Source organism: Maylandia zebra, linkage group LG9 (assembly GCF_041146795.1).
Source record: "Maylandia zebra isolate NMK-2024a linkage group LG9, Mzebra_GT3a, whole genome shotgun sequence".
Lineage (NCBI taxonomy): Eukaryota > Metazoa > Chordata > Actinopteri > Cichliformes > Cichlidae > Maylandia > Maylandia zebra.
Genome location: NC_135175.1, coordinates 3,620,104 through 3,764,282, shown reverse-complemented (window position 1 = coordinate 3,764,282; position 144,179 = coordinate 3,620,104). Strand labels below are relative to the sequence as shown.

At 41.4% G+C, this 144,179-nt stretch overlaps 3 protein-coding genes across 3 annotated transcripts; all 3 read right to left on the bottom strand.

Annotated features, from left to right (window-relative positions):
- Window positions 1-11,415: 11,415 nt before the first annotated feature.
- LOC101465617 (C-C chemokine receptor type 3) lies at window positions 11,416-19,154 on the bottom strand. The gene is made up of 2 exons (XM_004568918.3): window positions 18,906-19,154; window positions 11,416-13,038 (listed from the first exon to the last, which is right to left on the bottom strand). Exons 1-2 carry the CDS (start codon window positions 19,067-19,069, stop codon window positions 12,183-12,185), a joined length of 1,020 nt encoding a protein of 339 aa, XP_004568975.1. The 5' UTR covers window positions 19,070-19,154; the 3' UTR covers window positions 11,416-12,182.
- Window positions 19,155-33,538: 14,384 nt separating this feature from the next.
- LOC101465923 (C-C chemokine receptor type 3) lies at window positions 33,539-41,318 on the bottom strand. Its single transcript, XM_004568919.4, has 3 exons — window positions 41,206-41,318; window positions 40,478-40,671; window positions 33,539-35,873 (listed from the first exon to the last, which is right to left on the bottom strand). The coding sequence occupies exons 2-3, from the start codon at window positions 40,642-40,644 to the stop codon at window positions 34,997-34,999; spliced, it is 1,044 nt and encodes a 347-aa protein (XP_004568976.2). The 5' UTR covers window positions 40,645-40,671; window positions 41,206-41,318; the 3' UTR covers window positions 33,539-34,996.
- A 36,735-nt stretch (window positions 41,319-78,053) lies between these two features.
- Window positions 78,054-143,346, bottom strand: LOC105941330 (uncharacterized). Its single transcript, XM_076888734.1, has 29 exons — window positions 143,314-143,346; window positions 142,986-143,102; window positions 142,550-142,736; window positions 142,280-142,445; window positions 141,971-142,193; window positions 137,929-138,102; window positions 135,942-136,019; window positions 135,791-135,802; window positions 135,596-135,667; window positions 134,520-134,573; window positions 134,386-134,439; window positions 133,623-133,676; window positions 133,486-133,539; window positions 132,785-132,838; window positions 132,397-132,450; window positions 114,449-114,502; window positions 105,472-105,507; window positions 105,325-105,378; window positions 101,735-101,788; window positions 99,554-99,607; window positions 97,077-97,148; window positions 96,610-96,645; window positions 94,739-94,783; window positions 90,388-90,420; window positions 88,876-89,031; window positions 88,548-88,602; window positions 87,175-87,369; window positions 84,913-84,990; window positions 78,054-84,421 (listed from the first exon to the last, which is right to left on the bottom strand). Exons 1-29 carry the CDS (start codon window positions 143,344-143,346, stop codon window positions 84,234-84,236), a joined length of 2,496 nt encoding a protein of 831 aa, XP_076744849.1. The 3' UTR covers window positions 78,054-84,233.
- Window positions 143,347-144,179: the final 833 nt, after the last annotated feature.

The following is a 144,179-nucleotide window of genomic DNA, read 5'->3' as shown; positions in this document are numbered from 1 at the left end:
GTTAGCCACCACCATTTTGTCCGTCTGTATCTGGAAGTCCCACAGGATCTTAGCTCGGTCATTCTCCACCACCCTTGGGGGCATCTCCCATTTTGACCTTGGGACATCCAGGTTATACTCGGCACAGATGTTCCACTTGGTTATGGCGTTCCATGTATGCCCTGCCTGCTAGCATCTTGCACCCTGCTGTTATGTGCTGGATTGTTTCTGGGGCATCTTTACACAGCCTGCACCTGGGGTCTTGCCTGGTGTGATAGACCCCAGCCTCTATGGATCTTGTGCTTAGTGCTTGTTCTTGTGCTGCCATGATTAGTGCCTCTGTGCTGTCTTTCAGTCCAGCTTTGTCCAGCCAGTGGTAGGATTTCTGGATATCAGCCACCTCCTCTATCTGACCTGACCCTTTTTTCAGGTAAAAGTGTTTAAAAGTTGATATATTTCCAATGTGTACACTGTTAAGATATTTAAGAGGTAACCCTTCATTGTTTTGTAAGCTTTAGAAGCATTATATTACAGTTTTGTGCACATATACGTGGCGGTTTTGAGCCTCCGTTTTGTACTGTGTAATGGCCATTAAGATAACGGCAGGAGTTAAAAACGCTGCTATGGTCAGCCATTTCATCAGGAAACCTGCTCTGGTATATGTATAGTAAGCACTTTAGTATTTTGGTTTATTATTTAGTGTTTTTCTTCCACCATGTGACATTAAGCAGTACAGAATGTGAAACCTTTCTGTTCATTTTTACTGCAATAAATGACTTCATGAGAGACGCAAGTCATAATCACTCTCGTGATTCTTTTCCCCCTGTTTTCAGGGGTGTAACATCTATACATACACAGGGATAGACTGACAAGTGAATATTTTTTTACTATCCATGGCTATTCAACACCCTCTTTTTCTCTTTTTTGTAAACATCAGATTTATGAGGGCCTTTGTCTCTTTGAGTGATGATGATGATGATGGTAGTGGTGGGGTTGCTGGTTCATGCTCTTCTGCCTGCACACCTGTTTTGCATTAACCTCATCACCTGCGATATTTAAGGACTACCTCCTGTGTGGCCGAAGAGCAGCGTTGTTTCCAAACTCACTAACTGGTGTCCTATGGGCTGGTCAAGTATTTTCCTGAATACTAGCCCTCCTTTGGGTCTGATTCACCTCTGAAACCTGGTTAGTGACACCTCCCTTAGTGTTCTTCCAGTTTTTAACAAATAAAGGAATTGAGTGACTGTCAGAATCAATCAGTGACTTTATTGCTCGACTGCTGTTATTACTGCATCTAATGCCCGTCTCCTCTCCTTCAGGACCACGATCCTGAGTTGCCAGTCAAATCTTGTCAAGTCCTCATTGTTACATATTGCACCTGTGAGATGTCCTTTTGTGTCAACGGGAACTTTAAGTTTCTGATGCCTGGGTCCTGCTTCAGTGTCTGTTTAATGGCTTTGCCATTTAAGACCATGACAGAATTACAACTGTTTTTATACATAATTCCCCATTTTCAGAGGCGTAAAAGCCCACATAGTAGATGCTGCCAAACATCCTACACGTAAATTGCATTTTAAAGACATTTATATTTAATAAATCCAAGATGTAACCTGTATGCTGACTTGTGGCAGTGAAGTAAACCTAAAGTTAATATCCTTTAGAATTTGGAATACAGGGAGTAAAGAATTCAGCCAATGTGTTTTCTTGTTGCCACATAAGCAAACGCAATCTCACCAACATATTATTATTATTATTATTATTAATTTTCCGGTGACATTTGCTTACACGGCAAAAATAAACGCCTTGGCTCCCTTGGAAACAGGGCTGTAATCATTTGGTGAAAATGTTAGAGGGATATTTGATTCGGCACTGGAATGCTCCATATTTAGAAAGACTGACCACCAGCCTCATATTTTTGTCATTCTTGTTTTTGGTAATCTCACAGAAAAATGAAGAATAGTATGTGTTCAGGGTGCAATATATATTTTTACAATAAACTGTAAAACCAGTCCAGTCTAAAAATGTAAAACTGTAATGTGTCTTTGGTTTATCGGGTGTGATATTCCTCTACGTTTCAACAAAACAAAGCTGAAAATTGAACTTTGCAAATTTTGGTGACAAACCTTTAAAAAAAGGAAGAAGTAATGGCATTTAACCCGTGGCTGCTTATTGTGGCCCAACGTATCGTTTACACATTTTGAAACTTGGTTGGATTATCATGCTGGCTTGTTAGACTTTTTTTAATAAGACCCTCTTACCATTAGTGTCTTTACAGGAAGTCCCATAACTATGCGATATTCATCTACTGTTTCATTACTAACGTGTGTTTTAGGAGGAAGCAGTCACATGGAATCCTCCTGGAGACCAACAACCATCTGCATAAGCATTTTTTTCCTCAAACAGTGGGTCTCTAAACGTTCACAAAATGGCACAAAACCTTTGCTAATTTTATTTTTATTATTATTTATTTTTATTAAAATACAAAAACAAAACGGTTGCCATTATTTCAAAATTATTTTCTTAGTTCCCATGGTGACACTAATACAGAAGAATCTGGTGCTGCAGACACAAAGTATACTTCCAGCTGAAATTAATTACTCACAAAGGTGGTACAACCCATATGGAAAAGAAATAGTAAAAACTTACATGATTTACTCATGAAAGTGGCCACTTTCTCATTACTTTCATACATTGTTTTAGTAAGTATCCAAAACATACAAGTTTCATTATATAATTTTTCAAGGGCTCTTATATCTGTTTTCACCTTTGTATGCTTTTCATACAAGTTTCACACAAGACAAATACAAACTTTATAAGATTTATATATATATATATCTTTTCCATATGGGAAAATAGCTGACTAACATGAAAAATGTTGCAAAAGATGTTCTTAGACACACTTATGATTCTGTGACTCCCAAAACTACTTTAATCACACAAACTGTAGTTAAGGTTTGATTCCTTTTGTATCACTCTGTGAGAAAAATGATGGTTATAGTTATTTATGGTAGGTCTTGCTTTTGGTGAACACCTCTGCCAGCTTGTCTGCATACGGTCTGAGAAGCCAGCCTGGGATGCCGTCCGGTCCCAGAGCTTTGTGAGGATTGACCTTTTTGAAAGTCCATCTCACAGCTTCTGTTTTGAGATTTAAAGTTGCAGCCTCACTGTCCTCCTGAGGGTAGAGGATCTGCTCTCTGTTGTCTGCGTCAAAACGAGCATAAAAGTTGTTAAGCTCGTCTGCGAGAGATGCCGTGGGCTGAACACTGCCTGTGTTGTCATACCTGGCTGCTTTATATGCATGAGAATAGAGTTAAAGGCAGAGGGCCGCACTTTTAGCTTGGCACGAACGTCTTTATTTACCCAGGGTTTCTGATTTGGATATATGCGGACAGTGGTTTTAGTGATGGTATCGTCCATGCATTTTCCAAGATGCTGACTTGACTGCACATACTCACAAACTACTCACCAAATATTAGAGAAACTTTCAAAACAAACCAGAAGCTCATTCGCTTGCACTGAGTATGTTTCAAAAAGTGCACTTTTTCACATTTCACAAGCCCTTGCCAAGTGGAATATGTTACTGTTATGGTAGCCCCGTCTCTTTATCTATTTCTGTTTCTCTCTAGTTGCTTCTGTTGTTTTTTTTTTTAATCTCTCCTCATTTTTGGTATACTGCAGTTTTACTGAATCATTATCAGGAATAATTTGCCATAGCTGAGGAATTACATGCACGTTCCAACAGGGCCGCTGCCAATGCATAACAACACTTAATGGGCACTTAAGAGCAGTCAGTGGTAGCGATTAAACAATGTTGTAGATAATTTTGGTCTTTATGGATACTTTTAGTGTGCTCGTTGAATTCCAGGAAAACTGATGTTTGGGGAAATTGTGCCTCAGGAGGTGAGGTGAAAGAAAGACAGACATTAGAGCCTAAAGGTGAAAGTTCAGACAGATGGCATGTCATCTTTTAGGATCCTGAGCATGAGGTAAAATGACAACACCCATTTTTCATTACTGGTACGAAGCACTGTGTAAGCTAGGGCTCTGAATATACAGGATTTGGTTTATCGACTCCCTTACAGGACGACAGCATGTGAAGGGAGCCATCGTTCCATTCTATTAAAGAGTGTACTCAATTTCCCAAAGGCTTTATTCTTTAGACATTTGTTATTTTGATAGATTGTATGTGTGTGAATTCAACTGAAAGTTTATTATTTAATACATATTTAATATACATTATATTTAATGCCTAAAAACTTCAGAGCCCTACATTAAACAGTGGTCATTATGGACAAAAGGTGCAGTCACACTGTCCCCGCTTTAAAAGTTGGTATGTCCTCCACTGAGCTCTCATCTTCCTACTCTAATGTCTGACCTTCCTCCACCAAATCCCCTGACAGCAGTAAGACTGACTCCTCTTCCACATTTCAGAGTAAAATCATTTCTGCCTAACCCTGCCTTCTAATTCTTGTACGAACAATAGGAATGGGAATTGGAGGGCAAGGTTCCCAGTTCCCAGTAGTTCAATTCCTTGGAATTGTTAGGAAGCTTGCCTAGAGATTCAACAAGGCTCTAATGCCTTTGTCTCAATCTCACGGCCCATGTCCACCCCTACTTGTGGCCCACATGACGTGAAGCAAAGTAAAGCTAGTTTTTGGCTACGAGCCCAACGGAACCCAACGTATTAGCCGGAGGTCCCTTTGCGAACCGTAGTAAAAAAAAGTGCAGTCTTACCTAATGTAGTCCTATGGTTACAACGCCGTTACTGTTACTAACAAGAAAATGCGGTCGCGTTACTATTTTTCAACAAACAGACGGTTAAAGCTGTGTTCAGTTTACTGCATCTTATATCAGTTGCACGTAGCTGTCTGTATAAGAAGTCTGGGCGCTACAGCTTTAAGCAGCTGCGCGCGCTCCCGTGGACGGCAATCACATTCTGGTAGACAAATCACATTTTGGCACAACCCACTTGAACTACAATCGCATGAGTGCTGCTGTTTGACTGAGGAAGAATAAAGTAGTCGTGGTAAGCCAATCACATGACCACTTCAAGATGATAAAGCAACAAGGTGATATACCAGTTCATAAATTGTGTTGATAGGCCACGTCATGATAAACAATATATACGCGGCGTTTTTTCCTCAATAGTTTCGTCACGTTTACTGTCTAAGGACAGCGCAGCGAGCGCTCTCTGCTTATGAGCAAAAAATAAAAAAATTAAACAAAAAACAGCCCGTTCGTGTTGGTGGAAAAATGCACCATGTCAACCAATCAAAAATCATATGGCAACATGAAATTTGGTTGTTTAGGAAGAGGGGGAAGTTTTAGGAGTGATGGAGAGAGAGAGAGAGAGAGAGAGAGAGAGAGAGAGAGAGAGCAGAAAAAGAGAGAGTTTTGAGATGTTGAGAGATTTGTGACGTTTAGCGTGTTTGGAGTGTGTAGTTCATGTGTTGTCTTGTGTAGTGTTGTGGATAGTTTTGTGTTGTGTGTCAGAACAATGAGGCGACTGCTGTCTCCAGGTAGAAACAGGAGTGATACACCTGCTGCTGTCAGACCTGCAGGTATCAGGCTGTGATGTTTTCCTTTACTGTGCACAGAAATTGTTTTTTTGGAGTGGCACAAACAATTTGTGTGGCATCTTATTGAATGCAGAACTGCTGATTGTTATGTAAATTGTTTGAAATGGTTATAAATAAGAGTAAAAGGTAAATGGCTGCAAAACTTGTGCATAGGATTTTAAAATTCACACTTTATATTTGCATTTAAAGTTATGAAATATGGTTCAATGAACATGTTTGTGGTTGTTACAGTGAAAATATCACTTTTTCTATTGATTTGAGATCAATTGTGTTAATACAGTATGTCAAAATGAAAACATAACTGTAAATTCAGACACGTGAGGTTGTGCTGAAAAGAATGATACCAAACAAGGCAAAGTAAATAGTTTTTAAAGGTGAAATGTGGAGGGAAAATCAAAAGTAGTTAAAAGGCCCAATTATACCCTGGACCCCAGAGGGAGACAGCTGGAGATGGGGAGGGAAGGAAGGGAGGGACAAGAGACCCTTCCCTGGGGCCAGCTCCCCCGCTGACCCCAGTAGGCACCCCTACACTCTGGAACCCACCAGGGCAAGGGGGCCCAGGCCCATCCGGACCGGGGCCCACAGCTGCAGCACCGCCCGGTTCACAGAGTCCGGGGCAGCCCACCCGACCCCACCACAGAGATAACTGCACCCACCCCAACATTCACTCATCTCCCAGACTACACAAGACAATAGACACCAAGTGAACTCCTGAAGACCAGAGAACTTCTGCAATGATGTAACAGCCTCCCCTCCAGTTGCATAGCCCCCAGTTGGCTCGATGCACTAGAGGCCCCCCGCGCCAGGTTTGAGCCCAGTCCGGGGCCCAGCCCAGAGACAGAGAGCACCCAGAACCCCACGCCCGCCCCAAACCCACCCCGGGGCAGCCAGGCTACCAGGTCAGTAACCCACGTCCTCAGCCCTGCTGCACACAGCCACAAGGAAACCATCATCTAAGAGCCACCAGAGATTACAGATTTTATAAATACACATCTTAAAATGTGCCCATCAGGAGAGTTCAGTAGGTCTGTGGGAATTATCGACTAAAACTATGAGGTGACTTCTTAAACCACTCAGTCTTAATTTCAGTGGCAGGTTTTTTATCAAGATCAGATTTCATGGTCAATATTATGCATCAGTTTATTTTCTTTCCATATGTTTAGAGCACTTTCATAATTTCAAAAAAGAAAACTAACAGTTTTAGGACCATTTAAACATTAAAAATAAAAAGTAACAACAATATCTGTCAATGTGACTCTGATTTGTAGTTTTCAATTTAATTTTTTTATACTTTGAAAAGTCATTCCCATTAGGACTATTTTTTAAAATGTAAGAACTAAAGGAAGTTATCAAATTATTGTTCAGCTGAATCTATCCCATGAATTTTGCTGCATGTTCTGATTGTTGTCATGCAGTCTGTTGGTCGACTCACCGATAGATGATGAACAGTACCAGTCCGTTCCCAAAAAGGCTGAAGACAAACGTGAAGTAATAAAGGATGGACAGTTGAGCTCCCAGAATATTGTCCCCGTCCCTGCTACATGGTTCAGGTGGTGGATACGACCCAGTGCTGTAGTCATAGTCATATGATGTAGTTTCCATCTTTGTGTCAGAGAAATGCAGAGAAGTGTGAATCAAATGTAACACTGTTCACGATGCGGTCGATATAAAATTGAAATGTTAAAATGTTTAAGCCTAAAGTATAAATGAGCAATAAAATTCTACAAGCTGGAGAACCCCTGGAGAAATCCTGTTCCCCACGAGTTTGAAGGCATTTTAGAGACCCAAAATGTAGTTTTAGTGGAGGTTTTACAGTTAGGTTATGTTTAGGGTAAGGTCAGGGTTAGGCAAAGCATTATGTCAATGAGATCCCACAACGATATGAATAGACGTGTGTGTGTGTGTGTGTGTGTGTGTGTGTGTGTGTGTGTGTGTGTGTGTGTGAATGAGAAGAGAGTGTTGCAAGAAAGCTCAACACATCAACACGCACTCTGAGCTGAGTGTAGAGCTGTGTCAGCACATTCAGTTCTCAGTTGATTTGGTAATATTTAGCAAGAGTGATCTCTGTCATGAAGATTGATAGGTTTGTAACATAAACCTATTCGCTGGAACGTTAAGGACAATCTGCTACGCAGCAAAAAGCAAGACTCAAGGCACCAAAGTTCTCTGGTTACTCATGCATGAGGGAGACCTGGCTGGAGCCAAGCGTCGTTCCACCACTTGACCACTGTCAGACTCTCAGCCAGGTTTCCCCACAGCACTCCTTTTATTGTGGTTACATGAATATGCATAGGGTCATTAACATATAACATCTTACATAGGTATACATGTGAACAAAGAATACTGTGTGTATGTGTGTGCGTGTGTGTGTGTGTCAAAAGGGTCATATAACAACATGAAAGCACGAAGGCAATCATCCTTGGTCAGGAAGAGGGTAGACTAGACCCCCCCGGTAAGGAAGTCCAGCAGTTCATCTAAACAGAAAAGCACTTAGACTAAAACAAATGTAGCTACGTTAATCCTACCATAAAACAATAAAACAAGATGCGACCTCTTCCCATGCCCCCAAGATGCAGGTGTGCATTCCAGTGTGGAATACACACCAAGCCTCTGTAGCCTGTTAAAGATCACACAACTTATCACTACACAATTGATTATACACCTCTAAGCATATATGATTAAATGTTTCCTAATACAAATGACAATAATAAAATCTAAACCCAACAAAGATTTTAACACCTAACGTGAGCCTAAACTGCACAGCTAATAAACAGAATAAATATTTGGTTGTTCATCTAAACAACACACGATGCCATGATCAGTCATCTAATCACCAAATACATTAATTTCTCTCAATAAATCCAAGTAATTTCTCCTTATTGAAATGCTGTACTGCTCTCTGGCATTTAGTTCCCGGTATTTGGGTGGTTTTTATTTGCTATTGGACTGGATTTGTCAAACAGAACTGAGGTTCACAGAGACAAGGTTGTGTTGCTCTAAATGAATTTGAAAAAGTCTAAAACAGTATTTAAGGACAGAATGATGTTGTTCTTTTGATGTTGATCTTTTCTTAAAACAATGGTATTGTGATCTGCAAAAGGGTCGGACTATTGCAATATTATTGTAAAGGGAAATGTTATCATTTACAGTAATGTACAAAAGTGTTGACTCATTGGCTTCAAAAACGGAAACATGTGCAATGATTTATTGAAACATGTACAAAAAATACATGGAAATATAGTATATGAGGCAATAACAGAGTTTGTATAATTCTAATGAATTTCACAGTCAGTATGAAATCATGCTTATTATTCAGCATAACCCATCAACCATCTGAGGCAAGCTTTCTTGTAAAGTTTTAATGTAGTCTTCAGGAATAGTTTTCTAGGCTTCTTGAACGATATTCCAAAGCTCTCTGGATGTTGGCCTCTTTTTACTTCAATCTCAGTCACACGCTCTGGTGCAAGGTTCCAGTTTCTAATCTGCAAAATGTTCATGCAAGGAGGCTCTCAAGTGAGTTTATCTCATATGACGTTTGTTTAGGTTGGATTTTGCTCATATTCAATATTTATAGTTATCCTTTTCAGTTGTTTTCCTGTCCCATGTTGCCTGTGTTTAGTCTGTTTTTCTACCGTGTTTAGGCAGTCTGGTCTTTATGTTTGTTTACCTTTTGTCTATGTCAGATTTGTGTCTCGGCCTCTTATCCCGTGTGCATTGTGTTCACTTTTGCTTCCCTTGTTTCATATGTCAAATTCAGTTCACTGTGTTCCCTGCTGTTTTCTAATTACCTTGTGTGTATTTAAGGCCTCAGTTTTCATCAGTTCTTTGTTGCATTCTCCCCATAGGTTATAGTTCTAGTGTTCTATAGTTTGTTTTTGTGTTTTTATAAGTTTTATAAGCGGCCTTTGGAGTTTACTCTTTGCCTCTGGAGTCCTGCATATTACCTTCCTGTAGTGATAGTGTGACGAAGCCCCATGAATGTGTCCAATCTTTCCAGACAATTGCTTTGCCAAAAAGCAGCTGTTCAGCAGCTCCAGCAATTGAACCGCTCTATATGGTCCTGCATAATTTAATACACATACATGCACACACAGACTTCGTTTGGACACACCCCCTTTGGGCTTCAGTGTCAGATGTAACATCACTACCTACCTGCCACACAGCATCATTGAGACTGTATGTTGTACATCATCAGGCAGCTCTATCACAACCAGAACACCAGCCCATCAGTAGTTTGCTTTGTTTTCAAACAGACAACAGTCTAAGTGAACTCCATACGTCACTACAAACCACGTGCCAATGTTCAGTCCACTCACTGGTCAGATGTGTCTGGGACAGGAGCAACTGAAGTAAATACAGGAAGAAGTGCAGTTTTCTGGACTACTGAAGAACATGGAGAACTTACATTCATTCCACGGATATTTGCTAGCCTGTACAGACCCTTGCACATCTATAGTAACTTGCCACATCCCAGAATTCAAAGCATATGGTGGAGATATCATCTGAATTTCAGGAGCGGGACCACTCCTCCTTCACGCCCCCTCTGGCCTCAGCCTATAAAAGCTCCCAATATCCAATACCCGCTGTTCTCATTTTCATGCTCCACCCTACCCCCCCTTTTTTCTTTCCTCTCTTCTCTTCTCCTGTCCTCTCCTCTCTTCCTTTCCTCCCTTTATTTCTCGTTAGTACAGGGGGTTCTGCCCGGCCCGAGAGCCGTCACCAGTCCCCTTCAATGCCTTCCCCAAACCGCAGCACTAATCACACTTCCTCATCCCTCATTGCTCATTGTTACCAAGGGAGTGGTCCCTGCGAGTGAAATGTTTTCTAGTTCAAACTTATAATGTACACCTGGTAGTTAAGTCGAGGTTAGATCACGCTTAGATCATAAACAAAGCACTCTGGAGTTTTATGGAACTGTACAGTGTCTACACCATAGTGCAATTATTATGTTCACACTTGCACAATTGCTCTGTGCAAAGGGGGGAAACAAACCAGTTTGACTTAAACAGACTAAACACTGCAGATGTGATAACATCTTTAGTTAAACTGCAGGTATGTCTTAAAGACATAAAGACCTGCATGACCTCTAATTTTCTGCTTTTAAATTCAGATAAAACTGAGGTTATTGTATTCGGCCCTGGTATCCAACGAGATTCTTACTCTGCATGGCATTACCTTGGCCTCCAGTAACACTGAGGTATGTTGGAGTCCTTTTTGACCAGGATATCTCCTTCAATGTGCACATGAAACAAATATGGAGGACTGCTTTCTTTCATTTGCACAATATCTGTAAAATTACAAACATCCTGACTCAGAGTGATGCTAAATAATTAGTTTGTGCATTTCTTACTGGACTACTATAGTTCATTATTATCAGGCTGTCCTAAAACCTCCTTGAAAAGCCTTCCGTAGATCCAAAATACTGCAGCAGTTTTACTAACAGAAACCAGAAAGTGAATGCATATTTCTCCCATACTGGCTTCTCTTCACTGGTTCCCACCAGTCTATATTTAATCATTAATCATCATTATTCTCTGTATGTCTTCCACAGTCTGTTTTTCTCCCATCACCTCCAACCATTTGCAGCAGATGGCCCCTCCCTGAGCCTGGTTCGTCAGAGGTTTCTTTCCACTAAAAGAGAGTTTTTCCTTCCCACTGTTGCCAAATCCTTGCTTAGATGGGGTCATTTGATTGTTGTGGTTTCTCTCAAATATTGAAGGGTCTTTACCTTAAAATATAAAGGGCTTTGAGGGACTTGTTGTATTTTGGTGCCTTGTATGAATAACATTGAATGGAATTGAAAATGAACATAGATGCACAAAACATTTCTCATTTTTATTGTAAATGTCATAATGAATTCTGTTTAATGCTTTAAAATGGTACGTTTTCCTGTTTCTAACAGCATATTCTTTTTTCTTTATTTAGTAAGAATACAGGCAATGTACAGTTTTCAAGAAACTATATGAACAGTGATGCTGGCTTCAGAGCCGATGGTAGTGTGTATATTGTTTATAAACCAGAAAAAAAGAAGCACATCAGCAACAAATAACAAGTGGAAAGCATCTGTGTTAAAAAATATCCGGGACATGAAATGGAGAAAGTTACAGCCTTTTGATTTAAAAGTGTTGATTTCATCAAGTAATCAAGAAGAGTGCATTTACTCAAGACTGATAGACATGAAACAACCGTTAAGTTTAAAAAAAACAACAATTTTTCTGATATTTTACATTATCATTAAAAAAACTGCATCTCTATTTACTCTGATTATCTTTGTGTATTACTAAAATTAGTTTGACTACCATGAACTAGTGTGTCAAATTTCAAGAACTTCTGCTGTTAGGCCTGAACACTGGTCAAATATGACTTATTTGGCAGATTGTGACTGAAGTAATAGAATGTAGAGTTTTATCTCATCAATATGAATCTGACAACAGCTTTGACCTGAACCACAGGAACATTTTGGTGACACTAGTTCTTTGAAATCTCGAGATTGATTTAATTCTTATACATCACATCCATTTTTCTATTCCAATCATAGTATGAATTTACCCGTATATGTAATCAAACTTTACTAATCTCCAACTTGAATCGTGAAACATTTGCAAACACTGATATATAACATTTCTAAAACTCGTTTCTTGTACTTTTTGTGGACATGTTGCTTCTGCTGTTTTGACTAACAGAAATGTGTCTCTTTAACTTTGGGAAGTGTTTCACCAGGAGCTGCCTGAAATAGTTCTGGAATTTCTTCCCAACAAACGTGTAGAAGACGGGACTGATGCAAAAGTAAATGTTGGCAATGTAACGAGTGATTTGAAGCGCATAGGCCTGTTTCTGTTCTTCCTCGCAGCTTGTTGGTTCATCATACATCAGTACAATATTATAAGGGGTCCAACACATGAAAAACAACAGCACAATGATGAATATCAGCCGGACTGTCTTGAACCTTGTTACAATCTTGGACGACACAACCGTGATTGTGATTCTTGCATAGCAATAGACAATTACAACCAATGGGAAGATAAAGAAAAGGAAAAGCTGAATGTAAAACCCAGATAATCTCAAGGCATCCACATCAATATTTGGAATGTAACCAGGATATTCTTGACACAGAGTTTTGTTATCAATATTAGACGTAAAAATTTTATGGAGAATCATTGGTCTGACACATGCCAAACCACTGACCGCCCACACCACAGCGCAGGAGAATACTGCATAACTTCGATTCCTCACTTGTAACAGACCCACCGAGTACACAACTGCAAGGTGTCGGTCAAAGGTAAGAAGAGCTAGGAAGAGGACAGAGCTATATAACCCTAGATAGTAGACACTGCCAACAATCTTGCACATAGCGGTGCCAAAGATCCAGTTGGAGAGTTGCATGTAGACTGCCATGAATGGAAGACTACTCGCAAAGATCAGGGAGGACACCACCAGGTTCAACAGGAAGATGTTGGTCACAGTGGTCAGCTGTTCAAACCTAAAAGGGAGTCAACATGAAAAGTTATTATATGTGTAAAATGACTCATAAGTAAAGCATTATAAAACAGCTGTAATTCTCTCTGAGCTCAGGCAGTTTACAGGCAACTGGGATCTGTGGATTGTTTGGTGATACGTCTTTAGAATCAACCTTTTTCTGGAGGTGATCATACCCGTAGAATCTGAGTAAAGGTGTATTTTTGGAGGCCGCAAAGAAATTCAGTAGGAACTTCATGAGGGGAGCATAGCATTAGAGCAGAAAAAGACGATATTTCTAGATTCTCGACTTGATGGAAAATAAGTACGGTCGACTTCCACAAAGTTGTAGTTCAGAGTTCACAGCATTATTACATTATTATACACACATCATTATGTACTATTCAACCATAAGAGCAAAGGCTCAAACTCAGAAACCTTTTGGTGTAGGTGTGGTCTCTCTCTCTCTCTCTCTCTCTCCCTCTCTCTCTCTCTCTCTCTACATATGTGTGTGTGTGTGTGTGTGTGTGTGTGTGTGTGTGTGTGTGTGTGTGTGTGTGTGTGTGTGTGTGTGTGTGTGTTGGGGGGGGGTCATTTTTTGAAAAAGCTCTGTGGAGCAGACCGACATTCGAGGGTTTCTTTGGCATGAGAACATTGTCATTCTTTTTAAAAGCACGTTATTCGTATTTGTAGTCCACAGGAACACATGAATCTATGTTTTTCCACTTTTTCCAATAAGTTTCGAAAATGTTGGAGCTTGGTGTCCTGTAGTGCTGACCAATGTGTGTAATGTTAGTTTAACACAAAGAAAATTCAGGGGTGAAAATAACATTTCTAGCTTTTGAAAATGTTTGATAATAAGAGAGAGTACCGCACCAGCAGCTTTTTGTGGTGAAAAGCAGTTTTGCATCCTGTGCAGAATGTCTAGACAGCCAGTGTTATTTGTTAGTTGAAGGAAAGTCTAAGAGTAAAATATTACTTTTCCTAATTTTTCTTTGCATTTGTCCAGATCCAGGCTGTAATCAAAACTAAGAGAATTGGTGTTAATATGAACCCTACTGCCCTAGAAACGGGAAATATATTTATCTTGAGGTCCAATAGTTAACAGGACGGTAGATTGAGTAGATTGTACCTCAAGGACAGAAATGGATATTTACTCCACCATGCATACCAGCCCTTCTTTGTGATTTTATGGAGATTACCACTTCGTGGCTAAGTTGCTGTCAATTCGAATTGCTTCTGCTTTGTTACAACACCACTAACAACTGACAGTGGCATCATTACTAGCAAGCAAATGTCATTACTTGGACCTTGTTGAACAGCTGGCATCTTATCATTGTACCATGTCTATCCCAGCTACCATAGGGTAGCATGTCTTTAGACCATGGCAGGAATCTGGAGCTGGAGTGAGCTGGAGTGCACACACATGCAGAACATGCATGTTCTGTTGCTCTTGCTTTGATCCAGAGGCAACACTGTTCCGCACAGACCCTCTGGGTGTGAGGCAGTTGTTTTAACCACTGACTCCTGCTGCCCCAGGAGTCTATTGTACCTTGACCATTAACCCTTTTATGTAAACTTTCTATCAAAGGAACCTCATTGTCTCAGTCTTTGAATATAGCAGATGGCGGGAATTATGCCACTGCAACATATTTTAGGGACTGCCTGACAGTAAATATATGGGAAAAGAGATTAAATTATAGCTAACCATTGGAAACAACCCACCGTTAATAGATAAAGAAAAAATTGTCAACTCAACAGTGTGCTGAAGAAGCAGTTAGAAACCAAAGAAGCCTGAGAGAAACGCAACATGGGTCTGGGGCTCTTGCTCTTTTCGATCCAGCGCTCAAGCAGATTTTGTTGAATTTCTCCCTGACATTGCTTATTGTGTTTTCTATGAACACCAAAAACATCTTTAGATTGCCTGCTCACAAAGGTAGAACTGGAAAAAAGACGTCTGGTAGACAGTGGCTTTTCAGAAAGTAGAGCATCTTCTTTCCAGCCCCTGAGGTATTCTGTCACTGTCTTCCACTGTCTGTGGAAGTAGTATGGCTTCATCATGTTACCCTGGTCGTTGTATTTCTGACAACCGCATGACATTTTTTCGTCAAATCCACCTCTGCTCCAAAGGGTCTAAAAGCCTGTCATGCTCCTCGCTTTTGTTGCATACTTCGTCCATTTTTCAGGGAAAAATGTCCGAGTGGAATTCTTTTGGAGTATATAAAGATTAATATAAATTGCTACCATATTTTTATTTATATTTTTGTCTGTTTTATGTCCTTTCACCTTTTATTATGCACTTATGACCTTTTACAGTCTAGTATAACATTATATTGGTGCTTCATAAAAAATTTAAATTAATTATCAAGAATCATGACGGCTGAAAAAGTTTTCATTCAGTTCACTGTGTAGTTGTTTATAGTGAAAGAAACTGAAATGCAATGTTTAAACTCTTTGGTTTTTTTTATATTATAGTTTTATCTTTCATTTAAAGTTCCCATTGTAAGCTAAACAAAAGTGAAATCCCTTTGTTTCAGAAGTCTGAAAAGTAGTTTTTCGTTTGTTTGTTTTTTAAATGTCCTGTTTTCCAAAGCACCTCAGTCAGGCAAAGTCTCCTTTCCAGTACCCTGGTTTAAACCTACCCATGGAGACTGAGAAATGGTATCCCCCCTATTAGATCACACTCTTCAATTACCAATTATCAAGATGATCACCCATTGTATGTATAAAAATATCAAATTATATCCAAATTATATCAATCCCGGTAGCCAAGTTTATATAGGTTCTCCTCGTGTATCATGTGGAGTATGTGATGATGGGAATTAGGTGAATTATGTGGGATCAATAAGATGTTGAGCAGGGGTAGGAATTAATAAGTATGTTCATACTTCTTCCTACTCCTTTTCAGACCAAACATTGTTACATTATGTCAGACGATTTTGTTTTATTTCATTATATATTTTTTGTTTATCTGAACACATACGTGTGTGTGTGTATATCTACATATATATTCGTATCTGTAAATGAAAATATATGTAGTGTGTATATATTGTTTTTTGTTTTATATGTCTGAAACAAATAAAGATACAATACAATACAATACAAATACCCCTTCTTAAAAAAGGACATAATCCCAACTTCCATGCAACATTACAGAGGGATCTCAGCCAAAATAGTCAGACAACATCCAGAACCGCGAGAAACTCAGCATGGCTTTCATTCACCCCATTGGTCCTGCCACCAAGGAGCTGTTTAACCGCTTCAGTGACCTCACTCCCAGTCTAGCCAGTTTGTCTCAATCACACTAGCTCGGATTCCTTTCCCATGAGAGGTGTGATGCTCTGGGTCCCAAAAGTTAGTTTCAAACCTTATGCACACAACTGCAGCTCAACTCTCATAGTACCACACCCCTAAAACACCTCCTGGGAGTGATGGGCCGGCACGAGGGGAAAAATGTAGGTCATATGGCTCAGTACTGCAATATCAATTCCTCCGATATTGGATATTTATATTCTAGAGTTGATTATCATATTAAAATATTTATATTTTCATAATTTGGGGTAAATTTGTAGTTGATCATAAAAAAGAACACAGTGGAAAATAACTATATTATTGGGATTGTCTAAATGATTAATAGGTACCATTTCTTCTTCCTCCTGTCATAGCAATACACGAAACATGCGAAACACGGCTGTATAAATGCCTCAGGCTCACGTGTGCTCACTCATTCAGTGGACGATGGACGATCATCGTCCACTGAATAAAGAGGACGAGAGGGACACGTGCTGCTAAAGAGAGATAGCCAGCGCTCATGGAGTCCTTTGGTGCTGCAGGCAGGCTCTATCCAGGTACAGAGGGAGAAAATGTTGAACTCTTGGCGACATGTAGCACTACTGCTGAATTTCGGAAATTGGAATTACATCTAGGCTTAGGCTTTTTGTTTAAACTTCCCTTCATCCTTAAAACCCATTTGTTCAAATTAGTAAATATGTTATTAAAATAAATGCTACAATAAATAGCTGTATGAGTTTAGCTTGAAGTAATATGTATGACCCTGAGATCACCTCGCATCAACTCAGTTGGCCTAGATTTATCCAGGTAAGATTGTAGAGTAGAACATTTAATAAATGCTAGGTATCATTACAAAGTACAGAGCAGTTGCAGTAAAACAGCCAATGTAGGCTTTAAAAAAATAAAACTTCAACTCAGAAATATGTCATACATAGATAAAAACACATATCTTTAAATTTATTCTAAATTGTATTAATATTTTCAATCAGTCACATTTTTTGAGTGATTCTAAATTCAGTGTTTTTTAAACCTGTATGATAATTCTTCATAATTAATCATTATGAAAGGTATGATTTTTAATACAGTACTTTTTACTTAGTCAAGTCAGATGGCTTTATTGTCATTATAACTATGTGCAGTGGTTCAGTACACAGTGAAGCAAGACAGCGTTCCTCCAAGACCATGGTGCTGCAAGCTACAAGTTTTTCACAAAAAAAATGCACAAAAAAACAGTGCAATGCCAGAGGTACAGAACGATACAGACACAAGACAGTGCAACAGAAATGTGCAAAAGACTGAGCAGTGTGCAAAGAGTAACTTGATGTGCGTGGTTGTGCGCGTGTGTATGACATTGTGCAAATAAGTGCTTGGTAGTGACGTATATAATATCCCGAATAGCAAAATTAGTATGGCCCAGATCTGGCCCACACAATGTGCTTGAAGATGGCCCACAAACCACAAAAAATGATGGCCCTTTGGTGGCCCAGATCTGCCAGAGGTGGCCCACACATGGGCCAGCACAAGGCCAGTTGCAGACACACTGGTGGTCCTGTGCTGGCCCACGTGTGGATTACCTCTGTGTAGACTGACTGGTGCCATGACACCAGTCAGTCCGAAGTGCCAGCTTGATGCCAGATCCGGGCCAGAACTGTTTTCTATAAGCCTGGGCCACATAAACCAAACCACAATCAGGTCAGATGTGGCATGGCATCACATAAACAGTGCCATCTACGCCAGGCCTGGGATGTGTGTGATGTGTGTGTGTGTCAGTCCAGTCACTGAATGTTCAGGAGTCTGATGGTTTGGGGGGAGAAACTGTGTCTCAGTCTTGCAGTGAGGGCCCAAACGCTCTGGTACCTCTTGCCAGAAGGCAGCAGGGTGAAGAGTGTGTGTGAGGGGTGTGTGATGTCCTCCACAACGCTGGTGGCTTTGTGGATGCAGCGGGTGCAATAAGTGTCTGATTTTCCAAACGTGGTATAGCCAAAACAAATATAGATCATAGTCATCTGCTCTTGTAGTATGAGGAAGTTGTGTATAAGAATAGTTCACCCTTATTTGTATTTATTTATTGGATTAGATAATAATTTTGGTGAGATGCAGTGTAAAATGTCTGGAGGGTCAAACAGTAAAGTTTGACTGTCCAGTTTGACAGACTTTGAGAGACTTGTTATGTTTTTTTAAGCAGTGATGTACATAAATCCACCCACAAGGTGGATTATGCAGTGATAAAAAAAGAGTTGGATGACGTTTGTCTGGACTGTGAGACACGTAAGCTGCTTTTCTCTTGTATCTCTTACAAAATAGCTGCTTGAAGTTTTTTACCAGAAGTGACAGATATTGCCAAATCAGTGAACACTAACAGGTTAGTCATGTTAGCTATGCACTCCTCTTTAATTGCCAGTTAAAGTTTGTGAAACTTAGGATTGTTGTATATCATAGAAACATGTAGAAAAGAAGAAGAAGAAGTGAGTGAAAACTTTTGACCACAACTGTAGGAATTTGAGCCTAAACTAATATTGAAAGTTAGTGTAAATAACAGCTTATCTGAATACATATAATCAAGCAAGTTAAATCAGTACGAAGTTTTGTTGGACAACTCACCGGTAGATGATGATGAGGACTATGCCATTGACAGTGAGATTGAAGACAAACATGAAGTAGGACAGGATGGACAGTTGAGCTCCCAAAATATTGTCACTGACCCTCATGCATGGTTCAGCTAAAAGCCCAGTGCTGTCATAATATTCATATGTTGGAGTTTCCATCTTCTTCTCAAATGTTAACAGAGAAATCTCTCTGTCAAATGCTTGAAGAAAAGTCTGTCACAAATAGAAACCCAACTATGGTGCAGTGTGCTTTGTGGCTCAGCTGCAGAAGTAGGGGTGGAGCAGTTGGTTTGGGGTGTGGTATCAGGGGAGGCTGATTCACACAGCTGACTTCCATCATCTGACCATGTCTCCCCATTTGAGTATGTTACAACTGTTCATGGCATGAAGCAGGGGGAGGGCAGCTGCTGCAAAGACAGTTTGAAAATAAAAACAGTCAACCTACAACGCTGTGCGCGTGGGTCCTTTATTTTGTCGCAGTGGTGCCGAAACCCAAGCTGCAGGCCGGGTACAGCACAGTAGAGAAAGAGTGCCTGGCCATCCCCCTGGTTAGGGTTAACTCAACCTACAACACTGTGTGTGTGGGTTCTGTATCATGTCAGAGCAACTATTAACAAATCATTAGAAGGACAAACATTTTTTATTACTTGTGTATGACAGGAGGAAGACTTACAAGAAGAATACAACAAGAAGCCTGAGGAATCTAAACAGATGTGAGAATCATACTACTGATCTTAATGATCTTATCTGTCTTTGCCCTCTGCTCGTCTGACAGAGGAGAGGACTTGCTTGACTCAGTGTGTTCAAGTCACTCTATCATAAATCCTCAAAGATAGAGGAAGTATCACAAGTGTGTGTGTGTGTGTGTGTGTGTGTGTGTGTGGTCAGCACATTCTCGGACCAGGGCTCCTCCCTGAACAGAGGCAACTTCTGTGTGCATGATATTATAACCGCTTATCTTAGTAAGAGAAATCAAACATTTGCAATCCAAAAGACAAAATGATCAAGCAACCGGAAGTTGCCTGGAGGAGGTTGTCAAGTTGAGTACAGAACACACCCCATGAGTAAATAGACATTCATTGACACTTGGCCAGTTGATTTTTTATATGTAAATCCAATAACCTACACGTGCAGGTATGAGCCAAGTGCACAAAGCATCATAAAGACAAAAGTAAATCTGCTTTTGAGCACTGTAGGAGATTCATTCTCCTGCACACAGCTCTGCTTTTGAAACAAAATTCTGCTTAAATCAATCAGACTTTTGACAGTGCGAAGCCAAAAGGGAGAAGGTCGCATTGAACACACTACAGCATGACACCACCTCACTGATTGGCAGGTTCAGTTTACTGTGTTACTCTAAGATGCATCAGGGCAGCACCATATTTGTTTACACTTATTTAAACTTTCCTAAATAATTTGATTTTTGATGTGTAGCAGTGGAATTACTGACAATTTAGTTCTTATATGGATTTTCCATAAAAAAATTTTTAACATGATTTTGTAAAATATGAACAAATAGACATAAAACATGTTTCTGTCAGATGTCACTCAGTAGATGGCTGCAGAGCACCTCACTGTGGGTTCATGTCTAGTATAAGTTACTGTTAGGTTTGTGCAGCTAACCAGTTGATTAACTTTATTTAGATGTGTGACACCTAAACACGAGACTGCGTTTAGCATTTGCATCTCACTGTGGAGCCTGAATCTTAGCATGTGTTCAGGGTGTGTACAGAAGAGTATGTAGACATGTGTTAAACTGTAAGAAGTTGACAGGAATGATTAATGCGGAGGAAAGTGTAGTGTAGTGTCCTTATTTATGCTAATTTCAAACCACCTTTGTTCAAATTCAAATTCAAATTCAAATTTTATTTGTCACGTACACAGTCATACACAGTACGATATGTAGTGAAATGCTTGGACAACTGCTCGTGACCTAAAGAGAACAAAAAAGGAAAAGGCTATGAATAAGATAGGAAATAAATATGAAAAATTAAAAAGGGTAAATTTAACTAGGAAGGAATAGAATATAAATTAAGGTTAAAAATGAAATAACTGTACAACACAAATTAGAATGAAGGGTAAATTTAACTGGGAAGAATAAGATAAAATATATAAATTAAAGTTGAAAATTAAATAACTGTACAACAAAATACACAATACACAATATAGAACTATATAAGAATGTATGAAGAAATCTAAATATAAATAAATATATACACAATAACAGCAGCTGTACAAGTATTAACCGGAAATGAAGAATATAGTGACCAGTGTTGTGCAAAACCAAAGTCCAGAAAGTCCAGTGTGTGTGTAAGAACCATATGTGTGGGTCAGTACTGTGTGGTGGTGTGATTGAGAGACCGTATCGCCTGCGGGAAGAAGCTCCTCCTCAGTCTCTCTGTGTTGGTCTTCAGGGAGCGGAGCAAAACAAACTCTTTTGTTTGTAACAACTTCTACAAAAATATTAAATCTTTTCCAGTGACATTTGCCCTATTGGTAGTTTTTTCAGCAGACCAAAGCAGCGGATAAGAAAAGCATGACCACTATGAGGAAAAATAAAGAAAATTGCACCATTGTTCCTTTAGCCTAGTGTGTATTTTCTGTGTGATGCAAAATACAGAGGTGAGTGCTTTCTGACTCACCGTAAGTCCAGGAACTCCTTGAACTACTGATTAGTGTACAACGATTTAAGATGTTTGTTTTTTCATATATTCTCCATTTGTATTTCTTCACTCTATGTTTTTCTACAACTCACCCAGGTACTGGGTTAGACTGGAACTCATTATTGTTAACATCAGTTAATTAATTCTGTGATGCAGTTAAACAGGTCATAAACAATAATAAATGCAGTTGAAATACAGGCATTTTTTGTCCTTTGTCAAATGTAGGAAACTTGTACTAATATGCTGTGAAGTCCACATAAATACCATTAATAGAGTTATCAGAATCTGAATACGTTATTAATCCCTGAGGAAATTATGTGGTCACAGTTTGCTCCAAGGACATAAGAACAGTGACTGATGGGAGTGCAGAATCGAATGGCCCTTGACATGTTGTTGGCGGAGAAAAGGGGGCGTCTGTGCTATGTTCGGAGACATGTGCTGCACCTTTATCCCCAAAGATAATTCTGCCCCAGATGGCTCAGTAACCCGAGCTCTGGAGGGCCTGGAAATTTGTCTAAAACGATGCATGAGCACTCAGGTATCGGAAAACCCAGTGGAGTCCTGGGTGGCATCCGTGTTTGGACGGTAGAAAGGTTTGGCTATGTCAGCAATGGTTTCATTCGCTACACTTTTAGGGATACTGGTCACCTGTGGTTGTTGTGTCATTCCCTGTGTCAACGGATTGTTGGTAAAAATGATGGCTAGGGTTGCGGACCCTGGACGGGTGGATTCAATCTACCTGAGGAACTTAGATGCCATAGAATGGGCCGAGGAGTGATACAACACGAGGCGTGGTGACATTCCTTTTGGAATGTCAAAGGAGGGAATGTGGAGATCCAGAAATTCTTTTATTGCTGCCATATAATCTGCATCATTATAATTGCATTAATAACATTCTTTACAGCATTATTCCAACCATCCATCCTCATTATTTCATCTAATAATATTTCTCACAGTATTGATATTGGATTAAAGTTGTTGATTGAAGATGTCCATTTGAGGATCCTTCCATTATGTTAACTTTTATTACAAGTACGGTTGGAAGTATTTTATACACATTGCATATCTGTGCTTATTTTGAGTTGATGTTCGGTTCATTAAGGGTCTTAGGCTTCACTGGCATGACTGTCCAGGTGATACATGCTGAGGGAAACTAGAACATAGAAGGATAACTGCAATGCATGCTTACAGTACATATAATACATATAATCTAGGAATAGGCCTGAGCAGAGGCCCAAATGTTTCCAGCTTCTTGTTGCAAACCTGTTGCATTTTATTCTACTTGGTAACAGATGAGCAGAGTCAAGAATTAGCCTCAGAGACCCTGAGGGCTTAAGATTATTACCTTGTATGTCTGTTTATAGCTATTAAAGATGTACAAGATGTAAGTGTCCACAACATGTATTTTGGTCAGAAGACATATGTTGATGTTTTCTCTGGGCTGTTAATAAACTCATCGTTTGATTGCACTTTTCTGGGGCAGTGCATTTGTTGCAGCATATAATGTGTTTTTCTGGATACACTGTGCTTTTTCAGCATTCAAAGATTGATGACACCGTGTCAGAGCTGGCTATGAATTTCAGAAGGATCAGGCCTTAACTTAACAGAAAAGTTATCAATAGTTCTTTTCTTATTACAGCTACATCCACTTCTCTCAGGCCTAGGCTGCTCACTAGGGCTGGGCATCATCACTAATTTCTATAATCCATTCGATTCCGGTTCTCAAAGTCCTGATTTGATTCAATTTAGCCTCAGACAGTCAGAAATATTATAATTCTGATCATTTATCAGTACTGATACACATGAGACTTCTTCAGAATTGTGAACATCGCAGCAGATGCCTTCGTGTGAAAGTAACTGAGAATAAAACACAGAAAAACATGAAGGAGACTTTCCTGGTCTGGCTTTTTATAGCAGATAACCTTAAAAATATTCTGCAATTTTGCATAATTTTAAGAAGTTTAAATTTCTTCAGTATTGAACAGCAGAAATTAGGCTTTCTTGTCCGAGGTCATTTAAGTGAAAAAAGAAAAAGACAGTGCTGTAAACAATGGTAGACTGGTGGGTAATAAACGAATGAATAATGCAGAAAACAGATTTGAGACGGGAAACTGTTCTTGAAGTACAGAGAGAGAGAGAGCTGTGCAGGAACGGTGATTTTTATCGTGGTGGAAGCAAAACAACAAAACTCATGACAACATTGATCAAATGGGAAGTGCAGTTTGCTGCTTCTTTTGCTGCTTCTTTTGCTGCTTCTTTTGCTGCTTCTTTTGCCGCTTCTTTTGCTGTTGGCTCTGTGAATTTTGGTTGGAGAGAGACAAAACCTGCAGCTCAGAATCAGCGCAAAAAGACGTAAACACAGAGCAGACCGGACGCATCAGAATCGCTGAGCTCCGACCGTGTATGGGCCGTCGGGTGAGAAAGCCGAGAAAGACAAAGCTGATTCTGATGCGTCGGGTCGCTCTGTGTTTACGTCTTTGTGTGGAATCCGTTAATGAATTGATATCACTTTATTCAAGCTACTCACCTCTTTCTTCCACCTGCACTTTCAACTGGACCACGGCCAATCAGAGAGGTCCCACCCCTGACTATCTCTGATTGGTTTAGTCCACGATAGGGGCAAAATGTGTGTCTGTTGTTGACCACACGGAGAGTTGCAGAGATTTTTTTTTTTGTTACCCGAACAGTTGGTCGCACAGGTGCGACCAAATATGTCCAAAAACCTCTCATGTTCAGCTGGGTTTTTTTTGTAAAAAGATAACAATGTTAGCCTTTTCTGCAGCTATGGGGCATATATGGTATCACTCTTAGCTGGAAGCAGTGCTTAATCAATGGAAAAAACACAAACTTTGTCCAAAAACCTCTCATGTTCAGCTGTTTTTTTGTAAAAAGGAAGCAATGTTAGCCTTTTCTGCAGCTATGGGGCATATATGGTATCACTCTAGGCTGGAAGCAGTGCTTAAACAATGGAAAAAACACAAACTTTGTCCAAAAACCTCTCATGTTTAACTGTTTCCCTCTTTTTCTTTGGTCATTTTAGCCTTTTTGGCCAGGGTGAAGGGAGTATCTGCCATCAAACAAGAAGACAGCCGCATGTAGCTATGATGATGTTTGCTAGTTCACCTTACATGCATTAATGTAATAACGTGGTTAGCCTACTCAACGTAAATTACACACGAACAACATTAAGCTACTCACGCAGAGAAGAACGGCTGCTGCTGCATCATCATCCTCATCATTTCTGCTACACTGGCAGGGCTAGGGGCCAGGACTCTCCTCTTCGGGTTTTTGGGGGATGTTGCTAACTCCGGGTCCGATAACAGGCACCACACCCGCAGTAGATGTGCTCGATGTGAGTTCTCGCAGCAAGCTATCAAATATGGTGCATTTATCGGCTGTTAAAAAAATGCTACACGTCGCCAGGTGTTTCATCAGATTCGAGGTGTTACCTCCTTTGACAGTATCACAGTATCAGCTTAAAGCACTTGTTGCAGGCTGCTGAGTTTGCATCTTTTGCTGTGAAGTACAGCCAGACTATTGACTGCTTCGCCTTGGGCATTTTTAATCTGTAGCTCTGCTCTAAAGGAACATACGTACCTGGGTCCGCCTACTACACTTGCAAAGGTAAAATGATTGGCTAGAATTCAAAGTGTGTGACATCTCAGGGGGAAAAAAGCACCGAAATGTGCGCTGCTTTTCGGTCTGGTTACTGCCGTTTATGTCAGAACTGGTGCCATAATGGCACCAGATACCGGTACTCAGGAGAAGTGGTTCTTCCAGAGGTTTGTTCCTGTTAAAAGGGAGCCTTTGGCAGTCCAACAGTCTTGAAGGAGTTCCCTGAGATGCTGAGAAGTTGTTGGCCCTTTTGCCTTCACAATGCTGTCCATCACATCCCAAACCATCTCAATTTAGGTCAGGTGACAGTGGAGGTCAGGCCCTCTGGCACTCCATCACTCTCCATCTTGGTCAAATAGCCCTTACTAAATGCAACTAAATGCAAGCTGGATGGGATGGCATGTTACTGCAGGATGCTGTGGTAGCCATGCTGGTTCAGTGTGCCTTCAATTTGGAATAAATCCCCAACAGCACCAGCAAAGCCTGACTGCCTGACAACAAAACTGATGATGCCAACCTCATTAAGAAGGCAAGAATTCCACAAATGAACCCTGACATGCTCACCTGTGAGGTGAAAACCATTTCAGGTGACTACATCATGAAACTCTTTAAGAAAATGCCAAGGTTTTGCAGCGCTGTCAACAAAACAATTATCTTTGCTACATAATTCCATATATTTTGCTTCATATATTTGAAGTAGTCAGTATGTATCTATAATGTAGAACGTGGTAAAAATAAAGAAAAACCATTAAATGAGAAGGTGTGTCCAAACTTTTGAATTGTGATATAAACATAAAAGTATGTAGTAACCATGGTTAACCCAGGCCTTTTCAATGAAAAAAATATTTAAATAGGCAAGCAATACATCATGTTATAATCTAATGCAGGGGTGTCAAACTCAATTGCACACTTTAGGTTGCAGGCCAAATAAGATAAACATTTATTGAAAACCCCAAAATTATTTTTTTAACTAGAAATATGAATAAAAACAGACATTTTTATTATTCCAGAAAAGGTTTAGAAAAAATAAACTTCAACTTTAAATATTTTGCTCTCCATAAAAATATATCCTGTCAAAATTATGCAAGTTAGAAATATGAACATGCTGCCAAAACCCCAGAAGAAATAAATGAAAATTGTGCTTTAAAGTAAATGCTAAAATAACTTCAAGATTTTGTTGCTATTATGCCATTTTATAAAAAATTAAATAAACTTAAAATATTTTGGTCTTCATAAAATATCTCCTGTCAAAATGATACAAATTCAAAATATGAACATGATGCAAAAAAAAAATCCCAAAAATATAAATAAAATTTCTGCTTTCTGCAAAAGTTAAAGTAACAACAAATCAAAATGTTCAGTTTTCTTTGCTTTTTGCCATTTTGTCAGACCTGGATGCTTGCCATCTTCTTATGGCAACAAGTTCATTTAATTCAATTCAATTTTATTTATATAGCGCCAAATCACAACATAAGTCACCTCAAGGCGCTTCATAGATACAGAGAAAAACCCAACAATCATATGACCCCCTATGAGCAAGCACTTTGGCAACAGTGGGAAGGAAAAACTCCCTTTTAACAGGAAGAAACCTCCGGCAGAACCAGGCTCAGGGAGGGGCGGGGCCATCTGCTGCGACCGGTTGGGGTGAGAGAAGGAAGACAGGATAAAGACATGCTGTGGAAGAGAGACAGAGGTTAATAACAGATATGATTCAATGCAGAGAGGTCTGTTAACACATAGTGAGTGAGAAAGGTGACTGGAAAGGAAAAACTCAATGCATCATGGGAATCCCCCGGCAGCCTACGTCTATTGCAGCATAACTAAGGGAGGATTCAGGGTCACCTGGTCCAGCCCTAACTATATGCTTTAGCAAAAAGGAAAGTTTGAAGCCTAATCTTGAAAGTAGAGATAGTGTCTGTCTCCTGAATCCAAACTGGAAGCTGGTTCCACAGAAGAGGGGCCTGAAAACTGAAGGCTCTCCCTCCCATTCTACTTTTAAATACTCTAGGAACAACAAGTAGGCCTGCAGAACGAGAGCGAAGTGCTCTAATAGGGTGATATGGTACTACAAGGTCATTAAGATAAGATGGGGCCTGATTATTTAAGACCTTGTATGTGAGGAGCAGGATTTTGAAGTCAGTTCTGGATTTAACAGGAAGCCAATGAAGGGAAGCCAAAACAGGAGAAATATGCTCTCTCTTTCTAGTCCCTGTCAGGACTCTTCCTGCAGCATTTTGGATTAGCTGAAGGCTTTTCAGCGATTTTTTTGGACATCCTGATAATAATGAATTACAGTCGTCCAGCCTGGAAGTAATAAATGCATGAACTAGTTTTTCAGCGTCACTCTGAGACAGGATATTTCTAATTTTAGAGATGTTGCGCAAATGGAAGAAAGCAGTCTTACATATTTGTTTAATATGTGCATTTAAGTTTGGTGTGCAGTGCGCTCAGTTTATCAGCAAAGCGCGCATTTGGGAACACTGTTGTGCCGACTTGGTTCAACATTACTTGGCAACAGGGACAGTGAGGCAAGTTGCACTGGTGCATTTGTGACTCCTATAAGAGCAGCCAACGAACCTCTGTATGATAAGGAATGTTGGCCAACTCTGAATCTATTTCCTGCATAAAAGACTGAAATTGACGTTGATTTAAACATTTAGCTCGGCTCAAATTTACGGTTTGCGTTACGGTGCTCATTACATGCTCTATTTTTAGGACTTTACCACACAGTGTTTTCTGGTGTATGATACAGTGATACTGTTTACTCAGCGGTACAGTTCTCCCCATGCATCACCCAATCAGCAAACGTATTTCTGCTCAGGCTCACATTTATGGGCACAAATTGTGGTCATAAATATTTTGAACTTGTAAATCAGGATTTGTATGTGTAAAAAGAATTTGTGTGTGTGTAAAAAAGACTTGTGTGTGGACTTAGCCAAAAAATACGTGTGAAACTCTGCACTCAAGTGGCCAATGTCATGTCAATCACAATTTAACTATCCAATCAGAGAACAGGAGGGCTTGGCTATTGGAGGGGTGCGAGAGAGAGAGAGAGAAACCAAAAAAACCACAGCTCCCAATAAAGATCCAGCTCGCATCGTTCACTTTAAAGAGTTGGCTCTAAGAGCTATTTCGTTCGCGACCGACACATCACTACTGCCCAGCAACAACACAAAGTAAGCCATTCCTTTTGTGTTCAGCCCCCAGACCCACTTTTCCAGGTCCTGATCATGAAGCAGTAAGAACAGTACCTGTACTAGTGCTTAGATACAGGGAACTTTTCAGTCAGTGGTTCTAGCTAGTCTAGTACCAAGAGGAGTGGCACAGGACTAAAATAAGCTGCGCACATGGTGAGGAGAAGGATTATCCCATGGCTGAGGTGGCCCAAAACGTTGATTCTGTTCATCTGGATGTAGTGTTTTCAGTGGGAGACACGTTTCGTCACTCATCCAAGTGACTTCTTCAGTCTCAGCTGACTGCAGGTTTCCTCAATCTTATAAAGAGTACATTTGCATAATGACTGAAGTTAGCAAGGAACTGACCTCGCAGCCCATTGTTCATTCAGTGCTGCTGGTTTCAGTCATTATTCAGCTGGGACTGAAGAAGTCGCTTGGATGAGTGACGAAATGTTTCTCCCACTGAAAACACTGCATCCAGATAAAGAGAATCAACTTTTTGGAATTTACTTACCTGGATGATCGAGCATGCATCAAGATGGCTGAGGTGTATTTGACTGTAGACAGACATTTCTTTTGCCGGTGGCGTTAGCACCCAGGCTACCACATGCTGTCATGTTGGGCTTAGATATACCTACACTGCTAGATTTGGTTTCTACTGAAGTTCCTGGACATGAAGCAAAACTTACAGAATCAAGAAATTATTCTGTAGGCACAGCCAGAAAGTGCAATCCCTAGTTTGATTACCACAAGAGCTCAATTGAGTGCAATTGACCCACTGAAAAACTTTGGCTGGGCACAAAGACGAAGGGATACATTTATGGTTAGATGTTGTAGACCAGAGTCCCAAACACCGTCTGGAACTTGATATACCACCAGATATCTCTTCACTTCAGAGGGCATGACACAAAGTCATGGAACTTGGTCATTCTGCACCTTGGGCAGGTCATCTTGGTTTTCAGAAATCTCTACTTAGACTGGCTTGTTGCTTTGTGTGGCCTGGCATGTATACTGAGGTACAGCAGTTTTGTAAGTCTTGTCAGATATGTCAACTCACCCTAAGTGAAGGAGTGGCCCACGTCCATCTTCAGCCATTGCCTGTCATAGATGCACATTTCGAAAGAATAGGAATGAATGTAGGTGGGGCCCCTTGAAGTTTGTCAGGTAATCGTTACATCTTGGTCATTTGTGATTATGCTACTCGTTATCCTGATGTTTTCCCCAAAGATCGGTGAAAACTAGACATGTTGCTAATTGTCTGCTGCAGTTGTTTTCTAGGGTAGGTATAGCTAAAGAGGTCCTCACAGACTGTGGCACAAATTTCCAGTCTAAACTTCTACAGCAGGTATATAAACTACTTGGCATAAAGGGTATTAAAACCACCCTTTACCACCCCCAGTCAGAAGGACTGGTGGAGTGTTTTAACCAGTCACTAAAAAACATGCTGCGCAAATTTGTAACAGAAACTGGCTTAGACTGGGACCAGTGCCTTACTTGTTGTTTGACTATTGTGAAGTGCCACAAGCCTCGACAGGATTTTCACCATTTGAACTGTTTTATGGCCGCCAGGTGAGAGGTCCACTTGACCTGCTAAAAGAACAATGAGAGAATCCAAAGCCTGATGGAGAGAATGTGGTGGCTTATGTGCTGAAAGTGATAGAGAGACAAAAACAAATGAAAATACTGGCACAGCAAAACATGAAAGTGGCTCAAAACAAACAGAAAACTTGGTATGAAAAGAAGGCCAGGGAAAGGACTTTCCAACCAGGACAGCAGGTGTCACTGTTGCTTCCTACAACGGACAGCAAACTACTAGCAGGGGTGGCAAGGACCATACAAATTTAAAAAATGCCTCAGCAATGTCAACTATAGGCTGTACATGCCTTACAGGAGGAAGAAACATCAGGTCTTCCATATTAACCTGTTAAAAGAATTCCAGCAGCAGCAGCTGCCCACCATACACAAGAAACACCAGCAGCAGCTGTCAATGCAGCCTACGCAGCAGGTAAAACAACATCTTGTTCAGGTGGTTAAGGAAGAAGAAGAAGAGGGAAAACATTTTTTTCCCACAAGAAAATCGGTGCAGCGTTTAGTGTCACTGACCCATCTCAAGCCTTCCCAACAGGATGATCTAAGGGGTCTTCTGGATCCAAATTTGTTCCAGAAAAACTTGGTTTTACAAAACTGGTACAACACAAATCCAGTTGAGGGACAAAGCTCAGCCCTGCAGGAAATTCTACAGAATTCCTGAATGCCTGGTGCCACAGCTGAATAAGGAAATTGACGAGTGAATGGTGTAGCCCAATTGTTCTGGTCCTAGGGCTGGGTATCGTCACTGATTTCTAGAATCGATTCAATTCCGATTCACAAGGTCCCGAATCGATTCGATCCACGATTCGATTTAATTCGATTCGATTCGATTTAAATCTGGGAAATTTTGACAGTCAGAGATATAATTCAGATCAGGACATTTACATATTTTTGTATCTATAAAAAGGAAGCTGACACTCTCAAGACTTTATCCAAGGTGTGAGCATCACAGCAGATGCCTTTGTGTCAAAGTAGCTGAAGATAAAACACAGAAAAACATGAAGGTGATTTTCCTGGCCTGGGATTTTATAAAAATATTCTGCAGTACATCAAAAACGAAAGAAAACCATTAATTAATCAACATTACCTCTGACGTTACAGCGGTTTTATTAGAGACATGGCTAAGCATTTTGCATTTTGAATAATATTAAAAAGTTTAAATTTGTTCAGTATTGAACAGCAGAAATGAGGTTTTCTTTTCGGAAGAATGTAAAAGGGGAAAAAACAGCGGCCGACAGCGCTGTAAGCAACAGTAGACTTGTGTAACAAGCAAGCGAATAATGAAGAAAGCGAAACTGTTCGAGAGAGGGGGGGGGGGGGGGGGGGGGGGGGGGGGAGAGAGGGAGAGAGGGAGAGAGAGAGAGCTGCGCATCGCAATGGAAGCAAAACAGTAAAAGAGTGAATTCATGACGATGTTTATGTGAAGCGTTTGGATCTTCTTTTGCTGCTGATTCGGTCAATATTGTTTGGAGAGAGATCAAACTAACAGCTTTAGAATCAGCGCATAAAGGGCGTGAACACAAAGCGCGGACCCGGATCAGCGAGCTGTCGGCTTTCAGCCCCGACTGTGAGAAAGGCGACATCTAACTGATTCTGATCCGCGGGTCGCGCTGTGTGTTTAAGTCTATGTGCAGAATCCCTGTACCTGCTCTCATTTACTGTTTGGTGGTTCTTGAAATTTTGTGAGATGTCACCAGAGATTCTGGCATTTCGGACAAAATAAATTTATATTAAAAAATCGATTCAGGATTTTAATGAATCGATTTTACGTTATCCAAGCCAGAATCGATTTTAATCGATGAATCGATTATAAAAACCCACCCCTATCTGGTCCCTATCCCTAAAAAGGATGGAACACTGAGGTTCTGCATTGACTTGAGATATCTCAACTCTGTCTCAAAGTTTGATCCCTATCTGATGCCTCGTATTGATGAACTTTTGGAAAGGCTGGGGAGAAGTAAGTGCATACACCACTCTTGACCTAAGCAAGGGTTACTGGCAGGTGGCCCTAGCTCCAGAGGCAAAGGAACTAACAGCCTTCAAAACCCTGTTTGGGCTGTTTCAGGTGAGGGTGATGCCTGTTGGTCTCCAGGGGGCACCAGTAATGTTTCAGCAGCTGATGGATCAGGTCTTGATGGATGTGTCAGACTTCACTGCAGCATACTTAGATGATGTAATGATATTTAGCCAGACCTGGGAGGAGCATGTGGCTCACCTGCGACACGTTCTGAAGCTGGTCAAATCTGCTGGTTTTACTATCAATCCTCACAGTTGTAAGATCGCACAAAGCCAGGTGGAGTACCTTGGATATGTGATTGGACATGGACAGGTGAAGCCTGTAGTGGGGAAAATGGAAGCAATCCATGCATATCCAGTACCTACAACAAAGAGGATGGTGTGGGCATTTATAGGCTTAGTGGGATGGTACAGTAAATTCATCTTCCACTTTGCAGAGAGGACAGCACCTGTCACTGACTTGACAAAAGCGTTGGCACCAAATCAGGTCAAGTGGACAAAAGACTGTGACAGAGCTTTCAATGACCTTAAGTCAGCCATCATGAATGACTCTGTTCTACATAGCCAGATTTCAATCAGCCTTCCACACTGCAGACAGATGCCTCTGGAGTGTGGCATAGGAGCTGAACTGCTGCAGGAGGTGGAGGGCGAAAGGCGTTCAGTTGTTTGCCTCAGCAGGAAGCTTCAGGAAAAAGAATCTAGATACTCCACTGTAGTAAAGGAGTGTCTTGCATGGAGGAGCTGCATGGCTCTAACACGTTAACGAGCTAACCGTGCTAACGAGCTAACAGCACTAACACGTTGACGCCGTACAGCCCCTCGCACGGGGCGATCCGCGTTAACTTGCTAACGGAGATTTCCCAAGTGAGTATGGGAAACGTGATGCTAGCATTGTAGATATTGTATGTATGGCAGTGATGTTTCGTCAGGACAAGCAAGGCCAGCACTGCTTGCTTGTCAAAACTAATAATGGACATGAATGAAATTTGTACCATGAAAAAAACAAAAACTTTGACAATAATGGAGAGTGGACAGCAGCTCTGATCATGTCCGATTCAATCGACTGGGCAAGCTAACCAGGTGCAGGTCCAGCTGCATTTTCAGATTAGAAACCAATGAGAGTGTCTAAATCTAATACCTTTAAACAGCTGTTTCACCAGCACTCTACTATACTCCGATTAATATTTTTAATCATACCTGTAGATATTGAAAGGGTTTGTTTTGAAATAGATTTCAAAACAATCAAGCTGTAGGCCTGTGTTTCTGACCATATGAACAACAGTTTTTTCAAACACACGGGTTCTCAACCAATACATTTTTTAATTTTAATATTAAAAAATTTAATATTTACAATTCTTCAGCCAGGATAGGAGAGCAGAAAGGTGAAGCTGTCGATGTATATTTCAGATAAGCAGTACAAACTATGTTTTAATCTGATCTAGTGAAGGAAGCTGTTGAAGCTGTGTGAATCAGGAGAAGAGGGGATCGTCTCTGATAAACTTTCTGTAAAACTCACCACACACCGCTGATGTATACTGCTTGTAAAAAAATCACATCAGCAATTTAAAAATGTTTGGAAGTGAAGTTTATTATGTGCAGAACAACATGAAGAAATGCATGGTCATAAACAGGTTTCTTTACTTAAGTACGTTGTGTTTACTAATACAAAAGAAATGAACATTAAGTATCCATTAATTACCCTTTCTAACTACAATCTGTTTCCTTTCATTCTAAATTTGGCTTAATTTTAAAAACTGAATAAATTGACAAAAATGAATAATTTTATACACACTGATTGGCTTTCGAAAACCACCAGGTGGGTGGGGCCTCCGCGAGAGCGTTGTGCCTGAGATGACCAAATCAAAAACATCAAATAGCCCGGTGTAGAGAAAAACCAGAATCAGTGTGTTTAGATCAGTCTGAAGGCTGACCTCGAATAGGTTATTTCTACATAACGTACCTCATTATTTAAAACTATTGTGAGGTTGTAATGTAATATAATATCTATAGATTACTTTTTTTTAAATGTAACAGATTTTTGGATCATCTCTTATTCTACAGTCATGTGTTCATTTGTTCATTCCTACTTAAATTTTACTTTCTGAATGCACTCTTGCAAAGTCTTTTTCTGTAACAAGTAAAGATCTGTCAATATGTTGCTCTTAAATATAAATCCAGTATTTATAGTTCTCAAAGCTGAAGTTTCTCAGCTTCATCAGTAATGGAGCTGAACTCTGACCATAAGAGGGCAGCCATGGTCAGAATAAAACAAAAATAAACCTTTTAAAGCTTATATACCATCTTTCATAAGGCTATGTACAGAATATACAGAGAACAAATATTTTCCTTAGGGACAATATCATTTGTTACATAACTTGGTGGCAAACTAGGTTTGTGGTTGATAGCAGACAATTTGTACACCAGGAGCTACATGAAATAAAATTTAAAAATCTTCTGCAATTAGATTTTTGGTTTAAGGACTTTGCCTCGAATAATGAAGATATAGAAGTTTGAGTCCTAGACGCTAGTTCCTGGAAACCGAAAGTTTCACTCTTGATGAACTCATCCCTTCCTTCAGTTGGTTGTAAAACCATGACTTGCTCGTTCATCCATTCACTTCTGCTTATCCTTTTCAGGGTCATGGGGGGCGCTGGAGCCTATCCCAGCTGTCGTAGGGCGAGAGGCAGGGTACACCCTGGACAGGTCACAGGGCTAACACAGAGACAGGACACAACCAATTGCACTCACATTCACACCTATGGGCAATTTAGTGCTTCCAATTAACCTATCCCCACTAATTGCATGTCTCTGGACTGTGGTGGAAGCGGGAGTACCCGGGGAGAACTGGTGGAACTGAACTCAGGATCTTCTTGCTGTGCGGCAACAGTGCTAACCACCGTGCCATGGTGCCCGGGCTGACCTGTTATTCCCAGGCAGTCTCCCATCCAAGCACTAACCAAGCCCAACCTTGCTTAGCTTGCGAAATCAGACGAGTGCTCAGGGTGGTATGGCCGCAAGCTGGTTCGCTAAATATCCCTATAATCATTTGGTGTCGTTTTTGTGTTCACGTAGCTTCTGCTGTTTTGACTAACAGACATATGCCTCTTTAACTTTGGGAAGTGTTTCACCAGCAGATGCCTGAAGTGGTTCTGGAATTTCTTCCCAACAAAAGTATAGAATACAGGACTGATACAAAAGTAAAAGTAGGCAATGGTGCGAGTAATTTGAAGTGCATAACCCAGTTTCTGTTTGTCCTCACACTCACTCTTAACTTCATTGTTAATGTTCATCAAGTGTACAACGTTGAAAGGAGTCCAGCACATGAAAAACAACAGCACAATGATGAAGATGAGCCTGACTGTCTTGAATTTGCTTGCAATCCTGGATGACATAACAGTGATTGCAATCCTACTGTAGCAGTAGAAAATAACAATCAGTGGGAAAATCAAGAAAACACTCAGCTGAAGGTAAAACCCAGATTTTCTCAGCTTGTCCATATCGACATAGGTAAGGTTTCGAGGGTACTCCTCACAAAAAGTTTTGTTATCAAGACTAGAAAAGAAACTACTATAGATAATCATTGGTCTGATACATGCTAACCCACTGACTAGCCACACAACAGTGCAGGAGATTCCTGCATACTTTCGATTTCTCACTTGTGAGTCATTCAACGGGTACAGAATTGCAAGGTACCGATCAAAGGTCAGAAGGGCTAGAAAGAGTACAGAGCTGTAAAAACCCAGATAGTAGACAGTACTAACAATCTTGCACATAACTTCGCCAAAGATCCAGTTAGAGAGCTGCATGTAGACTGCCATGAAAGGAAGGCTGATCATGAAGATCAGGGAGGACATCACAAGGTTCAGCAGCAAGATGTTGGTCACAGTGGTCAGCTGATCAAACCTAGAAAGCAGTCAACATAAAAAGATTCACAGGTCAGTCATCATGAAACAATCTAACCTCAGGTGTTTTCCAGGTAACAGAGATCAGTGGAACCTTCAGTGAAGTAAATCAGCACATCTTTAAAATCAGTGGCATTTCTGGATGTCATCATTACCATGGAGTCTGAGCAAAGATATTAAATTATAAAATAATATTTTGGAATGCACAAATACAATTAGTGGAAAGTACATTGACTTCTTGGTAGGACAGCACCTTCTAAGCTTCTGCTGCTGTGCCCCTGACAAGCATGTTAGAGAGTCCACAGATGTACCCTCAGTAAGAAAATGTCTTGAAAGTTTATTTTGTGACCCAGAAAGAGTAATATTTCAAACTCTTTCGCCATGCTCCTCCGCCATTGGCGCTTTTAAAATGTATTGTTATATTATATTAGAAAACCAATAACAACATTATCATCCTTCTGGCAGACAAGAGTAGATGCACGGCTTTGCTAAACCAGAAAGAGTATCACAAGAAAAACATTGTCACCGGTCAGTAGCAAAGATACTTATGACCTTCAGGCAGAAACATGGGTGTGCCAAGGATTCCCCAGTTTCACCCATTGTGGCCAACTTGTACATGAAGAACCAATGACTGAACCAATGACTCAAGTCATTGGTTCAAGTACGTGGATGACACCTGGGTGAAAATCAAATCTCAGCATGTACCACAATTCACTGATCACGATGAAATGAAGAGTTCAAGCTAAACGCAGAACAAAAATCCAGAGTTTAATACTCAAAGAAGACCTGCAGGCCATTTGTGGCATTAACAAAGCACTAAAAACAACAAAACAATACAAAAATCCTAAAAAACCAAAGTAATGACACACTTGATGCAGACGAGTCAAAGAGCAGAAGTCAAGTACAAGCTGCAGTCATAAACAGGAAATCAAAAAGAAGCAACAGTAGGAGGCACTGGAAAGTGTGAGTACAGAGACAATCTGAAGACTGGGGATACTGCTGCACATATGAACATACACAAGGGTCAGTGATTAACTGACTCAACGCAGGTGTGACAAACAAAGCAAGGGACCTGGAGCGCGTCTCAGATGACATATGACAAGAGGTGGGGTACACTACAGAGGTGGATGGTTAATCAATTAACTCTGTCTACTGCAAACTAGTTCTATTAAAACTTTGTAGATTTCTCAGAACTCTACGATGGAAAAAGGTCATGCCATTTGAGTTCAGCTTTACCCTTTTTCAGAATGTTGAGCACATCAGCGTAAGAAGTATTGCATCTAGTGCCTGCCATACAAACCTGGCTTTTATCGTGTTGCATCAGTTGGAAAGAGAGGTGTAACACAAAGTGAGTTTAGACTCAGCAAAAACCACTAGTCATGAAAACTGTTGTCTTTTTACCTCAGAACCTTCACCATGGTAAAGATAACGCACGTAATATTAGTAGGTGGTTTTGTTCAAAGCTTTAGCTTAAAATTAGCTGTCAGTGTCACGTTTTCACCAATTCTAAACATGTTTTCAGGCCAGTGTAGATTCTCTACTGGAAGACTGTATTTTATATGTGCAAGTCATTAAGCTGTATCTCAGTAACATCATGAAACAGGCCCAGCTGTAGAGTTACTGCAAACCGTGCATATCTATATAAGATATACTCAGTTGGTATGCAGAAACTATAATCTGTAATCTGTTGCTATGTCTTATGTAACGGTGCTGGAACTGCAGCTAGTAGAACACAGTAAACACACTAAAGTGGTTTTTCACATTATCTTAATTAGGCTATGGGACAGTATCCTTTAATGTATCTAGTTTAAAGTTTCAGAGCTGCAATGTGCAACTATCATGTTGGAAATAAACAGCATCACAAAGATGAATAACTCTATTCAGGTGCAATATTTTGCGTTATAGAAACAATGCTGAATTTTAAGGTTATTATGTTCTTTATTAATTTTATTTTTATTAATAAAATGTATTTTTCTTCAGCTTCAGAAATTGTCACTGACTGGAGTAAGTGGGATGGTTTGAAATCCCCCTTCCTACGTGCATTTGCACAGAGCCTGAAGCAGGAAACTTACTTAGCCCTTATCTCTGACTGGGGTTTGAGGTTTTGTCAAGCTACTGCACCAGCGTTAGTTTCATTGATCATTTTTGTTAACAACCTTTTTTTTCTGATGAAAACAAAACGATAACTAAGTAAAAACTATGATGAAATGTAATGCCACTTTCATCGACGAACAAAAATGAGATCAGCATATTCTGAAGAGATAAGAATCAAAATGATCACTGTTTCTCATGAAAGCACAACAAAATGTCAACATGGGAGGAAGAGATGTGTTGACATGTGGATGCATACACACAGGTGAGCTGACTAACTGAATATATGGAAAGATCAGGTTTTCCATCACTGAATCTTTTTCCTCCCCTGATGGCGCTGATATATCCCAACAATGTCATCATTCATTATCCCTGATAAGGATCAGCGGATGGATGGATCTGAAAAAGTGTTTCAGAGAGCATGAGATGTTGTCATGCATGGATGGTCCACCGTGTAGTCAAAGGTGCATCATCACCAACAAAAGATCTTGGCAAAAAATTATTAAAACTCTGAACATAAATAAAGGTGACACTGCTGTACGTATGGAAACAATACGACACCAAATACATGCTGACAGAGCTAAAGGTTGGCTAATACTCTTAGTTTTACTGATTTTAACTAAAAACATAAATTTAAAAGAAGAGCAAGGCACACTTATCACAAATTTTTAAAGCTATTAAAATTATGACGGCTTAATTTGACTGGTTAATATATTTGGTTTGGTTGCTGTTGTTGGATTCCACTGTAAGCCTCTGCTACAAAGCAGGCAGGTGAAATCATTTTAGAGTTAATCTTGAGGTTTCAGTGTTTCAAAGGCAGTTTGCTGTTTACTGGTGTACTTCACCATGGTAAATTATGCCGCAGCCTGTTCTTGAACACGTTTGGCCTGCAGGTGTTTGTTGACCTAATTTGAGATTTGCAAATAGTCTGCGTCTTTGAGTTTTGGTTTTAGATTCATTAGTTTTTGCTGTCCAAATGTTAACCACCACTCAGGCTGCAGCTGAGCTCAACAATGCCAAAACGTTCTTACGTACACAATCAAATGTTAACTCAATGACATAAGCAATGGTTATTTGGCACTATGGCCTTTTAGTGATAGAACTGTAATACTGGTTAATACTGGTTACTAGTTAATAGGCTTATTAACTAGTCTATTCTTGCTACCTTTCCTTTCTCACTTCACATACATTTAAATACTTTTCCACTCACACAAAGAGCTGCCGCTTTGCCTTTAAAGCCTCGTACAGCAAATACCTGCATTCTTGTTTGACATTGTATTTAGGCTTTGATTTACTGGGAGCTCTATTTTGTATTTTATGTTTAAGTCAGCTCCTTTTTAGTGTAAATCTTTCACTTTCCAAGATGTTTTGTACAGTGTTATTGTTTATTAAGACAGTTATTTATTTTGCTTTGGTTTGGCTGTTTTAACACAGTGAATATATCTCTTATCTTACCGTCTTAAAATCAGTTACACTGCTAGATCTATTTATGTACCTAATTGGTCAGAATGTCCCACCTTTCATATGAACGTGTTCACAGATTCAGGACTGACTAATTAAGCTGATAATCACCTTTGTATGAGCTGATTGCTGACGTTGAACTAGTTTTACTGTAGGACAGATCCGACATCTCCACTGGGTTCATTTTATTTTCACACCTATAACTTTCATGAAATGGTGCAACAAGCCACTTTTAACTTGCACTGAAGCATAACCATCACAGACTTGTCATATTTTTACATTGTTGTTTTCATGAACTCTACAGTATTCGTGTAATAAGAAAAGGCTGAATGTGGCTGTACTCTAAGACACGGCAACTCTTTTCCCTCGTACATCTTATGAAGAACCCAGTCGAGAACTTTACCAGACTAGACCACAGGTGTTGCTAAATCAGTCAGCATTACCATCTTAGGAATTACAGCTTAAATTTTCACCTAAAAGTAATGTGAGTCACAGCAGGGATGGGAATTCCGGCTCGTTTTAGAGAACCGGCTCTCTCGCTAAAAAGAGCCGGCTCTTTCGGCTCCCGAGCCGCTCAATAAGTTGTTTTATTGCTTGAATTAATTTATTATCAACAACAATATAAAATAGAATTCAGTGCACGAATAAACTTCCTGAATCCTTTATCATCCACAACTGAAAACACTTGGATATCAAGTGCAATCATTGGCGGGTCTTCATTCACTGAGTTCTCACAGAGTCTCATAGAGCTCTGGGTTGGTTTAGGTGGTTGTGGTGGTATATGCATGATGCTGTAGATACTGCAGCAAAAGCAGCAGCAACGGTTGCAGTAGACACGCTGGCACCTTCATTACTGACTGATTAACTGACTGTGTTTTATCGTCCCATTGCACTGATGGGTGGACAGTTCTCAGGTGTCTGTGCAGGTTGAGAGAGGGTGACCGACCCGCCACAAGTCTCAAGAGTTAAATCAGTAGAAATTCATTCAAGATCTTTTATTTAATGCCAACACTGCAGAGAACAAAATAATCCAGCTTTGTTAGACTAACTTACCGACAGATGATGATGAGGACTATCCCGTTGCAAATGACACTGAAGGCAAACATGAAGTAGTAAAGGATGGACAGCAGCGCTCCCAGTTTGTTGTCATTGTCCCTGGTGCATGGTACAGCTTCTGTATATTCGCTGTAGTCATAATCCGGGTCAGTCGTATATTCCATCTTTGTGTCAAATGCTTAAAGGAAAGTCTGACAAACAGAAATGTAAGAAAACACCGTTTACAATACGTTCAGAATGACGTGAAAATTAGAAAACGATCAAGTCTTAACCCTTGAAAAAAAAGCCAGAAAATCCTTATTCTTTGGAACTGAGATGTTTATTAACCTCTTAAGCCCCAACGCCCCCTGATACGGGGGCAAAAGCAGGAGATCAGGTAGGCTTGGGGCTTAAGAGGTTAACCCTTATAACAAAATCCACAAACTTGTTTTTGCTAGATCGTGTTATGTATGATATATTTTTAATTATATATTTTTTGTATTGCATGTGAGACATTGGGGGGAGTTTTGCAACTTTTATTTAACATTGCTGTTAACAAAGTTTTGTCCATAACATTTTGAAACAATTTGATGAGATATATGTCTCAGAAACTCATGTACCAAATATGATACAGAGGGCATTATAGGGTTAACTCTATTTGGAATGATATAAGAAGGTGAAGCTTTAAAAATAAAAAGACAGGAAGCCTGAGGAATGAAAGCAAATGTAAGCATGAACTGACTTACTGTCTGTCCTATTTCTTCTGCTGCTGTCCGACTCTGATGATAGAGTTTGGTTATCTGTGTTTAAGTTACCAACACCAGAGGAAGTTACATTATCTGCCTTCAGGGAGGAGCTGTTGTCAATTGTGCTCAAAGCAGCAGAGCAGGGTGTTCTGTTTATGACGTGACATGAAAGCCACAGCAGGGACTGAGAAGACTTCAAAGGATCGGGTCATGAGGTGGCAAAATGATCAAGCTTGTTTGATATACAACTGGAACAGAAGTGACCCACACAAGGTAGAGCAGTATTCTAATGAGACTCTGCTAATGTGTGTTCAAGAAGCTCCCGTACTTTGGAACAATTCCCACCCCATTTCCATAGTCGAGCACTTCTCCTGTGTTTAGACTAAAAACTGCACTGCAAAAACACAATGCATGTGAGCTGCACTGGTGATGTAATTTTGCTTCAGGAACCTTGGAGTAAAGTACGATTAATTGTAACCCTGGTCCCACGTAGCTATGGTCAAAGCTAGACTGCGTAGTACAACGAGACTGGGCCTGGGTTCGTTATACTTCTATATATGAATACCAATCCCTTCTATAAATAAAGGCCACCACAGCTGTATCTTACACAAATTGCTCCCCTATAAGCATTTATTTGGGGAAAGAAAAACAAATAAACGTAATGTCAAAGCACACACTGTCCTTTACCTCTTGCAGATCACAAATATATAAGATCGGGACCGCAGGTAGTCGACCTCAATCACGCAAACGTCTACCACTTGTTCCGCCCCAGAGAGGTGTCACTCTCTCGTGGATGATGATGTGTTCTGGAGTGAACTCCAACCCAAGCTTCACTGGTCTGTTTCCCAACTCGTGACGTGTGGATCCTTGTAGACGTATATGTTCAATCAAACCAAACTTAAAATTAACCAAGTAATTTTCTGTGCTGATCAAACAGTAAGTGAAAAGTGAGCAAAATAAAAATGTCATCTTTCACCTTTTTAAGAGGTTTCAATAAACCGTGATGTCAGGGTATGTGAAGTCAGGTGCAGCTGAGTAACCCCCATCAACCCACCCCCACCTGTTTTTTTTTTGCTTATTTTCCTGAAGTGGTTTGCGGTTTATTTTTATCCACCACATTTTCATTTTGCATGAAATGGAAACATTATAATTTTAGAAATACTTCAAAGTCTTGCAAAGGTTTGCGCTGCGGAAGAACAACGTGACAAAATGGAAACAGACTGTGAAGGGACATTCAGTGTACAGCTAATAACAGACCTGAAACATGAAAATCACGTGTTCATTCAGCGATAAGGAGTGTTTTACACATTCTTTTTCATATTCTACTGTCTGCTAATTGCACTCAATCTCATTATAGCCTCTTCTGCATTTTCTCTTCAGCCAGGTTTCGTCTGCACCAAAATTTGTCCCATCTGTGCTTTACTTCAATAAACCAGCTATAAATTAGCACAGAGATGGTTTGGGTGGAAATATATACATAGATATAGATCTATTTATCTATCTACATATATATTAGTATACATAATAGGTGTGTGTATTCGCGTAGCTGTTGGTATGCAGTGTGTGTCTGCAGGTGCTTCTCACACATTTGTCGCAAACTTACCACAACAACCACAGAACAACAACCACGGGAAATGCTGAGCTGGTAGTATCATTTCACCTAAAATCTCCGGGTCTTTGTGACTAACTTTTTTCTTTACCAGGACCAAGTTTTTACTGTTACTGTGAAATTCTTAGAAAGTCTCAAACGTCTACAATAGTTTTTTCCAGGATTTCAAAGCATCTAATTGTCCTCATGTACGGAAACTCATGTACGGGTTCATCTACGTCAGAGTTCAATTTGGTTTTTGTTTGTTTTTTTCAATCACCCGTTAACCACAAGTGCGTTGCATGTCCTATGGAGGAGAAGAAGACAGTGTTTTACTCCAAGTATCTCTGTTGAACTGAAAATCTTTGACTAACACTTTGCAGCTTTGACTTTTAGTGGGCAGCACTGTGTGTAATTTTAAAATGACTGAAAGGCTTTAGACTGCAGCTGTCATGCGTCACATGTATTTAGAGTAAGCTGTCAAAATAGCACATGAATTATGAGCATATATAAAGTATATTTAAATGAGCTGTGATAGATCTGTGGAAGTAATATTCACAAAAAAGACGTACAACAAAACGCAAAACACATTTAAATAAGTCTATAAAATGATTGTGTTTCGTGACACTGGTCGGCCCCTCGTTTGTACCCCAATCATTCTAACATCATTTCCTGTTGCTCGTGCTGTCTTTGACAGCAGCTGCACAGAGACCTGTAATCACGCTAACATATTATTTATCCAACATATTGGATAAGAAGTGGTTAAATTGGTTAGGTGATCTCTAAGAGCACTTAGAGATCACCTAACCAATTTGTACCACACAGTAGGACATATTATTATTTTTTATTAAAATATCACAAACAGTTGGAGAGATCAGCACTAATTAGGGGAGTTAAGCCCATATTGACACCTGCTAATCAAAGTATGTATGCCCCTAACTCCAGTCTACAATTCTCATAAAGGTGGCAGCTTTCCATAAACATGCCTGGATTACTAAGTTACTAAGTCCTGGAAGCTTTTTAAACATGTAGGTCTAAGAGATTAACTCACCTCATTATTGGCCACAGTTGTGACCAAGTGACCAATAAAGGAAATGACCTTTTTTTATTTGTGCACTGGCTTCATTTTACAACACTGCAAGCTGCCACTTGCCCTGAGCATGGAGGAAACTGAGCTTATTTTTTTATTATGGCACATCCTGTCAGACTGATTCAAACACACACAGTAAATTTGTGCTTTGTTAAGACAAGGAATAATTTAATTTATGAAAACCTGTTCAAGCATAAGCACCTTATACTCTATGCTCCCTTAGTTTTTCATTTAAGCTCTCTTCAAGTTTCAGATATTTATGATTAAATTTGATATTTAAAAGGATCTAATCTGGCTATACCTGGCTATATATGGTCCAAGATGGCGGCGCGCACAGACGCAGCGGCCCGGAGCTCCTACACTTTTGCACTTTTGGTGGTACTGTGTATTATTTCACACAGTCTGGGGTTACTTCAATACAACAGAGATGATCTACTACAACTAAGCCGTGGAGATCTTCAACTAACATCCGAGTATCTCATCCCCCCGGAGATCGTTAAGCAACCCCCGGGGCTACCCGCAACAGCAAGCCGCAGGAGGAGACGTTGCGAGCGGAGGCAGAAGAGAGGCAAGCGGGGAGGCCTGTGGGCACGGCTAAAGACTAGTCCGTTTAAACCACCACTCCCGATCATATTCCTCTCCAACGCCCGTTCAATCCGTTACAAACTGGATGAAATACGACTGCAGATCGCCACTCGACGGACTTTTAATAACTGTTCGTGCATGATTTTCACTGAAACCTGGCTGGACAGCGCCGTTCCCGATGCGGCTATCGATCTAGCAGGCCGCACCGCCTATCGAGCCGACAGGTCTGCGGACTCGGGTAAGAAGACTGGCGGGGGGCTGTGCATCTATATTAACAACCTTTGGTGCACGAACGTCACGGTAACGGAAAAACTGTGCAGTACAGAGGTAGAACTGTTGGTGTTAAAGTGCCGTCCATTCTATCTCCCTCGGGAATTTTCTGCCGTTTACATCTGCGCTGTTTACATTCCACCAGATGCTAATGCTAAGCTAGCGTTAGCACAATTGAGCAGCAGCATCAATAACAGCCTGGTAGCACACCCGGACAGTGTCTTTATTGCGGCTGGGGATTTTAACCACGCGGACCTGAAATCTGTACTTCACAATTTCCACCGTAATGTGAAGTGTGCTACCAGAGGAGATAGAACGTTGGACCAGGTGTACACCAACATGGCGAATGCGTACAGAGCCCAGGCTTATCCCCACCTGGGTCTGTCAGACCATCTCTCCCTTCTGCTACACCCAATATACACACAAAAGATCAAGAGCACTGGGATTACAACCAAAACCGTGAGAACATGGCCGCAGGATGCTATTCCGATGCTTCAGGACTGTTTCCACTGCACAGACTGGGATGTATTCAAGGTGCAGGACACTGACAATCGTGTCGCATTGGACAGTTACACCTCCACTGTCTTGGACTACATCTGTTTCTGTGTGGACAATGTAACAACTTGGAAACGATTCCGTGTGTTACCTAATAATCCACCCTGGATGACACACGGAGTTCAACAACTTATTCGAACAAGGAACAACGCTTTCAAATCCGGGGACCAGGAGGCATACAGTGCTGCCAGGGCCAACCTGAGAAGAGGCATCAAGACTGCCAAGCAGCAGCACAGGAGGCGTATCGAGGCCAGGTTTGAGAACAACACAAACCCAAGGCAGGTCTGGGAGGGCATCAGGGCTATCACGGACTACAAAAGAAGAACACCATCACCCTCAGCCGACAGTTCTACTCTGGCTGAGGATCTAAATCTCTTTTATGCCCGTTTTGACAGGGAGAACACCGACCCTGTCCTGTCCCCTCTCCCCTCAACCGACCCTGCTCCGGTCCTGAGCACTCATGAGCTGAGGCGTGTGTTCCGGAGCATTAACACCAGGAAGGCGGCCGGGCCGGATGGAGTGCTGGGCCGGGTGCTAAAAGACTGTGCTGCGGACCTGGCGGACGTCTTCACCTCTATATATAACACCTCGTTGTCCTGTTCACTGGTACCATCCTGTTTCAAAGCAGCAACCATCGTTCCCATCCAAAACAGTCAAATGTCACATGTCTGAACGATTTCAGACCTGTGGCACTCACCCCCATTCCCGCCAAATGCCTGGAGAGACTGGTCATTAAACACATCAGAGCTGCTTTTCCACCATCCCTGGACTCGCACCAGTTTGCATACAGGGAGAACCGGTCAACCGAGGATGCGATCGCCACAGTGCTGCACACATTACTGAAGCACTTGGAACACAGGAACACCTATGCACGGCTCCTCTTTGTAGACTACAGCTCGGCTTTTAATACCATCCGGCCATACAAACTCCGTCCCAAACTCCACCAACTGGGACTTAACTCCTCTCTGTGCAACTGGATTGTGGACTTCCTCACTAACCGTAGACAGAGTGTCAGAGTGGGTAAGAACACCTCTTCCACCCTTGTGGTCAACACCGGTGCCCCTCAGGGGTGTGTTCTGAGCCCTCTGCTATACACTCTCTTCACCCATGACTGTATCTCCTGCGCGTCCAATCTCATTGTTAAGTTTGCAGATGACACTACAGTGCTCGGACTTATATCCAACAATGATGAGACAAACTATAGGACAGAGGTGCAACAACTAGAGTCATGGTGCCACGACAATAACTTGGTCTTAAACACCAAAAAGACCAAGGAGATCATTGTAGATTTCCGGAAGAGGGGTCATAACAACCATCTGCCTCTCTTCATTGGCAGTGAGGCGGTGGAGAGGGTGAGCAGTTTTAAATTCTTGGGGGTAACTGTGACCGAGGACCTGTCCTGGGGCAACCATATCACCTCAGTTGTACGGAAGGCCCAACAGCGCCTCTACTACCTGAGGAGACTGCGGAGCGCACACATTCCCAGATCTCTGATGTTGAACTTCTACAACTGTGCCATCAGCAGCGTTCTGACGTATGGATTTCTAGTGTGGTTCCCCAGCTGCACCAAGGCCGATCAGCAAGCACTCCAGCGGGTGGTGAAAGAAGCTGGCAGAATTATTGGAACAAGTCTGCCAGAGATTAGTAATATCTTCCCCACTCGCTGTCTGAGGAGGGTGCACAGTATCCTGCGGGACCAACATCACCCTGCGCGCCACCTTTTCCATCTGCTGCCCTCAGGGAGAAGGTACAGGTCTATACAGGCCAGAACATCCAGACTGGCCAACAGCCTGTATCCACAGGCTGTGAGGCTCCTGAACTCTCTGCCCCCCTCTCACAGACAATAACCATATCCAACTTCTTAATAGCAATGAACTGGTCTGCATTGGTGCATCATATCTTTATTCTCTTCCCCCTCCTGCCCCCCCCCCCCTCTTTCTTAAATAGATAACTATCATATCTGATATCATATCTCACAGTACAATAATATTGAATGGGTTGCATTGTTGTATTTTGTCATGTTTCTCAGGTCTTTGTCTGAATTTCTACGAACATTATTGCTAAGGATTGTCTTATTGCATTGGAGTCACACTGGGTTAAATATGTACACTTGGGTTTTAAGGGGTATTTATTATTTTCTTCTTTTTTTTTTTTTTTTTTTTTTTTTTGGGTTGTATGGAAGCCCCAAACGCAATTTCATTGTTCTTGACAATGACAATAAATAAATAAATACTAAATACTAAATACTTTACTGTAGGAGTAAATTCTTAGAAAAAAAAAGCTTTGCCGTAGAATTTTGATTAATTTAATTTCATCCCAAACTGACCCAATAAAATATAGTTGGAACAAAATTGAAAAATCCTTCATTTTAAAAAGTAAATATTCTGTCTACCACCTGTGGCTGAGGTTGTAGACTTGTAGGTGAAGACAAACTGCACAGTGTCCATCGATTCATTCTCTTCTGCTTATCCAATTCAGGGTTACAGGGGTGCTGGAGCCTATCTGAGCTACCACAGGGCGAAAGGCAGAGTACTGTATACCCCAGAAAGGTTGCCAGTGTTTGTAGGGCAACAAACAAACAACTATTCACACTAACATTCACACCTACAGGTAACGTAGACTCAGCAGTTTACCTACCCCTACTAAGTGCATGACTTTAGAATGTGGGAGGAAGCTGGAGTTCCCAAAGAGAACCTATGCAAACAGGAGCAGTGTAAACTCCACACAGAAAGATCCCAGAGGATCAAATACCTTCTTGCTGTGAAGCAACAGTGCTAACCACCATGTGACCATGCTTCCCAAAATTGCACACTGTCACCAGAATATTCATTCAACAATAGAAGCAAACTAGATAAAGTTGTGTTTCTTCTGAAAATGCAGGGTGAATGCCGTGTAATGGAAATTGTCTTCCGAAAACAGCTGAAGAAGCAGAACTATCTGCTAAAAAGAGGCAAAACCTGAAGGGTCACAGGTGGGATCCCGCGCCGCCCACTATTAGAGCACCTGCTCATCCTGCGTGAGCTAAACCAGCAAGCTGAACTTGTCTGCTGACAATTGTTTTGCTATGGGTAAAATTCGAACTCACGCCTCCCGCTCTCAGAACGCCTGCTCGTATCAGTGAGCTAAAATACAACTCACCGCGGTGAGCTAAACTGGCGGCCACACTTGTAGTGTGGTCCAATTCATTTCAATGGGACAAAAATATGGAAAAAAAAAGCTTTATATTTTAAAATGTATAAAAGTAATGAACACCGAAAGATAAAGGTTACAAGAGCAGAAATGGCAGAGTATTTTAAAATTTGAATGGTGAAAATAGCACAAAAACTGTGGGAGTAGTTAAAGGCCAAGGAACGGAGCATCTAGAATAATAATAATATGAACCAGAAAAAGTTGCATTTCCTGCGAAAATTCAGTGTGAAAGCAGTGTAGCAGAAACTGATTTCCAAAACCAGCTGAAGAAGCAGAACTGTCTGCTGAAAAACAATGTTGCCATGAGGAAGATTCGGACCTGGGCCATCCACTCTAAGGACGCCTGCTCATCTTAGTGAGCTAAAACACAGCTCACCCTGGCGAGCTAAACCGGCGATCACACGTGTATTTCAAAAAGTATAAAAGTTACGAGCACCAAAGATATAACTGGCATTAGCAGAAAGAGCAGACTTTGAATGGTGAAAGTCCCATAAAAACTGTGAGAGTAGTTAAACAGCAAAGAAACGGAGCAACTAGAGTAATAAGGTAGAAGAACAAATATTAAAGAGAAACAGGAACTCAATAGTGTGACGGCAATCACACCATTACACACTAATTATTTGAATGCCTACGGCATGCACACATACTGGACAGCTGCTTAGACTCAGTATGAAAGCAACATGGAGCATACACCCATGGTGGAAGGTTACTTTTAAAATGTATTCCACTACAGATTACAGATTACATGCCCCGGAATATATTTTGTAATGTATTTCATTACATTAAACAATGAGAGTAACATATTCTGAATACTTTGGATTATTTAATATATTATCATGCTGTTTACAGCTACATGAATGTCCTATTGCTGTGTGATTTATTACTAGCACTGAAGGTTACTCTCCATACCAGTACCAACTAGATGTTTAAATCTTAATATAAAATGAGTAACAGTAGGTGGACATTACATGCTTCCAGCTCCCGTTTCTGCTCGGTGACAGCTCGTACTTTTCTCTCCCTCCTCGCTCACAGACACATCACGGGTGTGACAGTCCATTCTCCCTGCAGCACAGACTACACTGCCCATCAGGCTACATTCTTTAGGGCGATGCCTGTAACACTCTGCCTGTTGCCTTCATATTAAGTAATTATTTGAATAATTTTTTAAAATATTTCTTCACGCCATTATGCGGCCGTAAGTGGAGGTGACATGGGCCGCGAGATTGAGACGCAGGCATTAGAGCCTCTGTGTGTGGGTTTTGTTTCCACGCAGGTGGAAATATACAGAGAGAGGGCATAGCCGAACATATGAAACAGGAAAAGGCTGCCGTGTAATCCCATTATTTCAACTATGTAACTGTATTCTGGATTTTAAAAGGCAACGGTAACAGAATACAGTCACTCGTATATTTTATTTCAAATACGTAACGGCGGTACATGTATCCTGTTACTCCCCCAACGCTGTGGATACTGCAATATTATTTCACGCCCACTTGTCTGCATGAAACCACGTGTGACAGGTTGTGGTTGATTATTAACTTTGTCAGTTTTGTTTACTGCTCAGACTAAATTCCCCATCCCTGCCACCCACATATTTCACACACTGTGGTTTTTTTAGTATTTAGCAGAGGTGTGGACTCGAGTCACATGACTTGGACTCGAGTCAGACTCGAGTCATTAATTTTATGACTTTAGACTTGACTTGAAAAAATGTTGTAAGACTTGTGACTTGACTTGGACTTTTACACCAATGACTTGGGACTTGAATTGGACTTGAACCGGTTTACTTGAAAAGACTTGATATTTTACCCCAAATACAAAATTTAACATGCATATTATATAGAGATTGAAAATGTGACGTCATTCACGGGTAGAACCGCAAAGGATTCTGGGAACTCGTGGCAAGCGGTACTAGCGCACGCAGGCTTTCAATTAAAATCAGTTATACAGCGATAAAAAGAAACACAAGAAGCCGTTGTATTATTAACTGCAATAGCCGGTCGCATGACAGCCACGGGAAGCCGACGGGTAAAGAGATCGGTTGTTATCGGATTACCTCGTTGAAGAGAAATTGTTCGAGCCATGTTTCCGAAGTAACAAAGAGGCGACGGATGGCCTGGATTGCAGCCATTCAAAGATCAAATATAACGTCCCAGAACACTCCAGCTCACAGGTTAGTCTGCTCCAAGCATTTACACAAAGGTCAGTGTTTTTTAGTAGTTAATACGTCACTTTCATAACATAACTGGTGATATAGGTTACAAGCAAGTCTGGCGCTGAACAGAAATGGTCGCGCTATGCTCCTTTATTTATTGTGCATAAATAGTGAATTGTCCTGACACAATATTGTGTTTCGCTTCTGTTATTATGGTACATTGACAAAAACATATACTTTTATTCACAGGATAAAACAGGTTTTTTGTATCACTAATTGCCCAGTGCGATTACAGCATACAGTATTATTGTCACTGCTACATTTCTGTGATGCTACCAGAAATTATTTCCACTACTAATTAATTACCGTTGAGCTCAAAGGTCCTATTAATAAACGGTTAAGGAATGTGTATTTATGACGACAATTTGTGAGACTGGTAAACTTATGATACGTACGATGGTCTTTCGTTCTACACGGTGCATTTCAAGGTCCTGTACCCATCCGTCGGTAAACTGTACCTGGGCTTATTGCAGTGACCTGAAGTTACTAAACTTCATGAGTGTATGCACTCACTCCAAGAACCGTATGATTATAAATATGCATATAAATATGCTAAGATGAGATAGCTGACTTCATCTAACTAGCAAATGTTGTCCAGGCTACGTTGGTGATACAGTTTTTTTTAATGTGTATGATATTTTTGTCATGCGATTTTAAAGCTGGTCCTACAACCGCATCCAAGAATAACATGCAGCTTATCTCAGAACTGTCGGTGAAAATTATTCTTGGAGCTAGGTTTAATTGAGCTGCATTTTAAAGAGGTGCAATTTCACAATTTGTGTATATTTTCTACGTTCACTATTTTGTCATGTGTTGAGAAAAACACAGATTTTAAAATTACATGGTCTAATATTTACATTTAGCATAACTGCAACATTATTTTTTCGTTGTTTTTTTTTTTTAAAGACTCGAAAGGACTTGAAATTCAAAGTTTCAGACTTGTGACTTGACTCGGACTTTTACACCAGTGACTTGAGACTCGACTCTGACTTGCCTGACATTACTTGAGACTTGACTTGAGACTTGAGGATAAAGACTTGAGACTTACTTGAGACTTGCAAAACAATGACTTGGTCCCACCTCTGGTATTTAGTCAAAAATATGATAAAATAAAATACATTCATCCATGTTCCATGTTTTCTAAACAGAATGATCATGGATCATCAGGGTTTCTGCTTCATCATTTGTGGACAGCACAGTGAGCAGTCTTTGCAGACAGTGGTTTGTGGAGATGTTCTTGAGACTTCACAGTAATTTCCATGACCTTTTAAAAACCTTTTTTTAATTCCATTTGCGCCGAGAGCCCGAAGAACAAAAGCATCTAACTCTGATTTCTGGTCTGGCGCACAGAGATGTCTGCAGACAATTGGTGCAGAACCCAGGTGATATTATATGCTGAAATCGGTGAGATATTCACAGTCGTCAAAATTTTATATTGTGGATGATTTTTCTCAAATTGTTCTAGTTTGTTGATGCACTTTTTTTGCAGGTAAGTGAACCCCTCCTCATCTTCAGAGAAATCTTAGCTTCTCTCAGATGCTTTCTTTATAAATAAATTTTATTAACAAACTTTTTCCTTACCTACAGTATTTCCACAAATGTTTAAATCACTGCACCTATTTCACATTTTCTTGAAATAATGGAGGCTCAAGATTTTTGCTTTTCTTTAGTTTTGCATCATTTCTTCTTTTCTTGAACAAGCCCTCTTATCTGTAGCAGGACTGTGTCTCTACTAAGTGAAATTCTTAGAGAGAACATCATCATAGTCATAACTGAATACAGCATCAGATCTGCTTCATTTTTTTAGCCTGATTGAATAAAATACACCTGGATTGGCTCAGGCTCAGACCTCAATCATGTTTTTTTTAAAAATAATTTAAAAAAAAACCTAGATATAACAATAAAAAAATGCTCATGTATAGTATCTTCATGTTCTTATTATGGGAAACCCTCCCGTATTCTGCCTCTTTCCCTTAACTCACCAAATGGTCACAGCAGATGACTGCTCCTCCCTGAGTCTGGTCGTGCTGCAGGGCATCATCCTAACATTCTGCTTCTGTCTAGTATTGCAGAGTTTTCACCTTAAAATATAAAATGGAACTCGGGATGGACTGTACCGAAGTACAGCCTGTTTTTCATTCAGCTTTATTGCAGTCTGTCACTGAGTGTTCCAAACATAGAAAGAAGACTTTTGATTCTTAGGGACGGTGTGAAAATACTCAGAATCATTGACTCATTGAAACAGAATCACTGAAACAGCTCAGTTTGTGACGTGGGGTGTGATGTTCTATTTACTAGCTTGATAGACTGAGTTGCACACCCAGCGTCCCAGTACAGCTCCTCATGTTGAGCATGAAATCAATATACTGTAAGGAAATACATATGCCATGCAGCCTTACTGACCACTCACTGAATGAGAAATGTTAGGAATAAGTTTACAAAGTAGAAACAGACTTATCACACTGCTGCGTCCCAACTTAATCTTAAGTGTATGCAATAGCGGTTTTAATAATAAAATTCACTGCTGTAGAATATCTTCATGATATTAAAACCACTTGTCTATCTAACAGCTTGTTGGCAAATTGTTGGCAAATTACAGCACTCACTTGCTGACACCCCTTGCTGACATTTCCCGTAGCATAGTTGGTACTTTAGCAACAGTATATTCGCTGAACATTGTTACATTTGTACAAAAGTCATTATGCTGAATCAAATTCTAGATATGGGTACATAAAGTAAATGTTAGGCCCCACTTATATTCATGAAAGCTATGACTTTGTGCGAAAAGGGAAAAAGAAATTAGTCTTGACGACGTATGACGATTTTTCTACTATTTTTGCAACTTGTGACACATACAGAAAAGATACCTTTCACTTACATACCCAATTCTTTGGTGGTGAGAGCGGTGGCAGGCTGGGATGGAATATAAACGAGAACTTCCTACACTAACTGCATAAGAAATGACATTGTAAAGCAGAAGTAGTAGTTCGTTGTGGATTTACAGCCAAAGTACATACACTGACACCAAATATCAGAGAAAAAAGAGGAAATCAATAGGAGATTTTTGTGTGTGTGTGTGTGTGTGTGTGTGTGTGTGTGTGTTGGGGGGGGGGGTCATTTTTTGAAAAAGCTCTGTGGAGCAGACCGACATTCGAGGGTTTCTTTGGCATGAGAACATTGTCATTCTTTTTAAAAGCACGTTATTCGTATTTGTAGTCCACAGGAACACATGAATCTATGTTTTTCCACTTTTTCCAATAAGTTTCGAAAATGTTGGAGCTTGGTGTCCTGTAGTGCTGACCAATGTGTGTAATGTTAGTTTAACACAAAGAAAATTCAGGGGTGAAAATAACATTTCTAGCTTTTGAAAATGTTTGATAATAAGAGAGAGTACCGCACCAGCAGCTTTTTGTGGTGAAAAGCAGTTTTGCATCCTGTGCAGAATGTCTAGACAGCCAGTGTGCGTGCTACTTGAACTTAGTATCATTTTTCACCGTATTAATAAAACACACAGACACAGATATATAACTCAAGCTTGCAGGAAAAAGGCCACCTGCAGGGCAAGTGGGGATTTTTTTAAACCACTTATTCATTAAGGTTTGAATGAAGGTTGAATGTCAGTCTGACTTTCAATATATGAAACACTATTACTCTCGGCATCACTTACGGTAAATCCACAACTAACAACACTAGAGCAAACTATGATTAAGTGTGAGCAGTGCAGCGTGGTAAGGCTCTTTCTGCTTTAGAGAGTTAGTGGGTGATTCCATGGAAAACCAGTGAGTGCCTCCCACCTCAGGTGTTTTTGGAGTTTGGGTTTTTTGGGGTTTTTTTTGTTATACTGGTGATGAACATTGCAAGGCCATTACGACACAACAAATTCTCTCACAAGCCCCAAAAGTAACAATAGCTGACAGCTGATTTAACCAGCGTAGCACTTCTTCCATTGGACTTGAAACCTACATGTAACACAAGCGAGCATGACAGCTTAATCAATAGATTTGAGAAATGACTTGTATAGTTTGCACATGCTGAATATGATGTTCCTTAAGGAAGTGTTCACAATAAATCTTTCCTTCATTTTAATTCTCACTGCTTTGCTACGAACAATTTTATAATAAAGTTTCACTTATTTAAAAACAAACATCTTTTTATGGTTACAGAACATTTGTTTTCCAGGATAATTGTTATCATTTGGAATTATTGCCTAGATTAGAACATTTGTCTCGACTCTATTAACTTTTCAACAATATTACTTTACTACACATCTACTTCCAATTTCACAGTGCTGTTGAATTATTTGCCCAGAAAATTTTATGCAGAGCGGTGAAATCCCCACCCACCACCACTTCCACACAGAAGTACATTCTTTATAAAATGTAATCTTCCATTGATGTGCACACCAACTCATTCAGGCCCTTCTTCAGTCGTTTTATAAAGGATCTGAAACAAACAACAGGACACAACAATTTCTTTGGGCCTTGATACACCAAAATAAATAGTTCCAGTTGCTAAGGATGCTATAGTGTTTCTGTAACACTGTTGCTACTGATTTTATTTTTGAGGTCTGACCATTCATTATTTTTATATACGGCATCCAGGTGTGAATGTTTCAGTTTCACCCGTCAGCTGTGCTTTCACACCCTGACATTGTTGCATGTATTTGCATCTTTGGGTGGTATGCTCTAGCGACTTGGTGTTGTCACAAGACAAAAAACACAGAATAAAGTATGTCTAATGACAGTTAATACACGCGATCACATGAATCCTATAAATAGAGTTCACAAAAATGTTCTGTTTCCTGTTGCTGCACAGCGCACGCAAAGGGGTTTAGACAGCAGTTTCCTCTGAGGAAATGGTGATGAAGTTTGACAGAAAGTTTCCCCAGCCTTGTACCTTATCTCACGACACAACATTGGCTTTGAATGATACAGATAAACAGCTGCAACAGGGAAATGGTTAGTGTCGCTGACACAATTAGTACATCTTTAGCTTCAACTGGACTTCATATTAATGTAGTTTGAAAATGGAGGTTCAAAATAATGGTTGATAACTGCTGAATTGAATGGTAAATGGACTGGTTCTTATATTGTGCTTTTCTACTCTTCTGAGCACTTAAAGCGCTGTACACAACTTGTGCATTCACACAAGCACATTTTTCAAGGTGCGTTCTAAGTAACATTCACACACATTCATACTCCGATGGATGCATCGGAGAGCAATTTGGGGTTAACATCTTGCCCAAGGATATTTGGCATGCAGACTAGGGGAAGCCAGGAATCGAACCACCAACCTTCCGATCAGTAGATGACCTGCTCTACCGCCTGAGCTACAGCCATGCCAAATTGAATGTTTATAAGTTGTGTTGAGAGAATCTATAAGTTCTTAATGTTTGTCGTGACCAGTCACATGATGATTCTTTGTCCTCACAGAGCACAATCATGTTAGATGCAACAAGATTAAGAAGATTAAAATGATTCTTTTCAGTTTGAGGTGAACTATTGGGGGAATTAATTTGGGGCAATTTGAAGGAATTTGTAGTGGCATTAAATGTCACTACAAAAGTACATGAACAGTCTTAAATGGGGGCGAAAGAAATTCAGGGGACTGGAACCAGCAGCCTTTCTCCATGTCACTACTCTTACTTAGATAAAACCTCCACATAATGGGATGAATAGTACACGATTGTGCTTTACTCATAGTGACTGCAGAAATTACATGACCTGAGATCAGTTTTTATTGGTGTATCTCATACAAAAGTAATTTTTATTGAAAAGCTCTATTGGACACAAATCCTGAGGCCCAAGAGCACTATAAGCATTCAAAGCCTGAAGTGATCTTTAACTGACCTTTGACATCGACCTTTAATTTTCAGTTGAACTTAAATATGCAAAAAGATTCAGAATTGTTTCCAAGATTGGCAAAATATTTTTAGAGTCACAAATGACAACAGAATCATGAACAATTGGGGTGATATAGTACTGTAAGGACTTCAAGATCAGATGTGGAAGGATTTTAAATTTGATTCAAGGACTCAAGGAGCTTTATTGTCATTCGTATCACATGTTTACATGAGGGGAAGGAAATTATGTACACACGGTCCCGGAGTGAAAAGAAACAGAATAAGGAAGAAACAGAATTTTAAAAAGTAAATACATAAATATTTTATGAAAAAACAAAACAGAATAACAAGTAATAATTAATACAAATAAATAGAGTGCAACAACCTGAGTATGGATATGGAAATGTAGGTATAAATACTTTAGCAGCAAAGGGCATGATGACCAGCATTGATAAAGTGACGGTGTCAGTAGGTGTCAGTAGGGATTGAGGTGCTACAGAAGCAGTTCTTGTCCATTATGCACTGAGAAGTCTCACAGCTTCTGGAGTGAAGCTGTTTCTCAGTCTGCTGGGTTTGCATTTAATGCTCCTCAGCCTCCTGCCTGAGGGGAGCGGGACAAAGAGTGTGTGTGCTGGGTGAGTGGGGTCCTTCATGATACAGGTGGCCCTCTGCCTGCATCTGGAGGTGTATATGTCTGTGACGGTTGGGAGGCTGCCTCCGACCACTCTCTGTGCAGGTACCCTTCTGGGGCTTAGTGGACACATGCGTGGACAGCACCTTTTAGCTCTTATGTCCACAGTCATATTCAATGTTGAAATGGAGGTGAACTTTATTTGAATCATTCGTGGAATAGTAACTGATGAATTTTAAGGCTTCTGAAAATTGTTCGTTCAAACCTTGCCAATTAAACAATCATTCACACATCAAAAACTTTTCACATTTTTATACATATTAAGGTGAGCTATAAGCAAGGGTAACAACAGTTAAATCAGGCAAATCTTGACAAAAATGAAGGTCTTTAGATTCAGTTATCAGTGCCTGCACAGCTTGGGTTTTTTTTTGTTGTTGACAAAATGTATCGAAATATAAAGTTTCAACATTTGTCTAATTATATTACTATTAATTAATGAGTCTTACTTCTCAAGATCAATGCACAAGTTGTCTGACCTTCACTATGCAGAATGATGTGTGTGCAGATTTTGACCCTTGAAGAGTTTATATTAATCTGCATTAATATAATTGCATCTGCAATCTGCAGTTGAACTTGGAGATTCCTGCCGCTGTCATCTGATTCAGTATGATCATCAGGCTCAGTCTCGACTCTGTGTATCTACAAGAATTGAAAAAAGTCAACACTTTATTAATTATATTTTAAATTCAACTTACCTTATACTTTTTACAATATAGTATAAAATGCATATTGTTTCTTTAAAAACTACTAACACACTATTAAAAACTGCAGAATGCTCAATTCCAGCTTCATTTAGTAATTCAATTAGTAAATAAAAGTGAGTAATTAAGTCACTTAATTAACTAAGCAACTGTAAATGTCACAGTATGCAGAAGTACAATTCAATTTCAATTCAATTTTATTTATATAGCACCAAATCACAAAAAAAGTTGCCTCAAGGCGCTTCATAGGTACAGAGAAAAACCCAACAGTCATATGACCCCCTATGAGCAAGCACTTTGGCAACAGTGGGAAGGAAAAACTCCCTTTTAACAGGAAGAAACCTCCAGCAGAACCAGGCTCAGGGAGGGGCGGGGCCATCTGCTGCGACCGGTTGGGGTGAGAGAAGGAAGACAGGATAAAGACATGCTGTGACTGGAAAGGAAAAACTCAATGCATCATGGGAATCCCCGGCAGCCTACATCTATTGCAGCATAACTAAGGGAGGATTCAGGATCACCTGGTCCAGCCCTAACTATATGCTTTAGCAAAAAGGAAAGTTTGAAGCCTAATCTTGAAAGTAGAGATAGTGTCTGTCTCCTGAATCCAAACTGGAAGCTGGTTCCACAGAAGAGGGGCCTGAAAACTGAAGGCTCTGCCTCCCATTCTACTTTTAAATACTCTAGGAACAACAAGTAGGCCTGCAGAGCGAGAGCGAAGTGCTCTAATAGGGTGATATGGTACTACAAGGTCATTAAGATAAGATGGGGCCTGATTATTTAAGACCTTGATAAATATTGATTTAAACGGGTGTTGATGCTGATAAGAGACAGGTGAGCACACAGCGGAACTCAATCTAACTAATGACACATGGGAAGTACAACTGAACATACTGAACTGACATAGGCTATCACAATAAAACAGGAAGCACATAAAAAATAAACAGTGACAAAGTACAAACTGAAAACACTGGGTCAACGACCCAGAAACCCTGATTGAAATAGGGTCAAGCTGGGTCAAGTGATAGGTTTTTAAGTCATGCTTTAACTATTGCTATCTTGAAGGCCTGTATGAGCTCTGCATGGACAGGCAGCAAGATACATCGGAGATCTTTTACATCCCCAGCAGGTCCTTGAGGTCATGTAATCCCAGCTTGCTGGTCATAAAATGTTGAAAACAAATGGTGACAGAGCTTTTGTAACAGTGGCCTCCAGACTCTGGAACGCTCTCCCTTTGAGCTTGAGATCTGTGGACTCAGTGGCCTCTTTAAAAAAAGTAGCTAAAAGTCATCTTAAACTATTAAACTTGGTTCATTTTTGTTTTTTCTTTTAGCTTTTCTGTGAGACATTTTGTGATTTTTATCTAGAAAGGTGCTATACAAATAAAATTTTACTTTAGGTTAGAGATGGACCGATCCGATATTACGTATCGGTATCGGTCCGATACTGACCTAAATTACTGGATCGGATATCGGAGAAAAATAAAAAATGTAATCCGATCCATTAAATATCACGAAAGCACCTCACAAAACTTGCAACACGCCGTAACTCACCTCAGAACGTTAGCACGTCGGAGCAGTATGCATCACGTGATAGAGCAGCTGTGGCATGCGGGACCTGTCGGTGGTCTGGATAGCATGTGGAGCTTCGCTAGCAACCCGGCATTTCATCTCCGACAAAGTTATCCCCGAGAGAAGTAAAGCAAGTGTGTAAGTCCATCTCTGAATGTTTGTAAAGCATTCCTGCGTTAAGCTTAACAAGCGATATATGGAGCGACTGCCTCTTCTGGCTGCTACTTCAATCATGAAACTGCTTAATGATCAGCTGATCGGCTTTTCTGTCGCGAGTCCGTCTCTCTGGTTTGTTTTTGGCCCACTTTGCACCAGAAAGAGGAAACCATCGGCTGAACAACAGCAGCACGTTTAAGCTTGATCAGCTGTTGTTAGAATGTATTTATTATTACTTTCTACTCGAGGATCTTTTTCTACGTAGCTGATGGCTGGTAACTGTGCAGGGGCGGATCTAGCAAAGTTTAGCCAGGGGGGCCGATAGGGCATGAACAGGGAAAAGGGGCACAAAGACATACTTTTCTTTCTTATTCTCATTTAAAATGTCTAGCTTTTAATAAATAATTATCCGAATCTTACACCCAAAGTTTTAATTTGATGTAAAATGAATAGAAGTCAATTACTGTATAGAGTGACTAATATAATAGTGTCTAATATATATACCCTAGTAAGCTATAGTACTTTTTCCTTTGGGAAGGTACCATCTGTGCAGTCTGCAATTTTGTTGAAGAAAGATGTTGAATCTATTTAATATTTCTTGAAAAATAATTGATTTCTGTGCATTTTTTTTTCACACTGCATCAAATTAAGGTTGATTACGTCGATTAAGCATCATGAGGTGGAGCGTGAGGGGTGGTTCCCTATTTTTTATTTATTTATTTTTGTTGTTGCTGGGAGTTGGAACCCTATTAGTTAGGTTGCTTAATATTTACGCTAAGTACTCTTTAAAATACCAGAATAGGGAGGATGGTGTAGGTTTAAGTTTATTAGATTGATCAGTATTGCTGAACTATGATTTTTTTTTTTTTTTTTTTTTGCATACAGGTATAACAGAATAGCTTTAGTGTAGTTGTTGTTTTAAACTTGAGTATGAACTTATACAAAATGCAGCAAGATATTTAAAAAACAACAGTTTTGTTGATTAAAAACCATTATATCGGATTCATATCGGTATCGGCCGATATCCAAATTTATGGTATCGGTATCGGACATAAAAAAGTGGTATCGTGCCATCTCTACTTTAGGTACTTTTACTTTACATCACTGATTAATAGAGACATTACATTTGAGATCATTTACTTTTAAGATCAAATTTTAAAATCACCTAAATCACTCTGTGGCCAGCAGACTGCAAGCGCAATCTCTGACAGGCCTTCTCCTAATATCAGGAGACTTTAATCATGTCTCACTGGACTCCACACTGCCCACCTTCACCCCGTATGTGACCTGCCCCACCAGAGACAATAAAACACTGGACTTACTGTACGGCAATGCAAAAAAAGCATTAAGTTCATCACCTCTCCCTCCCCTGGGCAGATCTGATCACAACCTGGTGCATCTTGTCCCTGTGTATGAGCCCAGCCACCCACACAGTGCAGAGATGGTCGGAGGAGAGCGAGGAGGCTCTTAAGGACTGTTTTGAATCTACTGTGTGGGAGTTGATCTGTGACGACCACGGAGAGGACATCGACAGTCTGGTGGCGTGCATTACGGACTATATTAACTTCTGTGTGGATAACACTGCACCCACCAGGACTGTGTGGTGTTTCTCCAACAACAAACCTTGGATTACCCCAGAAATGAAAGCTTTCCTCAAGCAGAAGAGGAGGGCCTTCAAATCTAGAGACAAGGAGGTGAAAAGGGTGCAGAGAGAGCTGAGGGGACTGATAAGGAAAGGGAAGGACAGCTACAGGCAGAAGATGGAGAACCAGCTTTAACAAAACAACGTTGGTGAAGTCTAGAGAGGCCTCAGAACCATCTCGGGCCACAAACATCAGAACTCTCTGCCTGGGGGAGATGTGAGGTGGGCAAATGAACTGAATCGTTTCTTCAACAGATTTGATTCATCCAGGATGCAGCTTCAACATCTGCTGCAGACTCACCCACCCCCACTGCTGCTGTTCCACCTCTGACACCTCAGATACTTCACACCTCCTCTACTCACCCTGCTCACTCCTCCCCACCCCCAACAACAGCATCCTATAGAGATTGAAAATGTGACGTCATTCAGGGGTAAAACCGCAAAGGATTCTGGGAACTCGTGGCAAGAGGTACTAGCGCACGCAGGCTTTCAATTGAAATCAGTCACACAGCGATAAAAAGAAACAAAAAATGGCAAGAAGCTGTTGTATTATTAACTGCAATAGCCGGTCGCATGACAGCCACGGGAAGCCGATGGGTAAAGAGATCGGTTGTTATCGGATTACGTCGTTGAAGAGAAATTGTTCGAGCCATGTTTCCGAGGTAACAAAGAGGCGACGGATGGCCTGGATTGCAGCCATTCAAAGACCAAATATAACGTCCCAGAACCCTCCAGCTCACAGGTCAGTCTGCTGTTGTAGTTAATACGTCATTTTCATAACATAATTGGTGATATAGGTTACAAGCAAGTCTGGCGCTGAACAGAAATTGTCGCGCTATGCTCCTTTGTTTATTGTGCATAAATAGTGAATTGTCCTGACTCAATATTGCGTTTCGCTTCTGTTACCATGGTACATTGACAAAAACATATACTTTTATTCACAGGATAAAACAGGTTTTTTGTATCACTAATTGCCCAGTACGATTACAGCATACAGTATTATTGTCACTGCCACATTTCTGTGATGCGAACCAGAAATTATTTCCACTACTAATTAATTACAGTTGAGCTTAAAGGTCCTATTAATAAACGGTTAACGAATGTGTATTTATGAAGACGATTTGTGAGACTGGTAAACTTATGATATGTACGATGGTCTTTCGTTCTACACGGTGCATTTCAAGGTCCTGTACCCATCCGTCGGTAAACTGTACCTGGGCTTGTTGCAGTGACCTGAAGTTACTAAACTTCATGAGTGTATGTGTGATACCCACTAATGTGTGATCACATTTATGTGAATTAATTTAAGTAATTTCACTTTCAATGTAAGTGATATTTCCATTTGGAAATGCCCTAAATAACTACAGTAATTGTAACAGGAAACTTGGTAACTACCCTGGGATATTTGTAGCAGACGCTTCATTTTTATACCAATAGGTGGCAGTGTGAGACCATGGTTTGGCCTGTTGTTAGCAGCCTGAAGCGCATGCTCCGCGCTGTTTTCTCATAATGGCGGAGTATTCAGGAAACGGCAAGCCACGTCTCCCTGTCTGATCATTTCTTTCCTGTTTACAGGTTCGTATCGTGCCCGAAATAGAATATAATAGCAATCACATCCATTATATAGCATAGACTAACCATTACGGTTGGAAAGTGAAAGCGTACAACATTGTGTAGTACAGTAAATTACACTTTTGTAAGTGTTTGTTTACGGCTTTAGCAGCATGCTAAGGTTAGCATGTTAGTTTGGGTCGCACACCTCCTATGCTCTGTGATGTTAGTGATCGGCTCCACCGTTATCCTGTATTGTTTTAGTATCTTGTTTCTGCCATAAAGTGTTTCCGTGAATTCAGTGCACATGTCAAGATGGTGCTGATTATACCATTCTTTCAAGCTATTTGAGATTTATAGATTTGTCTTGTTGGAATTCATTTTGAACCAAGTCTTACAAGAAAATTGGTCATGTTTATAACATTGGAATGTGTTATGGAGAATGTGTGTGTGAGCTATGTTAAGAATAAGTAAATACACAGTTGTAATACTGTAAAAGTAATGAAAGGAGTGCATAATTGTGAATTTGAATAAATAATGGCGGAGTATTCAGGAAACGGCAAGCCACGTCTCCCTGTCTGATCATTTCTTTCCTGTTTACAGGACACATATATAGCTGTCTACAGGTGCTGCCACCCGGTACCTGTAACAGTTTTCTGGGGGCTCGTCCGGGATCAGTCCTGCCTTTGAGGCTGGGAGCTGATCCAGTAATACCGGTACTTTGGGCCAAGAGTGGCAAGAAAACACCAACAAGTCCAGTCTGCTGGTTGTTACCTACACCTGCTGCTGCCTGATGGAGAATAGATACTACTGATTGTGCAGGAAATGCATTGGCCATGTGTCACAACTAGCGCAATGGACAAGTAGTAAGGAAAAAAAGATAAATAAGGACTGCTTGGTGCTGCTTGGTGCTGCTTGGTGCTGCTTGGTGCTGCTTGGTGCTGCTTGGTGCTGCTTGGTGCTCGGACCATCGCTCATCAAGGCAAAAACTGTACGAAAGCTGACATTGTGTGACCCACTGCAAGGGATAGGGAAGCAACCATGGCGGAAGGTGAGAGGAGGAGCTTGGTGTGGGCCATCAAGAAAGACCTTCTCACCCTCTCTGCTGATGAACTGTTCCAGATTGCCAAGTCTCTGGGTCCAGTGCCAGGAGTGGATCAGTCTTGCCTTAAGTCAGGGGATGAAGACAGCTGCTTCGAGTACATCAGTGGTTTCATGTGCAGTAAGGCTTTATTAGAGTCAGAAGATCAGGGCATGTCACACTTATTGTCACTGAAAGATGTTGTTGATGCTGTTACCCAGGGTCATGTTTCTGATTTGCAGATACAGGCTGCCACTGGTAATGATTCATGTGATCTATGTCCAAATGCTCAGCCTCATGATGTCAGTGTTGAAATGAGTCCAACTAATGCAATGTTTTTAGAAGATGGTCATAATAGTGGTACAGAAGTAACTGACAGTGTGACCCAGAATACCAGCTCTACTGCTGTTTCCCAACGTGATATAGAACTACAAAAAATACTCTTCAGTTACGAAGAGCTCTCTAAGAAAATTAAGCAGTACATGCCCACATCAGGTTCTCAACTCACCTCTCAGACACCATCACAGGCTCATTGTAGAAGCACACCACACAATGACAGCTTAGTTGAAACTCAAGCACCCATGAGACATGACAAGGTGGTGTCCCTAAGAGACTTGTCTTACCTCCATCGCAGGGAGTTTAAGATTCACGGGGGCCAGATTGGAGACCAGGGATCAGACATCAGTTATAACAGCATCTGCCGCCAGATTGAAGAGGGTCTCAAAGAACAGTTTAATGATGCCGAAATTGTGAGGGCTGTCATGAGAGTTATCAAACCTGGTAATTTCAAAGACATGCTAATGAACAAGGATGAACTGACAGTAGAGGAGCTTAAAGACTTCCTCCATTCTCACCTTGGTGAGCAAAACAACACAGAACTCTTCCAGGAACTCATGTGCACCAAACAAAGTGACAGTGAGACACCACAACAGTTTCTGTATCGAGTCATAGGTCTCAAACAAAAGATCTTGCTCACCTCGAAGCATACCAACTCAAATGTAAAGTACTCAGCCAGTACAGTTCAGGATGTATTTCTTCATACTGTGTATCAAGGACTGGGCCACAAACATAGTGACATTCGTAGAGAGTTAAAGCCACTCCTTGCAGATGCCAATGTCACAGATGAGACTATCCTTAAACAAATGAAGAAAGTAATGAGTGATGAAAGTGAAAGACAGCGTCGTCTAGGATCAGTCACCCGTCAGAGAAACGCCAATGTGCACAGCACACAAGTTGAGATTAACGGTATGCAGTGTCCTGTATTGAAAGAGGAAAATGCAGGAAAAAGACCTAAGGTGGATATGATCCAGCAGCTGTCAGAGAAAGTCGAAAAACTTGCAAGCATTGTTGAACAAATGACACAGTCACTACAAATAACAGCTGAACAGAGCAGCCAGTACAAGAAAATCAAAACCGATCACCACAGAGAAAGAAAGTATGGCTGTGAAAAGTGCATAGAACAAGACCGCCCCGACTGTCCCCACTGTTTTCACTGTGGTGAGGAAGGCCACCGCGCAGTTGGCTGCATGAAGAAAACAATACGTCAGGGAAACGGGAGCCGGTCCCTGTCACGGGACAAACAGTGACCGTGTCCCACTCTCCGTCCCAATCTGACCTATGTAGTACTAGTGAGACTGTTGCTGTAAGTTTGGCAAAGTGTGACGCTGACACCAAACATAATGTAGTGCCAACCCAGAGACAGAATAACCAAGAAAATAAATCTGCTATACTTCTTGGCAGTTCACCCAACAGTAAAAGTGAAAAATTAGCCAAACTAATTGGAAAAAAAGCGCTCACCCAGTGCCATCTAAATGGTTTAGCAGTTAGTGCTTTGTTGGACACGGGAGCTCAAGTGAGCATGATTGACAGAGAGTGGAAAAATAAGTATCTACCAGATACACCTGTAAGGTCACTTGATGAAGTCATTGATAATGAAGAAGAGTTAAAAGTCCGTGCTGTGAATGGTGACACTCTCCCATTTGATGGCTGGGTGCCAATCACAGTTAATTTGAGAGGGAATGAAGACCCTAATTTGTCAATAACTGTGCCTTTTCTTGTAAGCAGTTTTGTTTTGGAGAGACCGCTGCTGGGTTTCAATGTGATGGAGGAACTTGTGCAGGAACAACCAGGACGGTTCATGCCAACTCTCGTCACCCTGCTTTGCAATGCCATGTCAATACCAACAGAAAAGGCAGAGCTCCTGGTAAACCTCATCAAGGCTGATGAAGCCCCTGCACAATGTGGACGCCTGCGGACTGGCAGGTATGACACCCTTATTCCAGCGGGTCAGGTGATTTGGGTTAAGTGTCCAGTCTCACCTGCCATGAACCTGTCCGAATCTGTTTTCCTCTTTGAGCCTGATGATAACAACACACAGCTTGCTGAGCTAGATGTCTGTGAAGGACTGCTTGAAGTGCAAAGCACCAAGAGGCCCTTTGTAGAGGTACCTGTGGGCAACAACACAAAACATAACATCACACTACCAAGGAAAACAGCCCTTGGCAGTATTCATTCTGTTGAGAAGGTGATTACAATGGACTCACTAGGAGAATCTAAGCCCACAGTGACAGCCAATAGTGCCACCTCTACATCTACTCATACCAACTTACCCCTATGGCAGCCTCCTGTCGACATCAGCCATCTTAATGAGGAACAACAGGCAAAAGTTAACAAAATGCTTTGCGAGGAAGCTGGGGCTTTTGCTCGTGACAGTAGTGATATAGGATGCATACCCAGTTTGCAAATGGCAATCAACTTGAAAGATGATATCCCTGTTCAGAAAACCTACTCATCCATCCCTAAGCCACTTTTTAAAGAGGTTAAAGAGTACATACAAGAACTTTTGGTAAAAGGCTGGATAGTAAAGTCTCAGTCCCCGTACACCGCCCCAGTCGTCTGTGTCAGAAAGAAAGATGGCAGTTTACGCTTATGCATAGACTATCGCCTTCTGAACAAAAAGACTGTTCCTGATCGACACCCACTGCCCAGGATACAGGATCTGATTGATACTCTGGGTGGGTACTCGTGGTTTAGCATCTTAGACCAAGGAAAAGCTTACCACCAGGGTTTTGTAGCTGAGGGCTCTCGCCACCTCACTGCCTTCATAACACCATGGGGTCTTTATGAATGGGTTCGCATCCCATTTGGTCTCACAAATGCCCCAGCTGCTTTTCAGCGGAGCATGGAAGAGATGCTTGGCTCTCTCAGAGATGAATGTTGCATCCCATACCTCGACGATGTACTTTGCTATGCAAAAACATTTGACGACCATGTTGAGACCCTCCGCAAGGTTCTCCAGGCACTCCAAGAACATGGAGTAAAATTGAGGCCGGAGAAATGTGACCTCTTCAAACAAGAAGTCAGATATGTGGGTCGGCTTGTGTCCGCTGAAGGAGTCAGAATAGACCCGGCAGACCTGGAGGCTGTCAAAACCCTGACATCTAAGACACCTCAAACAGTTGGTGATGTGAGGAAGCTGGCAGGCTTTCTAAGCTACTACCGCTCGTATATCCAGGATTTTTCCCGGATAGCTAAACCAATCTATGAACTCCTTCAGACCAAGCCAGGCAAAACTCAGTGTCCAAAATCTGTGAGAAACAGCAAACACTCACAGCTGTCCTCTCGAGAGCACGTTGAGTGGACTCTAAAACACCAGAGAGCGTTAGAACAGTTGGTAACCCTCCTCACCAACCCCCCTGTTCTGACATATCCTGATTTTAGCCTGCCTTTCACATTGCATACAGATGCATCTGACCAGGGCTTAGGAGCTGTCCTGTATCAGCATCAACATGGGAAATTGAGAGTAATTGGCTATGGATCTAGGACTCTGACACAAGCAGAACGCAATTACCACCTGCATAGTGGAAAATTAGAGTTCCTTGCGTTGAAATGGGCTGTATGTGAAAAATTCCGTGACTACCTGTACTATGCCCCACACTTCACAGTTTATACAGATAACAACCCCCTAACCTATGTAATGAGTACCGCAAAGTTAAACGCAGTGGGACATAGGTGGGTTGGAGAGCTCTCAGATTTCCGGTTCGACATCAGATACAGGCCAGGAAAGTCAAATGTAGACGCAGACACTCTTTCTCGTCTCCCCTTGGATATAGAGAAATATGAAACTGCTTGTACAGAGGGATTTCCAGATGAGGCAGTGCAGGCAGTCTGGGATGGAAGCCAGGTGGCCAGACAGAAAGATGTTGCTTGGGTAGCCATGCTCAATATCTCTTCTCTGGACCCCCATCAGCAGCCTCATATCAACTCGCTGAGCATCAGCCATGATGATCTAGTTAAAGCTCAAAGAGAGGATCCAGCCATTGGCCAAATCCTCAAGCTGAAACTAGATGGAGCAAAACTGACAGATGAAATACGCAAGATGGTAAGAGGAACTGCCCATAAACTCCTCCACGAGTGGGGTAAATTACATCTTGAAAATGACCTCTTGTATAGATGTACCAGTGACAGAAGACAATTAGTGCTTCCTGCCAAGTACAGGACTTTAGCATTAAGACATTTACATGACACGATGGGTCATGTTGGGACAGACCGAGTGCTACATCTCGCAAGGGACAGATTCTATTGGCCCTTTATGGCTAAGGACATTGAAGCCTATGTGACCCAGAAGTGTCCCTGTATCATGTCCAAGAAACCAGTAACACACGTCAGGGCTCCCATGGGTAGTATAAGATCGGACTACCCTTTAGAACTGGTGTGTATTGACTTTTTGTATTTGGAAGCCAGCCGTGGAGGGTATGAGTATATTCTCGTGGTAATTGACCATTTCACTAGATTTGCTCAAGCATACCCCACAAGGAACAAGAGTGGGAAAACAGCTGCTGAACGGATTTTCCAGGATTTCATACCCAGATTTGGATACCCATCCAAACTACATCACGACCAGGGTCGTGAATTTGAGAATGAACTGTTCAGGACACTACAGAAATTATCTGGTGTCGGACATTCTAGAACATCACCTTACCATCCTCAAAGTAACCCTTCAGAACGTCTCAACAGGACAATACTCCAGATGTTGAGAACATTAACCGAAAAGGAAAAAGTACAGTGGAAAGACCACCTCCCACATCTTGTACATGCGTACAACTGTACTCGACATGAGTCCACCGGCTACTCACCATTCTATCTCCTCTATGGATGACACCCGCATCTACCAGTTGATCTGCTGTTTGGATTGAAGGGGGAGAATGAAACATACTCACCTACAGGATATGCCAAGAAATGGGCCGAACGAATGTCGGAAGCTTATCGGATTGCTAGTGAAAATAGCAAGAAGTCTAGTGCAAGAGGCAAAATAACATATGATAAAAAGGCAAAAGGAGTCATGCTTAAGCCAGGAGACAGAGTTCTGGTCAGAAACCTCAGTGAGCGGGGAGGACCTGGCAAGTTGAGATCATATTGGGAGAGGACTATTTATATAGTAAAAGAGCAGCTAGCAGATAGCCCAGTTTACGTAGTCCATCCTGAACCTGGAGACCCAAAAAGAACCTGAACATTGCATCGCAATCTGCTGTTACTTGTAAATGACTTACCTGTTCAAGTCACTCCCCCCCTGGCAAAGCCTGCGATTGGAAAGACAACACGCAACAGACGAAGGATGGAAAGATCTGCAGATGCACAAAGACAAACAGACATGTGGGATAACTCTGACAGCGGTTCTGAGAGTGATTGCTCGGGGTACTGGCTAAGAGCACCTGTTGAAAGGACCGTGAGAAGGAACCTGGACCATGAGCAACACCCTGCATCTCAGTCATACCAGACCAAAGAACCTATTAGAGTGACAACAAACACAAAAAATGGACATTCACCTGTGCAGACGATGGAAGACATACTGACTATGCCTGAGCATTCACCATCCGTCAGCATTGAACAATTCGAAGAGGAAACTGGGAGAGAATGCTCACACCTGCCATGTTCTCTGAGAGAGGAGATGGAAGAAATGGAAGTGGGTAGTGACAACCTATCTGAACCCAGAGGGTCTGGTGAGGAGTGTGAAACTCATTCGCAGTCTAACGTACAGGTTCAACCACCGGGACATACTTGTACGGACATTAGAAGATCTACCCGTCACAGGAAGCCACGACAGTTTCTGACTTATGAATCACTGGGTAAACCCTCAGTGCAGTCACATGCGGCAGTTAATCTAGTTGGGGAACACACAGCACCACAGTTACCTGCCACAACCATACCATCATACACTGTATTTCCATACCCACCATTGGCAATTGTGCCGCCCATGTGTATGTCACAGTCACCAATGTACTGCACCCCAATACCATACTCACCATACCAGTATCACGCATCACTGACCCCATCTGCATACACACCACCCCCACTGCTTGTTTCATAACTAGTTCTTGGACTGATAAGAGTTAATAAGAATTTGAGAAGCAAAAGTTAAAAATGTCATGATTTTGTGAATGTTGGGAGCCATTTTATTTTTGTCAGGGAGTGTGTGATACCCACTAATGTGTGATCACATTTATGTGAATTAATTTAAGTAATTTCACTTTCAATGTAAGTGATATTTCCATTTGGAAATGCCCTAAATAACTACAGTAATTGTAACAGGAAACTTGGTAACTACCCTGGGATATTTGTAGCAGACGCTTCATTTTTATACCAATAGGTGGCAGTGTGAGACCATGGTTTGGCCTGTTGTTAGCAGCCTGAAGCGCATGCTCCGCGCTGTTTTCTCATAATGGCGGAGTATTCAGGAAACGGCAAGCCACGTCTCCCTGTCTGATCATTTCTTTCCTGTTTACAGGTTCGTATCGTGCCCGAAATAGAATATAATAGCAATCACATCCATTATATAGCATAGACTAACCATTACGGTTGGAAAGTGAAAGCGTACAACATTGTGTAGTACAGTAAATTACACTTTTGTAAGTGTTTGTTTACGGCTTTAGCAGCATGCTAAGGTTAGCATGTTAGTTTGGGTCGCACACCTCCTATGCTCTGTGATGTTAGTGATCGGCTCCACCGTTATCCTGTATTGTTTTAGTATCTTGTTTCTGCCATAAAGTGTTTCCGTGAATTCAGTGCACATGTCAAGATGGTGCTGATTATACCATTCTTTCAAGCTATTTGAGATTTATAGATTTGTCTTGTTGGAATTCATTTTGAACCAAGTCTTACAAGAAAATTGGTCATGTTTATAACATTGGAATGTGTTATGGAGAACGTGTGTGTGAGCTATGTTAAGAATAAGTAAATACACAGTTGTAATACTGTAAAAGTAATGAAAGGAGTGCATAATTGTGAATTTGAATAAATAATGGTGGAGTATTCAGGAAACGGCAAGCCACGTCTCCCTGTCTGATCATTTCTTTCCTGTTTACAGGACACATATATAGCTGTCTACAGGTGCTGCCACCCGGTACCTGTAACATATGCACTCACTCCAAGAACCGTATGATTATAAATCTGCGCGTGGTGAAAGTTGGGCAGCACGCTAACGTCTTTTGTCCACTCTGTGTGCTCGTAAGGGTCTAACCCTTTCTCTCCTTCGGTTTTTCCTCGTATCTTTTCTTTGACTTTTCATCAAGTCTGTCTTTGTACGGATCGGCATTGTTCTCCTTTGTTTTGTACATAACTTTTTTGGAACTGGAGAATGAACGTTTTGTGGTGCTGCAAATGCTTGCGTTTGATGCGGTACTTGGATTGTTTTGCCACAAGTTCCCGGCATGCAATGCACGAAAGTCACGTGGTCTGTCAATCTCTATGGAGATTGACAGACCACGTGACTTTCGCGGACCTCACTCTCATGACACTCATGACAGGGTTAGAAGAGAGAGACCTAATGGTTAATAATCCACCTTTCACTGCTTCACTCTTTTTTGTAGATATGGATATTGTGTTGTTCTTACTTTGTGATTCTATTTTGAATGTTTAAACTGTTTTCTGTTGATTTTGCTGATTTTTGATTTGTTTTGTGTTGGTTTAGAAGCAGATGCACTCTCTAAGGGGATGCGGTTTGGGGGTATAACAGGAGAGAATCTGCAGAGAGGTGTGCAAGACTACAACTCTGCTTCCTGGTCCCAACTCTGGATGCTCTGGATTTTAGGGGATTTAATAAATTTGGCCAGATTTCTAGAATGAGAGCTGTTCTACACAAAGTCAAGGGATGACTTCGCTCCTAACAAGACCAATTTTGCCCCAGAAAGTTTCCCACTATTTATAAAACCCAAACCATTTTTGGACACCATTCAGACCAACAGCATTTTAAAGAGAATATGCAGCTAATCATGTGATTCCTGGTCTGATTAGCGAGAGAACCAGAGAAGACTACAGAATTTTGGCAAAGTCGATTCAATATTAATTTTAGTGACCTCATGTAACCGAGTTTCATTACTGCTGATGTGAATTACTGTTTGGCAGAATTTATGCTTGCCTTTAGCCAGCAGCTGCAGTAGTGCTTCAGTATTGACCGCAAGACAATACACCATAGTTGTTGAAGTATCTCGCTTTCTCGCTGAATGAATACTGTAAATATAATTACAATATGACAATATGAAATAAGACATTTTCTAAAAGCTTTTAATGAAATGGGCTGTACAAAAAAGCTACACAAACACACCACTGTGTATTGTAACAGAAACAGGAAGTGATACTGCACCACAAAGAGTGCCAACACTAAGTGAGAGCATTGGTATAGGAATGTGAAAATGTTTTTCACACGGATTTGGATTTCTGACAGATTTCTCACACTGCAAACACATTTGTGGCACATTCTCCTGCAATATGCATTGTGTGGTCTGTACACTAGCAATGTTTTTACATTGATACAATCAGCTGTTAGATGTTTTCACTCATCTATGACACACTTATATTAGGAGCCTCATCACCATAAAATAAAAAAGTACAACCTTATTTGAGCTTATCTTCTATATTTTATTACATTTATTCATTTATTTATTTGCATATTTTCACAGATTTCTTTATTTACAGGATGCTTTAAGTGCAGTATCGATTCTCTTGTTAAACCGTATCTTGCTAATGTCACAAATGGCATCCAGCACTTCTGAGGTAAATGCACTCATGCACAATAAACAAAACGTAAACATACTTTAATTAAGTTTGAACAGAGCTGTCTGATAAGGCTATCTCTGCTTTAGAGAGTCAGTGGGGGGTTCCATGGAAAATCAGTAAATACCTCCCACATCAACTGGTGATAGACATCTCCTTTATGAAGCTTAACAAATTTGTTGAAAACCCCAAACTAACAAACTAATTTGCATGAGACCAGCTTTTACTAGTTTCCTGTACCCACTTCACATCAGTTTAGAATTCTATCATTCATCTGATTTTAACAGTGCATCACTTACATGTGAGGCGAGTGAGCAGCTTAAATAAATCGATATGAAATGGCTTGATTTGTTTTGTACATTCTGAAGGAAGTGTTTAAAGTCCTATTCACATTACATCGCACCTTGGAAGGAACATTATTGTCATTATGTCAAATCTCACTGCTTTGCAGATGATACACAACTTTATATTTGTGTTTCACCAAATATCTAATAATGAAATTCCTTTTTTAAAAGGTTCAGGTCACAGTGTATGAAGCTGAAGCATTATCGGTACCCTCATGTGTTTCATAAACAAATAAGCTTTTACACATTTAGTGAAGATATGAGGGTAACACAATTTTATTAGGGTGTAAATTACCTTGTTTTTGCTGAATTAAACAATGTAACACTTCCCCTCACTGACAGTGTTGCTGCACAGTTCTAGGGTGACATAAAGAACTGAAGCATTATGTAGGTTAATGAGATTATTAGCATCACTTCATTATAAATCTGTCAAGTTACCTAAATGGAATCAATCACAGAATACCATGAAAAGTTTAGTTGATTTTAATGTCAATAAAGAAATACAGCTGGGTTTGCAAGCTATGCTGTTCAGGAAGTTAAGCAACCAAAACTCTTCACAGGTTAAAACTAAGCAAGTGAATAAGCTGATAGTTAAACCACCGAGACTTTGAGCGGATGGTTAGGCAAAAGGCATTTAGGTAGAAAAGGTTTACATACTGTCACGATAAGGGCTCACTGTGTTTCCTGAGAAGGTGAGTTAACGCCCCAGTGAACAAAGCTCTCTCATACCTTCCTACCATTTGCTTACATGAGACAAGTCATTTTCCCGCATGCAAAGTCAAAGTGGGATAGGCAGATGATGTTCTCCCGAGAGGTTCCTAAACAGAGGAAATGAAAGGTGAGTGGGTGTTACACAGAATAAACTCGAGCAAACAGTCTGTAATTAAAGGCCTGAACAACCGTCCTGCTAGAGCAGGTTAATGATCTGGCCATGAGCAATAGTGAAGTCGAAGTTCAAATACGGAGCTTGATTGGTGGATGACAGGTGTGCTTGGTGTCCAAGGACCACACCCACGCTGGAAGAGACTGGTTGATATCCAGTCATGCCCACAATTGCACAGACAGGGCGAAGAGAGAGAAAGGACAGTTGGTGCACCTGGAGGACAGGGGAACTATGAAAAAACAGCCTGGTTCATATGAATTATTATTATTCATAATTATTTATACATGAAAAAAATGTAAATAACCGGTCAATAGTGTAGTATCCAGTTTATTGAAAATCACAGAACAAACAAATTTACAACAACAAAGTGAGAATAAAAGGGGTGGAGGAGCCTTTTGAGGGCCTTGCATTCTGGGTTTGAGCAGTGTATATATTTATCTACTGTGTAGAGACACCAGTAGAAGCAGTTTCACAATTTAAAAAAACAAAACAAATAAATACACCAAAAAGTCAAATGGTAAAAAAAAAAAAAAGCAGCGATATTCATAATACAGTCCACTCAAGGTCAGTGACTGTTAAACAGAAACATGTTTCCTCACAGGCAGTTTGAGTGTTTCTTAGGCAGCGGTGACTTGCACTTCATTCTGTCCTCAGATTCTATGGAAACGTTGTGTGAAGCTCTGGTGCAAAAAGGAGACATTTCATATTCCACTGTGCATGATTAATAATCCAGTCTAGTACTGATGATGAACAGACACATAATGTGCACTCACAGACTCAGATCTGCTACATTTATAAAAATACAAGAAAACATAAATGCTCACTTCTTTACATAAACAGAACTCAATATAATTTTGTTGGGTGAATGCAAAGATGTTAAGTTCATCTAATTCAATGAATGTTTGGTTGTTGATACAAGTAATGGAAACCACGTCTGTTTAACAAGTGATATATGAAAATACAAGTATATGCATAGTTGTTATTATTTTATTTCCAAAATAATAATATTGTCGTAACTATTAATTATATATTCTGGTTGAAAATACAGTATAATGCAATATTATATACAACTGAAGATACTAGTTGTGTAAAGATTTTAACCCAGCATGTGCACAGTTAAACCTTTTTAAAACACATTGTTATGTTTTATTTCAGCAGGTGAATAAATAAGTCTTAGAACTGTCAGCTGTTGTCTTCTGCTCTAGCCAACTGTTTTTTGTAGCTAAGAAGATGCTTTTTATATCATGCACAAAATGTTTCCTTTACAGGAATCAGAGCGCACTTCCGATACTGATAAGCACATTTGAAGATTTAAAATGATACCCACATGAATTTTATCATAATATTCTGTGGTTTACCACAAACACATAGTAGAGTTTATTTCATTTCCCAAATGGATTAAGAAACGGGGCACCCTGCCTTGTTGTGAATTTGTGACAGTTGTCTTTGAAGCATCCAAACCTTCATTTTTAAAGTCAAAATAACAAATGAAAACGCAGATAAACAAGTCAGAGTGATAAAATCCAGAATTATTTTAATATTATTTGTTTTTACAAAAAATACAATGTTGCCATTTGTAGATTTTATACATATATATATATATATATGTGTGTGTGTGTGTGTGTGTGTGTGTGTGTGTGTGTGTGTGTGTGTGTGTGTGTGTGATATCATTGTAACATGATATTTTTCAGCATTTATGAATATTAACATTAGGTTACAATATATATAATAAATACAGGGGAAAAAAACATACAGGTACCGGTGGTGATGTCACCGTATGCAATGGAAAAGGTTTTCACACATACAGTACGTGCTGCTTTTGCACTGAAGATGGTGAAATGATAAGACATCACTTTCAAGATAGCACCAGCAATGGTAAAAATAACCAACTCACTCATGTATAAGGTGAGAATCCTCAACACAATAACAGGAAGTTACTTATGAGCAAAAGCAAAAGTAGCATGACATTTAGGAGCCAGAGTGGGAAGTACAAAACTGGTGGCTTTTATGATAGACGTGCATCCTAACCTTCAACTTTGTTTTGCAACCTTAGTATCTTATTGCTAGATGTCAAGTTGTTTTGATCATTAAGAAGTATATTTCTATTCTTGTTTAGAGTTATAGGGTTTGGGCTATTATTAATTACACGAAGATTCATTCTACAAAGTACACAGCCTTTCCATATTAAGGTGCTCAATTCTCAATAATGTAAAATGTTCAAAAGTATTTTTCAAGTCTATTTACAGTGGGGCAAAAAAGTATTTAGTCAGCCACCGATTGTGCAAGTTCCCCCACTTAAAATGATAACAGAGGTAAGTAATTTGCACCAGAGGTACACTTCAACTGTGAGAGACAGAATGTGAAAAAAAAATCCATGAATTCACATGGTAGGATTTGTAAAGAATTTATTCGTAAATCAGGGTGGAAAATAAGTATTTGGTCACCTCAAACAAGGAAAATCTCTGGCTCTCACAGACCTGTAACGTCTTCTGTAAGAAGCTTTTCTGTCCCCCACTCGTTACCTGTATGAATGGCACCTGTTTGAACTCATCATCTGTATAAAAGACACCTGTCCACAGCCTCAAACAGTCAGACTCCAAACTCCGCCATGGCCAAAACCAAAGAGCTTTCGAAGGACACCAGGAAAAGTATTGTAGACCTGCACCAGACTGGGAAGAGTGAATCTACAATAGGCAAGCAGCTTGGTGTGAAGAAATCAACTGTGGGAGCAATCATCAGAAAATGGAAGACATACAAGACCACTGATAATCTCCCTCGATCTGGGGCTCCACGCAAGATCTCATCCCGTGGGGTCAAAATGATCATGAGAACGGTGAGCAAAGATCCCAGAACCACACGGGGGGACCTGGTGAATGACCTGCAGAGAGCTGGGACCAAAGTAACAAAGGTCACCATCAGTAACACACTACAACGGCAGGGAATCAAATCCCGCAGTGCCAGACGTGTTCCGCTGCTGAAGCCAGTGCATGTCCAGGCCCGTCTGAAGTTTGCCAGAGAGCACATGGATGATACAGCAGAGGATTGGGAGAATGTCATGTGGTCAGATGAAACCAAAGTAGAACTTTTTGGTATAAACTCAACTCGTCGTGTTTGGAGGAAGAAGAATACTGAGTTGCATCCCAAGAACACCATACCTACTGTGAAGCATGGGGGTGGAAACATCATGCTATGGGGCTGTTTTTCTGCCGAGGGGACAGGACGACTGATCCGTGTTAAGGACAGAATGAATGGGGCCATGTATCGTGAGATTTTGAGCCAAAACCTCCTTCCATCAGTGAGAACTTTGAAGATGAAACGAGGCTGGGTCTTCCAACATGACAATGATCCAAAACACACCGCCCGGGCAACAAAGGAGTGGCTCCGTAAGAAGCATTTGAAAGTCCTGGAGTGGCCTAGCCAGTCTCCAGACCTCAACCCCATAGAAAATCTGTGGCGGGAGTTGAAAGTCCGTGTTGCTCGGCGACAGCCCCAAAACATCACTGCTCTCGAGAAGATCTGCATGGAGGAATGGGCCAAAATACCAGCTACTGTGTGTGCAAACCTGGTAAAGACCTATAGTAAATGTTTGACCTCTGTTATTGCCAACAAAGGTTATGTTACAAAGTATTGAGTTGTATTTTTGTTATTGACCAAATACTTATTTTCCACCCTGATTTACCAATAAATTCTTTACAAATCCTACCATGTGGATTTATGGATTTTTTTTTCACATTCTGTCTCTCACAGTTGAAGTGTACCTCTGGTGCAAATTACTGACCTCTGTCATCATTTTAGGTGGGGGAACTTGCACAATCGGTGGCTGACTAAATACTTTTTTGCCCCACTGTATATTTAACTAAAAGCAGCATTTCCAATTACTTTGAGCTTGTGTATGACGTTTATCTGCAGTTGTTGAAGTTGTAAAATGAGAAATTTGTCTTGTGTGTGGCAAATGTATGTTGACATGTCAGCGGTCAGTGCTGTCTGCATCATGTTCAAACTTATCTTATTGTCACTTAGTGGAAAGATGCTCTACACAGTTCAAAACACTGAAGCTTCTGAAGCCCCTCCTACTCTGAGACAAACCCGCCGAGGAATAACACTCTGGTTACAAGCAACTCAGGGAAACGTGAAAGTGGAGACACTACTGGACACTAGTGGAGACACTAGTGAAAAATTATAAATCACATCAGCAGTAATGATCCAGTTAGGTCAATTAGAGGTCACCAACATCAGTTTTGAGTCACTGTGCAACTTTACCAAAAACAATGTTTTGGTTGTTGGAGTTTGTGCTGGTTTCCTCTCAAGGTGAATCAGTAGAGACATGTTTAGCCACATAATATTTTTAAACACTTGGCTGTCTAGAAAGCTGACTGTCTATTGGGCAATTATAAGGACAAACAGCATCCACCCCACTTTGGGCGGAGCAGTTCTCCAGTCACAACCTGGCCAAATGTATTAAGTCCCCAAAATGTGACTATCGGGAGTTGAGACCAGGAAGCAGCGCTGCAGTCTTATACTCTCTCTAGTTATAAAACAGCTAATGGGTCATGTTGTCCATTTTAAAGGTACAGCACTGATACTGCTTTGAATCATATCTATTCAACAGATTCAAATTTGTTTATGTAACTGGGGAGTCCTCTTCACACGTCAGGTGAATCATAGAGATTACAAGGTTCTGTGCTGGGACCAGTTTTTATTACAATGCAGATGATACCCAGCTTTATCCATCCAAAATTAAAATTAATTAGATCCAAGAATGTCTTACAGACATAAAGTCCTGGATGATTTCTCATTTCTTGCTTCTAAATTCAAATAAAACTGATGTTATTGTACCCTGACCCTCAGAAGTTTTAGAAGTATGGTGCCTAACCAGATATTTACTCCGAATGGCATTACTTTGGACTACAGTAACACTGGGAGGAATCATGGAGTCCTTTTGGGCCAGGATGACCTTCAATGCGTGTAGTAAACACATGCAGTAGTGTGAAAAAGCGTTTGAGCCCTTCATGATTTGTTATTTGCATTTGCACAGTATCCATAAAAACTGGAAACATTCTGTCTTGGAGTGGAAAAGGTAGTTCATGCATTTATTAATTATAGACAGGACTATTACTAAAAGCTCCCTGAAAGGCCTTCAGCTCATCTAGAACAGCGGTCCCCAACCCCCGGGCCACAGACCGGTATCGGTCCGTGAGTTCTTTGGTGCCAGGCCGTGAGAGTTCAGGCTTGGGTGTGAAATTTATGGTTTTCAGGGTTTTTATCGTTAACTCGGTTTCCCTGGGTCTTTTCCCGTGTTGTAGTTGTGTGTCTTATTTTGAAAGAAATATTTACTGCCTCCGTCTTCCCGCTCCACCACAATCAACCACACATGCAAGGCTAGGGGTGCAGGTGTTTCACCAGGGTGCAGGAGAGGCACTCCCCCTCTGTCCCCTTCTGGCCGCCTGTGCCTCAATTTTATTCCGAAACCTAGACATCCACATGGGGGGGGGGTGCACGTTATACAGCGTCCAGAGGATGGTCTGTGTATTCAAACCCATCTCTGGCGCTGGTGCCCTACCCTCAATTTTAAATGCTGAGGGTTTTCGGGAGGAGCCGTGCTGCTCTCTGGCAGGAAGCACCATGCCCTCCTGTGTTTTAAATGCACTTTAGAACAGCACACAGCAACACTACATATGAGCGGGTGGAGGGGGGTTGGGGTTCCTCACTCACCCCCGTTCTCTGTTAACCGTCGGGAGGTGTTGGCCGTCCGATTGGGTTCTGGGATGTGGGGCCTCCCTGCTACTGCAGATACGGCGGCGGTCTGCTTGCCTCCACCCAGGGAAAAGGGTTACATCTCCTGGGTCTAGGTGTGGTTTCCCCCTCTGGGGACTAGGGTACCTGGACCTGGGGTATAAAGTATGTTTGGGGAGTGTGATTGTGTGTACAGTGTCTATTTGTGTCTTTCTCCACATCGGGTGATTGTCGAGTATTTGTATATGTGTGCATGAGGGTTGGAATGCACGTTTGTCTGTGTGCGCCTGTTCGTCTGTGTCTATGTGTCAGGTCGGGTCTTAGACTCCACCTCTCTGGGAACATCTCAGGCCCTCCGAGGTATGAGGGCTTATCTCCCCACCACACTCCCTGCCGGTGGCGGATGCCCTCAGACGTCAGTGCGTTGGTGGTTCTTGGTGTCTGGGGCTGGGTGGTCATGTATGTACAAGCTCACTCCAGGTGGCTGCTTGGCAGCACCTGGCGCCTGTGATTCAACTGGGCCCTGGGGGGTGGGGGGCCCTCTGGTCTCTGGGCCTAGGGCTCGGTCCTCTCTGGCACAGCTGGCTGCTGGCAGAGCCCACAGGCACGTCACTGCAACCCCCTGGGGCCTCTGCTCCGTGGCTGCTGGGTGACCCCTCATCTGGGGCTCTCCTCAGCTCTTCCCAGGAGGATGGCACGGTTGCCCCCCTGGTGGTCCTCCTTGGGTTGTCATACTCTGGGGCCTCTGGATGTCTGGGGCCTGGATCTCTTTCATACCTGCTTCATGCCCTGGGGGACGGGGCTATAGCTCCCCACACTCCCTAGCATATCGTTACATGGAGAAACCTTTTGAATACAAGTGCTCTCATCCACACAGGTGTACACACGGGTGTTCACAGACACAAACTACACCCTTCTTGGCTGCTACCTCAAAGCACATTGTGTATAGCAACACAATGACAGGAAAGTTTTAGCATCTTTTTGACAGCATTGACTGCTGAAGAGAAACACACGCTTGTTAACACACATTTGTGCATTCGCATAAATAGGACGGTGAAAACAGGAAATAACTCCCAAACTGACATTTCTGATTATACATATTCAACAATAATTACACTTTGAACAGGAACCAAACAAAGAAACAAATTCAGATGAGTGATCAGTTAATAACTATGCGCAATATAAACTTATTAACATTATGTTAATGTTTATGTCATATTACTCAGTGGAAACCAATGAATGCAAAATGGCTGCATTTAAATGTTCTAATCTGAAAGAGTTTCCTGATGAAAATCCCATTATTTCTACAAATGGGTAAATGTTTTTCATTTTCAGACAAATGAGGATAAACCACTTTCATATCTATTTATAGCCTATACACATATTAATGGATATTGGACTCACTTGTTGTAGACACTAATTTTTCTGCAAAAATGAATTTGGATGTTTTAAAAGCCGTTCATCATGGTGAAGGCACTGGTCAGAATTTTATTGCTGGGGTTTTAAAAACTCAGTTTAACTGTACTCTATCCCCACTCGCAGCAGTCATATGAATCTTGCCAAGTTTATTCTGACAAGTGAAAAATTAAAAATCTTAAACACCAGACTTGTTGGGAAATTGGCTTCCTAAATTGTAAAGCCTTCCAGTCTACAAGTGATAACATGCCTTATCAATCCTAACCATACGTGGAATTGGGGATCTCTGGGAGCCGTTCCCTATGAAAACAAACACCTTGTACAAATGCTGACGGAGATGTTGTGTGAAAAAATAATTACCATATTGTGTCCCAGTACTTGCATTCATTGTTTCACTGATTATTCCTGTATGAAAATGCTCACTGAATTTTGTCTAGAACAGTTAGCAAGGATAAGCTGCATCATGCTAAGTCCGTCTACCTGGATCTGATAAAACTGCCCTATTAGGCTCCATCTTTCCACTCATTTCTGTACACAGCTAAGCAGAGTTGATTTTGTTAACTGTTAGCTATCAGTTGGGTAAAGAATGGAGAGAATTTGTTAATTAAAAAACACAATAAAAGGAATATTTAAATGTTAGCCTGTTAGCATTAAAATGCTATGTTTTGTACTGTATCGCAAAATTATTAACATATAATTGTAAAATGAATTTGTTCACATTGTGATCCTGCTGTAGGACGACTAAACATACTTACATTTAAGAAGGATGCCTAATTCAGTTCATTGTTCTGTGACTGTGACGCTGTGTAAGACCAAGAAAGTATTCTATGGAGCACTGGGGCCTTTGTGGTAACAATTAACCAAGCGGCAGCCTATGAACCCAAACTTGAAGTCCAAACAACTGCTGCTGCTCCAGCTGAGCCTGAGACCAAAGGTTGGTCAGTTCACATATTTATAGATAGTCTGCATAATGAGGGTAAGAAGTTTTGCTTCATGAGGTCACAGAGACATTTCCTCTTAATGCAGTATTCTGATTGTCTACAGTAAATGTGAGCGTTTTCTCCAAATATGAAGAAATTAAAAAAAGGACATTGTATGCATTGACAAAGTAAAACCTATTTAAAAATAACATTTATACTGTTTTGATGTTTGTAAATTGCGTCCGTATCATAACTTTCTGTTCCAATGCTGTTATAGGCGTTTCATTTTTGTAAAAAAAATTCTAAATAGCAACATGTTGCCAAATATATTCACTGCTGCAATAATATATCTTTGAAAACCACGATATAGATGTTTTTTTTATCAGTACATTGACCTGTGCTAAATTTTCTTATTCTTAGCTTTATCATTAGGAATAGTTTGTTTTTAATTCTCAACTATAAGGGTGTGTTTGAATAATAATATTACTACAGTACTCACTAGTCAGACTCCCGTGAGTCTGAATCATATATCTTTTTTTAGTTTTTGTTTTTTCAGGTTGAAATTAATAAAACTCCACACTTCCTCCAGTAATTTCAAATTAAAAGGGGGTCTAGGATGTGATGGATTGTGCCCTGTGAGGTGTTTGGAGACTGTTAAGATAAAAAAAAAAAAGCTGTATAATTTATAAGGCAGAATAAATGATTGAAAAAGGAAAGTGACTAGAAATAATTAATGATTTTAACGGTATTAAAAATAGAGAAAAGAAATCCAAAGCAGAAACACGATGGATAATGTTGAAGACATGGATGACCTTTTCACTTGCAAGTGGCTTAAGCAGCAATATTACAATTAGAGTTTGTTTTTAAAATAAAATACACACCTGAAAGAAGAAGAAAGAACTTAATCTAAGCTTCAAATATAAAGGACTTGTTCATTCTGCAGATGAGGTGAATTAAGGCCACTGACAGAGGTTTTACAGTAATCCACATGAACACAAAAGGAATGCAAAGTGAATACATAATACTGGCAAACAAGAAAACAAATATGACAGATTAAAAGCAGTAACAGGTTTCATGAAAACAAAAACAACCCATCTGTCACAGCTTTGGATTTGAACAAATTGTGATGCTCTGTGCACAAAACATGACATAAATATGTTTTTCCACCTTTAGTGATTACATGTACTGTGCACCTGAAGGAGGTCAAGATCTTTATCAGTTATGAACCTTTGAACTTTGTTTAAATTCATATGTTTGACCAAAGCGTTTAGCGAACCACAACATAATCATGTGAAAATGTGTTCCATACAACAGATCCTGATTCATCATCGCGGCAGGTGCTGCACTTTTTACCATTTGCAGATGGCATCATTTCTCAGAGGCAGAGCTGCACAGACGACAGAAATAACCTCACTGGCTGATCCTCAGTAGAAAAGCAGAGGTTCCAAGCACAGCATAAGAACTGATCCTTTTCTATTTCTTTAATATTTTAATATGCAGTTTATAGTAATTGTGCTTTTCTCACATTAGCCCACGATTTAATTAATAGAGGTTATACATATTTATTGAGGGTATTAATCATATTTGCCTTCTGTATCATTAACTTAAACAGTAATTCAGGTAAACAAGGAGGTAGACATATTTATTATTATTCAGATTCCTGGCCTTCTTGCCTCTTACACTGACAAAAACAATGCGACTCAGTTACAGCTCTTGGTGTTCGTCTGACTCAATCAGGATTTAGAATTCACTATTTAAACTTTAGAAGTTTAAAATATCTAGGACGCTAGCCAGCTTGACCCTCTTTGATCATGAATTCAGTGATCATGAATCAATGCCCTCCCTATTTCTGTTCATACCAGCTCATGAGGTTACAACTGCCTTGGCTGCAGATATCTCTGTCTTAAAGGTGTCAGCAGTGTGTGCCAAGTCAAACGCAACCTCTCTCACTCCCATGTCATCAGATGTGTGGTCCTTTGCTGTAGTGTTCCCTGAGATTGTAGGTCTGATAGCACACAGAGATGTCACAAACCCCTGGAAGTCCTGGGCTACCCCTTTTGCCAGGATCTCCCGGGGGGCCCGGTTTGCCTGGGATTCCCTGGTTGCCCGGCTGGCCAATCCCATCAAAGCCACGGGGACCCTGAATCCCTGGAGGGAAAAGAAAAGATTGAAATAAGAACCACCTCTGTACTTAGCCTAATTTAGGTCAGTGATAATTGAATTAGGAAGTTCAAGTCAGTTAGATCATAGGTTTACAAAATAATGCAACAACTCCACAGTGGTATTATGACACAGTGGGTGGGAACAACAAAAACTCAGCCACAAAGTGGTCAACCACATAAAATGACAGAGTGGGGTCAGCAGATAGAAGAGCCTTATAAACGTACTTAAATGTACATTTATAAGTGTACATAAATGTGCACTATATTAAAATTAAGAATGGGATATCATTCAAGTTCATTTTCGTGGTATATTTGTGGCATTTATTAAACATCCACACTACTTAGAGCTTTCACACATTTTCCAGAACTCTCAGGTAAAGTTCCTGGCATAGGTGAATAATAGAGGGTAGTACCAGTGTGGAGGTTATGGGATTGTAAAAGCAGTTAATAGGTTAATATGTGCACAATGAAACATACCTTGGTGTCCAGGTGGTCCTGGTGGTCCCTGGTCTCCATCTCCTTTTCTGCCTTTCAACCCTCTGGGTCCCATGTCACCTGGGGATATGATAGGTCTGTGTTTAAAAACTAACATTAGATTCAGACTGAGAGCTTCGGGAACAAAAATGCCATGTTTTCTGTAAATTTGAGTTTTGGGGACATTTTACGTCTGTTTTCCATGCAAACAATAACTTCCCATGCTGAAAAAGGAAACGATACCAAAAGGTTCAGTGGCTCTCCTTGCAACTAGAGGCTGACTCCAAAAGTGAGGTCGCAGTGGGAGATATTCGTATACCGTACTGTGAAAAACGATTTGCGCCCTTCCCAGTTTTAAAAAGCTAAACTTTCTGAAATCTTTCCATCATGTTTTGTCTGACATAAAACTAACACAACATATCAGAAAAACAGCATATGAGTCGAGTCCAATATGGTGGCAGGAGTTTAATGGTCGGGTCGGCTGAATGACTGTGACATGTTGAACCCACAGGTACTGCAGCCAGTTAAGGCACTGGCTCAGATGGTGGTGATGGTCGCAAATGAGCGGCAGCTGGACACCCAGGCTAAGTGACAGACATGGGTGCTGGAGAACCTGGTTGCTCAGTCTGGGGCTACTTCATCGCCTCCTGCTCTGGTGGTGGTGCTACACCAAACAGGAAGGCAGATGACCCCCAGTCCTTCCTGGAGGTGTTTCAGGCTATGGCGGTGGGCTGCCTGCCATCTCACACAGGCCCAGAGAGCCTTGGCGTGACAGTATGTTTAAGGCCCTATTGGTTACCTGAGCACAAAAGACAAATTACTCATAGGGCTGAAAGAGTCACACAGTGCACGGTCCATAGTTCCTGTGGTAGAAAAAAAAGAGTCTATAGGATTCTGTAATGACTATCGCAAGGTGAACGAGGTGTCACAGTTTGATCTTTATCCCGAGGTGGTTCTCACTCCCGACGTGTAACATACCGACAACTTGTCACATCCCGAGGCGTCCCATGGGAACGCGAAAGGTGGCCGTTCCCATGATACACGGCGGATTGTGAATGACATCGAATACAATGACACTCCCGCAGTAATACACGCTCCAGCCATGTATTCCAGCCCTAACCCTAACCTTATCCCTAATCTTAACCACCACCTTAATCGTGTTAGATGGTGTTTTCCAAAGCGATTTAAGTAAAATAAACCTACATGTGTAGATTCATTCCAAACAGTTCTCATGTTTCCTCGTTTTTCCAAACTCGTAATATAGGAAATGGACTGATTCTTATTCTTTTCTACTCTCCCGGAGTCGTCAAAGTGCTCTATAAAAAAGCCATGATCACCCAATCACACTTTCTCTGAACTTACTGCTTTTTCTAACTGCACTCACACTCCAATGGATGCATCGGAGAACTGGGGCTTAGTATCTTGCACAAGGATACTTGACATGCAGATTGGAGGAGCCAGGGATTGAACCACCAACCTTCCGACGCTTTGGGAGTGAGAACGTTTTGTTATCCCATATCCCGGGTCAAGGAGTTCCTGGATTGGTTAGGCATAGCTCGCTTTTTTAATCACACTGCATTTAACAAAGGGCTACTGGCAGATTCAGATGTGTGCAGAGTTCAGACGAAAAATGCCTTCTCCACTCAGTATGGTTTGTGATACATAAATAAACTTAAAATGAATTAAACTATTACTGACAGTTGTACAATTACCTGTACACTGGATATGTGCACATCCAGGGCACAGAATTATTCAGTGTCTTCCCTTAATGTTCTCAACCAGCTCCTCCAAAGTCGCTGCATGGCTGGCCTAACAAGTTAAAATGCTACACAGCAGTGGAGTGGTATCTTCCACAGCTGATTAGCCACTCTCTGTGTTGAAGTGGTGATAAATCACAGACAGCTCGCTGAGATGGGTGTGGAGCATTTGTTGTCTTTTGCTCTGCTGACTTTCACTGATGTTCGCTTGTTTAATGATCTTGTTTTATGGGGTATAGTGAACATCAACACATCCAATTTGTTCATCATTGACACTGTTTTGATTTTAACTGTTGATGAAAGCGGTCGTAAATTTTGTCCCATCGCTTCTTTGTGATGCTGTGTTGTTACTTATTGCCTTGTTTTCATCAGAGTGAGGAGCCAGAATGGAGCTTTTTGTCACAGTGGAGCAGATATAACACTGGTGAGAGGAAGCTTTGTGTATAGACAACATAAACCTGTCTGAAGGTACTGGTTCATAACTTTAAGAAACTGTGTCATATCAAACCTTTGAGGCCTGCGGGGCCCTGTATTCCAGGAGGTCCTGGGTAACCAGGAGCGCCATTTCTGCCAGGGTAGCCTGGAGTTCCCATGGAGCCTTTGGGTCCCGGTGCTCCTGGCTCACCTGGAGGACCCTTCACACCCTGGCAGGGTTCACACCTAGAGTGAGGAGTCAGGCTCTGTAGCAATGCTGGCAGCTGGTCTGTAGGGCACAGCCACAACATGAGAAGAATCTGCTTTTGTTACACACTTTAACAATACACTGTATTTTGCGCACTATAAGGCGCACTTAAAATCCTTTAATTTTCTCAAAAATTGACCGTCCGCCTTATGTATGAATTCTGGTTGTGCCATGCTGTAAAATGGCACCTGTTAAGAGACATGCTTACGAAGCGGATTTCAAACTCAAGGCTGTCAGTCGCGCAGTAGAACACGGGAATAGAGCAGCTGCAGAGAATTCAACATTAATGAATCTATGGTACAGAAGTGGAGCAAGCACGAAGAATGAGCTGAGTCAAGTTTGACTTATCTGACTGTTTTGTTTTGCTTAATGCGTCTTATAATCTACAGCATGTAATTGCCAGCTTTAGACTCGTAGTTGCAGTTATTCAGTCTTATAATATGAATCTATAGGCAGTCTCTGTATTTTTTAGGTTTGTACTAAAAGCTTAGCCCAAAACAGCAGACAGACAGGACTGTGAGCAGCAGTTAAAAAGCCTGATAGTACAGACAACATAAGACTTTATTCAGACAACATGCTGAATTGTCTTAATTTTGCATTTTTGAAATGGCCACTAAGAGACAAAAAGCCATATGACCCTACAGAAGTCAGCAAAATACTGAAATACTCATTTCGTTACACTGAATCCAACATTAAACCAGTTCTGAAACCTTTGGTCGTTGTAAGAGGCAGAAAAGAACATTATTCAGCTCGTGTCCATGAGTGTATGCTTTCACAGCCACATCCACGCCTCATTTGTCACATCCAGTTTCAAAACACTGAGATGGCAACATTGGAAATGTCATCTCAAGGCTTCAGAACAGGACTTTACAAACCAGCAGGTGACAGTACAGTATCCATCTTTTATTTTATCTATGGGTGGGAAAAAAGGAGCTGTGAGAAAAAAACATTCACTGGATTCTTCTTTACGTCAAAGGCTAAAAACAGGAAGGAGGTGATTTATCACGACTAACACGTTCATTCTGAGTTTAAGACTGTCTTTTACAAAACAACTGCACTTAAACTAGACTAAGCCCATTCGCCAATTTACTGCAACAAGTGGATATGGATGAAAAGCTATTGTGTGAAATGCATGTTTGAGACAACTGCGGCTTTGGTTTTTGCACCGCAGAGTGATGTGAACACAAACAAATACTTACTACGCAGAACATCAGTGCAGAGCTTTACGAGATGTTCGTCTGAGGGAGGCTTACCCTGGAACACACAATTACACTTTGATTCAGCTGAAGCCACTCTGGGACTTGGAAAACATGCTCTGGCTCGTGCCTGCAGATTTAGAGGATCTTCTCAATGCTGAGTTCTCCATCTTCATGTAGCTCACACACACTGACAGCAGTGTCACAGTAACTCCCAACCCTGACCTCTCCAGGTGTGGCAGGAAAGTGTCCTTTCTCCAACATTTTTCAGTCCTTTTTTATTCTCACTGCTATGGTTGTTAACATCAGATAAGAAAGGAGGCACACTTACAGGTTTGCCAGGATATCCCGGTTGGCCTGGTTGGCCCGGTTGGCCTGGCGACCCATCCTGTCCGGGAAATCCCCTGTGACCAATGACACCCATGTGGCCCATGTCACCCTTCTTTCCATCGGGTCCTCTGGGGCCCGTATCACCTGTCACTCCTTTCTGAAGCAGCAACAAAAGAGCACAAAAAAGTCACACTCTAAAGAGAGAAACAGTAAAACTGATCTGCAATTACTGACTGCTAAACACTTTTTCTTAACACTCCTAACAACTGCATAAGCAGATAAATAATACGAAGGCTTGTTGGAAGGTTGTGTAATAGGTAATAACAGTGAACTACCTGGGATACTGTTACCTGTGTCAAACACAGGTTTGTCCTCATTCAAAAGCCTTTCTCTTGTAATGTAAGAATTTAAAACATCGTAGCATATCAACATTGGTGTTAGCTCGGCAGTCAGACACTGCAAACTCATCCTCAATCTCAAATCATTTTTGGGGCGTCCATGAGTGACACGCAAGGTCTCTTTTGAGCTGTTCCAGCAATAGTGAGGTGGGTATCCCAACTTGCCACATGTACACATAGAATGAGATTTTTTGATTTTTTAACATTCACGGTGCTGTGAGAAGACATTTGAACCAAAACCACAATAGTTCAATAGCACTGGTGCTCTGTCATCCTTCATTCCTCTCTGCCTTGCTCCATTCAGTCCAATATTGCAGCAGCCGGTCTACGAAATCTTTGATACACCAGTGGCTCTGACAAAAACAGCAGCATTTGACACCCTGGGTGTGAAAACATGTTAATACAGCAACTTTCATCCACATGGCTCGGACATACAGCTTTTACCTCAGTCTTCTGACATCTGCTATACCAGGGTGTAATAAAACCTTTACAGCTTTCTTAGTTTAGATCAAGTCAGTTGGAAACAATAAAAGTTTCCAACGCTAGCTAGCTGAAACTGATCGAATCTGGTATTTCAACTGACAGAATTTGTGACAAATACAAATGCTTTGTCAGTCAAGAGAAACTAGTTTCTGTAAACCTACCTAAGAACAAGTACAATGACTTTATAGGCTGCTGTTGTTGTCAACCTGCAGGTGTGCCACGCACGGGCGAAAGGTTTGGCAGATATAGGTGTAGGGCAATGACAGTCTTAAAGGAGCTTTAGTAAACAGTGAATAACAGTGAAGCTTTGCATATCTGCTTTTCTAATGATCAAAAAGCAGATATGTTTTGATGTCCTACAAATGGCAGCGACTGAGGGAAGTTGTATCTCCTTAAATTGTGATTCTGCAGACAGTAGAGTAAGTGTTTGATTTGTAGATGTGTGCATCTTAGGGAAAGAGTGCTTTTGTGATGTATATTTCTGCCCGGGGGCCCAGATTTCCACAGGCCTGAAGGTACTGGCTCTGTAAGTCTTTTATAGCAGCCATGCAGGCTTGACAGGCCTTCTCACTGTGGTGCAGAATAAGACAGAATGGATTATATCTAATACCGCAAAGTCTAATTCGACAAACCTCTCCTTTCCATCCCCTGGGTCCCACTTCGCCCTGACGGAAGAAGAAAAGAGAGTGGGGAGGGAGGGGAGGACGAGAGGAGGGGAAAATAGAGAAAGACAGTTAGAAACTTCTGCTTACATCAAAGACAGTATGTCAGAGAAACTACATGAGCTGCTCTGCATTGCTGATGCAGAACTGCTCTTTTCTGTCAAACCGATGACTTAGATTGGTTATTGTAATGCATTTTATAAAGATTTTTCCCCACCTCTTTCTCTTTGTTGTAATGTGATGAAAATGTGGATTTCTTAGCCCCTAAAAACACGATCCAGTGGTAACCACAGTTCTATAAAGCTTCTACACTGCTGAATTACAGATAGGTTGGTATGTTCCATTTTCCATGAAATGCTTCCCTTTTTGCTCCAGACTTCCTCTTTCTTTCATGACCAGGTAATTGATTTCAATCATTTTAGGAAAGAAACTCTAAGAAACCTTACTAAAGCCATAATGCCAGGGGCTTACAGCACAATCTGCCAAAGGAACTTTCTCAATCACCCGCACTGCTGATGTAACAGGAAGAAAATCAATGTGAAATTAAGGTCAAAAACCCTACAGACATCCACTCAAAGACTCGAGAATGCATCCAGCAGTGCGACACTGTTGGTGTTGGGAAATGTTCATGCATGTTCAGTAGCCGTTTCTGTTTCTGCTCAAACTGCAGCTCTTTGTTGCTTTCTATTCAAGTCACTGTGTGGATGCACTTCACACAAAAACTGAGCTTTCCAGTCAAAGGACTCACAGATTTTGTGGTTTCAGTTTATAGAATTCAAGAGTTTCAGTTACCCTTCTTTGTCATTGGTCATCAATTAGTGTCCACAAGTGTTTCATCATTTTTTAGGTTAATAATATAGACCAAACACACAAATCCATAAAGCTAATATGAACAGCCTTGCAAGACCTTGCAGCTTACACTTCGTAGAATAATTAAAGAGCCTTCAATTGAATTATTCAATGAATTAATGAACAAAACAGCCCATGTCTTGTGTTGTTAAAATTTAGTCTAGACGGAAGGTCTTGTTTTACGTAGGGAATGTTTATTGTAGCATGGATAGAAGTTTAGAAAGACAGGATTGAAAACTGCAAAAAAATAACCCCTAACCCAACATCTTTAATTACCCTACATGTTGAGCAATGTAAAATGTTCAGCTCGGGAGACTCAACGTCCACTACAGCAGTTACTCAACTCAGCAAACTAAGGTTAATGTGTTCAGGTTCCAGAAATTCTCAGCAGAATTAACCCCGTGGCTATCACAAAAACCACATACAAATGTACACACATAAATATTGTGTAATTCTGTGTAATTATGGTTGCAAAAACCACCTCTGTGCATTTGTATTTTGACTTGAATCAATGCTCCAAACAAAGCTATTGAGAAATCTGACAGATAGCATTATTACTATTGTTTATTTTCTGTTGCAGTAACATCGTGTGTGTGTGTGTGTGTGTGTGTGTGTGTGTGTGTGTGTGTGTGTGTGTGTGTGTGTGTGTGTGTGTGTAGGGTCTTACTAAAGAATTATAATTATGGATTTAGAGTCATTCCAAGTAAAGAGCCAGTGCTGACAAGAGGGATAAAGGTTTTTAAGTTTGCTGCTTTGTTACTTTACCTCATTGGTCTCTAAAAGCTTCCTCATAAATGCTAGCACTGAATGTACGCAGTAAACTCCACAGACTGTGTGTGAAAGGTATTGTAGCCACCATGATGCCACCTGTTGGAGCATCAGTGATGGATTTTTGGACGTCACCAGCTAACACTAGCAAGCTAATTTAGCAAGCTGTAGCCATAAAGTGCATGGGTGCAATACAGACATAATAAGGGTCAGTAACAGACTAATCAATGACATAGTATGTTGCACAAGAAACATCCCTTAGGTACCAAAGTGACAGCTTCATCACTTCCTCTTGGGAAACAGGGGCACACCCGCCCTTGTTCCCTCGAACTACAATCATATTCATTTTAGCCAGCAGGAATTAGGAAGTGTGTCTGAAGACAAAAATATCAAATTCATTTCAGAGGTGACACGCTTGTGATTCACCGCTGATGCATTTAGCCTAGAGTGCACATCACATGGAGGCTGGGCTATTCTCGACACTAAGGAATTACAGAGTGTGAACATTAAGCTGCATGCTGAGACATTCATGTGTCTCCAGTGTCGCACGCATAACCACACAGCCGTGGCTCAGTGTGATGCAACATGGCTGCTGCAGTGCACACACCTCCAAGTTTACTGTCAAATCCTTGTCTTGGAACGTGAGGGGCAATGCCTCAGGGATCAATACCTACTGATAAACACTTCAATTACATAGATTAGGTGGAAACATTCTGATTTTTATGTTTTCTTATTGTGTTTATTGACATTCATTAAAGATGATAATTGCAATGTGGAAAACATGCTAGTTCTATTATACTGCCCTGCTTCTCTAATCTCATTTCACCTTGTTGCCAGGAACAATCATCTGCCAACAGCTTGAAAATACTCCCCAACTACAACAATTCCATCTATTCAGCATTAGCAGTTGTTCTGTCTCTGCAGCTGTTTCTTGCCTCTCTCTGATGGATAACGGAGTGTTTCACAATTACATCTAATAGATTTCTTCTTATAGTAAATATCATGTAGAGCTCCTATTGTTTGTTTATTACAAACAATACTTTACATGGCTCACAGTCAGTTCTGCTTTCCACCCAGGAGTGGTTCTTCAGCTCCTGTATCTAGCGAGCTTATCACTAGCAGGCCTTCCTCCATGTCACGATAAGAACAACAAAGTAGCTAAATTATATTTATCTGCTTCAGGTTCCACATGCTGATATTACTCATGTTATTAGTAATACTTCTGCTTTTTCTTCTTTGACAAGTCACAGCTGCCAAAGCAAGTATGTGAACAAGCTATCTTGGTAATTAGTGACTTGTTTACACATACGTCAATATAAATTCACACGTTATTTTTGCTTGTGTGTTTTTTAAAGATATATTTGTACATGTCGTTCTACATCTGCGGAGCATTTTACACAGAAACAAATGAACCTGAGAGAAAATAGCTGCTAACGGAGCAACGAGAGGTTTCTCCATGTATGACTGATGTTATTAGACATAGATAAAATATCATTAATTTTACCTCCCTGAGCAAATCAATCATGGTGTTGTGTGAGCTAAAGTTATTAGACTGAGCTGTAAAATGTGTCTTTTTATTGCACTTCCAGCAGTCCTAGAGCTGCTGTCTGTCTCTCTAATCATCACCTTCAGATTTGTTCGCCAGTTCACGCCATCGAAACCTGTAAACTGACCATTGATTTTCAGTTAAACGTCTGTATTTCAGCCTATTCTGACACGGTGTCTCCTCTGGGCCCTCCTCGCTGTTGCCAAGAATCTGAACTGTGGCACTGTGATCCTCAATAATGTGGATCTTAGCTTGAGCCTGAACAACGAAGCTGGCTGGGGCTTTGCCACGAGGGCCCCTGGAGTTTGTCTCCAGGGTCACTTATCAAGGCATATTAACTCAGCTTAGTCACCTCTCTCTGAGTGGCTGTTGAATATGTGCTTCCAGACTAGATTTTATGATTCTTTGTGTAAAGCACTGTTGCTGTTTTACTCCCCTCTTTTTCTTTTCGGTGTTACTGTGTTTTTAATGTACTGTTTTCTTTTAGCAGAAATCCATATAACACTGCTCTTACAGAGGCTTTTTAAGGTGCTTTATAAGATCACAATCAGGCAGTAAGTAACTCATGATGAGCATGAATGTTGTGATAATTCTCATTCTCACCCACTGTCGTGGTCTCTTAAAAAGGTATTTAGAGTTTGGTGGCTTGTTGGTGGCCAAATCAAACAATTCAAAAATCCAAAAACAATTTCAAACCTTTGCACCCAATTGTTGTTTTCAGCAGCCACTAAGCATGTATGCTGTGCAATCATTCCACCGTTTGAACAGTACAAAGAAAGCCTACAGTTACAGTCACATTCACGATGGATGTGTGCAAACGTTTGACCTGATCTGTAAGGACTGTAATGACTTTGGGAGAATTTCTCTGAGGGCTCCAGTTTATTAGCTACAGATAGCTAAAGAAAAGAAATTCTAACAAGATACTGGTTTGGTCAAATTTCATCAATTCTCTATTTTTCCCCAACCTAAACTAGTTTAAAGTAACCTCATGATGTAAGCCTAAATTAGCTCCGTGTAAGTCCCATCCCTGTGTCCTTGTGGGGACATTTGGTTCAAGTAACTGTGCACACACACACAAGAAACACACATTTTGAACACAGTGTTTGAAAACATAAGCTCCGCTGCCACCCAGTGGAAGCAGAAGGATTCTACACTCACCGACACGCCGGGACTCCCGAGATCTCCGTCTCTGCCTCGCTCCCCCTGCAAAAGAGATACCTCATCATTGACTGGAGGATTGTGTGAATTTGTTTGCATGTGTGTGGGGCTGAATGTGTGTATGCACTGGTGTGTGCCTGTCAATGTCTTCATTTTATATGTGTGTGTGTGAGAGAGGGACAGGGGGAGTGGAGAAAAGGTCATGATTACCACTAGCAGCCAATAAGGGAAAGCCAGAGTGAGAAGGGATAAGAATTGGCTGCTGGTGACCTTTAACAAACCTGACTTTTTTTATCTCATTTGTGTGGTTTTCCAACCACATCCTGCAGCAGAGGAAGCACCCAGAGGTTCCTCTGGGCCATCACTCTGTCTGCCATTAGTGCATGTAAAAGCAACCAGTGCAGACAACAGTGGCTGCAGCAAAGCTGAGGTTTTATATTAAAGATCAGCTTACATTAGACGTCTTTGGCCTCTTACACTTGCTCTAAGAAACTGGAGCTACTTAAATATACTACATACTCACTGCAGTCCAATGCAGTCATATAGTGAAGTAATCGCTTGAATAGTTGCTGCAAACATCTTTGTCCGCTGTGTCATCCTGTCAGAACAGGGTGTTCAAAATGTTCTTATTAAAATTAGAAGAACTGAGGAAAATCTACCAGTTAAAGCCTGTATCAGAGAACACTCAGTACTCATGCTATTTAAAAAAGTGATAATTAGTTAACAAGCAAAAGCTCTGCTGTAAAATAATGTCAAATAGATCATCTGTAACACTATATCTGATTGTCCTGCAGGTTCAAAATAAATTAAATTAGATGATGTCTACCTGTGTAAACCTCTGATGTCTACCTCTGTAAACCTCTAATGTCTACCTGTGTAAACCTTTGATGTCTACCTGTGTAAACCTCTGATGTCCACCTGTGTAAACCTCTGATGTCCACCTGTGTAAACCTCTGATGTCCACCTGTGTAAACCTCTGATGTCCACCTGTGTAAACCTCTGATGTCCACCTGTGTAAACCTCTGATGTCCACCTGTGTAAACCTCTGATGTCTCTGATTTCCTTGTCCTCTACTGCTCAGTGGGTAAACTGTTGTTTCTCTCCATAACAGTGTAAAGTCCTGACCCTGGTATGCAGCACCAGCTGTTTTCATCTGACATGATGCCACATAAGTAAAGCTGGAGATGTACCGCCGATTAACCAATCACGGGACTCAATGAGAGGTCAGGACCACTGACCAAAAACCTGACATTCCCCTTCCCAGGAACAACAGTATCACAACTGTTTGTTGTTCCCACTTCACGGCGATATACCACGCCACCAACAAACACATGAAACCATTGTGCTAAAATCTTTTTTTCAAAACTGGTTTTATCATAATGCTAATGCTGTAGCCAGTGAGCTGTCGGTGTAACCTTTGGCTTTTCTCTAGTTTCATGTTTCTGGCCCCGTCTGCAGAAGCAGAAGGCAGAGCGTCGCTCTCTTTGCTTTTATATTCATGTCATTGTTGTTTAACATTTATTAGCTGAAACTTTGACTTCACATTCACATATTTGAATACTGCCCCTGGGTATTTAAGTTTGCTAAAAACTATGTTGTTATGAAACAGAATGATTAACAGGGTACCTCACTTTTTCTAGATATTTTAATAACCCCGCTGCTTCATGAATTAGCATGGCACACACTAGAACACGATCGATGGAGCGCTGCATCACTAATGCTGTTCTTTAGTTAAGCTAAACCTACTTGTGCTGAGATGGAGCTTAGAGTCTGTGGAGTCATGATGGATCGTATGTTCTCATGAAGCTGGTTAGTTTGGATGTGATTCCACACTGTGAATGAGTGTCGGGAAGAAAAGCCACCGACCGTACCTGTGCTCCTTTGGACCCAGGTTCACCTCTCTCCCCCTGATGACACAACACTGAGTGTTAGAGCACGCCCACGTTACACTGTGGCGACAGCGCGAAGACTTAACCAGAGAGAAACAACATGTCCTGTGGATTGCACACTGCGCATCAAACACAGCCGTATGTTCTGGATCAGGGCTGTTTATTGTGTCTTTATGTGTCTGGGCATCTGCTTTTGAAGTGTGAAGGACAACCTTCAGCACCATTAAAATTAATCATGCCATCTAAGCACAGTATGAATAATACATCAACAAGCATGTATTATGTCACGCTGTCAACATTTCCACAGTACAGCTTGTAAATCATGTAAGCTCCTGACAGTTAGAGCCATAAATCATTCATCAAGTGCTGCCTCTGCTGCCTTTTCAAGACTTCATTATGGACAAATAAACCATGTTTTTTTGTATGTAATTACACGAGTTGACTCTCACCTTATGACCTTTGAACCCTGGCAGACCCATGGCCCCTGGCAGCCCTGGAACGCCTGGTTCTCCACTTGATCCCTGAGAGGGTGAACATTTCAGTGATGTGGGAGAAAAGAAAAGATGCAGAGAATGTAAACCAGGTCTGTGATTGTTTGGTGTCCAGCACAGAGCCGACACATTAAAGCCAGGATCTTTGGAACGTGGTCAATAAATACCTCGGGCTCCAGATAATCATCAGCGTAGGTAAACGTGGCTTATAAAGATATCTGAGCGAAGACATTTCAAGTGTTCCTTTGCTTGTGAAATTATCATTTCTAAAATGCTGAAGCAAATTGTGCTTTGAAGGATGACACCTTGGAAATAACAAAGGTACCTGTAATTAAGCAGCAAAGACAACTTGGGTTCTTTTTTTAAACGGTTGACATTTGTGGGCGTAATTCTTCAGTAACATGTTGCTTAACGAACAAGCGACATAAAAAGTGCTGCTGTCACTCAGCAGGAAGATCCAGGCTGGTGAAATAAGTACGAGCTGACAGCAGGAATGTGGGTTCATGCTGAATTATCAGACTGTCACCTTTATGTAGGCTGGAACTGCTGGAACTGGGAGATTGTGCAAATATCGTCATGTTTGCTGTATCTTTGTGTTAGGCAAACACAGATGAAACTTCACTTTATGTTGCTATTGTGTTTGAACCTCAAACACCGAATGCTTAGGTTTAGGATTAGGAAGCAAAACTACTTGGTCAGGTTTGCTTCATGCTTCAAAAACACAAATATATTATAAACATTTTCTTGTGAGTAGATTGGCCTGTTAAGTCCACAATGCAACAAGCAAAGCATGGACATGTGGATTGAGCCCTTGGTTAAAAAAAACTGGTGAAGTCGATGTCTTGTTTTAATAATATATTAATGAACTGAATTCATTTCAACACTAAACTATTCATAGACATGTGAGACGTAATCTGATGAAGTAATAAATACATTTAGCATTATTGTACAATTTTGAGTCCACTTGTGCCGCAGGACCCACCAAAGCACATTGGAGGCCTGAATATCAGGCAGTGTGTTAATGTTTATACTTGTGCAGATCAACAGACGTCTCATCTAGCATCACGTTTTTGTATTTAATCTCAGCAGGAGTCTGCAGAACAGGTCATGGGGACATGTCAAAATAAGAAAACAACAAAAAGTGTTAATAGACCCAACAGCGACTAAAAAAACAGAAACATAATAGAAAATGCTTAAAATGGCCTTTTTAGCAACGCTAAGAATGACGTTATATGGCAGTGCTTAACAGAGTTACTAGACCACCTGTCATAAAAACATTCAAGAAACCCCAAATATATTAGAAGAAAAAAAGAATTGTTTAAAACTGAAAATGATATTATTTATTAGGCAAATAACAAAATGAAACCAGTAAGCAGTCCTTATTTTCATATAATAACCATAAAAGTTCATATTTTACATGCCTTCCTTTGGCCTTGATAATAGCTGTCATTACTGCTGGCAGCGTTTTTTGGACTTTCGATAGTATCGTTTATTATTAAGGTCCAAATAGTTCCAGGCTGTTCCCGGACGCTGGCTTGTTTGCTATCTTTGAATCCATTGCATCTCAAATCTGTGGATTCAAGTCACACTTCCATTTCCAGTGTTCCTTTTTACTGGTCAAATAGTCTTTGGAAAGCTTTGAAGTACGCTTGAGGTCATTGTCTTTTTGGTATATGTACCATGACCTTCAGTTTGAGACTAGGGCTACGTCCACACGTACACGGGTATTTTTGAAAATGGAGATTTTCCGTTTTCGTTTTAAAAAATAATCCCGTCCACACGTAAAGGCAGAAATGAAGGAAAACGCTGCTATGAACATGCCAAAGCAGCAGGTGGCGCTATATTCCTAACCGTGTAGAAATGTTGGCCAATCAGAAGTCTAGAAGCCTCGGTGGGAAATAGTAAACAAAGATGGGGCATAGAAGCAGAACCAGTCGTCTGTGTGGAGGGACAGTAACTGTGTGTATATGTAAGCATTTAAACACTGCAGAGATTACAAGTAACAGTAACAGTATTGTAGAAATTCATTTCACCGAAACAATAACGTGGCGCACAGTGTGACGTCAAAAAAGGCGTACACCTTTGACGCTGCGTTTTCTTCGTTTTCTCCGTTTTCCTCGTCCACACGTAAATGCAAAAACAGAGTTTTCAAAAATATCCACCCTGGCAGGCGTTTTTAAAAATCTCCGTTTTCAGTGAGCGAAGACGCCGTTTACGTGTGGACGAAAGGTGCAAACGCATAGAAAAATCGGCGTTTTCAAAAACACCTGGGTACGTGTGGACGTAGCCTAGGAGGGCATGCCATGATGCACTGAGATGCTGTGTTGGACCTTCTGGTTCATTATACCTTCAGTTTTCACTCATTTGCTCTCACTGTTTACATAAACGGCTTTTTTGTCGACATAAGCGCAACACAAAGGTAGCCCCCCACTCACCGTCAGGCCTGGTGGACCAACAGGACCAACCACTCCTGGATCTCCACAGCTCCCCTAAATGAAACACACACAACATCCGTCTGAGCGTACTGCTGAGGGTCATCTGTTACCCACATTCTCAGCTCTGATGCAGTTTTTGAAGATCAAGACAGGCACAAGGGTCATGGAGGGCACATCAGTGCATGGCTGCTATTTGCATTCATATAGCTGCACATGCTGCAAAGGAGATGAGTGAAGGTGAATATAAATCACACAGCACAGTGATTCATCACAATCCTCTCAGCCAGTCCCATTACTGTTCTCGTCCCTGTTAACCAGCTGTGCTAATCAGAGTAGCACATCACAAAAGTGTCTGACTAAATTTAGAGGACAGAGAGCTTTTCCAAGCACCAGTGCTGTCAGTGCCAATGTGGGAATTTGAGTATTACAAACACTGTGCTGCTTGCAAGCACTATTTTAATGCTGCAGCTGGTCGATATGGAGTTGATTGCGCTTACTTTTATGCCGTCTTCAATCGCAGAACTGAATTAGCTGAAAGAGGTTTTATGTGCTGCACCTTCTGTTTGGAAGCTTCACCAAGCAAAACTACAAAAGTTGCTTCCTTTTTAGGAGCCTTGTGTTTTCTTAAGGATACAATGTGCATAATTTATATGACTACATTTTCACATTCACTTCACATTGTCATCCTATATTTAAAGAAATAGAGAGAAGCGTGATATTCAAACCTTTCTCAGAATCTTACAGTTTCCTGGTCATGTTTGTGCTGAAAATGTTAATGTATAAGAGGTGTGTGCTGTAGGCATCTACAGTGGCTAACAATAACACTAGCTAACACTAATATTGCTTTCCCATTGCACCTCTACTATAGTAAACACTGCCACAACTGTGCTTGAGTACAGCACAGTAACAAATGAACTCAGTCATCTGTTTAGCTTGATTGATGAATTTAAACTTAATCTTAGACCTCGCAGTCACATCCACTGGTTTCAAGCAGAACAGTGATTTGGTTATAGTCGTCTAAGCGTTCACACGGTCACACTGTGACGAGTGAGAGATGGCTCAGACTTGTGCTGTTTGGCAGGGATTTCAAATAAAATTAAATCTTTAAGTTAACGTGTAAAAGTTCCTCTCAAGGATCAGTTACTACTTTAGAAACATGGCAGCACAACATATCTGGCTTTGTGAAAGGAGAACTCAATAAATAGCTCATGCTCTGCATACTTACATCTATAACAACATGATTATGAATCTCAAACAATTCTACTAACAGATGCCCCTGAATCAATACAAACTAAGCAGACTGTCCAACCCCAGCTCCTCGTTTCTCATCACGTGTTCCTGGTATATTAAGAGGCCCTCGGAAGTTTCCAGGAATTTAATGGGGTGATGCGAAGGCAAGGAGGCCTTCACCTGCATTCACTGTGCATGTAAGCCTTTACAACAAATATACTGGGCTCAGTACAGACTGCTTTAATGATACAAGTCTAATCTCACTGACTAATGTCTATTTATGTTGCCTTACAGATAGGTTGGCATGACCACTTTATCAAGCAGCATTTTCCTGCTCAGCACAACAGCAAAGAGGCCATTTTCACCTTGATATGCATGAAATCATCTTCTACCCCTCCTTTCCTTCCATCTTTGTGCCATGCATGCTGTGCTGAGTATACAAATTCCAAAGGGCTAGGAAATATGCATTTCAAGGTCAGAGAAATATGAACGTGTCCTCATGCCCCCTGTGCTGGTCTCTGTGAGGAGCCTCAGACTGATCTAATTTCTGAAGCTTTTTCACACAAGTTTAAAAAAAAAACAGTTTTTGATTTTGAACAATCCAACTTTACACAAGTGCAATAGCAATTAGGCTTGTGTAATTTGTGTATAAGCACCTAAATGAGTTCATAGTGTGAAGCCTAATTCTGCACAAATGCTTTTGCTGTAAAGAAATTTGAGTATCTGCACATTAAGAGTCAAAAGTATGAACCATCTTTGGCATTTATTCAGAAACATCTACACACTGATTCCAAACAGTTTGACTCCTGCTTAGAAAAATGCGCTTTTCTCCACGGGAACATCAAGAGGAGAGGAAGGGTGCAACATCAGAACGGGCTGAGAATAGCCAAGCGGCTGGGGAGTAGCAGGCCATTAGCATAATAACTAATTAAAAACATTCAACACACAGACCTTGGGACCATCTCGGCCAATCTCTCCAGGCGGCCCCCGGGGCCCTGGGGCTCCCTGGATGGAGACAAACATTAGGGGGAGGGGGAGCAGGATGGGGGTGAGAGAGCAAGGGAAGGAGGAGGAGAGAGAGAGAGAATGAGATGAAAGAGACAGACACAGCGCTTTGGGCTGAATGTGACAGAGTGCGTGACGGCTTAGTCAGGAGGCACTGAGGGAGAAATGAGATGGCTCAGGTCCACTCACACCAGGAACACACACACACACACACAGGGCATCTACATTTGGACAGTGGTGTGCGTAAACACACACAGAGTTTGCATATTCAACAAAGCATTCTGCTGTATCAAGAGCGCAGCTTGAAGCTGTGTGTTAGCTGCTCTATCTTCCCACATGCCTTCACAACAGGAAAAAAAAACACAAATAAATTCTACCGTCCTGAAATATGCGAGACTGTAAGGGAGGAACAGGCAGCAGAGCTCTTTTATTAACAGTCAAGATAGGAAAAGGCAAAAAAATACCCAATACACTTATCGCTGTTACTGCTGATTCGTGTGTCTGCAGATACAGGCTGCAGAAACGGAGCTGGAATTGATCTGTTTCTAACTCTGTTATGTGTTATGCTATTCCAGTAAATATCTGTTTATTGTCAAATAGAAATTTGATGTTTTACTTTGTATTATTTAAGTTTCTCCATATATTCTGGATCATCCATTGAATGTAAAAAGCAGTGATTGCACGTGGATATGCTGATGTCACAAAACCAACTCCCAAAATTTGGGATACTTTGTAAAATGCAAACATGATGGGTGCATTGGGGGTGATTTTAGTTATGTCGCAATCCGCATCCTTCGGGGGCCATCAGCTGTCAGCTCAGAGTTACTGTGTGTTTGCAGACAAATGTGAAAATCTAGTGTCAACCCTGCAACTCTGCTCGCAACCAGAACAAGGAGGTTTTTGGTGCAGCACCTTCTGTGCAAAGATTTTGTCCAGCAAGCCAGCAACCTCCAAAACCAGTGCCCACCAGTCAGGGAATGACATTTTTCTTTTGGAACATCTCAAATATTATCCCCACCTGGCCAGTGGGAAAGAATGCAGGCTTAAGGTACTTCACCTGTCACAACCAGAGGCTAACTGAATGTATTTACTTATCCAGCAAGTTGGAGGAAACACATGACTGTACATGATATATAAGGAGCCAAAGCACAAACAGGCACATTGGAAATGCCAAACATAATGGGTGTCAACTGGGTCAGCTAACAGTAAGTTTGAAATCTCTGTGTATTTTATAATCACAAGAATGTATGTGGTTGCCTAGTTACAAGGGGTGGCTCATCCCGCCCACACACTTTCCTCCTCCCTCTTGACTCAGTGTGCGTGTATTTGTGTGTATATGTGTTGTGTGTGTCAGATAAGTCAGAGGCCCACTGCAGGCATAACGTCATAGCTGGGTTCTGTTGTACTGACACAAATAGGAAGAGGAGGATGAAGACTCAAAGATGAAGCTGGTGGTTGTGGAAAGGTGACCTTTGTGCAGCCTCACATTGTAGAGCAGTCTGCAAAAAACAGACCAATGCAGAAAATATCTGCCATTAATCTCATGTCTGATTCAGTTTTCTGCAGTGTAGATGTGTCCTTAGGTCTCAGCGCGATTCACTGAGACCCTCCCTCACTCCAGCTGTACTGTCCCACTCTGGCCATAGGAGGGTGACAAAGCTGTGAACAACGTGTCCAGCCATTATCACTGAGCAGCGTGTGCTCTCCAGGCTCTGCTGTAATTGCATTTCTCTGTGTGTAATCTTGTTTACCAGAGGGGGGGTCTCCATACTGTGTGTACAGCTATAACCCACAGCACATGCTGGTCTGACTTTTGGTCTACAGCAACAGGCACTTGCAGCTTTAATGATATTGCCAAATAAATCAGTGAATGGATTCATAAGGATCCGTGGCTAAATTAATGATCTCATTATGAGCTAACCGCAGGGACGGCCATGTTCTGGAGATGGCACACATAAAACTGCACAAAGACTCATTCTGAGTCCGAAATATTTTGTTTTGCAGACACATATGGTGAAAAAATGATGTTGGATACTGTGATTCTACACAGCAAAATCTCCAGTGTTAAATTAGCACTGGAAAATAACTCAAAATGTTAGAAATATTCCAGTGTTAGAAAATCAGCACTGCTCAGTGTTAGCCATTGTTAATCTTCAAAACTGACTAGGTTACTTTTAAACATATAACACTGTCAAAAGTGTTAATTTAAGACTCAACAGTGTTGTATTTAACACTCAGAGGTGTGGATCCATATAGACACTCTCCAGTGTTAATTTAACACTGGAGATTTTGCTGTGTAAAAGTAGGAGCCTCTATAGACGAGAGAGAAGCTAAGACAAATGTTTTGCTGTGATTGCACTTTTACAAAGTAGCCTAAGGAACTATGTTCACTGTGGTATTAATATCTTAAACTCTGAGGTTTGCAACCCTATATTTTTAAAAGAACAGCAATAAGGTCTTTTTCTGTAAGAATACTAAACAGCTGTTGATGTGTGTCAGTTTAAATGATTAGAGCATTTATCCCCTAATTGCCAAAACTTTGGAGAATAATTTTATATATGGTGTATCTCAGCGGTCCCCAACCTTTTTTGCGCCATGGACCGGTTTATGGCCCACAATATTTTCATGGACCGGCCTTTAAGGTGTCGCGGATAAATACAACAAAATAAAACTAGTACCGGTACCGAAAAAAAGAAGATTTATTCATAACACACGTGAAAAGACCCAGGAAAACAGAGTCAACGAGAAAAACGATAACAAAATCACGCTGAACACCGATAAAAACCCTGAAAACCAGACATTTCACACCTGAGCCTCAACTCTCACGGCCCGGTACCAAACGACTCACGGACCGGTACCGGTCCGAGGCCCGGGGGTTGGGGACCGCTGGTGTATCTGACATCCTTGTGTTGGTGTTGTTCCTGCATCATTTTATTAACCACCAGGGTCAACATTGCAACTAACCAATCATGTTGTTGTTGCAATTTTGCGTGAGGAAAAAATGTGTTTATATAAAATTAACTTCTGCAACAAATGGTAAGCAATCAAGTTACTGTTGCAGGTGACATTTGTCATGCTGGTTTGCTAGTGATAGCTTTTAATAGCATTAGCTAGCTTCTGGGCTAATGCTAACTCAGAATACTCAGACAACTTGATTGATCAGTTGCAAAGTTGATCCAGTAGCCCATACGGAGAGGGTCATCACTGACCTTAACATGCATCAGGTTTCAAGTGAACATATTAAAGATAGCATTCAAGCTAACATCTACCCCTTTATAAGGAATTTTTGTGTATTTGGCGTATTCAATCAGAAATCTTAGAAGAGCTTTAAAGGCAGAATGCATGCAAGGGACTTTTTTTAAAAGCTGTAGTCTCTGAAACCTTTTTATTTAACGTGGCTACCCTAATCATATCCCTCAGTGATTTATTGGGCGACCTGAGGGATGTTCATTAGTTAACAATGTCCTAATTTGCTGTGAATACTTGAAGAAACATTTTAAAAAGTGGAAGCAAATGAAAAGAGATGTCATACTAACCAGTGTTCCCTTTATTCCAGGGGGACCTTGTGGGCCAGGCAACCCCTTTTCACCCTAAATGCAAGAACACAAGAAATGAGTTAAGGTCACCAACTTGTGTCACCAACAGTTCTGACACGAGTTAGTTTCAGAGTTTACCAGAGGTACCTGTTGACCTGGTTCACCAGGAGGTCCCCGCACCCCCTGTGGATTACAGTAACAGAAGGACATGATTACATAAAGCTGTATTTAGTCTTCAGCTCAGCTTCAGTGAACTGCATTTTATTTTTGTTCAAAACATTGACATGCAAAGCTAATGTGACAATGATGTAGTAACTGTCTACAGATGTCAAATAAAGATCGAGTTTATATTTGAAACTGTGAAACGGTGGGAGCCAGTGTCTGATGATGAAATATGGGCTTTGTTATGACAGTTTTCTAAATAATTCCACTGCTGCTTCACTAAATATGTAAATTGTATAGAGGACATATATATTGCTCCAAATGTTCCTGTATTCTCACCATCTTAGTGATTCATCATCACTGGCTTTGAAAGTTTAGCTTGAAAATCGTGTGTCATCAGAAAGAGCTGATTAAAGAGATGCAGAATTATTGAAGCACTGACTTCCCACCTGTTAAGTGTGCACTGGTGTATCAGCATACTTTGGATTCCCAGTGTGAATCTTTACTGATGCAGATAAATTAGTTGTGGTTGTGTAAGTGTGTAATAGAGTCAGCTGTGTAAAATAAGGCTGATAAATGTGGACACGGGCAGGTGTGTGACATACAGGCTTTGATTCAGAGACAACATCAGGGCCATCTCATCAAAAACACATCCTGTTTGCTTCCTGTCGTCTTTCCTAATCTTTCTACGTGGAAGTGTTTTAGTATTTCAGCAACTGGTTTAACTCTTTCCCAATAAAGACCACATTAGACAATAACTTTAACAGGCATTCAAGAGAGAAAGAGTTAAGGTACCAATAAGATGGCCAGGGAGACAACAAGTACTCTAACCTTAAAACCAATACATAAACACAAAGAGTGAAGCGGGTCCTGCATTAGAACATTCATCATTCTCATCCATCTTTCAACAATGCCGCGAGCCTGAAACACCATCATACTTTCACCTTGAAGTGAGCAGAGGGCCAAACAGGGAAAGGGTGGAATGACAGATGGACTGAGAGACAAGAAAAGTGCTGCAGCACAAACAGCTTTGATATATCGCAGGTGCACAGAGATTAGATTCATATGTTAGTAACCACAGCTCTAATCTCACAGCTGGAACAGGAAAAACAAGCCGATACCACATAGAGACGTGTTGGAGAATCACGCCTAACTTGCAGCATGGTATCGCACTCGTTTCCTCAAGGATAGCATCGATTTCAGTGTTGTACCAAGTTCTGTTTCAGATGAACCTTTATGATGGAGACATTCATGTTTTTGTACTTGACAGGTCTTCCTTTGATTAAAGGTCAAACACTGGGTACAACAGTACTGCCTGTACTTGCATATCGCTCTGTAAATATATGAATAAAATGAATGAATATCATTTTAGAACAGACGTTGGCATCTAGAAAAGGACCTAAAGCTGGATTCTGGGGTAGTGGAGCTGAGTAACACCGACGGTCAGGTCACCAAACTGGGAGGATGAGTTTGGTGAATCAGGAGGAGGAGAGTGAAGCACGTTACTCTTTAACTGTTGACCTGATGGTTGGTTAGCAGAACTATTTCTTATTAGGAGCCAGATTCATTTAAGCATGTGACAAATTACTTTGCTTTTGACTTCACATGGCTTCACATTCTGACCACACAGAAGCTCAGAGAAGCTTTGCATGTCTAATAAAGAGTTTTTAGCAAAGTTCCAATAGATTTTAATGAAAGCATCCTATAACTCACAAACAATCCTATTTATTCAGCCAAAGAAGACTAAAGAAAATCACCTTGAGCCCAGCTGTCATCACTAAAGATCTTATGTGTCTATAGCTAGGACTGTGTGGTAATCAGACAGCTTAACATGGACATGGAGACAGTTCTGTGCAGGACCTCTGTTACAAGGCCATAACTACTGGGACAACACAGCATGGTAAAACTACTTACAATAATAAAACCTACATTCACCAGCCTTGCATGTGTAAACCAGCTTGATCGGAAAGAGAGGGTTTGGCTTTGGGAAGCAGTGGGGAGCTGTTCAGCACGCAATACTGCCTGCAGTGTGCGCTCACTTGTAAATGTGGGTATCCACTGCAATAGACTTTTTTGCAAGCAATGCATCAGCAAAATGCTACTTGGTGTCTGGATATCAGCACGTGCAGCTGTGGAAAAACTAGCTTCACACTTTGTGTGTATATGTGTCCTGTTAAAAAGTGGAAGTGTGTGTGGTTGTGGGGTATGGCAGTGATGAGTTTTACCACTCATTTACATTTACAGACGTAGGATGTAGAAGTGCAAACATGAGGAGCTACAGGATGTTACAGCAGCCTGAGATTGTTTTCAAGTAAACTTGTAAACTTCCCATATAAATAAACCCGAGTGTATTTCTGTCTGCCTCACTGCCTCATATAAAAGTATATTCAAGCTACAAACACGCCCAATTTGTAAATTAGTACTACATGGTAATCCATTACACCTAACTCTGCAATACAGTCACTAAAGTCCATAAAATGGCAGTAAGATTGTTTGTATGTGTGTTTCTGTTGGCTCTAAAATGAAAATAAAAAGTTGTGTTGTGGAGCTGGAATTTATATTTAATACATGGATTTGAGCAAGTAGGAAAAAAACGATTAAAGAAAAAAGCTCAAAGGGCGATGTACGCCGGCTTTAATTCGGAAATATGGCTCAAGCTTCAAAAAAACTGGCTCCCATAGGAGACTGCTGCATGAAACAGACAGCAAACAACACAAGCACACATGAAATATGCACCTTAGTAAGTATAAATCTAAATGACGTGTTATAAAACAAACATGTATAAACAGAATTTGGGGTGAAAATATGAATAAAGTGCTGTAAACCAGCATTTTTTCTAATTAGCAAAAGGGGCCAAAGCAGCGGCTGAAAGTGGACTTTTCATTTTTCATTTGTTCGTGAGAGATGACCCACAGCTCCTTGGATCGCTGACCTCAGTGAACACTGTTCTGATGTCTTTCTGGGCTCAAGTACTAATTTCATGTTCTTTTTCACATCTTGGCCATTAGCAGAGCCAGAAAGGAGCAGACAGTTGTTTCGCACCTTGCTTCTCATGTCGAACATATATATATATATATATATATATATATATATATATATATATATATATATATATATATATATATATATATATATATATATATATATATATATATATATATATATATATATATATATATATATATATATATATATATATATATATATATATATATATATATATATAGCAGCTGGATAGCGTAGTGGTTAGACTACACGCCTTTGGAACAGAGGATCGCAAGTTCGATTCCTGCCTGGGGCGTCTGTATCCAGTAAGGGTCCTAAGGCTAGACCCCCTATGCTAAGCAAGCCTACCGCAGACATGAGCGAGACAGATAAATATGAAGGCATGCCGGCTCGGACGTCGCCCGGATCAACAAGGTCCGCGTCAGGTGTTGAGGAACCAGGGCACCCTGACGAAAAGTGGGCTACTGGAACAAGAAGGCATCGGTGGGCAAGGGACGAAAACAGGGCGTTGTTGGAATGCTACTACGCAAGTAACCCCGGCGGAAGGGGCTACATGAATAGGATGAGGGACCTATGGATTCTTCGATACCCAACATCCACAATGACGGCGAAACAACTAGTAGCTCAGTGTTCCAACATTCGAAAGAAGGGACTGCTCTCACAGCTAGAGATTGACGAGGTACAACACAAATGCTACGGCAAGGAGGAGTCAGGACGCCAGGTCAGGGGGGAGATATCATCACCCCCACCCGAGATTGGGTACATAGCCCCAAGTGTGATAGGAGAAGGATCGTTGAGTGCGAGAGGAACTGACCTGAAAAATAGGATCATGGCCAAGCTTGAAACCTGGATCCCCCGTAGCCGGTTACCAAGATTACGTGAAGTACCCTCAGAAGGTCTGCTAGATGATGTTAATGCAGCACTACGGGCAATACCTACAACCACGATTACCGACACTAACAAGCTGATCTACAATACGGCAGCAGTGATCAGTGAGATGCTTGGCTACAAGTTGAACAGCCACAAGGGGCAGTACCCTCCATGGAGAAGGAGGCTAGAGGGCAAGATCAAAGTAGCACGGAGAGAGGTTAGCCAACTAACAGAGTTGCAGAAAGGTGCGACGAATAAGGTGCCTAAGAAATACAGCAAGCTGTCCATACCTGAGGCCTTGGAAACTGCCAAGCAAAGACTCACAGCCTTGGCCAGCCGCTTGAGGAGGTACACCAGAGAGATAGAAGGCAGGAGAATAAACCAGCTGTTCTCCACAGAACCAGCAAAGGTGTACTCTCAGTGGCAAGGGAACAATAAGAGAACAGCACCACCAAGGCTGGAGACGGAGCAATACTGGAAGAGCATATGGGAGAAGGATGCAACCCATAACGGCAATGCTCAGTGGCTAGAGGATCTGAGGGCAGACCACAGCGACCTCCCTGAACAGGGTCCAGTAACCATCACAGTGGCAGATATCCAAGAAAGGGTCTCCAGTATGAAGAGTTGGACAGCACCAGGGCCCGACATGGTTCACGCCTACTGGCTGAAGAAGCTAACTGCACTCCACGAGCGTCTGGCAGCACAAATGAACCAGCTGCTAGTTAACGAGAGACACCCGGAATGGCTAACTGAAGGCCGGACGGTCCTGATCCCCAAGGACCCCAAGAAGGGACCGGTCCCCTCCAACTACCGACCAATAACCTGCCTCAGTACTACATGGAAGCTCCTGTCAGGCATCATATCGGCTAAGATGAACAGGCACATGGGTCAATACATGAGCGAGACACAGAAAGGAATTGGCAAGAATACCAGAGGCGCAAAACACCAGCTACTGGTAGACAGAACAATCAGCCGAGACTGCAAGACCAGACTGACCAACCTGTGCACTGCCTGGATTGATTACAAGAAGGCCTATGACTCAATGCCCCACAGCTGGATACTGGAATGCCTAGAATTGTACAAGATCAATGGGACCCTAAGAGCCTTCATCAGGAACTCAATGGGGATGTGGCGTACAACACTAGAGGCCAACTCCAAGCCCATAGCACAAGTCACCATCAAGTGCGGGATCTACCAAGGAGATGCTCTGTCCCCACTGCTGTTCTGCATAGGCCTGAACCCCCTCAGTGAGATCATTAACAAGACTGGCTACGGATACCGACTACGGAACGGAGCAGTTGTCAGCCACCTCCTGTACATGGATGACATCAAGCTGTATGCCAAGAGTGAACGAGACATCGATTCACTGATCCACACTACCAGGCTATACAGCAATGACATTGGAATGTCGTTCGGACTGGAGAAGTGTAGTCGGATGGTAACAAAGAGAGGGAAGGTAGTCAGAACTGAGGGGATTGAACTACCAGAAGGCAACATTGCAGACATAGAGGACAGTTACAAGTACTTGGGGATCCCGCAGGCGAATGGGAACCATGAAGAGGCCGCTAGAAAAGCTGCAACCACCAAGTACCTGCAGAGGGTCAGGCAAGTCCTGAGGAGTCAGCTGAATGGTAAGAACAAGATCCGGGCCATCAACACGTACGCCCTGCCCGTGATCAGGTACCCTGCTGGGGTAATAGGCTGGCCAAAGGAGGAGATAGAAGCCACTGACATAAAGACAAGAAAGCTCCTTACCATGCATGGAGGGTTTCACCCCAAGTCCAGCACCCTGAGGCTGTACGCTAAGCGGAAGGAAGGGGGCCGGGGACTGGTGAGTGTCAGCACCACAGTCCAGGATGAGACAACGAACATCCAAGAATACATTGGGAAGATGGCCCCAACTGACCGAGTGCTCAGTGAATACCTCAGGCAGCAGAAACCCAAGAAAGAGGAGGGAGACGAGGAACCATCATGGAAGGACAGAGCCCTGCACGGTATGTACCACCGGCAGATAGAGGAGGTGGCTGATATCCAGAAATCCTACCAGTGGCTGGACAAAGCTGGACTGAAAGACAGCACAGAGGCACTAATCATGGCAGCACAAGAACAAGCTCTGAGCACAAGATCCATAGAGGCTGGGGTCTATCACACCAGGCAAGACCCCAGGTGCAGGCTGTGTAAAGATGCCCCAGAGACAATCCAGCACATAACAGCAGGGTGCAAGATGCTAGCAGGCAAGGCATACATGGAACGCCATAACCAAGTGGCCGGCATAGTGTACAGGAACATCTGTGCGGAGTATAACCTGGAAGTCCCGAGGTCAAAATGGGAGATGCCCCCAAGGGTGGTGGAGAATGACCGAGCTAAGATCCTGTGGGACTTCCAGATACAGACGGACAAAATGGTGGTGGCTAACCAACCGGACATAGTGGTGGTAGACAAACAGAAGAAGACGGCCGTAGTGATCGATGTAGCAGTTCCGAATGACAGCAATATCAGGAAGAAGGAACACGAGAAGCTGGAGAAATACCAAGGGCTCAGAGAAGAGCTCGAGAGGATGTGGAGGGTGAAGGTAATGGTGGTCCCCGTGGTAATCGGAGCACTAGGTGCGGTGACTCCCAAGCTAGGCGAGTGGCTCCAGCAGATCCCGGGAATAACATCGGAGATCTCTGTCCAGAAGAGCGCAGTCCTGGGAACAGCTAAGATACTGCGCAGGACCCTCAAGCTCCCAGGCCTCTGGTAGAGGACCCGAGCTTGAAGGATAAACCGCCCGCAGGGGCGTGCTGGGTGTTATATATATATATGTTAGGGGTGCAACGATACTCGTATCGATATTGAACCGTTCGATACAGTGCTTTCGGTTCGGTACACATATGTATCGGACAATACAAAATGTTTTATTTATTTTATCAACTTTCCTTCTGACGATGCTGTCTGTTTTGAGCGCTCAGTGGATCTGCGCTCGACAGTGCAGCCTAGGCGGAGTAGTCGAACGCAGATTCACTGAGCGCAGGGCAAGCTAGCGAGACAGAAGCTAAGCTCGTTGCAACATGGCAAATTGAACCTCCCCCACCCTCATTCAGATCTGGCCTTTGGAACTATTTTGGTTTTCATGTGACGTATGACCCTGAAGGTAAGCGTGTCATGGACTAAAGTAAAACAGTATGTTGGATGTGCCACGCAATGCTCAATTACATGGGTGGGAGCTAGTGCGTTAGCGCAGTTAGCTCGTTAACGTGTTGACGCCGTCCAGCCCCATGCACAGGGCGATCGGCGGTAGCTCGTTAACGGAGATTTGCGTGTTGTGGCGTTAACGTCATTTCAACGAGATTAACCTGAAAGCACTAGTGGGAACACAACGAATATGACTGCACATTTACGCCGACATCATCCTAGTGCAAAGACAAGTGGAAGCAGACAAAAACAACAAGCATGCTACTAACTTTACTCGAGTCATTTAGACAGCTGTTTAATATGCTGCTGAGAATATAGCCCAGAAGAAGCAGATAGTATAGCTTTTATTTTGGAAAGAGACATTTCTCTGTAATAAACTCTCTTTTCCAAAGATGAGTGATTCCTCAATCAGATACAGGGCTCGCAATGCAAATATATGTCAATGCTTTTGCATTCTTTTGGAAATGTAGCTGGGTAATTATGTCATTGGCATCGGTGAGCCACTGTCAATATGTGACATATTGAAATCGCGTTTGAATTTGCGCTTGTTTTTTTGCTTTCACTTTGCAATCGCGCGAACTGTGTATAGAGAGCGACAGCACTGATTGGTGAGTGATGATAATTTGTGCACCAATTCCTCTGACATCGTCTTATCAATCGTTAGCTTACTACGCAAACATGACAAGTGAAATCTCCCGCAGCTTAAACATGTGAGAGGTTGATCGCGCAGAGAATCGCTGAGCTTTATGTGAGTGCAAGTGTAAAAGCAGCAGGATATATATTTCAGTTCTGCTGAGCCAAATAAGACAGGTCAGGGTGAAGAAGTGACAGCCAAAGAAAAGCTTACCGCAAAACGGAAAAGTTATGACAAATCAGACTATAAGGCAAAAAGAAAGTGCAGCTTTATGGTTTCATGGACAAAATAATTTCTGTGGCTGCAATATGACGAGCTAAATAACCAGGGCTGCACATAAGTGGTCCGCAGGTGCGCATTCGCTGTCAAAATAAAAAACGCGCACAAGATAAGAAGTTGCAACGCGTGTTTGCATACATAAGATTTTCTGGAGGAGGACAGACATTTGTTTAAAACTCTTAAAGATGTCGAAGAAGCTCCTTTAAGCAATTACTGTGATGTTCCTCCACCTCCAAAGAAATGTCAGGAGTCCGAACCACAAAAGAAGCAGGTATTCTCGGAAAAGTAGTTGCACCGTGACACCAAAGTATCAAACCGAACCGTGAATTTTGTGTATCGTTGCACCCCTAATATATATATATATACATATATATATATATATGTATATATATATAATGCTGGAACACTTTTCTGACTCAGTTTGTGAGTGAAGCTCAAGGTATTTTCTGAAGCTGCGTCAAATCTAACCTTCAATTTGTTGTAAAAAATGATCGATTCTGTTGAGTTTAACTGATTCTTTTACACAAGAGTTTGTATCCAGGATGGACTGCTCGATGAGAAATATATTCAACATTAATCAATGAGATGCAGTAAATCTGTTCGGTAAATAGATAAAAGACTTTTTATTGGGAGAAAGTGACTTCCACAATGAAGTGACTGCCCCCGTAAAATAGATGAGTAACCTGACTGCTCCCTGTTCAAGCACAGAGCTTTAAAACAGCTTTTACCATCTCCTGTTTCCTGGTGTGTGTGTGTGTGTGTGTGTGTGTGTGTGTGTGTGTGTGTGTGTGTGTGTGTGTGTGTGTGTGTGTGTGTGTGTGTGTGTGTGTGTGTTTACTAGCAGCGTTTAAAAGGCTGCAATTAATTTCAGCTCTGGTATTAATGTCCTGATTGCACTTTCCTTCAAAACTTTACGTGTCAGTTTAAAATCAACAACAGCACTGACTTAACTGTTTATGTACAAATACATATTAATGCATGAAATCATTATCAACTCACCGGGGCACCTTGAGCTCCAGCAGCACCAGTTGGCCCAGTATCACCCTTCTCTCCCTGTGGACACAACAGACATGTCAGTACCTTCCAGCTTGGAAGTATCCAGACATTAACTGGATACCGCCTCATCCTGAAGTCTACAGTCCTGACAAAAAATGCATCAAACTTGTAGCCTAAGCAAAAATAATGTATTCCAGCGCTTCCAGCCTGCAAACACAGGAGATATACTGTTTCACCTAAACATCAGGACTTCATAGCACCTGGAAAAATAACGTTGACGTGTAGAATCTGTGGAATCCCCATTTAAGAAGAGCAACCAGTCATGAAAGATGTCTGTCTAGCTTGCATCTTCATAAAAGTATCTGCTTTTGTATTTTATGTAAGCTCCACAAAGAGAAATTATATGTATCTGTGCCACTTGAGTGTGAGAGAACTGCTGGGAATTGTTATGTCGTGGTAGCGGCTCTGTATTGACGCACTTGTGCAGCATGTCCTGTGGTGAGATCTCGCACTGAGCCCACTTCTTGTTAAAACAAAAATATAAGGCAACAAACAAACACATTTGTAAACCACAACACAACGTGCATATAAAGTTTTAGCCATCTGCAAGACAGCAAAGTCCTCCGAGACCACTCTATACCGTGTTTGTTGACTGTGTGGTATGTGAACTGGTTCCAGCGTGGACCGCTCTAATACACTGGCAACGGCAATGAACATGCGAAACAAGCTGTAAAATGTATTCTGGTGCTGCAGGCCAGTCATTTGTGAAGATTTGACGCTGCTTTGCCTGCTGAGCAAATGTATGAGAAAAGAATTTTTCAGATTTTTAAAAGAGCAAAAAAAAGATTATGAAACCCAAATATACTAAAAGCTTTTCTTCAGCCTTTGGTTCGATGTTATGAGTGTGTTTGAGTGCTTTGATGTTACTTGAATCCAGTGAACATCATATTAAAAACTGATGGTTTCCTCTTTCTCATACATATTCTCTTTTTTCCTGCACAATGTGTTTTGTTCATCTACACACAAAGATCTTACTGTAGGCCTTCTTCTTTTGAAATTGGTTACAAATAAACACTTTTATACAAGTGTGCACACTGTGTGTTTACTGTGTGAGACCAGTGCATGTGTTGGGGAGGGCTCCAGCAGTGGATTGGTGCTCTAATACAGGACAGTATGCAGAAACATAAACTGTATTTCGATGGTAGTTGTTCTCTTTTGTTCCACTGTTTCTGTCAGTGTGACTTTTTCTTCTTTGTGTCCTGGGCTCGTGGTTTTGTTTCTTTCCTCTGTGGATTTCCTGTTGTGCATCTGCAGCACCTTTTGTTCACAAAGTAAGTTTTGCTAAAGATTTTTTTTAGGTTTCACTTGATAGAAAAAAATCTTAAACAGCAAAGGATAAACAAAAAGAGAAAATGATTGGCACCAACTATGTGAGTTTGAAAAATATGCACCTCCAGTCATGTTAAATAACAAAGCACCCTTCTTTAAACTTGTCACAACATAATAAGAAAAAGTAACCTGGCACTTGGCAGGTACAACCTCAGAAGAACTACAAAGTATGACATATTACTCCATGTCATTTTTTTCTCTGCCAAAAATTAGACCACAATGTGAAAGCGCTGTGTGAAAAACTAAGTACATTATAGAAATGAAGAAGCAGCCAGGTGCCTCTAACCAGATCAAATCAGCGAGGAGGACCACCTTTATAAAAGCACAAGTTTTGCTGTTTGCAGTATACAAAACAAAACCCCATACTGACGATTCGTCACGGCCCGAGACGTGTCACAGTAACGCGAAAGGTGCCCTTCCACATTACGAGACGCTCCGGATTCTTAATTGAAGCGCTTCCCGTTATTCACTTAGCAGCTTTCTATTACAGCCCTAACCCTAACCTTACATTTATAGATCCCTTCTAATACGCTCTCATGCCTCGGATCATATCGACGATTTGTCACATAGCGTCGGTATGTTGCATGTTGGGATGAGAACATGGGGAGAATTCAGGCATACCACAGAGGAAAGACAAGATGTTACTGTGGCTGCACGTCCGTCTGCGTGGGGATATAAGTCCATTTCCCAACAGTTTGATTTCCATCATTCGACAGCGAGAACGTGGCAAACATTCTTGACAGCTGCCAGTCTTCTCAGGAGTGGATGTTCCAGTAAATTCACCCCAAGGCCAGACTGTGCAATGCTTGGAAAAACTGCAACAAACCCAAGAGCAAACTGAAGCATGAGTGACCTTTTCAATAATACGTTAGCTATAAAGAAAAAGGATTTGATGTCAGCTGTCTGCTGCAGATGAAGAAAACAATATGTCTGCATCATCCGAACAGTGAAAGAAGGGTGAGCACTTAAAGTGAGCCTGACAGTAAACTGCAGCGCTCGCACTTAATAATAGATGACCAACTAAAATCGTAAATGAAGCTAACAATAGCATTAGCATCCCCGGAGCAGCCTCAGTTGTCAGATTAGATTCTTGCTCTTGGAAATAAATTATAACATCTTCGAATATTTATACCGATAAGCCAAAACCTTCTGAGCATTTTGTAACGAGGGCCCGTTTCAAAGTCTGGGATATATTAGCTGAGGGGTCGGCTCAGAAGAAACGGGCAGGTGTAAAAACCAAAGTCATTTGGACAAGAGCCAAAGTGATATAGCCAGACGACTGAATCAGAGCATTTCAGAAGTGCTTGTGCGGTCAGCCTGATCCACAAAGGACACTGAGAGGTTTTGTAGAGTCAACAGATGTGTGACAACAGCAGCATGTTAACAACAGTGGAAATAATTTACTGTACAGCATTCACCGTAGCTCTTAGCTGAAACAGCTAACAAATATCTATCTTTTTTATACAGACCTTTAAAGGACAGTTGTATTACCTTAGTAACCAGCTGACCATCTAATCTAATTAAATAAATTACATTTATTTCTACAAAGAGCTGCACAGGCGCCTAAAAATCATTTCGAGGATGTTTTGCTATATTCCATCATATTTATGCAACCTTTATTCAACCTTCTCACATAGCACCTAATTGCTTGTTTGGTCCTAAAATATCTTTTCCTTTTCCAGTTACAAAGAAAGTCCTGTGCGGTACTGTTCGCTGACATATTAAGCCAGGCCTTCTTGTTAACCTCAGCTCAGCAGCGCCTAACTTCAGACCTGGGTACTCTGCGGGGCTTCAAGTATGACAGTTTGAGGTGTGAAACATTTCTCTCGTGTTCGAGCTCTGTGCTGAACACAGAGGTTACCGGGTCCCTAAGATACAGTATATTTTGAGTGCACGGTTATGAAAGTTGGCAGTGAGGAAACAACTGAATTAGCTTTCTGTTGCATCTCTTTTCTTTTGAAGTGTCTCGCCGCACTACGCACATAAACCCATAAGAGCAGCAGACCTCATAATTACACAGCCAAGACGCCCACCACAGCCCAATAAATGACAAGATGACATAAATCTCTGGGTGTCTAGAACAAGAGAAAATAGACAACACACAGAAGCTGGCCTGACACGGTCCTTTTATGTAAGCACACTAATCCAGCACTTCACCCTGCCTCCCGCTGTTAAAGACTGAAGAGCCAGTGACAAGTTGATATCTCTGAGCTAAACCGAACTTAGACACATAATATTTGTAGATTTGAAAGAAAAAGTCTGTAAGAGATAAAGGCAGCAAGCACAAGAATGTAAGAACACGCTGTGTCTGACCACATCTTTTTATAGGAGAGGATCACTGAGGGCTGGGGGTGGGTAGAAGCCCAAAACGTAGTGGTGATGTACTTCAAGCAACAACAAGAGCTGGTGAATGAATGAGGGAAAGATGTGACTGAAAAAGCAGATTTAAGTCTTGATTGGCCAGCTGATCTGCATGTCAAACATAACCAATGATCGTGAGCAGTTTGAGCATCTGACCAGCACCTTGGTACTGCTTCAAAGTACGGAGCATAACCAGATTACAGGCATTCTGGCCTGAAACTCCTTCTGAAATCCACTAGGAAGGCCTGGGAGGAGCAGCTAGAAACAGTTTACCTGGAGGGTCAACTACTGATCCTTTCTGTTAAAAGGTTCCAGTTGAAGTAATTTTATCTGATAAGGATTCCTCCTGACTTCCCTTTAGTGATTTCCTGAGCACATCCAACTGAATGGAGACCATGCAGCATAACCAGAAAATGCTGGTATGATTGCATATCCCGGGAATGCTCCGGGATCCCCCATGATGCTCTTGGGAAGCCTTTCATGTTTTATCAGATATTCCCCTGCTGATGCATACAGTAGTAATAACAGATTTAGAGCTATCTGGATCTTTCTCCAAACCCTCAACCACCCGTCGTTGTACTGGAGAGAATTCAACAACGAGCAGCATCACCAGGTGCAGCTCATTGCTTGTTGGCTTTCCCTATCATACGTCTTACACTAAAAGGCAACTGTAGTTGTAAGGTAGCAGAGTGTATATGAAACTGTACTGACAATCTCTAAAAGTACAGGAATTTTCAAATCTGGACCAATGACAAAGCTAAAACTACTTGTACTAAGTAGGTTAGCTAAGATAACAGTTCATCAGCTGTGTAGCTACAAACTGAAAAAACCCAAGAGTTGGGATGAATGATTAGTGGCTACTTTATTCCAGAAAGCATTTCCACTTGCATATTCTCAAAGTTGGTGGAGTCTAAATATTCTGTATAAGGGAAGCATCTCATTTTCCTTAAATGAATAAACAGCACCCATACTCCCCATATTTACCACAATTAATCACCTCATTAAACAGCTTAATGTGTGAGTTGCAACAGTTCGGTGTCATTGAGGAGGTATTTAACTGTGTGGCAACATGTGAGGACTTCTTTCAGTCACACTGGGGTAGTGTAGTTTATTTCCTACAGACTTTGGTAACTGACTGTAGTAAAGTAAACACTGATTAGCAAGCTGCACGGCTATTTCCCACAAACACAGATACTTGTTTATTAGTGCTAAGTAGTGCAGCAAACTTAGCAAAACTGAAGCAGAAACTTCTTGGACAGTCTGTGAGATAATGTCATTAGAAATGCTCCAAAAGCCACCAACCCAGCCGAGGCTTCACTTATCTCATTCTGTCCGCTTGGATGAGGTATTCCTGCCAACTCCATGCAGCACTGCCTTTGATGTTGCTGGATAAGTAGCTCTCATACTTTAGCTAAAACTTGCTTCTTGTTACATTTTTTGCTTCACTCTGAGCTGCTGCCTGCTTTGCTCTGTGTGTAGGTGGAGGGACACACACACATACATCTTTGAGAGGATAATCACAGAGTATTCCAAATTTAGTCATAGCAAATAAGTGTCAGTCCTTTAACTGCATGTCAGCCCACTGCTTTTCATTCGGGCCCCCTGGTAACCTCTTTTTTTGATTAGGAAAACTAAACAAAAAAGTACCCTACATGCTGTTGGGATGCCTTTTCTTTAGGCTTCTGAAGTGGATTTCCTCTGAAAATTGAGGTAGTTACTGAAGCTCCTGTTCCTCACAGCCACATTTTACACATATATGTGTGTGCGCGCACACACACACACACACATCAGGTGTTGCTATCCTAGTGGGGACATCTCATTGACATAATGCCCTAGCCGCTTACCCTAACCATCAAAAATGAATGCCTAACCCTGACTGTTACCCTAAACCTAACCATAACTTAATTGTAACCCTGACACTAAAACCACATTTTAAGTCTCAAAAATGCCTTTGCACTAGTGGGGACCGAGATTTTGGTCCCCAGAAGTATAGTAAACTTCCAATTTTTGGTCCCCGCAAAGACGTCTAAACAGGTACACACACACACACCTCCTCTTGCCAAACAGTAACTTTATGACCGCCTTGATGTGATGCATTTTGGGAATTGCTGGCATTAAAAAATAACACGGGTTAAATTATACAACGCAAAATACAAACAGGACATGGCAATAAGAATTCATATGTGTAATAGTCAGCCATATAGCCTTAAATAGAAGAATATAGATTTTATTGTAAGCAGCGCAGATACTCACAAACCCACTGAACTGACGAAAAGAGGAAATATTAATGAGAAGTATCTATCTGTGCTTCACAAATCATTTTTTAAGTACAAAATATTTCAATCTGTGTTTTTAATTTTGACTAAAGTAGAAAATTATATCATGATAAAAGAGTATTTTGGATGAAATTTCTGATTTTCCTGTTATAGACAAAGAGCAGTTGATTTTACATATTCTCATATTAACTAACATTTTGTTACAGCTTTCTTATGTGTGTAATGCCCCAAATGCCCAGCTGACCATTTTCATTCTCAACCAAGGACCCTCAAGTGGCTCTATACACAGTGTTGGGAAGGTTACTTTTAAAATGTATTCCATTACAGATTACAAAATACATGCCCCAAAATGTATTCTGTAACGTATTCCGTTACAGATTCCCAACACATGCACTGTGATTTATCACTATTATTGAAGGTCAGCGGCTACAAACCGTAGTAAAGGGACCTCTGGCTAATATGGTGGGTTCGTGTCGGGCTTGTAGCCGAAAAATCGCTTTACTTTGTTGTGTGGGTCAACTTTTCTTGCGAGAGACAGAGAGAGGCGTTGAAAGGAACTTATTGTACAGTCGAGTCTTGACAGCTTACTTACAACTGGGCTCGTCAGACACTCTTCTTGGCTGAAGTGGTTATTATTATATTTACATGCTTCCAGCTCCCGTTTCTGCTTGATAACAACTCGTACTTTTCCTTTTTCTCCCTCCTCGCGCTCACAGACACATAACGTGTATGGCAGTCCATTCTCCCTGCAACACGGACTACACTGCCCATGATGCTACATTCTTTAGAGCTATACCTGTAGCATTCTGCCTGTTAGCTTAGCACAACAACAACAACAAAAAGGCGCTCTCTCATGCAGGAAACACGCAGAGAGAGAGCGTCGCCCTGTAACCATGGCAACCGTAACGCTGCCGCCTGGAACAACAGAACGTAGCTGTCAAACAAAACCCAAACAGTCCTGACCCGCCACAACATGAAACAGGAAAGTACCGCAGTGTAATCCATTTATTTCAACAAAGTAACTGTATTCTAAATACCACCTTTTTAAACGGTAACTGTAACCGAATACAGTTACTCATATTTTGTATTTTAAATACGTAACGGCGGTACATGTATTCCGTTACTCCCCGACATGGTCTATACATCTGTTACTTGTGGGTAACAACTGATGATTTGTGGGCCTGTCAGCCTGAGGGAGAGGGAAACTCGAACTTATGCATGTACTTAAGAGGTCTCTGAACTCGCTTCCAAATTACAAGAAACAGAGTTAAAAATAAACCCAACCTAAATGCTACCGGCTTCCTTTTGATCTGTGTAAGTAGACGATTGTCATTTGTTGGCTCATTTAAGCAACATCATTTAAAGGATCCTGTGGTTTCGTTGGTCCCGAGAACATGCTTCTGCTAATATTATTAATGGGTTTTCAAATGTATATAGACAGCCTAGCCCCATTTGAAATCTCCCCATCCCTGTTTTCCAACAGATAATAGTTATACAGTTAGTAATTACAGGGCAGCACTGATTGGCATACAGTATCTTTATCTCTTTATCTCTCGTAACATGAAAACCTCACACAGCTGCATCTGAAATGTTATAATTTTGGGTGTAGAACACTCGGTATCTGGTAATAAGAGACCTACTGCCAGCACTGAGCTGATCATTTCTATCTGACTTCACTTGAGTGTGAAACATCAAATCCTAAACTCTTTGAAAGTGTGATGCTGAAAGATAGCAGCTTTATGAGTGTGATTAAAGGCCACAGTAGCAGCCTAAAGCCTTCTACAGTATATCTAACGTTAGGCATCATTAACATTCAATGGGGCTTCCACGGATCGGTGAAAATAAATTCTTTACAGCTGATGAGGGAGACCACCTCAGGCAGTGACCACACTGAGAGCTTTTTTACTGCTATACATCACTTTTTGTTAACTGCGTGGAAGTTGTTAGAACGGGGCTTTTACAGACTAAGAGCTAACTATTTATTCAGTAACGACTGTTCAGTTGTTCTCTGTGTATCTTTTTAAATGATGCTTCATGCTTTTCCATTAGACGTCCCCATTACAATGTTCTGTTTGGTTTTTCATTTTATCATCAGCAAGCAAACTAACATTTCTGAGGGTAGAAGCACGTACACCTAAAACTGATCAGGGGTGTCAGTCATCCTTTATATGAGCTACATGGTTGCTATTTGCAAAGGCAGGTGGAAACCTGAACGGGAAGGAGGCCAGACCAGGTGGAAACCAGTGCGGAAGTACGACAGCGCTATCCAACATGACACCTGAACAAATGTAGACCACAACACTCTATAGAAATCTTGGACCGCAGTTTATTGTCCAACATGAACCCCTGTGTGCTGAGGTCATGAGTCCCGCCCTGTGGCAGGAGAAAGGCTGCTTTGCTCAGCTGACTTGTTGTGTCAGACCTGAAAGGAAGCTCTGTCCATCTCACCTGTGGTTGTGCTCCAAAATAAATGTTCTCATCAGACCTCAACAAATATTAGAGAAAGACTCAATTGTGTACCCAAAATAATTTTCTGTACATTTCTGTTTAAATTCCAGTTTGGTAAGAGGAGGAAGGAAAAAGAGATCAAGTCAAACATACACAGCGGTCAGAGGTTTCTGTGGTAATTTTTGGCTTGGAATGATTTTCCTTGAACTGCTCTATTTCCAGGGTGGGCTGGTTGTATAGCATGCATCTTTAACCATTTACAGAATGAATTTAATGTCTTTTATTTATTCTGCATTTTTTAACACACATCCGGTCAGAGTTAAACATACAGGCTCAAAGATGTACTTTGGTATTTGGTGTAATGTCCCTTAGCAAGTTGCAGCTCCGTCAGATGCTTTGATAGTGTCGACAACCTTGTGTCATGATTCTGCTTGAAAATTTGACCACTTTACTTAGTAATATTGGCAGAGTTCCTTTCAACTGATTGGCTTCCTAGCATGGACACGGCTTTTAAGCATATTCCATATTTCCAAGACGGCTGACGTCAGGGATTTGGGAAGGCCATTCCAGTAGCTTACTGTAAGTTTGGATGTGTGTTGGGGATTATTGTCCTGGTGGAACACTCAGTTGTGTCCAAATTTCAACCATCTATGGATTTGAGTTCCACTTCTGCATTATTCCATCAATTTTGTGTAACGTAGCACTGCAGCAAAACAGCCCCAGAGCATGATGCTGCCATCGCTACTTTCATCTAGGTTCATCTAATTCTTTGGACTTGATCATGAGGATGAGCAGTGAATAGAGCCAGGTCCTGCCGAGTCAAAGAACAATATAAAATATTTAACTCCACTTCTTCCAATATTTAAGTGAGAATATGTATCAGGGATGAAGAACAATATCCTTTCACAGTATTTCCAAATGTGAGCCTGTAAGTAATTTTATAAACCTCTGTGGATTACAGAAAATACAAATTAAATGTAAACTTGTGCAGGTTTTTTTAGGTTGTTAAAGATGTATTCATTCAACAATCAGTCCTTCAAAGTATGTTGGTATGTTGTGCTTCCTGGTAATCATTATGATGATCAGTCTTCCCTGACTTTGCTGCAAGAAACTGTATTTGTTTGTTAGGCTTCCTGCATCGGTGATGCAGCTCAAGTCACCAGTTTAGTTAATCTCAGCGGCTCTCTTTACTTCACTTTCTACTCAATTTACTTTACTTATAAATACTATAAATTAGGCATACAGAAATACATTATCTCAGAATTATACTTGGCGCCGGTGAGGTCGGCTGCCGTGCTGGATGCTCTGCCCTAACTTCTCCACTTTTTGCAGTTTTTCGTCACTTTTTGCTATATCTGCCATAATCTTGCATGGGCATCATGCAAAACACACAAATCCGCTACAGTAGAGACACTTTGGTTTCTATTGGTCTGCAATACACGAGCATTTCACCATGTTTAACTCCGGACCCAACCTGGCCAAAGGAGATCCTGAGAGAGAACAAAAGACGCGACCCTAAGCGACGGCCTCGAGGTAAAAGAGCCGGCATCAGGAATAGGCTACGGGCTCGCGCACACCGCGCACCCATGCCCAGTATCCTGCTAGCCAATGTTCAATCCATCGAGAACAAGCTTGATGACCTCAGAGCCAGAATCAAGTTCCAGAGAGACATTCGGGACTGCAACCTCCTCTGCTTCACCGAGACTTGGCTGAACCCAGCGATACCAGACCACGCCGTGCAGCCGACGGGGTTCTTTTCGGTTTACCGCATGGACAGGACAATGGAGTCGGGGAAGAAAAGAGGTGATGGAGTATGTTTGATGGTGAACAACAGATGGTGCGACAGCACAAACATCTCCCCACTCACACGCTCTTGCTCGCCCAATCTGGAGCTTTTGATCGTTAAGTGTCGCCCTTTCTATCTCCCTTGGGAATTCACTGCAGTCATTGCCTGCACTGTTTACATTCCGCCTCACGCGGACTCGGACACTGCCTTATGTGAGCTACATGAGGCTCTCACACATCAACAAACACTTCACCGAGATGCCGCACTCATTGTTATGGGAGATTTTAACAGAGTGAATCTCAAACGGACATTTCACAACCTTCACCAGCACATCAACTGCCCCACCCGGGGCACGAGGACATTAGACCACTGCTACACCCCGATCAAGAACTGTTACGAGGCTCAGCCCCTGCCGGCATTTGGAAAATCGGACCATTCCGCCATCTTCCTCATGCCTGCTTACAAACAAAGGCTAAAGCAGCAACCACCAATCAGGAGGGAGGTCGCTCGCTGGACGGACCAATCAGTGGCCGCGCTCCAGGACGCACTGGATGACGCAGACTGGGACATGTTTCGGCGCAGCTCTGATGACATCAACATGTTTACGGAAGCGGTTGTGGGATTTATCGGGAAACTAGCGGACGACACAGCAGAAAGAACTATCATCCGAACGTTTCCCAACCAGAAGCCGTGGGTGGATAAAAACATCCGCGACGCTCTGAGATCACGCACCGCTGCCTGCAATGAAGGGCTTGTCTCCGGTAATATGGACCTATACAAGGCTGCGTCCTACAACGTGCGCAGCGCGGTCCGAAAGGCAAAGCGGAGCTACGGGGAAAAACTAGAGTCACAGCTACGACAGTGCGACTCTAGGAGCCTGTGGAAGGGACTGCGGACTATAACGGACTATAAACGACCAGCTTCTTCAATGATGAATGCCGACACTTCACTGGCTGATGAGCTGAACACGTTTTATGCTCGCTTCGACGCCGCAGCATTTAAAACAACAAACGGCTGCGCGCGCTCGGAGTGCACCAGTGAAGAAAATGCATTCGTCATCACAGAGCATGCCGTGAGGAACACCTTCAGGAGGGTGAACACCAGGAAGGCAGCAGGACCAGATGCAATCCCTGGCCGGGTCCTTAGAGCCTGCGCTGATCAACTAGCACCGGTGTTCACGGAGATCTTCAACCTCTCCCTGGCCCAAGCTGTGGTTCCCACGTGCTTCAAACAGTCCATTATTGTCCCTGTTCCAAAGAAACAACAGCCCGCTTGCCACAATGACTACCGTCCAGTAGCACTGACTTCAATTGTGATGAAGTGTTTTGAAAGACTGATGAGAGATCACATCACTTCTTCACTTCCTCCCACCATCGACTCACTTCAGTTTGCTTACCGGACTAATCGTTCCACAGACGATGCCATATCTCACCTGCTCCACACATCCCTGAGTCACCTGGACACTGGCAGAGGGAATTATGTTAGGATGCTGTTCGTGGACTACAGTTCAGCATTCAACACAATAATTCCCTCTAAGTTGACGGATCTAGGACTCAGCTCATCACTGTGTCAGTGGATCCTCAACTTCCTCACAGACAGACCCCAATCAGTGAGGGTGGGAAAACAAGTCTCCCCCTCCATCTCACTCAGCACTGGAGTGCCTCAGGGCTGTGTTTTAAGCCCCCTGCTGTACTCACTGTCAGAGATGGGCAGTAACGTTACTGTAATCTGATTACTTTTTTCAGGTAACGAATAAAGTAAGGGATTACTATTGCAAAAATGGTAATTAGATTACCGTTACTTTCCTGTAGGAACGCTGCGTTACTGCGTTACTAAAACCGTGATTTTTTGCGAGAATGTCTCACGACAGTGACGTAAGCGAGTGCGACGTTCGTGACAACAGCTGTGTGCAGATCAACAATGGATCATATATCGAGTGCGGGAGAGAGTATGAGCATGCAGCGTTTAAAGCGTGGAAATACTGACCTTACACCGAAAAAAACCCCTAAACTTCTGAGCAAGCACCGAGTAGCTACGACGTAATGGGAAACTCACAGAGAAACTGCCGTATCCTTCCACTGACCGCGGCACACCTGCACCAGGGTAAACCTCCGCCTACCCAACTCCTGCTTTACAGGTGAAAATAGAGCAACAGGACCGCTGAGTCTTTGACTTTATTTATTTTCTGCTGTGTTTTACTTGCATCTATTTGAAAGACTGAGTGTAAACACACAAAATATTTTATTTTATGTGCTGGAATGTGCAGAAAATAGGTTTAAATATTAAACTAATTTCTTCCAGTCAGAGAATGTTGCATATAATTAAATTTTTGCTTGATGCATAAAGTTAAAAGATTAAAACTAATAAAACAAGTTTTAAAAAGAGAATTTTCCATTTGATTACATTTTGTATGATGGATTATGCAGAAAAAGTAGAATTGGGCTGAAAGATCTATCGCTTTATCACCTCTTCAGGTTGTAAATCATGTTTTTAAAAAGTAACTAAGTAACTAAGTAATTAATTAATTTTGAAAATAAGTAATCAGTAAAGTAACGGGATTACTTTTGGGGGGTAGTAATCGGTAATTAGTTACTGATTACTTTTTTCAAGTAACTTGACCAACACTGCTCACTGTACACTTATGACTGTGTAGCCACATCAGACAAAACCTCCATTGTCAAGTTTGCTGACGACACTGCTGTTGTGGGCCTGATCTCCGACAACATCGAGGCGGCCTACCTGAAGGAGATTAGGAACCTGGAGACCTGGTGCCAGGAGAATAACCTCCTCCTAAACATCAGCAAGTCTAAGGAGCTGATCGTGGACTTCACTACAAAGCAGGCGAGGAATTACAAACCCCTCATCATCAGTGGCACGCCAGTGGAGAGAGTGGACAGTTTCCGATACCTGGGTGTCCACATCACTCAGGACCTGTCATGGTCCTGTCACATCAACACCCTGGTTAAGAAAGCCCGTCAGCGTCTCTTCTTCCTCAGAAGACTTAGAGACTTCCATCTGCCACTGAAGGTGCTCAAGAACTTCTACTCCTGCACTATCGAGAGCGTCCTGACGGCAAACATCTGCACCTGGTTTGGGAACAGCACCAAGCAGGACAGACGAGATCTGCAAAGGGTGGTGCGCTCGGCAGAACGCATCATTCAATCAGAGCTCCCTGACCTGCTGTCCATCTACACCAAGCGGTGCAAGTCCAAAGCTAGGAAGATTATGATGGACCTCTCCCATCCCAACAATGGACTCTTCTCACTGTTGAGGTCTGGGAAGCGCCTCCACTCCCTTAAGGCCAAAACAGAGAGAATGAGGAGGAGCTTCTTCCCCCAGGCTATTCGGGGCCTGAACCAGGTGTAGGACTGGACTCTCCCAAACACGTCACTATAAGACTGGACTCTCACACACGTCACCACACGCACCACCACACAATCCTATAATTCCTATAATTTATAATCCTTATCTTTATAATCTCTTCTGCTATTTGCACGTTCTTTACTGTAAATTCCTAAGTTAATTTGTAAATTTTGTAGTAAACTGTAAATTGTAAATATTGTAAAACTTTTCTTCTGTCATTTAATGGTCGGGCATTGTACAGCTACAAGCATTTCACCCCCATGTCATACTGTGTATGGTTGTGTGTGTGTGACAAATAAAATTTGAATTTGAATTTGATACTTAATCTCTTTAGGGTCGGGTAATGTTCCCATCTGTCCTTCATATGGAATGTAAACATGTTTGTCAGACACAAATGGAAATCTTAATAGAAGAGCTCTAAGATCAAAGTGCATGCAGTAAACTCTGTTTGAAAGGGAAGACGTTATCATTCCTGAAACGCTGCTCGTTTAGCACAAGACTACTACCACCATAATCCTTCTCCTAATGGTCCTAATGTCACCTAGTAGATGTTATGAGAAAATAGCATATGGATTTAAAGGGCCATTACTATCTATTAGAGATGGACCGATCCGATATTACGTATCGGTATCGGTCCGATACTGACCTAAATTACTGGATCGGATATCGGCGAGAAATAAAAAATGTAATCCGATCCATTAAATATCAAAAAAGCACCTCACAAAACTTGCGACACGGCGTAACTCGTCTCATAACCGTAGCACGTCAGAGCAGTATGGTCACGTGATACAGCGGCTGTGTGTATTTGTAGTCTCACTACCAAACCAGCATTTCATCTCCGAGGAAGTTATCCCAGAGAGAAGTAAAGCAAGTGTGTAAGTTCCTCTCTGAATGTTTGTAAAGCATTCCCACGTTAAGCTTAACAACTGATATATGGAGCAAGTGCCTCTCTCTCTCTCTCTCTCTCTCTCTCCTGCCGCTACTTCATGAAACTGCTTAATGATCAGCTGATCGGCTTTTCTGTCGCGACTCCGTCTCTCTTGTTTGTTTTTGGCCCACTTTGCACCAGAAAGAGGAAACCAGCGGCTGAACAACAGCAACACGTTTAAGCTTGATCAGCTGTAGTTAGAATTTATTTATTATTACTTTCTACTCGAGGATCTTTTTCTACAGCTGACGCTGGTAACTGTGCAGGGGCGGATCTAGCAAAGTTTAGCCAAGGGGGCCGATAGGGCATGAACAGGGAAAAGGGGGCACAAAGACATACTTTTCTTTCTTATTCTCATTTAAAATGTCGAGCTTTCAATAAATAATTATCTGAATCTGACACCCAAAGTTTTAATCTGATGTAAAATGTATAGAAGTCCATTACTGTATATAGTAACTGTTAAGTCTAATATACCCTAGTAAGCTATAGTACTTTTTCCTTTGGGAAGGTACCATCTGTGCAGTCTGCAGTTCTGTTGAAGAAAGATGTTGAATCTATTTAATTATTCTTGAAAAAATAATTTATTTCTGTGCATTTTTTTTTCACACTGCATCAAATTAAAGTTGATTACATCGATTAAGCATCATGAGGTGGAGGGGGGGGGGGGGGGGGTTCCCTATTTTTTTTTTTTTTTTGCTGGTAGTTTGCAACCCTATTAGTTAGGTTGCTTAATATTTCTGCTAAGTACTCTTTAAAATACCAGAATAGGAAGGATGGAGCAGGTTTAAGTTTATTAGATTGATCAGTGTTGCTGAACTATGAAATATTTTGGGCGCAGTGTACTTTTTACACACAGGTATAACAGAATAGCTTTAGTGCTGTTGTTTATTTAAACTTGACTATGAACTTATACAAAATGCAGCAAGATATTAAAAAACAGTTTTATTGATTAAAAAACACTATATCGGATTCATATCGGTATCGGCAGATATCCAAATTCATGATATCGGTATCGGACATAAAAAAGTGGTATCGTGCCATCTCTACTATCTATTCATATTTACATCCTGTTTTCCTTTATTTAATTCCTATCTAACAGCCTGATCTCTGGTAATGATGCACAGCTGGAAATGTGTGCACTTACAAAGTAATTGTTTATTGTTTATTAAGTAATTGTTCAACAATCACCTTGATGCTGGACAGATTGCAGAGACTGCTTCTAGTCTGATGCTAAATTAAGCTAGTTAACGTGTGCCTTCATGACCAGATGACCAAAAATGCGGATACGTTCCACAGGGAGTGCTCTGGAGACAGTAGCAGCCACATGTTCCCACACATGGACACCAAATGTGTACCAGCATCCTCCACTTGGTAGAGAACACTTCCAGATCCTTGGAGAAAGTAGTTTGTTGTGATAGCAGGAACAGGCCCAAATTACTGAGCAGAGTGGCCGAGAGTCAGCGTGGAGTTCAGAGAAAACTCAAAATAGCAGTGTGCACACTTGTAGCTGGTGGGTGTGGACACACGCTTGCAGATGTGTGCATTTGCTCTTTCATTTAGCCACAGCCAGCTTGCCACAGGAGAACATCCCATGTAGTGTGTGGCTGTAGCCCACTACTAGTGTTAATTAACTGACAGAAATGGTGGTGGATAAGATTATAACAACATGCAGCCCGACTCTATGACTCATATCAGAGCAGCGAGAAATAAAATCTGTCAAAGAGATTTGTTTACAAAATTAATTCATGGACTTTTTAAGTTACAGGTATTTCTTTCTTTATGGCCCTTTATTTTTACCCTGCATGAGCTTCCATTTGGTCAAATTACTCCCATTAGGAGCATGCTGAAATAGCTATTAGCAGATCCTCTCTAATGCAGCCCATGGATTTATGGACGACTGTCGCTGGATTACTTTTCTAGGCCGCTAAAGAAAACTTGTAAATGTGCTGAGTCTTAGGTGGGGCCTAATGTCCTTTTTTAGTTTTTTATATAAGAGTTTACCTTTATTTGTTTGTCCTGTCAAATGTACATATCTATCAGTAAAGTTTAAAATTACCAGGGAGCACAGGGAGTATCTTATTCCCTGCCTCCCATATAAAATATTTATCCCACCCAGATGGATCTTTATAAACTATTTCGCTTTCCAGAAGACAAAAAAGTAAGTAGGAAGTTGAATATCTTTATGTCTTTCTGCCAACTTTGCAGTTTTAAAACCTTTTAGGTTTTTTCAAGTCTGAGACCACAGCATGCTTTGCATTAACTTACGCTAAGACAATAAAGCTGCTTTAAAGTCTTCTTTTGTTTAATATGTTTGCGCTTCTCAGTTGTTTTATGATCTCGTCTATGCAAGCTTAAATTCTAATTCAAATTTAGCTGTGGTACATTATCCACATTCAACTCTTAAATCTAATTCCTTGACAGAACAGGATCATTCATGAAATGAAAAGGCTAGCCCACCGTCTGCTACTACTGTAGTAATGCTGTCACCTAATCTTACAATCACTTATGCTACATAGCCAAGTTACAGCTAGCTAGCTAAACTCCACACTAACATTAGTTTTATCAATGTGCAATTAATGACATCATAAATGTTATTACACATATAGCAAATAAACATGTTTACATTTAAATTTCTGATTTCTGTTAAAATGTGTCAAGAGGAAGATGAGAAAGACCTGGGCTACAAATACAGCAAAGCTCAGTGAGGCTATAAAGTAACCGCTCAGCAGCGACACAGGCTGACTGTCTCCAGGCCACGGCACACTGAAAGAGTCATTTGTGATAAAGGAGTCCCAAAAAAGTACTCAGAGTGTAATTGTCATCGTTACCTTTGTTAAATGAATTATGAAAAAACATTTCACAATATTTAAATGTCTTTGAGATGCACTGGTACTATTGCAAAGTTTAAACGAGGGCAGCTTACACAGAGGTCGGAAATGTTTTTAACATTTAATGTCCTGCTCAGTTCTGCTATCAGTCAGCGTCTGAACTGTCACATAAAGTAAATGGCAGCCACTTGCTGGCATTCATTGCCTTCAGTTTCAGTATGAATATCCATAAAGACAAACGTGCAGCTTTGTAAGATCAGCTTAAAGGAGGTTCGTTCTACAAAACCACTGCTTTGCCAAACAAACTGTCCTGTATGCAGAGTGTGGTGCTTCCCAACACTTTTGTGATGAAGCTGCAGACAGATGCTGGACCACAAATGCCACTGTGGTCAAATCAAATCGAGCTGTTCAGACAGCTTACAGAAACACTGGCAGCTGTTAACAGCAGCACACATGTTAATTGTAACAGAAATATTCTCTATAGTGTTGGCACGAGATGTTGACAATCACAGAGTGCAATGTTTGCAACGTGAAGCGGACTTGATGTCTCAGAAACTACAGTCTGCACTGACCTTTGGTCCCAGCGCGCCAACCAGTCCGACACGGCCTGGAGCTCCAGGCTCCCCCTAGGAGGATGAAAAATTCTGTGAGGCAATATGAAACAACAGGGTCCTGGAAATGGTACAGAACGTGGAAGAAATCCCATCCACAAGCAAACTCGTCTCTTCACTACTGTTCAATTAGGAGAAGAAATAATATCATATAAACACATTCAAGATATTTTTGATTTGTTACATTTTGAAATACTTTTGCTTGCCGTGTTTAAACTGCTTTTAACTTATCATAGCTTTCTTATCGAGTGTTTTGGAATAATCTGATGATCTCGTGACATCAGACAGAGCCCTACATTTGAAAGGTTTAGCATCCTATGAGCATCAGCTAACTCCCTCTAGAGCTTACCATCGGCCCAGCTTCTCCTGGAGGTCCTGGCTCTCCTCTCTCACCAGGGAGACCCTGCACATGAAGAATGTTGCTAACATTCAAATGTGATCACTTTTAAATAATAACTTCACCATCTTTTAATTTTAATTCTGTTGGTTGACATAGAAAATGTTTCTCTAGAGTTTCAAACTCACATTAACAGCAAAGTTTTGTTATTGTGCAGGAAAATTTGTTAGAAACAAATTAAATTCAACAGGATGATCATGGTGAATGTTTTAAATGTCCGTGCTAAATGTGGCAGCATTTAAAGACTCGTGTCTTGAACCTGAACTTTTTCGAACATTTATTTCTTACAATTTAGGAGATTTAAGAGTGAATTTAAGAATCATGCAGAAAGATTTTGTTTTTATTTGCTACAGCAGCATGTACAATGTTATAAGATTAGCTGTGGGGAAAAAAAGGAAAACAAATGCTTCTAATTTCAAACGTTATTTTTTAACAATTCATTTTGTTTTTAACAATTTGTTATACAAATCATTAAGTTGTCTAAAATATTGTAAAGCATCAGTGGCTTCTTGTGCCTTGCAGTACAGCGACACAAAGCAGCACTAAAACAGAAAAAGTGGCCAAGACACAATGAACGAGAGAGAGCTGCAGAAATATATCTATAATATATATCATTCAAAACGTCCGTGGGACTGTTGCTCTCCCAGTCTTACCTTAGGTCCTGGGAGACCTGGTTCTCCTGTTAAGCCTGGCTCGCCTCTGTCTCCCTGCAACACATTGAAGAACTGTCTATAAAACAACCAGTGTGAATAAGAACACACACGAATGCTCCTGGTTTTCTAACACTTACCTTTGCACCTTTAGGACCAGGTGCTCCCCTTGCTCCTGTCGGACCTGCTTCACCCTGCAGAGGGAAGACAGGTCAGAAAAGTGTTCACCGAAATAAACAGCATAAAGTATTTTGATCTGCCTGTTTTCTATAATACATTTAAAACTTAATACATTTGCAGGATATTCAAAGACATAACTTGTTAGGCTTATAGTTTGATCACATCTGAACAAACATGTGTGATGTCACTATTTCAGACGTCCTTTATGAACAAAGGCATGCAGAAAGACTTTCCTCCAGATCATCCATGACAGTCACCACATGTTAATTTTTGAAATTGTGGCTGTTGTGTGTACATTCTTGGGTACACTATAATTATCGCTCTGCATTGAACTCCTCATCACGCAAATATTAATTTGCTGGTGAAACACAGACTTAAAAAGCGAGTTAAAGCCAACAGCGAATCGATGAGTCTCCAGAAACGTTTCTGTCTTATAGCCACCAATGCTTTATGTAAAGTGCAGTTTTCTTCCTTGTGTCAGACATAATAATAATAATAATAATAATAATAATAATAATAATGTTGTATTATTATTATTGTTATTATTATTAATCAAAGGGAAAGACAACCAAATTGATATATAATGTGCTATAAAGGATGCGGGTGGGTGAATAATACAGGGAGGAGTAACTCTTTGAGGACATGCAGCTCTGTACAACTCACACAGAAACAGAGAAGTGAAATGCGTCTATTCAAAGGTATTATCGTGGTGTTTCCTTATACCTTCATCCCTGGAAACCCCTGGGGGCCAGGATCACCAGGTTTTCCTTCTTTACCCTGAGAACAATTGCATCATGTTCAAACATGCATCCAAAGATAAAACAGAATGAAAAACGTTCAAAGATATCCGTACTTACAGGCTTGCCTTCAGGCCCTCGTGGCCCATGTGTCCCTTTCTCACCTGGTGAACCCTGTAATATAAAAATATTCTAATCAGAAACTTTCTTCTTACATTAAGACACAACAGCAGCTATGCTATTGGCTCTATGAATACCAAGGCTGTGGCTGCCCATCGCTTCAACCGTCCCAGAATATGACAATGAACTGCCTTCAAATTTGGAACAACTGATCCCATAACATTTAATGGAAAGTACTTTCAGACGCTCCACCACAGTGATGGAATCACAGGTATGATTTTACACCGAGTGGTTTCCTGATGCGAGCGTCCCATCTGGGTTTTGGACTGGCACTGGGAGTTCACCGGCTCATGACCCCCTGAAACGGTGCGACTTGAACCAGGGATCTTTTGGCTGCAAATATCTTTCATGAATTCTAGGAAGAATTCATTTTTCAAATCCTTGTAAATCAGAAACCTTAATGTTCCTAACGTGACTGTACATGGCTTTGGCTGCAGACACGATGGAGACTTTTCAGGAAACATAACAAGTTTGCAAGAGATGCGATTTAGGCGTGCACTGCTGTCTACATCGTGGACACTTTCCAGCACTTTCCTTACCAAACAAATACTATTGTGACTCATTAACTGGGCTTCATCACAACTACACATCATTAGAGGTAATTAGTAGAGGAGTCAAGTCTTGATATGTATGTTTTTTGAATGAGGCTCCAAATCCACATCAAATAAACTAGCAGTTTCCTAGTTTCCAATTGCCCTGTTGTGGTCTCTATGTAGCATATACCATTTTAGATGGGTGTGTAATGACCTCCAATATAATGATACAGTAAAGAACTGATTATTATTGCATCCAAAAAAGCAACAAAGAATGTTGTGTAAACTAGCAGCACATTCTATATGTGAACATCAAAATCAAAGAATAACCAAGCTGTTAAATGAGAATGATGATGGATCACACTCATCAGCACACTCTTTGTTGAGCAGCAGGGATCTTGCAGACATCAGAGCCTGGTGTTAAAACCATAGGAAAGGAAACAGACATGTAATCTATCAAATGTAGGTCTTTATGTGTGTTACCGTGGGTCCTGGTGGGCCGACTACACAATCGCAGTCTTCTTCTTCCACTGTGGCACTTCTATTCAGAGGGCACTGAAGATACACATACACAATTAAATTAACAGAGTGGGTCACAAACGGATTACCCTGACAACACCTCAGTGGTGAAACTTTTATTAGCGACCTCAGATTAAATATGTGTGAATTCACCCTTACCCTTTCATCATCCTGCGTATCAGGAGAGACAAGACAAGAGAAAACATAATGGTTATCGTCATCGCAGGCTCATACACGCAGCCATACACAGCCTTTCAAGTACAAAGCCTTTGAAGTGGAAACGAAGAGAGAGTGAGAGCAGAGATCTTACGACGGAGTAGATTTCACAAGCTGTTTCCCTCTCGCTCTGATGGGGATCACAGTAGAGACGCAGCTTCTGAATCTCCACCTGAATCGAAACAACATGGACGATCTGATTATTTCAAACATGCTTTTTGTAAAAACAGAAACTAGTGTCATCTTTGATGCGTGACACGATGCTTTGAAGGCTGATTTTGCAACATGTAAATGTTACAAATGTTGCAAACTGCGCTTCATATGATAATAGTAATGATATCTACATCCATACATGCAATAGCCGTGTGTTAAAAACAAAACAAATGTTGCATGGAATCCTAATGATTGTAACACCTTGCAAACTATAATAATAATTGTAGGATCATTTATGCAGAATATCATTCTCTGGACAGTCAAGCATATTAAACAAAATATATCCAACCTACTGGCAACATTTTAAAGGGGTCCAATTATGCTTTCCATATTTCTTTTTGTATATAAAGCGTTGAAGCAGTGAATGCTCATATCAGTCATGGCAAAATGAGTGAAAGCGTGGATTGTCTTCCGCAGGTTGGGGATGTGTTGCTGCTCTGATTGGATGAGCACCAGTATTTTGGGCTCTTGCTCAGGTAAAATAGTGCTCTGCCAGCTAACAGTCCTCCCCTCATGTAGACTCAAAGGTCTGGTTGTCATATACAGTTGTGGTCAGAGGTTTACATACACTCATCATGGGCATGGCTGTCCTGTTTTGGGCTTTCTTTGAAGTGTTCTTTTTCCAGGGTGGAATGATTATACAGCATACATCCTAAGTTACTTAAATAAAAAGCATTGGTTGTGCAATTTTAATTTATTTACATACAGGCTTAAATATATACATACATCTCCTTGAAAATATTTTAGGAAGTGGTTTTGAAGGTTCTGCAATACATTTTAACTTGACAAGGCCTATTAACTTCCCACTGATGATCATGATTAACTATGACTGGCAGTTTGTCTGTGCCAGCATAAAACAGAATTCGTTTGGCTCGTTTGAATGACCAATGCTTAAAAATTGATCATGTGCAAGAAGTCACAGAAAGTCTGAAAAGGAAATCTGTAGCTTTATACACTATAGACTGGGAGGGACTCTTGGAGCCATTTCTACGGCAGATTTCCTTTTTTTGGAAGGATACCCAGATGTCACCCTAAAATAATAGGAAATTGCTTAGAAAATCCAGGAACCACCCAGGCTTAGGGTTGCCATGAACTGGAAACTGCTGCAGCATCAGTGTCACTGTTCACAGTGGGCGTCCACATGGACAAGCCAAATGATTTCTGGGAAAGTTTTATGGTCAGACAAGACAAAGATTAGCTATTTGACAAGAGATATGTCTGGAGAAATAAAGGGGAGCCTTCCCAAGAACATTGCACCAGCTATGATGCTCTGGAGCTGTTTAGCTCCCAGTGCTACAGTACACTGCACAAAGTGGACAGAACAATGAAAACAAGAAGCTACCTCAAAATTCACCAAATTCACCACAGATGGTTAAACCCAGGACACGAGTGGATGTTCCACCAGGACAGTGATCCCAGAAACACATCAGAACTGGTTTGGGAACGTAAACCATTAAGCTTCTGGAATAGCTTCTCCAAAGCATGGTTGCTCAGGAACATCTCACTATCCTTCTAAAAGAGCTGGAGGAAGTAGCCTGGGATGGGGACATCTAAATATTCTGCTTAGGCTCCTGCCTCTGCAACTCAGGTAAGTGACAGGAAGTTGATGGATGATTATCATGGCTAATTTCTTACCAGAAGCATTTCCTATACTATATTTGGTCAGGTGTGGTGTAGCTCCCAGAATGAATGTACTGGACTGAAATAACGTATTGCTTTAACAAAAAGGATCATCAGAAAGTAAGCTAAACATGCCAATGATCTAAACTCTTTCTGCATATAAAAACACTCCAATCTCCTCAAATCAAATCAAGTAAAAGATCAGCGTCAGGGCTCAAAGCTCCAGTGTAATTACATGTGTTACTCACAGGTACAGTGATGTCTGTTCCTCGCCTCTTAGACACCTGCGTTTCCCCATTGATGTAAATTGGCTCCACCGGTTTCAGCATTAGTTCCTGGATGCGCTGGTCGTCAAGGAAACCGGTGACCTGGCGATGCCTCACTAGTACTTTAATCTGATGCCATTTTCCATCATAAAGAGTCTGAGAGAGATGATATAAATTTCATGAAAAAATGCCTTTTGTCAGAACAAAAAGATGCTTTAATTAAGAGTTTAAAGCACGTTTTTGGTCAAGCTTTCATTCATGAGTAAAACTGGATGTGAAAACAATTATTAACCTTACAGTTCTTCTTTCAGTCAGTCTTCTGTTTCTGTTGCCAGCCTTAACTGTGTTCATGCATTTCATTAAATATAATTTTGTGGGCAAGACCAAAAACGTGTGTTCCCTAAATGCTCTGCAAATAGTTCTGACACACCAGGTACTAAGACCAAGGACTTTTCAGGCCATAGGCAGAGAGAGAGACAGAGCAGCGATTGTTCCATTGGGGCTGAGAGTCACTTTTGAAAGGACAAATCACAAGCTCCTAGCTCGTGCCACATCAAACCAAATCAAACATATGCAAACACAAATTCAATATAATTACAACCCTGTTCAGGCCTACACATTGAACATTGCGTCTAAGGACGGAGGGTGGTGGGTGCTTCTTAGACTGAACCTGGCGATTATTACCCAGAACTGCCTCGGAAATAGAGACATGCGCTCCAAGTTCTACACATCCAATAAATGGTTTCCACCAGGAAAATACAGTGGTTTAGAGTAGGAAACAATTTCTTTGGGCTTCTCCTGGCATCACATTGCATCTTCTCTGGTTCCACTGAAGTAAATGTGGAGTGATGTTTAAATAGCTGCCAAGACTCATTCACTAATATGAAGAGAAAGCTGAGGTAGGTGGAGATGCTCTAATAGCACAATGAGTCCTTTCAAGGCAGTACAGCAAACTACACTTCTTACATCCTGCTTAGATGTTTATGTTTCTCACATTCAGATTAATCATTTTATGACACTTACTCATATATATATATATATATATATATATTTATATATATATATATATATATATATATATATATATATATATATATATATATATATATATATATATATATATATATATATAATCTCGGGTCATTGCAGACATAGAGGACAGTTACAAGTACCTGGGGATCCCGCAGGCGAATGGGAGCCATGAAGAGGCCGCTAGAAAAGCTGCAACCACCAAGTACCTGCAGAGGGTCAGGCAAGTCCTGAGGAGTCAGCTGAATGGTAAGAACAAGATCCGGGCCATCAACACGTACGCCCTGCCCGTGATCAGGTACCCTGCTGGGGTAATAGGCTGGCCAAAGGAGGAGATAGAAGCCACTGACATAAAGACAAGAAAGCTCCTTACCATGCATCGAGGGTTTCACCCCAAGTCCAGCACCCTGAGGCTGTACGCTAAGCGGAAGGAAGGGGGCCGGGGACTGGTGAGTGTCAGCACCACAGTCCAGGATGAGACAACGAACATCCAAGAATACATTGGGAAGATGGCCCCAACTGACCGAGTGCTCAGTGAATACCTCAGGCAGCAGAAACCCAAGAAAGAGGAGGGAGACGAGGAACCATCATGGAAGGACAGGCCCCTGCACGGTATGTACCACCGGCAGATAGAGGAGGTGGCTGATATCCAGAAATCCTACCAGTGGCTGGACAAAGCTGGACTGAAAGACAGCACAGAGGCACTAATCATGGCAGCACAAGAACAAGCTCTGAGTACAAGATCCATAGAGGCTGGGGTCTATCACACCAGGCAAGACCCCAGGTGCAGGCTGTGTAAAGATGCCCCAGAGACAATCCAGCACATAACAGCAGGGTGCAAGATGCTAGCAGGCAAGGCATACATGGAACGCCATAACCAAGTGGCCGGCATAGTGTACAGGAACATCTGTGCCGAGTATAACCTGGAAGTCCCGAGGTCAAAATGGGAGATGCCCCCAAGGGTGGTGGAGAATGACCGAGCTAAGATCCTGTGGGACTTCCAGATACAGACGGACAAAATGGTGGTGGCTAACCAACCGGACATAGTGGTGGTAGACAAACAGAAGAAGACGGCCGTAGTGATCGATGTAGCGGTTCCGAATGACAGCAATATCAGGAAGAAGGAACACGAGAAGCTGGAGAAATACCAAGGGCTCAGAGAAGAGCTCGAGAGGATGTGGAGGGTGAAGGTAACGGTGGTCCCCGTGGTAATCGGAGCACTAGGTGCGGTGACTCCCAAGCTAGGCGAGTGGCTCCAGCAGATCCCGGGAACAACATCGGAGATCTCTGTCCAGAAGAGCGCAGTCCTGGGAACAGCTAAGAACTGCGCAGGACCCTCAAGCTCCCAGGCCTCTGGTAGAGGACCTGAGCTTGAAGGATAAACCGCCCGCAGGGGCGTGCTGGGTGTTTTTTATATATAACACCCAGCACGCCCCTATATATATATATATATATATATATATATATATATATATATATATTAATACCAATTCTAGTTCAGTCTGCTGCTTTAGCCACACTTATTAAAGCAGCATCAACAAATGTTTTACTTCTAGAGAGCAGAGTGGAGACACTGTTATTGCAATAAGTGTTGTTTTATTACGTTTTATGTACTGAGGTACTGATTTACTTTTACTTTTTCTGAACCAAATCAAGGTAAACTACTACTTTAAAATATTCACTGTATATGCAACATGGAAAAGCTATTCTTTTTATTCAATCTGTCAAACTCAGTGGCCAGATGAACAGTACAGCTGTTAGTCTTCTTTTACATAAAATCCTATGGTTTATTTTTAGCTTCGGTATGGTTAGAGAAACTGGTTGAGTTTGCATCTCTAAAATCAAAACATAAAGAATAAAACTGTACCGTATTTTCCGCACTATAAGGCACACTTAACTCATTCACTGCCATTGACGTCTATAGCCGTCAATGGCAGTGAATGAGTCAATGGGTTTAACTCATTCACTGCCAATGGCTGGCAGTGAATGAGTTAAAATCCTTTAATTTTCTCAAAAATCGACAGTGCGCCTTATGTATGAATTCTGGTTGTGCTTACCAACGAACCGATTTTATGTGGTACACAGCGCTCAAAAATTTGACAAATGTTTTAGTAGGAGTTTGGTAAACTAGCCTCACCACTTGATGGATTGTTGGAGCATTACGGCTACCGCGGAGAAATCTAGGTCCTAAACTGTTAACTTCAGGTCCCAAAGTCAAATGATCACTGCGGCATCACTGGCTGTTAAAAACTGTCTAAATTCTTTTTGCTGCTGCTGCTTTACCAGGTGTAACAATTACGTTTAACATCCAGACATCCATGAAAACAGAATTTATTAAATTTAACAGAATTAGAAGTTAGCAGGAGGCTAGCTCGCTAGTTTCCACTTAAGCATGATATATCATGTTCTGACTGAGAGATTTCTGCAAAAATTCAAACGTACAGCTCTGCTACCACTTCCAACATAAATGAAGACAGAAAACTAAACAGCAGTGACGTTTGTAGGGTTACTGAAGTTTGGCTAGCTGGTATATAATGATGTGCAATATGATCGCTAGCGACACAGCTATGTTAGCATAACATTAGCACAGTGAAGCTGGAGGATGAATGCTAATACTTTTCCCCTCGATAAAAGTTAACGTGAGGGTCCCTGATGGTTAGGGACAAATGCAATCGCAGGATGCTGTAAACGGACCAAACTTCAGTCAGGAGAACAACTGAGATAATCCATCCACAATACGAGGTTAGTCATTAATGTACTGCAACAACATTGGAATAGAGCAGCTGCAGAGGATTCAACATTAATGAATCAATGGTACGTAAGTGGAGGAAGCAAGAAGAATGAGTTGAGTAAAGTTTGACTTATCTGACTGTTTTGTTTCGCTTAATGCGCCTTATGGTCTGAAAAATACGGTACTTGTTTTTGTTGTTGTAGCTTTATCCTGAAGCCAAGGGGGTATCATTGGTCTCTATGGACACTCAATCCTAACACCAACCTGAAAGCCTGTTTTAAAGACAGCTTTCTGCTCTTTCTCTGTCGTACTGGTGGTGGTGAAGGTAACAGTTTTGTCTTTTCCGCTCAGTGTTACTGCAGCTTGAATCGCCTTATCCTTTGACAGCACCCTCCAAAGGTCAAAGGACAGCTTGCTAGAGATCCCTTTCAGACGTAGAGTGGACACAAACACGTATGATGGAGGAAGGCCTTCTGGGAAAATCTCCCTAGTTTAAAGATTAAGAATGAAAAATGTAAATAGCTGTCGACCAAAGCCCAAAAGCTGAATGTAATGATAGCGATAGCATGTTACCTGGTGTTCTCAGTAATGTCTGTGGAGGCAGCAAGGGCATAGGCAGTCTCAGAAACTAAAGAGCCAGGGATCTTCTTTGCCTTGGTCTGAATGTTCATGCCCACCATCAGCTCGAAGCCTTTCTCATCACGGGATGCCACTGGGATTCGTGTGGGACAAACAGACTCTGGAAGCACCAGGGTGATTCATTCAGTCAAGTGGTCATTCAGCTATATGATATTTGGCAACACTCTAATTTGTGCTTTTGTAGATACACTTGAGTTTTCTGACCTTCACAAAGCTTCTGCTCCATGGAGTCTCGAATACGATCGATGGTGGTGTAATCTTCAGCATACAGGACATAGGTAGATGAAGGTTTATTGGCAATGGAGATCAGCTCTGAAGTGGTGATCTCAGTGCCAACTCCCACAGCAAATACAGTAATACTCTGTGCTCGAGCCTCCATGCTGGCGTCAACCTACAGATATAAAAGGTTATCTTTTGGTTTAAATTGTTTTCCCAGGTCTGGGGAAGAAGTGCTAGGGTCTCGGTTACAGTTAGGGTTAGGGGGTAAGTACTGGTTAGCTAGAGTATTAAAACCTCACAGTGTGGCTTTTCTATGCCGAAGTTTCTTTCCATGTTGATACTTCTTTTATGTTGCCTCTGTTATTAAAGGCCACCCAAAAACACTGACGTGGTTTTACCCATGAGGCAAAGGACCACTCACCACATCATCCTGTGACTTGCCATCTGTAACCACCACAGCGATGCGGTTCTTGACCAGATTGCCCCGCTGGGAGGAGGCAAACACGTGGTCCACTGCAAACTTGATGGCCCTGCCAGTCTACAAAAAGAAGTGAATTAAAAAAAATAATTTTACACCAGACACCAGACCTTACACAACCCCAAAGGTTATTTGTGTCCCTGACTGATCTGCCAAGTGAACATGTTAAAGACTACTCAATGAAACCACTAGCCATTCCCAGTCAAGCATAGACATTTTAACAGAGGTCTTTGGAAATGCAAAAGTTGAGTATTACAGCTGCAGAATTTACAGGGATGCATGTGCAAGTCTGTTTGGTGACCATGCTTGTGGCCGTGTTGTGTGGTCATCCTGCTGCAGATGCAGTGTTGGCAAGTGGCACCAGTGAACATGCCTAAATGTGCAGTCTGCTTTTATGTGACGCTTTAAAGGTTGCATCATAGGAGTAAAGTCTGTTTTGTTCCTTCACTATGCTTTGACATGAATAGTTTGTAGGAGCTGGCCACCTGTGTAATAATTTATCCTTTACCCATTTTCCCACCGATTGTTTCATAATTTTTGATATGCTTTGTTTAACTTCGCTTCCAGTGGAGTCAAAAGTTTCATTCCTTCCCTCTCCACTCTGCTATTACAACCAAGCAGTGTTGCTTATAACTTGTGCACTTTTTTTCTGCGTAATTGTTTATATTCCTATATCTATTTACTAGGGGTGCAACGATACTCGTATCAATATTGAACCGTTCGATACAGTGCTTTCGGTTCGGTACGCATATGTATCGAACAATACAAAATTTTTCATTTATTTTATCAACTTTTCTTCTGACGATGCTGTCTGTGTTGAGCGCTCAGTGGATCTGCGTTCGACTACTCCGCCTAGGCTGCACTGTCGAGCGCAGCGCAAGCTAGCAAGACAGAAGCTAAACTCGTTGCAACATGGCAAATTGAACCTCCCCCACCCTCATTCAGATCTGGCCTTTGGAACTATTTTGGTCTTCATGTGACGTATGACCCTGAAGGTAAGTGCTCATGGACAAAAGTAAAACAGTATGTTGGATGTGCCACGCAATGCTCAATTACATGGGTGGGAACTAGTGCGTTAGCGCAGTTTGTTTGTTAACGTGTTGACACCATCCAGCCCCACGCATGGGGCGATCCGTG

Coding starts and splice junctions, on each gene's coding strand:
- LOC101465617 (XM_004568918.3), bottom strand. CDS start 19,069: ATGGAAACTCCAACATATGAATATTATGACAGCACTGGGCTTTTAGCT. Junction 13,039..18,905: donor GTCCTCATCATCATCTACCG/GTGAGTTGTCCA, acceptor ACTCCCTTTTAG/GTTTGAACAGCTGACCACTG.
- LOC101465923 (XM_004568919.4), bottom strand. CDS start 40,644: ATGGAATATACGACTGACCCGGATTATGACTACAGCGAATATACAGAA. Junction 35,874..40,477: donor GTCCTCATCATCATCTGTCG/GTAAGTTAGTCT, acceptor ACTGCTTTCTAG/GTTTGATCAGCTGACCACTG.
- LOC105941330 (XM_076888734.1), bottom strand. CDS start 143,346: ATGGTCACCAAACAGACTTGCACATGCATCCCT. Junction 99,608..101,734: donor TTGGCCGAGATGGTCCCAAG/GTCTGTGTGTTG, acceptor TGTTTCATTTAG/GGGAGCTGTGGAGATCCAGG. Junction 89,032..90,387: donor CCAGGGGATGGAAAGGAGAG/GTTTGTCGAATT, acceptor TTGCTGCTTCAG/AAAGGAGTGACAGGTGATAC.